Here is a 144,179-nt window from a genome sequence, read left to right on the forward strand (position 1 = left end):
CCAACTGTAGGTGAATGGCCCATAGTCTGGAAGACATAAATCTGACAGAAAAGACTGCAGGGCCCAGATATAAAGCAGGGACTAGATTTAGGGCCCAACTTTGAGGATAAAACATCCTTAGCTCTGTTTGGATTCAGATAATTCAGTTTTCCAACCATGCAGTATCAAATCTACTTCATAGCCAGACTCAGGAATAGCCAGGTGGGTAACATTCCTTTTCAAAGGGACATAATGGGGAAACTGAGCCAGGAGGATCCCATCTTAGACTGAGGCTAAAATTGTCCTCTCAGCTTTTCCCAGTGCCGACTTCCCACCAGTATCACCTTCTCTGAGTAGCTTGTGGCATTTCTTTCAGATGGTGGATTATTGATTATCGATGGATTATGACCCATCAGACAACTCAAAATAAAATCCTATGAATTTTTACCTCAAACAGCAAGTTTTACTAATCACAGCTTAGGAAAAACTTTTCCAGGATTTACATCTCAAACTTAAATTTGTCCTGGTGTAAAAAGCCAATCATTAGAGATTTCTATACACTTGCAAATTCTCAGCAAGTCATACATAACCCAAACAAGCTTTTTGGCTAGTTTACACATGAAAACAATAACCAACAATAGCTAAATTATTTTAATGGTAACCAAATTATGAAAAGTTACTTGACATAACTGATACATAAAGTTTACCAATTTGAAACTTGAAACAAACCCATTACCAATCAGGTGACTTCAGTTTTGTTAAATGCACTTCCAAATTACTTTACACAGAGAATCAACATCTAATGGTTAACAGTTAAAACTCCAAATTTAAAAAAGTGTGCTTACCCAAGTTCCAAGGCCAGCTTCTTTACCTAGAGCAGGATGTGCTGAACCTGGGTGATGCTTCCAGGCAAAGGTTGCACCAGGGCCCAAGGCCATTGCCTGTGGGGCCCATGCTGTAGCTGCTGCCCCCCCTTCCTTTCCCAGGTGGGGTAGGGCGAAATCAAAGGTGTTTCAAAACTCCCTAATGATCAATCACAAAGCCTTTAGAATATGCCAAGATATTTTTAGCTGTTCTGAGAATTCAAGGGTGCAGAGGGAAGGGAGTAAGTAAGCCTCAGGGAACCAAAAAGCAATTGCAGTTTTCCCCAATTCCCTAGCGCCGAGGGAATTAACAGATACACTTCCGTGTAGTGTCCATCCTTGTCCTCTATGCTGTGGAAGGTGTACCCAGGTCCATGGCCTCAAACCGACCCAATGGACAGAGAGCCTGAGAGCATCAGGCTGAATGTGAGACAGCCTCGTAACTGTCTGCCCGAAAAGTACCTCCAAGCCTTGGTGCTTGGAGAGCAACCCTAACTGCAGAGCAAGAAAGGAGATGGGGAGGCATACATACCTTCCAGCCTTGGCTGGAGAAGAACTTGGGGTTAGGCAGTTTCCCCATATGGGCCACCAAAATGATGTGGTTTGGGGGCTCAGGGGAACAAAGGAACTATTATTCCATACTCAAAAATGAGAACAACCTCAGGTACACAATTGGATTTCATCTTTCTAGACCAATAGGAATAGAGGTGGCATGTATACATAATCATTGTCTAATTTGGATGACAACACTTCCATACCATTTAACATTTATGTCACGAACATAGATTCTTGCTTATGACAGGCTTAAAAATAGTGTATTCTAATGCATGATAAAAGTTTCTGAAATATACAATAAATTGCTACAATTCTATATTGGTATGGAATTCTGTAAAGACACTAAGAAATTTTCAACACCTGATCTGATAACAGGATCTGATAATAGGATAATAACTTTACCTTTGTACCTATTCTGAAAGTACCAATATTCCTGGTGCATTTGAAAAACAATGGCACTATTGAGTTTAAAACTTCCTCAGTGATTTTGTCAAGAATTCAGCCTATCTTAACTTCATCATTAAACACAGCAACAAAGGTAACTTTTTATTACAAATGAAGGGGATAGTTAATGTTTTTTATTACTCCAGTCATAATCTAAATATGTTCCATTATTGGTCATATGATCTTGGATAATGTGATAGTAGTAATTGCTTATATTTTATAGATATTAAAATTGATGCTCATACAGGTTGAATGACATGACAAAGGTCACATGACTTTAAAATACAAGAGATAGGTTTTGAACTTAGGAATTTCTCCTCATTTCAGGTCCAACGCTCTTTCCACTATAACTTGTTGCCTCTCTCATTCATATATATATATATATATAAACATTTATATGTATATATATATTATATATACACATAGGAATGTGTGTATCTATATGTATCTTTACTACTATATGCATATTACTGAACAATATTCAACTTTCATTTCATAAAAGTTTTTAAAATTATGCCTCATAAACACCATATAAAGGAGGTGACAGGTGTTTTGCTTCATTTTATAAATGAGGAAACTGAGGTATAGTCAGTTTGAATGAATCAATTAATTAGGACTAGATTGGGAAATAAATTCTAGGTTTCTCTCAGTTCTTATCATTGAATGAGATGGTTTCTGTCTTTTAAGTGACTGAACCACTGCTGAACTCAACAGATACATTTCAAATGTCCATTATGTATTTATGTGCTTATCTACTCTTTCCTCTATAGACTTCTCTAGACTTCACTAGTTTGCTTGCAACCCTCTTTTTTTTTTTAACTTATTATGGGTTTGAAGTCCAAAAGAGTAAATAAGATACTAAAATGAGGAAGGAGTGCAATTATTGACTGAGTCTTCAAATAGTTTTATTTTATGGTGAAGTATACACATCATTTCCAATGTTTGTAGACAATAATTTCTGATGCAAAATGTCCTGTACCTATTGAAATGTCAAGGTTAAGTAGATTCACAGGGTGAGAGAGTATCTCACATTAATCCCCTTTGCACAGTCATTTTACATTACATTACATTACATTAGATTAAGAAACAGAGGCCCAGATGAATTAAAAGACTTGTCCAAGATCACACAACTAATTAGTAGAACCAGGATCAGGACTGGTTCTTAAAGCTTTCAGTCTAATGCTTTTCTGTGTTGATTCTCTTTGTCTGAAAATGCTTTGAAAGTGTTAATTTGGGGCTTGAATAATCCAGCTACTTGTCTCAATTCTCTAACTCACTTTATATGTGTAGATAAAGCTTTGATCTAACACAAAGGCTTAAGAGATTTCTTTTGGATGGAAGACTCTGGGAATGGTTCATGGTGGAAGTATCATTTAAGTTGAGCCTTGAAGATTAGATAGGATTTTAACAGTCAAGTGAAAGCCCTCCAGGCCTAGGAATTGACAATGAACAAAGATGGAGAAGGAGGGAAGCATAGGATGTGTTTGAGGACATGCTTGAGAAGTGATTAATAGTACAATTTGGTTGGAGTATAATTTATATAAAGGAAATAGTGTGAGATAAGACTGCAAAGGACAGCTGGGCCAATGGAGGGACTAGAATGTGAAGTTGAATAGTCTGGCCTTGATCTTGTCTCAGATGGCAGAGGCAGAGGCAGAGGCAGAGGCAGAGACAACGGGGAGCTATCAGAAGTTTGTGAGCAAGGAGTAACATGATCTCTATGCATTAGGAATATACATCTTGCAGCAATATATAATGCAATTTGTAGAGCACTGAAACTAGAAGATCACTTGGTACAAGGCTAATTTCTAGTACTGAACAAATATGAATTTTAGGATGTTAGCACAGAATGTGGGCTTGGGTACTAGGTTTGAATATGACACCATTATGCAGTTGACATGTTAACATGGTGGATAACTCATGTTTTTTGTAGTGCTTTGCAGTTTAAAAAACACATTCCTTGAATAATCCTATGAAGTAATGTTAGTTTGGCTATCCCCATTTTACAGAAGATGAAACCTAGGCTCATATAAATAAAGTGGCTTGTCCACTGCTCACTTAGCAAGGAAGAGGCAGAGGCTGGATTTAAATAAATCAAGATCTTTTGATTCCAATGGGTCCATGGCTCTTTAAATACAGGCCCTGATTGTATAATTCTCTGTTTGAAAACTTTCAGCATGTCCCCTGTTGCCTCTTAGAAAACATACAGCCTCCTTGGTTCTTCGTAATTTGCTTCCAATTTTCCTCTTGAGACTTAACTTTTTTTTTTTTGAGGCAATCAGGGTTAAGTGACTTGCCCAGGATGCTGGTACTCTTGAGCCTTATCTTACAACTCACCTTTATGTACTCTTCATATTCCCCACATTCAATATTCCATTTCCAACCTCCATGAATTTGCATAGCCATTCTTCACACCTGAATTGTATTCCTGGGAGGCTCAGTTCAGGTACAACCTCCTCAATGAAGCCTTACTTGATTCCTTCTTCCCCATTGTTTTGCTCTCTCCTTTCTCAAATTACTTCCTATTTAGTTGTATACCCCCAGTAGAAAGCAAGTGCCTTGGGAGCAGGAATTGTTTCATTTTTTGTCTTTCTATCGATAATGGGGGAAAAATTGGGAAAAGAAATGAGTAATGAAGGAAAATAATGAAAAAAATTAACAGTTTGATAAAAGCACAAAAAATCTAAAGAAAATAACACCTTAAAATAACAAGAATTGATCCTATAGTAAAAGAAACATAAAATTCATTGAAGAAAAGAACTTCTTAAGAAGCAGAATTGGCCAAATGGAAAAAGAGGTACAAAAGATAACCAAAGAAAATAATTTTTTAAAAATCAGAATTGGACAAGTGGAAGCTAATGACTCCATACAACAGCAAGAAACAATAATACAAAATTAAAATAATGAAAAAAATAGAAGAAAATGTGAAATATCTCACCAGGAAAACAAACTTAATTGGAAAATAGATCAAGGAGAAATAATTTAAGAATTATTGGACTGCCTGAAAGCCATGATCAAAGAAAGAACCTAGACATCATATTTCAAGGAATTTTAAAGAAAGAGTGCCCCAATATCTTAGATCCAGAGGGTAAAATAGAAATGGAAAGAATCCACTCATCTCCTTCTGGTAAAGATCCCAAAATGAAAACTCCCAGGAATAGTTTTGACAAATTCCAGAGCTTTCAGGTCAAGGAGAAAATATTGCAAGCAGCCAGAAAGAAACCATTCAAACATTGTGGAGATAGTCAGGATCACATAAGATTTAACAGCTTTCATGTTTAAGGAGCAGAGGGCTTGGAATACGATATTCCAGAGGGCAAAGGAGCTAAGACTATAACCAAGAATAACCTACCTAGTAAAACTGAGCTTAACCCTTTACGGGAAAAAATGGTCATTTAGGGAATGTAGGACTTTCAAATATTCCTGATGAAAAGACTACAGCTGAATAGAAAATTTGACATTCAAACTAAAGACTCAAGAGAAGCATAAAAAGCTAAACATGAAAGAGAAATCACAAGGATTATACTGTTTACATTGCCATATGTGAAGATAATACATGTAACTCCTTAGAATTTTATCATTTTTAGGACAGTTAGGAGTCTACATAGGCAGAGGGCATGGGTATGAGTTTTTTTTTTTGGGGGGGGGGCTGATCAAAAATGAAGGGGTAAGAAAGAGAAATGTATTGGGAGAAGGGGGAAGGAGAGGGAGAATTGGGGAAATTATCTCATGTAAAGGAGGAGGAGCTTTTATAGTGGAGGGGAAAATGAAGTGCGGGCAATGGACAACACTTGAACCTCTCATCGCAGTCGGTTCAAAGAGTGAAGAATACTCTCTCTCTCTCCCTCTCCCTCTCTCTCTCTCTCTCTCTCTCTCTCTCTCTCTCTCTCTCTCTCTCGGATGGGTACAGAAATCTATCTTACTCAACAGGGAAATAGGTGGAGAAGGGGATAAGCGAAAGGGAGAAGGTGTTAAAGGGAGGGTGGGTTAGAGGAGGCAGTTGTGTGAAGCAAAACAGATAATAGTAGAGGGGAAGTCTGGAAGTGGCAATGGGGAACAAGGAGTATTGTGACCAGTGAGTAGGAGAGTAATGGGAGAAACTACAGGAAAGAATGGCCAGAGATGCAGTGTTAGCTGGAAAGTCTTGGCTTTAGTGAGTACCAGAAGATGGAAAGAATCAGAGAGGAAGTAGTATAATATGAAAAGAAGCTTGTTAATTAAGGAACTTCATTTCTGAAGGGCACCATGGAAGGAAGGAGTGGGATGATCTGGCGTGAGACATTGGAGGAAGGTTTAGAATGGAAATGAAGAAGCCAATAGGTGGTATTTGAGTTCTTTGACATGCAGGTGTTCAGTATCACCAGAATGGGCAAAGTAAAGTAGAGTGAAGTGGAGAAAGTGGGGGTGAGGCTTATGCTAACAATTGAGAAATGAGTCCTGGTAGAGTATCAGTGAAGTCTGATGATGAAGGCAGGTAACTGGAAGAGCCAAGGTTGGCTCTATAGATTTCTGCATGACCTTTAACTGCCTAGAAGCTATGTTTCTTTGTCCTAGGAGATATCTGGAAGCCCACCTTGAATCGGGCATGAGCAGGAGATGGTGTATTCCTTGATAGGAGGCAGTTATTGCTGTGTCCTGGGAGCAGACTATGGCAACGACAAGCAGAGCCTGGTGGTTTTGTTGTCCAGAAGCTTCATGAGGAAGAAGGGGGTGATGTATTCTATCTTTGTAGACCACTGGGTGTTTCTCATAAGGTCATAGATTTAGAGCTAGAAGGGACCTTAGAGACCATCTAGCTCAGTTTTACAGATGAGGAAACTGAGGCCTAGAGGGATTAAGTGGCTTGCTTAAAGTCACACAGGTTGAAAGCCTCAGGTGGAATTTGAACTCAGATCCTTTGACTACAGAGGTAGTGTCATTTCCATGGTAACATTCTACCTTTCCCCACTATTCTTGCAACATCCCTGGGAAGCAAGAAATGTGGGTGTTTTCCTATTTGTTTTAGAAATGGAGAAACAGGCTCATACGTAAAGCAGTATGTTAAAATTAATAAATTGTGTTAGTGATAAAGTTGGGACTAGACCCTAGACCTTTCAACTCCAGGTTTAAGACTTTTAGGCACAAAAATATTTCTAAGCTATCTTAATCAAGCTTTCTGCTTGTTAAGCTTTCTACTGCCTGGATAAAATGGTATGTTCATTGTTTGATCGTTTCAGTCGTGTCTGATTTTTCATGACCCCATTTGGGGTTTTCTTGGCAAAGAAACTGGAATGGTTTATCATTTCATTCTCCAGCTCATTTGAGAGATGAGAAAACTGAAGCAAATGGGGTTAAATGACTTCCCCAGGGTCACACAGCTAGTAAGTGTCTGAGTCCAGATTTGAACTCAGGAAGATGAGTCTTCCTGACTCCAGGCCTAGCTCTCTCATGGCACCACCTCACTGCATAACAGTAATAGAAGAAAAACTAATGGTTATGGGTGCAGTTGTCCCCCTTCTCCTTTCTTTCTATTTACACTGGTGGTTTCATAAAATACTTTAAGTTGTGTATATAGGGTCTGACTGGTTCTGCTTGAGTCTCCACAGAATTAGGGGAAATGAGTAGAAGTGGCAGAGAGCAGATTTAAGTAGGCTGTGTATAAGAAATACTTCTCAACCATCAAAGCTATTCAAAAGTGGAATACGCTGCCTGCCCCCAGCCTCAGGAGGTAGCAAGTTCTCCCTCACTTGACGTCTTACTGAAAATGCTGGGTTGTCAGTGGTCAGGGAAGTTGAAGTCAATGGATCTGAGGCCAATTCCAATTCTTAGATTAGGGGTTTCTCACAAGGCAAGATGGAGAGGCCACATGGCAACTGGGCCAGATGCTGGCAAATGAGAATGGGCTTGTTAGTTATAGGATAATAGATTTTCTTTTTGTTTGTCTTCATTCTTGAAGAGGACCAATGACATCACAAGGCTGCTGTTTTGACTTGCCAGTGAACTGGATTTAGGTGAGGCAGACCTGCACAAAGTCATCAGCCTCACTCTCTGCTCCTGAGATGACTGGCAATGTCCAGGGATAATAAATTAGGGCTCCAAGGGACCTTAAGGATCATCTAGTCCAACCTCCTCATTTTCTAGATGAGGAATGAGGCACAGAGAGATAAAGAGACCTGCCTAGGGTGACACAGCCATAAGCGGCTGAGCAGGATTCAGACTTGGGTCTTCCAGGCTTCACATCCAGCTTTCTGTTCCATCTGATTAATTTCTTTTTTAGTTTAGGTTAAGCTTCTCGTGCTCTATAACTCAACACTTCTCTCCTCTCTAGATGTCATTTGTACTTCAATCTTCTCCAACTTATGTGCTACTAATGCCTTTTTTTTTTTTTTCTTGCTTTTTGGTGAGGCAGTCAGGGTTAAGTGACTTGCCCAGGGTCACAGAGCTAGTAAGTGTCAAGTGTCCAGATTTGAATTCACGTCCTCCTAACTCCAAGGCTCTATCCACTGTGCCACCTAGCTACCTGCCTTTTTTTTTTTTTTTAAGAAAATTCCAACCTTGGGGCAGCTACGTGGTACAGTAGATAGAGCACCGGCTCTGAAGTCAGGAGGACCTGAGTTCAAATCTGACCTCGGACCAAACACTTGATACTTACTGTGTGACCCTGGGCAAGTCACTTAACCCCAATTGCCTAAAAAAAAAAAAGAAAAAGAAAAGAAAAGAAAAGAAAAGAAAAGAAAAGAAAATTCCAACCTTTGGGGTAAAGCCAAGGGGAAAAAGGAAAAAATTCCTGCAGTCTAGACAAGAGCTGGGGGCAGGAGTAGTGGAATACTGGAACTCTACTCACAATAATTTTGGGGTGCCAATAAGTCCCTTTCACAGTGAGGAAGAACAGAAAAATAAAAGCCCTCAAATCTAAAATATGGCCTGGGATGACATCATTGGTTCTGTCTTGTTTCTGTTTCCTTCACACTCTCTCCAGAATTTAAAATTAAACTTTGTCAAGAGTTCAGCCTTGGTGTGTGAGTTCCACTGAAGGGCTCCTGTTCCATGTACACAGGAAACAAACCAACAAAGAACACAAAAGAAATCCTGTGCCCCCTAAAGAAGGAAGAGGAACGGGTGGTGAATGAAAAGAGGATGAGCAATTGGCCCCTCTGGGCCTTCCCCCAGGGCTCCATCCGGCAAACTACCCTTGATTTTTCTTAAAACATTTTAGGAAGCCCTTCCTGACCCCTGGCTTCCTTTACTTCCATGGTTCCTTCAAGTACCATTCAAGTATCATACAACTAAAATCCCATCTTCTACAAGAAGCCTTTCCCAACCCCTCTTAATTTTAGTGCTTTCCCTTTGTTGATTATTTCCTACTTATCCTGTATAAAGCTTATTTGCATATTTTGTTTGCTTGTTGTCTTCCATTAGACCATGAGCTCCTTGAGGGCAGGGACTGTCTTTTGCCTCTCTTCCTATCCTCAGAAATTAGCATAGTACCTTGATGCATAATAAATGTTTTTGACTGACTATTTCCTCTGAAAGCTCAGCATTCACAGGCATTGACAATAGCTTGATTTTCACCCACCTGTTTTGCACTGCAGTCATCCCATTGACTAATTATAACAGCTGACATATACATATGTATACACACACGTGTGTGTGTGTGTATATATATATATATATATATATATATATACACTTAAGTATGTACATCTCACATCACACATATTACCTCACTGAAGTTTCACAACAACCCAGTGAGCAAAGTACTTGCAGGTATTTTTAGTTCCATTTTTTCAGATGAGGAAACTGAGGTGCAGAGAGATTAAGTGATTGGCTCATCCATGGTCACACAGTTAGAGTCAGAGATGGGATCTGAATGCACATCTTTCTGACTTCAGGTCTAGTACTATTCACTATGCCATAACATCTCTCATTTAGTACTAGAAGGGAATCTTTGAAGAGCACCTAGTTCACAACAGTGTAAATGGAAAGACTAACACCCCTCTCCACCCCCCAAAAAACCAACCATTAAAAAACCTGAAACATTATAATAATCAAGCTTGGCCCCAAAGAAAGTACGAGTAAATACACCTCACTATCTTCTCCGAAGGGCTGGTGGTGGAAGGACTGGTGGGGAATATGGGTGTGGAACATTAAATATAGAGTCAGATAGTTGCTATGTTGTTTAGTTTTGTTGAACTGTTCTTTGTTTCTTTTTGTTACTCTTTATTACAAGGAATGGCTCTCTGGTTAGGGAAGGAGGCTGGGATACATTTGGAAATAAGAGTGATGTAAAAACAAAACATCAATAAAAAAATTTTAAAACCTTCAAAAGGGAATCAAGTAAAACACTTTCCCTTTTATAGATTAGATAACTGTGGGTCAAAAAGTTTCAAGCAACCTTTTCAAGTCCCTTTTTTCCAAAGAGACTCTGTGATATAAATGGAAAATGCCTCTATACATAATGAAACTTCACACTGTCAGAATAGCCAGCAGGACAGCTTTTATAGGGAAATGACAGTTATGGAATGTTTTTAAAGAAATGTAGTTTTATTGCTTTTGGTAAAATTTAATTTGTATATGGAGTTATATATAGTAATTTAGCAAAACTAACAGAGCCTTCCTGAGTAGAGATCTACTTTAAAGAATAGAAGATCAGAATCTTTGAGAGGTATTGTGTAGTGATCAGAACAGGCCTCAGAGTCAGGAAGACCAGGCCATAGTCCAAACCAAAGAACACCACAAATCTTTGTGCTGTCTCCCATAATAATTCTCAGACTTTCCCTTCTCAGGTCACCCATGTAACTACATTGTGTGTGTGGTTGTGGTTATTGTGTGGTTTGTCCTTTGTGACATCAGGGAGATGATGACATGACTTGCAATTGACTTTGATTTGAATGAGGGAGGGCTGTGCAAGGTCACCAGCCTGACTTTTTCCTCCAGAGTCATCTGGCCAGATATCTATCAGGATGACTGGAGATGGCCCAGGATGCAGTGGGAGACCTTGGTCCTTTTAAGCTAAGGTCTTTTCAAGTTCTCACTTTGAGTGAGGCAATGCCCATTCAGTAAATATACCTCTTTAAGAAGAGAGTCAAGGGATGGCCCCCTTCCTTTCCCAGTTTGATGTATATAAGTACTTTAGGATGACCAACATTTGTCCCATTTGATATTGACCACTTCCTTGTAACCTGGATGTTTCTCTGTGTGGTTCATATTTTGGGAGAACCTTAGTACTTTAGTTCTTAAAAGGTAAATGAGGAGTAACTCAGTCCTAGTGATGCTCTCAATGATGCCTAATGATGATAACTTGCAGTGAAATTTTGAATAGCATTTTTCATTAATTTTTGATATGTCTTAAATGTGAAAAAGTTAGCAATCTATACTTCTAAGTCAAATTCAGAGCTTACCCAAAACCTCCTCAGAGAGTTGATTTCCTTCATCTGTTCCATAGCTAAAGGCACAAGCAAGGAGCTACAGCAGGATGTTTTCCTAAAAGCCCCCTTACTTCCTGCCAATCATTAAGCCTTTCCTGATAATACAGCTTCCTTTAGTCCTTGGTCTCACAGGGAATTAGGCAGGATGGGATGAAAGCTATACGTGCAGACTGATAACACATCCCTCCATATTTTCTATGATTTTTCATCTGTTAACCAGAACACTGAACACACTAGTAGCCTACACAGATGGACAGAGGGAGTTCTGTGTAGGCTTGCAAATGTGGAAATTTGAGAACAGCCTGATAAAAATAAGAGCATTATTAAAGGATGCATACTTAAAGAAGAATATGGTCAGACTCAAGAGGAAAGGTCTGTTAGACAAGCTATCTTAAGTTAGTGAGTAACTTGGGCCCAATAACATCACAGAAAGCATATTGTCTTCCTTCCTAAGTCTCTCTCATCTACTCCTGGGAGGCAACATTCATTTTTTAGCTTAACCTAATTCATGGCAGTGATTCCATCTCTAACGCTGGGTGCTTGTTATGGTCTTGATTGTTTCTTGCTGATTTTTTTTTTTCAGACCTGGGATTTCACTGGTGGGGTACTCCAGATGAGGAAGCTCCCTCTATCAATGTAGCTAGATGACACCTACTCTGCCATCGGCAGTCATAGAGAGTTGGCCAGGCATTGAAAGGTTAGATTGCTTGGGATCACACAGCCAACATCAGAGGGACCAATCTCTAGGTCTTGCTGATGCCAAGGCCAGCTCTTTATCCATTACAGAATACTGCTTCTGTTGCTGATTACTTTCTTGATAAGTAGGATATTCTGGTGGGGTTGGGTTGGAGTGATGTAAAAGGAATAAGGTTTGATAAATGTAGGTTTTTTGTGTCCTGAATCTCCATGTTTACTATGGGGAAAGTGGGGGGAGAGGAGGTGTCTTAGAATTCTATAGCTCCCCATTCTCCCTAACTAGCATGGCACAGTAGATACAACACCAAACTTGGACTCAGGAAGACTTAGGTTCAAATCCCACCTTAGACAGTTACCAACTTTGTGATACTTGGTGTGTCATTTGTCTTCCCTCACCCCCAGTTTCCTCCTCTGTGAAAGAGGGATAATAACAGCACCTACTTCATATGGTTGTTGTGAGAATGAAGCAAAACAATGTGTGGAAAATGTTTTGTAAACCTTAAAGCAATACATAAACTTGAATTATTTTTATTAAAACCAAACACCCCTTAAAATAGCTAATGAAGTATATTGGTTAAATTTAAAAAGCTTCTTTTACCTGTTACTTGTTAAGAAAAAGCCCACAGTTTAGGATGATGTAGACCATTCAGTTGTTTATACGGCATCTCAGAAAATAATCTTATTTTTCATCATTCCTGCATCAACCACAGACCTTCAAGCCATCATTAGTGAAATTGTGTCCTCAGTTCTTGAAACATCTTTGGACATTGTGCTACCCGGTGTGCCTTCATTTTCTCATTAGACATGTTTTCATTTATCCAAAGTTAGAGCCATTTATCTATTTCATAATCCCTCTGATTAAACACAATGGCTGAGTAAGCCTATTAATACATTTCTCTGTACTAGTGTTTATCTTTCTAGGTTGTATACTTATTGGTAATCTGGTTCTTGTTGCTAAGGGTACGAACAATATGGCAGACCTTTGTCAGACTCATTTCTTCTATTACCTAATTGCATCTTTCTATCATGTGTTTTGGTAACAGACGTTAATGTTTATACTTAGTATATGTAATGAATGGCCTAGATTCCTGAATATTTCTGAGCCAATTATGGAAGATGCACCAGTGAGAGTACATGTACCTTTTGGTACACTCTAAGGAACTTTGAAAGCTTTTGTGCTTTGCTTTATGGTTTTTTTTTTTTTTTTTTTTGTAAACTACCCTGCATTAAAGCTCTGGTAAAATCCATTGCTTTCTCATAACATGGAAGTGTCTCTGGGTTCTTGAAGGCAATCAATTACAGGGAAGTGCAAGTTCTGACAATTTCTATGCTTCTGGGAAAGCCTGTGTACCTGTCATCTGAGAACCTAGCAGAGATGCCCTTCATCTGAAGTTTGGACAGTTGATGATTCCATACACACACTCTTTTCCTCTCTCTGAATACATACTACATTATACTATACATGTATGTGTGCATATGTGTATTATATATATGTGTATGTATGTATTACATATACTATACTATAGATCAGGGATGGGGAACCTGCTATAGATTGTGTGTGTGTGTATATATATATATATTCATATATGTAAGTATAATACATATAGAAACTTTAAAAATGATTTAATAAGTCACGAGAAAGGCTGTGACCTTGGAGGGGTCTGACAATGATGACAATTATCTTAAAAATACTTTTTACTGATACTTTTTCTTTATGTCACATTCTCACTATTCACTCTTCTCTCTTCTCTCCCAACCCAGTATGTTCTTTAGCATAGAGCAGGGATGAATAGATTAAAAAAAAGGGAGGGGGGGGAAATACTGTGTTGAAACACCTGCATGTATTCCTTCTTATGTAAGCATTTGGATGGATTATTAATTCAATTTGACATTATTGAAATATGATTGATTTAGAAGGTTGGGGAGGGAGTACTTTATATGCTGACAGGCTGGGACTGTAAAGCAGGCCTTCCCATTTCAAGTTCAGAGTTCTTTTCATATATTACACTAGCTGAAAGTTGCAGACAATCACATTACTGGGTCAGGTCAGGATGGAGAGGTCAAATTTTGTGATTCATGGTGAATTATTACAGTGTTAAAGACTCACTTCATTATAGTAAAAGAAGGAGAGAGCTACTCTTCATCACTGTGTTCATGGGATGAGAGGAGAGATATGGGAGGAGAAGTGGTAATGAGTACATTTTTTAGGATAAGGAAGCCTATGCCAGGAATATAGTAAGAGTACTTTATTTATAACTCATGTGACACAGTGGTTAGAGTGCTGGACTTGAAGTCAGGTAATAATAATAATAGCTCACAATTACATAGCGCTTTAAATTTTGCAAAACACTTTACAAATGTTACCTTCTTACAACAATGCTGGGAGGTAGGTGCTATTATTACTCCCATTTTACAGATGAGGTATCTGTGGCAGAGAGAAGTTAAGCAACTTGCCCAGAGTCACAGAACTGGTAACTATCTGAGTCAGTATTTGAACTCAAATCTTCCTAATTCTAGGTCCAATGCACTACTTAACTACCTCCTAGACTCAAATCCTGCCTGGGACACTTAACTAGCTATGTGACCGTGGGCAAGTCAGTAGTCCAATTTGCTTCACACTACCAGAAATCATTTACTATAAATGGGGTGTGAGTAATCTTCCAAATTCCCCAAAGTCATGGCTGTGTGTGTATTCTGGCACCTGGCTCAGTGGAGGCCAGTTACGACCTGGGATAAAACTGTTCTCCTTATCTTTTGGGCCCAGGCTTCCATGGGACTTTATGTTGTCCTCAGTTTCTTCAAGCCCCTTCCTCCACAACGGTAATCATGTTTTTACAAACAAGCAGTTTGCCCTTCCATACTATGGGTCTTTTCCTCCTTCCATGAAAAGTTAAACCTTTTCTTTTTTTAAATTAATTAGCCTGCTAAATACCGAAAGATGATCAGCTACTTCACTTAGTTGTGATAATGACTCAAATAACGTAATAGGGACCTTTAATCCTTTCACCCAAAGGAGTAACTAATGTGGAAATTGTAGGTAGTTATTTTGGAAAGGAAAATGGAGGAGTTATTTGGTGGCAGAGGGACCTTTTAGCTGCTTAGCATGCTTACATGTCAAGTTAATCTTAACTCAGCAACATTCTGGGCTCAAAGGGGAGCTTAAAATTCAAGGAGACTCAGTAACCTGAGAGTTAATTGGGCTTCCAAAGGTGTCTAAATTGCCACTTATCAACTTAGGCACTAGGAGACTATGGTAACATACTAATTTATTCTGGGCATTAAGAAAAGGAGCAAAATAGCTGAAACAACTTTAATTAACTGAAAGGTTATTATGTAGGAGAGAAGTTTATACTAACTTACAGAGTTCTTTAAATGTAAAAGTAAATTCCCTTGATTAGGCAGTAATCCAATTTTTGAAAGTTTTAGAAGAAATTTGATATTTAACAATTAAAAATGATTGTTTTTTTTTAAAGGGGGAAGGTGGCAGAAATGAAGAAATAAATAATATGATGGGAAACTTGACATTGGCCTGCTTTGATTCATTTTAATTTTTACTGTTAAATTTCCATTGGCAAAGTCAACAACAAAAAAGTACACGCTGTACAAGACTAATTTAAACACAAAGGAAACCCACCTACAACTTTATTAATAACCAACTTTTTTTTTATTAGAGCAAATACAGTTGTGAAAACTGTACATTATACATTTTGGGGTCAAGGACTATAAATAAAGGAACTCATAGGTAAAGAGTTCTTTCACAGCAAGAAACTTTAAATAAACAAAGTGACATATTAAGTACATTGGCAGACTTCATGTGCTGTCCAAAATGTAGTGTACAGTATAACAACCCATTATAAATAGCCTTTCATGTAAAATACAGCTTGTGCACATTTTAGAAAAATACCAACAATTTCTGTTTGAGCTTTGTTTTTAAAAAAGCTTAGAAATCATACATATATTTATAAATGGAACCACCATGCTTACTTTATAAACATTTCCTGAAGTTATCTGTTACTCATTATTTCCAAAGCATTTAGTACTTTAAATAAACATTTAATAAGAATTAAATATTTCAGTTAAAAAATCAGCTTTCCCAGTAAGGAGACATGGAGTGCGACAGGAAGGAGCAGTGACCTCTAGTACCAAGGTTTATATAGAGACAAACATTTTTTAATTTAAAAATGTTGCTTCCTAAATATCAAAGTAAAAGTATGATTTTTTAAAAAAATAAATACACAGGTTGCAATTTTCATTTGCTCTCTTTCTGCTTTCTTCTTGATTCCATACTGGTCACACACAGGATTCTCAACATACTGTACTTCTGCAAAAAACACCACTGGGTTACTACCCTGCAGTTAGCTGGCTCAGGAGACAAAGCATTAAGTCCTCACCTATGTTACTGTATGTGCTGCCCTGAAAAGACAGCATACAAGGTGGAAATAATTCTTGTTATATCGTGCACAAAATGAAAAGGATTTACAAAAAGTTTCCCAAACTACAAAGGATAAAATATTTGAAATAAAGAGACAGAAGTCTCTTCCTTCCTCCAATTTATTTTTTAAATAACAAAAACGTTTACTTTGAGGACAAGCATCCTACATACAGTTTCTGCAAGTAAATATGCATGCTTTTAAGTAATAAAGGATATAGTAGTTACAGTTCAACCTCACAAAATAAATGCAGCTCATATAATAATAAATACCACCAAAAAAAAAACCAAAACAAATACCCCAAATGAAAATTTCTAAGGCTTTTAAATTTGAAATAAAATTACATATGGTCTTTAAAAAAAAACACAAAAGGCATAAATTTGATAAGCAGTGATTTTAAAAACAAATTTATATGCTCTACCTGAATGTATTCAACACAAAATTAGTCTATCCCCCCCAAATAATAGTTATTATTAGCATCTTAGCTTCATTTTCATTGGAACTGGCCTCTAACAAGATTATTCACTTATAGGGTACATCAGTGATGAAATTAAATCTTTTCAACACTTATCACTATTAACACAAAGGCATTAAAAAAAAAAAAGAAAAACCAAATCCCCAAACCATGCAAAGCCTTGATTCTATTTCTCAGAATCCTTTTGTAGTCTAGCTTTCCATTTAAGAATATCACCCCAAAGAGCCTCCATGCTCCAGTATGTTACTGACACAAGCATGTCAAGCCTAGTGACTGCTCAGGAAGACATCATGGTGTCTCCAGACTCTGCCCAATCAACATGAAAGAGAAACAGAGTTTTACCAGTTTAGGAAAATGAATGTCATGAAGAGCTCTGCCTTTCTATCAAAATACATGTGTATACTAGATTTCTGTTTTGCATTTACCTCAAGATGCAACAATTACATTTTAACTAGCCAGGACTTCACACCATTAATTATCATGGCTATACATCAAATTTAAATCAACAGCAAAATGAACAGTCATGCACAAGCAAAAGAAAATGTAATCTCCCAGAACACCACAGGAGAAGTTAAAAGCAGCAGGTAATGGCATAAGACTGGTGAGTGATGCTGCTAACTATTTCTTCTAATGAGAAAGGAGTGAATGTTGGAGTCACTTCCACAGCAACAGTATCCTCTGACCGCATTCCTCTGGCAGTCCTTTCCCCAGCTCCCTACTAAAAACGTCAGATGGTAAAACAGTAAGGCAGCTGTTAGCTTCCATCAACAAAAAGTGCAGCTCCATACATTTCCAGTTTAGTCACACTCTGCTAGGACAGATGGAGTAGCCAATGCACTTCACCGGTTGGGGGCTGCAGCAGCAGATTTGGTGTTTTGTTTGGCTTTTGCTTTTTAAATAAAAAAAAATCATTAAGTTTTGCTCTCCAACATAGCTGCTTGCTTCAGCCTTCAGAGGACCCCAAAGCCACAAACCATCCCCAAGGGAACTGAACAGGTCCTCTGGCTGAATTTTCCAAGTCTCAGATATCTCTCTTGCGATCCCATCCTAATTCCAAGCCTCCTTCCCTGTGTCTGAGCATGACTGGTGTGTTGCCATTTAAAAGGCTGATGACACTACCGCAGAGAACTGTGGGCTAATTCCACTAGTTGTCATGACTTCACTGAAGGGTCAAAACAGTGATATCAGTAAGTAACTATGTTGAATCACATTCAGGCATAGCCAAAATTAAAATAAAGGACATTACAGAGATATTAAAAAACAGAAACAAAAACAAAACAAAAAACAAAAAAATTGTGATTATAAATTTGAATAAGGGAATTGAAACTATTATGTCTTGTGAGTTTACATGAAAATGATACTAGTCTTACCTTTCCTAATTCCAATCAAGTTAGAAAGTGAACAAAAAGAATGGCTAACCCAATATTCAACAGCATGACCAGGACAATCATGACTGAATTAGGACCCTGAAAATAAAACAAAATAAATATTACTTTTTAATGTAAAAAAACCCTCAAGGATAAAGTTAGCCCATTAAGTGAATTACCAATTAACCCAATTCTATAACTTAAAACGTAACCAGTTGTTAAAGTTGTAAAAATGTTAAAAGTGACAATGATTTATCTCAATTGAGCACATTCTAATGTTAGAGATTGTTCTGTAAGTGGTAACACAATTTTTAATTAGCCAGCTCCTAACATATGAATACTAGTCCTTATAAAGATAGAACCTTTACCTGAGATGACATTCGCTATCCCTGTGGATTTCAGCCACTGGGAATTCAATTTAGGAAGATTTGCTTTCTCATGAATGCAGTTAAGTAAAACCTTCTACAACAAAGGTTTTTAACATGAGGTCCATAAACTTACTTTTAAAAAATATTTGTATAATTATTTCAATATTACTGGCCTTCTTTGTAATCTTGTGAATTGTTTTATGCATCTAAAAACGTTACTCTGAGAGGGAGCATACAGGCTTTGCCAGACTGTTAAAGGGGTCCATGACAAAAAAAAATTAAGAAGCCCTGCTCTATACCAAAGTATCTAAATAACAAGCATTTAGAGAAAGCTAAAATGAAATTATGTTCCTCTTACCTTCTTCTGTTTGCCTTTTTGGATACCACCCAAATATACATACATATATACATATACACATGGGAAATAATACTTTTTACATACATTTCCTCAAGTCCATATTCCCCAGGCCAGTTTGACAGGTGGTATACTTAAAAAATACATGATAGCAAACTAGAAGAACATGGGACACATTACCTATTAGACTTATGGGTAGGAGAATTTATGAATAAATAAGAAACAGAGAGCAGTGCAAGATGCAAAATGGATAATTTGATTACATTAAACTAAAAAAGTTTTTGTACAAATAAAATCAATGTAGCCAAGATTAGAAGGAAAGTAGAAAATTGGGGAAAAAAACTTTTATAGAAAGTTTCTCAAATAAAGGTCTCGTATTTCAAATAAGTATGTCAAATATATTTGCAAATTCATATTTGTCAAATATATGTTTGTGAAATATGTTTGTCAAATATATTTGACAAATACATATTTGTCAAATATTTGCCAAATTTGTAAGAATGAGTCATTCCCCAATTGATAAGTGGTCAAAAGATAAGAACAGGTAGTTTTTTTAATGATGCAATCAAAGCTATAGTCATATGAAAAATGCTCTAAATAATTATTGATTAGAGAAAAACACATTAAAACAACCTTGAGATATCATCTTATACCTATCAGATTGTTTAAAATGATAGAAGGGGAAAATGATAAATGCTGGAAGGGATGTGGAAAATTAATTAATACATTGTTGGTAGAACTGTGAACTGATCCAACCACTTTGGAGAGCAACCTGGAATTACGCCCAAAGACATGTTAAACTATGTGTATTCTTTCACCCAGCAATATCACTAGTAGGTCTGTTTCCCAAGGTATTCTAAAATATTTATAGCCCCTCTTTTTGTGGTGGCAAAGAACTGGAAATTGAAGGAATGCCCATCAATCAGAGAATGGCTGAACAAGTTGTGGCATATGATTGTGATGGAATACTACTGTGCCATAAGAAATGATAAGCTTAGATGATCTTAGAAAAACATGTAAAGAATTGTATTAAATAATGAAGAGTGAAATTGAGCAGAACCAAGAGAACATTGTATACAGTAACAGCAATATTGTTCGAAGAATAATTGTGAACAATCAAGTTATTTTGAGTACTACAAATACTCAAATCAACTATAAAAGACCTATGGAGGGAGCTGCTATCTACCTCCAGAGAAAGAATTGATAAATAGAAGTATGCAAAGTATAATTTTACATATATTTATAAATCTGTGTTAAATGATGGCCTTCTCTAGTGCAGGGCAAGGAGGGAGGGAGACAATTCGGAACTTAAGATGTAACAAAATAAACAAATTAAACTAAATTTTAAAAAATCCAGGCAATTTTGTAATAGTGGATCAGATTTAAATTACTCACCTTCAGAATTAACTTCATAGCTGCAAATTTTCATTTCCTATACTCATATCCAAAACACACCCTAAAACCCAGTATCAACATGCTCAATGATGGTTTTCAAGGCAGGCTCCCTTTTTAACATACACCCTTACCAGCATCTATTCTCACCTAACAAGGCTATTTACATGGCCTGCCGTAATTATTTTGCTGATTTGATTTTTGTTGTTCTTCAGTCCCTTTTGACTCTTTTTTTGACCCCATTTGGAATTTCTGGGCAAAGATACTGGAGTGGTTTGGCATTTCTTTTTCCAGTTCAATTTACAGATGAGCAAACTGAGCCAATCAGGGTTAAGTTACTTGCCCAGGGTCACACAGCTAGTAAGTGGCTGGGGTCACATTTGAACTCATGAAGATGAGTCTTCCTGATTCAGGCCCTGACATTCTATTACCGCGCCACTTACCTGCCCTGCTGATTTGATTACAAGTTCTATACACAAAGTCTCACATAATTAATCTCTTCTTTATTAATCTCTTCTTTATTAATCTATTATTAATCTATTTGTTTATTAATCTATTCAGTTAGGAATCAATCTTTTGCACTGGCTATACTTTCACTTCCATTCCTGTTTTCCCCCACATACTTGTCTTAGAAGACTGGTTTGAATACTCCTTGCTCCTCACTGTTATTTCCAGACTCCCACCATTACTCAGCTACCTCTCCTCCTTTATATCAAAATTTTCTACCCTATTCAAATTATGGTATATGTTATCTACTGGCACCCAGGTCATTTCCCTCTCCTTTCTTAAAGAAATTATTGCTTGGTTCACTGTCTGCCTCTCCTCTACAACTATTCTTATGTTAGAGGCTTCTATATCCATGTTGATGCTCCCTCAAACTTCCTAACCTCCCAATTCCTCAATTTCAAACTCTACAGCCCATTCAACTCCACCTTAGCCACACACAGGGATAGTCACATCCTGGATTCATCATTACCCACAAGTGTTCCACTTTTGTAATTAAAAACTTTGACATTCCTTTATTTGACCATAACTTCCTATCATTCCATCTGCCTCACCCAAACCTTTTCCTTGAGCTCACAATGAATGTCATTCCTTCTACTCCTCAGTACTTTCTCAGGCCATTACCACCCCTGCTCTGATTTTACTTTACTTCCTTCCCAATCTTCGCCCTATAGTTAAGCAATTCAATTCCATACATTGTCATCAATTTGAATCCCTTGACCTCTTGTTCTTGATAAACTGAAGCCTCAGTTTATTCCCATCGTGCTCTTCCTTTGCACCTAACACATGTGCTGAACAGACCTGGGGGAAGTCATAAAACCATGTTGACTGGGTATACATAAATTCATTTCTCCCAAATTAATCACCTCTCATTCCTTTCAGAAGCTATTCCAAATCTTCTCTCCTTTCCTCAAGTGTCCCATATCTACCCCCTTTCTCCCACTTTGAGGAGTTTCCCTCTTACTTGTTTGAGAAAACTGAGGCCATTTAACATGTACTCCCTCTTCTATAGTTCTCAACAATTCAGTGGTGTCAAACTCAGAAATGGATCCCAGGAGACTACACAGTGACTTAGAAAACAACAAATCAACATTATGTTATACTGTATTTTTATTTATTTTGTTAAGCATTTCCCAATTAGATTTTAATTTGGTTCAGGCTGTACTTGATAATTTTACTACAGCTGTGAGTTTGACAGCTCTGCCTATACCTCAAAATCCCTTGACTCATCTTTCCTTTTCTCTTCCTCATTTTATGTGAGTCTCTGATAAGGAAGCTCTTCTACTTGCCAAGGCAAACTCCTTCACATGTCATTGATCTCATGCTCTCCTGTCTTCTCCAGCAGATTATAACCCCTTTTAATCTTCAGTTTCTCCCAAACTAGTGTATCTTTACCTATTGCCTTCAACTATGACCAAGTCTGCCCCAACCTTAAAAAAAAAACTTCACTAGACCCTGTTCCCCTCAAGTTGTCATTCAATATCTTGCCTCCCTTTCTCATTAGAACTCCTACAAAAAGCTATCTATGCTTATTGATTCCACTTTCTTTCTTCTCCCTCAACTCTTTGCAATCTGACTTCCACTCTCACTTGATTGAAACTACTCTCTCCAAAATACCAATGATTTCTTAATTTTCAGATCACATGTTCATTTTCCAGTCCTCAACCTAACTGACCTTTCTGCTGTATCTGACAATCTTGATCATCCTGTCCTCCTGGATACTCCCTCTTCTCTGTGTACTTGTGATGCTGCTTTCTCTAGATTCCCCTCCTAACTCTCTGACTACTCCCTCTTAGTGTCCTTTGCTGGCTCATTATTGATATCACACCCTCTAACACTGGGTGTTCCCTCAGACTGTCCTGGGTCCTCTTCTTTTCTCTGGTCATCAATCAGTTCCTATGGGTTCAACTATCTTCTTTGTCCAGATGACTTTCACATCTAAATATCCAGTCCCACTATCTCTTCAGATCAAGTTCCATGTCATCAATGGCCAATTAGATATTTCAAACTAGAAGTATAAGAGACATGTCAAATTCGACATATTTACAAGAGAACTTATTCTTCTCTCCCCCAATCCAATCCTTTTCCAAATGTCACTATTTCTACAGAAGTTATCACCATTCTTGTAGCCTCTCAAGCTCATTATCTCTGTGTTATCCTCATCTCCTCACTCTGTCTCACCCCATGTATTCAATCATGTGGCCAAACTTTGCTGTTTCTAGGACTACAACTTCTCTTGTATATGACATGCAGCCACCACCTCATAATTTTTTACCTGGATAATTGCAAGTTTCCTAATTGTGTCCCTACCTCAAGTCTCTTCCCACTACAATCCATTTTCCACCCAGCAGCCAAAGTGATTCTCCTTAACCGAGTCTCCCTTGCTCAATCAATCCCAGTGGCTTCTATTGCTTCTAGAATAAAATATAAATTCCTCTATTTGACTTTTAATGCTCTTCTCAACCTGGTTCCTATCTTTCCAGCCTCTCTGTAAATTAATCCCCCTCTCCTAATCTGCAATCTATTCAAACTAGCCTTCTCTTTGTTCCTCTCACATGACACTTCATTTTTCATCTGTTTCTTTGTATCGACTCTTTTTTCATAGATGGAATGCCATCCTTTCTTACCTCTGCCTCATAGAATTATTCTCTTTCTCTAAGATACAGCTCAAACATTATCCTCTATGCATATATATTTTTTCAGATTCCTTTCCCACCCCCAACCACTAATGCCTTCCCTCTCAAATGCCCTTGTCTTTAACTATTTTGTATTTATTCTTTATATACTTACATATGTACCTAATGCTTACTTATTAGGATGAAATCTCCTTGTGAATAGGGATTATTCATTCTTTGTATTTATCTCTATTGTCTAGCATTGTGCCTGGACTGTAGTAGGTGCTTAATAAATGCCTGTTGATTAAATGGTTGATAGTCATACCCTGTATTTATATGGAGCTTTACTTTTAAATTTTGTTTTAAAATGATGTCTTTTGTCTTCACATCAGGCATTTTCCACCCCTTTCTTAAAGTGAACCCTTCCTTGGGATAAAGAGAAATAATGAAGCAAAAACATGTGATGTAGAAACCTTGTCTGACCATAGGTATGACATTTTGGAAGCCCTCTACTTTGGCACTGTGAGGGAGGAGGTAGGTTTCATGCCTTCTTCAGGATCTTTATTATTTTTTCTGTTTCTCAGACTTCAACTTCCTTTTCACTTACACTGTTGGCATCACTGTGTATATTATTCTCTTGGTACTGCCAATGATTCTTTTCTATCAGTTCATACAAAAATTTTAATGCTTTTTTCAAGGATATTTCATACCCCCTTATCTCAATTTTATCCTCACAGCAGAGTAGACATAATCTTCCTTATTTTACAGACAAGGAAACTCGTAGTAGAAGAACAGTATTTAAATAGAATGAAAATTAACACTAACTAAACAACAGACTTTATCAGGAGAATTTTTCTAAGATGTCCCCACTCCCTAAGGAAGTATTGAGAAAGAGAAATTCTCTCAGGCTAAGGAGAACAGACAATTATAAGACAGAAAATGGGCTTGGCAAAATCAGGAAGAAGAAATGGCAATGGGGCAGGTCCTGAGCTGGTATCTAGTAGCAAGAACAAAGATACTTATGGATGATAATACTGTAGGGATAGACCTTAATTTACATAAAATTAGACTGCAACAAAGCAATTTTAGTATGCTGCCAAGTTCCTTAAAATTTGTACTCTATCTGCATAATGTAGTCTCCTTAGGACCATGGGGAAAAATAAAATGTGTTGATAATAACTAATTAACTCTTCTCACATAGAATTTCAAAGGTGGTTTCCAACTAGTACAAAAGGAGGTCTGACTTGTATTAATGCTAATTATATTTTCCATGTTAATAATAAATGAACAAATGAAATCTTCAGGTGATCTTAGTTTGGACTCTGCCATCATTCACTATGGAGACTAACTAGATGCTGTATTTCAATTTACTCCAATTAGCAGCCTGTCAATGAGTGTGTTATGTTGCAAAGCATTTCAATCCTTTCAGGACATTGGAATTCATACATTACTTCTGAAGCGAAATACATGACACCTCAGCCTATACCAACAGCAGTGGGTAAAACATACCACATCCCATGCACCATGGCAGCATTAAGGACTGTGCTAGAGTAGGGTAAGTATCCTCTACAAGAAGAGATGCCATTTCTGTAGCCCATTAAGGCTTGCAAAGCACTTCACATACAACATTTCATTCAATTCTCACAATCACCTTGTGAGGGACTATAGATACCACCCCTAAGACGAGGAAACTGAGGTTAAATGACATACTTATGATCTAAACACCTAGTTAAGTGGCAGAAGTAGGATTTCAAGCCAGGTCCCTTCTTAGTCAAGTCCAGCATATTTCCCACTATACCATACTGGTTCTGTGATGTCTAGGTTAAAATTCCAAATCCTTTGTCCTTTCTTTTAATAACCTTGTGGAATTACCCAAGAATTTGTCAAAAATGTATTCACTTCTATAGTCTAGGGTATAAATTATGCTTACTAGCTAGTGTGAGGCCTCATGGTTTACAGGGGGAGATCAAAGGAAATTAGATACAAGAGATGTAGATTCTGTTGATGTAATGTTGGACAAATCTTTTAAAACCCAGTGAGCCATAGCGTCTCCCATCTGTAAAATGGGGATAATAATCACTTATCTTGACTGCTCCACAGGGCTGTCCTAAGTTCTAATGATAAAACATATACAGAGGCTCTTAATAAAACTCTGAAGTCCTAGAAAAAATGTGAGGTGTTATTACTTTTGGGACATATTATAGCGACATCCTACTGTTGTTCTAGCTTTCAGATTTAGTGAGCAAGTCTGCAGACCATCTTATAAATCTTTCCTTAAGTTATGAAATATGCCACTGGTTAAGCTACTTTTTGGAATATTCTTTGTAACACTTTTTTAAAGAAGCCTTGGTAAAGTTATGTCTTTAAGCTCAAGTAGCAGCAATATGAAGAAAAAAGGCTATTTTGTCACTTTTAGCTCTAGGCCACAGTGTTTTATAGACAGGTGCCAGTGGGTGACCCTTTCATTCTTCAAATATTTATGTTATGTGCAGGGAAAGGCGAAGTCCCAGAAATATGACTGTCATGCCCAGTAGGAGCTTAACATAGCAAAATGAAAAATCAGTCTTTGCTTTTCAAGACTGATCAGGGCAGGTGCAATGAAAGAAGTGGCAGCAGCATGAAGATTCAGTCTTGATTAGAACCAACATAATATCTTATATAACAAAATGTGAACCAGTCAAAATGTGGAATTAAATTTTAACTTTAAGGAAGTATAGTTTTATTCATGAGCATGTTGCTCCTATATCCAATTATGAAGAATTTTCTTTTGGAAAGAAATTCTGAATCTGATGCAACAAGATTAAGTGAATCAAAGATAATTAAAATACATCTGGAGAAAATATATATCCAAATTCCTCTTTGATATTCTAGTGTTAGTTAAGTGAGCCTGGTTATTATCCTTCAAGTAAAATGGAATTATTTTGAACCAAAACAAAATGTATAAAACAGTCCCCTTTATTACCTGAAATAAACCTGAAGTCTTTCTCTAAAAATAATTATTAACAGATTATTCCAGGTTCAAGCCTGATTTGATTTAGGGATTATTTAGGGCTTACTTCAATTCAAAAGAAACTATGAATGACCTGAGGAAGAATTCTATTCAGGTAATGCTCAAAAGTGTTCTGGAAGAAGATCAGAGTAATGGCTGGAAGAAATCAGGAAAAATCATGGGTAATTTTCAAAGATAATTAGTTAGGATCCTCTACTGAAAAACGTCTCAGCTTGCTGTGAGACAGTAGCTTAAATCTGTTTCTAGTGGCCCATACCAAAGTCATTATGTTGAAAAATCCCATGAATTTGTGTATCAAATGGAAATGTGCAGTTGTGGAATAATGTTACACATGTACAGTCACATATTCATATAATATACAATTCTCATGGGTAATTTCCGACTTCTCATCCCTTCCCCAACACATATATTTCCCTTAACAAACTGTGCTAACAGTCAACCTGTGTCCCAGATTTCCTGTGTCTAAGATATGAGAATTAGCTAGGATATTTAGAGAGGACCCTAGGTTCACCCTCCAGATGGATCGTGTTACTGCAGAACTGAGGTATTCCTTAGGATTTTTTTGTAGAACTGGTACAATTACCAAAAATTATTGCCAAGTTCCACTTCAGTTTGCTTTAGTCTTTCTCATGTCTGGGAGTAGTGTTTTCAGTAGGCCCACCAAAAACACTAATTTTCAGGTTAAACGTTTTGGTTTTTATTCTGTCCATTTTCCCAGTGTCCAGAGAAAGATAGACATTACTGGACCATGCTGTGAATTCATATTGCTATAAATTTGAAATCTTTATGTAGAGAGAACTGTAGCAAAACTAGATAGAGTTTTTCCTTCTCAAATTTATGGTGAGTATTGCTTTGTACAATACTATCCTAAGTCCTCTCTAAATACTCTAGATAATTCTCATATCTCAGACACAGAAAATCTGAGAGACAGGTTGATTTGTTAGCATAGTTTATTAGGGGTATTGTATGTTTTAATATTAAAACACACCAAGTTTTAGATACTGGTATTAAATGGCTATTTAGGAGCAAAAACAGTTACTGAGAGTGTGACTAGAAGCTCCAATTTCCAAAGATAACAACATATAACACACAAAAAAATCTTTATACATAAAATATACCTCATGAAGGATTATTGCCAATTGCTATTGGAATCAGGGAGCCTAATGCAGAGGAGAATTCTGTAACCAAGGATTTGGCATCAGGAATCCAAAACACAACCTACTCATTGAGTAATACAATGAATCAGAGCAAGGAATGTGTTATAATATTGAGGGATAATCTTTCAAAGTCAACCAGACCTTTTCTTCATCTAAGATGGGTGTGCCTTCACCTTCTACAACTAACAAAGTCATTTTACAGAAAGGATACTATGGACAGCTATAATATAATTTACTCTAAACTCACAGTAAATTATGGTAATGACAGAATTAGAACCTGTCTCCTGAGTCATTAATAGTCTCCTGAGACTATTAATAATCAACATTATATAGGGTTTTTAAGTTTACAAAGGACTGTCAGTCAATAAACATTTATTATGTGCCAGGCACTGTACACACATATTATCTCATTTGAGCCTTACACTTGCTCTGTGAGGTAAGAACCATAGCTATGATCCATATTTCACAGATGAACTGAGACTCTAGGAGATTGAAGGATTTAACCATAGTGTCATAGCTCATGAGATCTGAAGCCCATCTAACTGACTCCAAGACTAGTACCCCATCTACCACATTATTTTGAATAAAATACATAGTCAATACTTATAATCATTTATTCTAGTCCCCTATTTGATATGTAAATCCCATCTACAATATTCTCAATAAATGTTCATCCAACTTCTACTTGATTGTGGCCATTGATAAGGAGTTCATCATTTAAGGGGTGCAACTTTTGTAACCTATTTCATTTTAAGACAACTATTGTGTTGAAATCTGCCCTCTCTAACCATTACTCACTTTGATCTTGGTCCTCTGTTAAACCACGTAGCTAAATTAAAGTCTAATGCCACTTTTTAAAGAGAGCTAAGGAATAGGAATGACTTTCACCCATGGTATACAAAGAAATTTTTTTTATGTGTACATTACTCAGGAGCCCTTGAAGAATAACCAATATATGGATATAAATGCTGAAAAACAAATGATAGGTAAATTATGTTTAACAAATTCAATGACATTGTCAACATATACCATCCTACTGATACATCATTAAACACTCAGTGTTCTAGCACATCATTTACTCTATTGCAGGATGACATTTTTGGAGATGATACAGTTCATCTGGTTAATTTATTTTTGGCAATTTAAAAAAACATCTATCTAGAGAAAATAAACTAGATTTATAACAATGGTAACTAATATGTCATAAATATTTGTAATAGTCTTAAAAAGAGACTCAAGGGAATAGACTTCAAATATTTTAATTTCAACTAATGAACTTCAACTATTTTATCATTATATCAAGGTCATAGTCAGACTGTCATTTTTGTCAGTTAAACTATTCCAAATCTGAATAAAAAAATGTCATTTTGAAATTGTTAGTCTCTTTCTTAAGCTAAATCTGAAATTCAGTTATTCCACCCACAAGGCATTTGGACTGCTTTGTAATTGCTGCACAGATTTTGATCAATCACTAACTGCAGCTGCAGAATCTATAAGTACTGCTGAGTTTGGGAACACACTTTCTTCATTGTCAATGTGTACCAGATATCAGTATATATTAAAGAGACAGGTTCCACAAGCCATGTAGGAGAATCAGTCACATGTAGATGAAAATTTAGAATTTGCCAGCAACACAATCATAGGGAATAATAACAGATCTTGTGTTGACATATATTAAATTATAATAATAGTGATAATAAATAAAATTTATTTGATAAATAAAATAGATAATAGATAATAATTAATAAATTAGATAATAATATAAACAAATAAAATAGAAACAACAGGTAACAAAATCATCCTAGAAAACTTGGCTGTCTAAGAACATTCTAGTACAACATTTTCCTTGCATGGACGAAGTTCTTTTGTAAAATGCTGGAATTTTTTAGTCACTACATAGGAAGCTGGTAGTGAGGAAAGGTGTTCTGGCAGCAAAGCTTTGTTCATCAAATTGAATTCAAATACACATGAAGGCAACATTATACACAGGACAACACTAGTCATGTAAAATATGTTCAGTTAAATACCTGGTTCTAAAAAAAAATCACGTAATATTGAAGCAATAAACTCCTCTACCCCCTCATATTTTGGTTTTGGGGAGTAGGGGTTAGGGGATTTGGACTTGTGATTTCATTGACATGAATAATTATTGGTGGATTGATGTAGCCCTGATAGAGCCCATCTATAACTTAGAGACTCAGAGACTTGTCTAGGGGCACTGAAGTGAATTGCCTATACTCACACAGCTAATGTTAGATCTTCCTGACTATACGGCTAACCTTCTAGCCAATAGGCTAGGATAACTCTCATTTTAGAGATGAGGAAACTGAGGACTAAAGAGGTCCTATGGGTGTTTACTTGTGTAAGGATGCTGACTAGCTAGTACCAAAGGAAGGTCTAGGAGCATTACCCTTTGGCAATCTGGCTTCTATCCTTGCCATTCTTCTGACAGTGCTGTCTTCAAAGTAATCGCCTCTTTAATGCCAAATCTATGGCTTTCTGTTCTCATTATCTTTGACTGATCTAATGCATTTGACACTGTTGATCACTCTCCTCCTTCTTGATACTTTTTCGCTTAGTTGATTTTGTGATACAATATTCCCATATGGCCCTCCCTACCATTCTTCAACATGGAGGTGGGGAGGTGGGAGGAGGAGGAGCTTCTGTCATAGGTCCTGTTCTTTTCCTAGCTGGGCTCGTTAACTTCCAAAGGTTTAAATGATCACATTTATGCATGTGACCCCTAAATCTTTACCTTCACTGCCAAGGTTTCCCCAGAGATCAATATCCATCTTTCCAACTGCCTGCTGGATATTTCTACCGACATGAATTGATGGCACTGCAAACTCAATATACCCCAAACTGAATTCTATCTTCTCCCCAAAACCTGCCCTTCTTCCAACTTCTATATTCCTGTTGATATTACCTCCCAGTCATGCATCCTGGTAATCTCATAGTCATCTTTAACTTTTCCTTCTCTCCTTTGGTCTTCATGTTCAACAAATTATCAAGTTCTATTGATTCTATCTCCCCCATCTCTCTCACAATCATCTCTTTATTCTAACTACCACTGAAATGATGCTAGTTCAGGCAGGCCTTCATCCCTTTTCCACTGTACCAGTCTCCTAACTGATCTCCAAACTATCCTTCACACCACTTACTGTATAATCTTCGTCATGACTGATCATATCAGTTTTCTAGTTGAAAAAGAAAAAGAAACACATTAAAAAAAAATCCTTCAGTGGCTCCCCATTGCCTAGAGAACAAAGTATAAGTTGATCTTAGAATTTATAGCCCTCTACAACTGACTTCCAATCTGCCTTTCTTTGTGTACTTTCCAGGAAAACCAGCCAAGGCTCAGGGACTATTCCCATCTTGCTTTCTCCCTTCTCAGTCATTTTTTTCACACTGTCCTTTAGAATGAATTCCATATCTATCATATCTGTCTGAAGTTCCCTTTTTTCAAGGTCTAACCTAGACAACATTTCCTTCTTATAGCTTTTCCTGGGAACCCCAGAAGAAAGTCATCTCTCCCTCAAATTTCTCAAAGCACACTGCTCTTTTGTACTTACCAGACTCTCTCTGGTATAAGTGTCTTTAGTGCACATGTCTTTTACTCCCTACTAGATTTTAAGCCTCTTGAAAGCAGCTTCTGTATGTATCATTTCTTTTTCTCTTCTAAGCCTATCACAGTGTTTTACAAATAGCAGGTATTAACAGCAGCCAGGGAGAAAGAGCTACAATTCCTTCCTAGCACTTAAAAAGTTGCTCCTAATGCTGCAAAACAATAAAGGTTAAAAAAAAAAAGGGGCAGGTGGCCATTAGTTTTCTGGGTTATTTTAACTTGACTGGAAAAGGAATATTAGAAGATTTCTGAGTTGAAAATCCTTGGTTTCAAACTAACATACTAAATTTTAGAAGCAATTCTGAGGACATTTATTCCTTGGCTTATTTAATTCAATGACCTCTTGGCTAATAACCATCCCACATTGCTAACAGAAAGGAAAATCCCCTAAGAGTACGTACTAGGAAAGAGGGAGAAGTTTCCTATAAAACTCACCGAATTATCTTCTTTTTCCAAAGAAGAACATGAATCATTGTTTGCTGGATTCTTTGGTGTGGCAAGTTCAGACTTCTTCATTTTTGGCTCAGATTTGCTTTCTTTGGCAGCTAGTTTTGTCGTGGACTTAAGGGGACTTGACTTCTGATGTGGTTGCTTGGGCACCAGTGCCAAAGAAGACTGGCTCACACCTCCATCTTCCTCCTTGTCTTCTGGTGGTTGCTGTGGTGCATTCAGTTTCACATAATAGCCATGATACTGTGAATGCAACTCCCCATTACCAGGGTGGAAGGAGGTATTGTGGCGGCCAGAGTACTTGGACTGCGGCAATGCTGTTACCTCCTCCTTTGGGGGTAGCTTTGAAAGTAGGGGCTTGTTGACAACTGCAGTTACATACTCATCGGCTATGCCCTTGTTTTCTTGATTGAGTCTTGCCCCTGAGCTGGGGTTTTGCTTTTTCACTGGGGAGGAAGGCTGAGGAGAGTGGCTTGATTTTGGGCTTGGCTCAGGGGACCTGGGGGGAGTTGTGCCTTTCCGATAAAAATGAGGAGATTCCTTTGGTGAAGGTGGCTTTTCTGGGACTTTTTCTTCTGGATTTTCTTTAGTTTCTATGCCTTCCTGAAATCTCTGTTTGATATAATCAGGACCTGCAAGAGATGACAATGGAAAAATGTGACTAAAATAGGATATGATGTCTTATTAATTCTGATGACAGTTTTTGCTGGATTAAATTCACTTATTCTACCTTTAGATGTGAAACAGAGATCTATTTATACAAGCTACATGTTTTAATCTGGCTATATATTTGGTATCATGGTATAGTAGATAGAAGATTGCCTTTGGATTTAGGAAGACCTGGGTTCGACAGTAGACCTGCATCTACTATCTCTCTGTGGAAGGAAGGAAGGAATCATTAAGCACTTACTATGTGTCAAACACCATGTTAAGAGCTTTACAAATATTATCTCTTTTGATACTCATTTGATTCTGTGAGGTACTATTATCTCTATCTCATAGTTGAGGAAATGGAAGCAAAAAGTGGTTAAGTGACTTGCCCACGTCATATAGTTAAATAAATGTAGGCTGGATTTGTACTCAGGTTTTTCTGACTCTAGGCCCAGTGTTCTATCCATTGTACCACTAGGTGCCTGGGTACCACTTAGTGCTGCAGGCAAATTTCTAAGATTTTAAGTTACTCAAAAGTTGCAGACCTGCATCAATGGAAGACGTTTCTATACTCACAATTTCAAGTTCCTTACCTTGATGACAATAGATCTAGAACCCCTTCTTGATACTTCCCCCATCCTTCTCCTGCATCCAAGGTTAAATACAGAAATAAAAAGCTTGAGAAGACTCTTTTCATATTCAGAAAAGAGCATCAAAGATCATGCCAAAGGGACATTGGTAACAACATTGTGATTCACACCAGATTTATCTATCGAATTCTGATCTACATGATACAATCCAAACCTTATAAGGTATGGAATTCTTTATTTAAACATGGGCCTATGCAAGACACTCATTGTGTAATTTTAAATAATGATGTCAGAGAATCACAAGGATGAAAGAAACATCAGACATGGTTTTTAAAGATAGTTGGACAGGAGAGTCTTAAAAATCACTCTAATCAACACATTTCAATATTTACTATCAGAAAAGCTTTTACCTAAGCCAGATGTCCTATGCCAAAATTTACTCCTCCTCACCCAAATAAACAAAAACAATGTGACTAGTTACTCACAGTCTACCACTCTTTCCATTACACCACATTGCTTCAAAAGGAAAATGCTAGTGGTAAGTGTAGACCTTGTGATTTTTGGTAAGATAACTTTTTTTCCTCTAAAATCAAATGAAGCGATATTCATGGGCCTCTGTGTCTATCACAATCCTGTCTCAGAAACTTACTAGCTGGGTAAGTAATTTAACCTCTTAGCCTCAGTTTCCTCATCTGTAAAATGAGGGGGCCTAAACTCTATGGCCTCTAAAGTCCCTTCCAGCTCTAAATCTATAGTAGTATGATAACTATTTTACATCCTCCCTTCTCACCTGTACATAATTTTCTCCCAGGAACCTCCTCTTCTCATATGTGCACATTCCCTTTGGCCACTACAGCTCAATCTGGTGAGAGTAATCAAACATCTGGGCAGGTGGTGATGATTTCCTCTCCTGGGCACAGGAAGTTGACTGTTTCTGTCTAATTTTCCTAACTCACTTTTGTCTTCTCCAGTGATGTGCCCAGTGGCACCACTCACCTCCAAATATGTGCACTATTGGTTTTGCGCAGAGACTTTACAGTGATTGTTTTCATTCCACAGAATCTTGTGCTCGCCATATGCTATCCCAGTGGTAATCAGTGGAGCTGGGCACATGCAAAACCCTGAAACAGCCATATAACTCTTATAGGCCCTATACAGTATAGGATACTATTTTATCTCAGAGATTAGATATCTTTAAGATCTGTCATTAGATATCTTTTAAACCTTTCAAAGAACTTTTTCCTTAGATTTGTTGAGTTAGCATCACTAGGCTATCCCACTCTCAATTCTTCTGATTTGAGGACCAGATGGCTCAGCAATTTTGACAATATGCTAGGAACTTACTTTACCATTTAAAGAGTATTATGAACTGGAATTATTGTCAAAACTTGATGAGCAATGGATAAAAAAATCCTGGTATTTGTGTCTGAGATCCTTCAAGCAAGGAATAGGTATAAATATTCATGAGATAAAAGTGGGGGCACATCAGTATGGAAATTTAACAAGGCAGTAGAAATCATAGAAGATATCAAGCATTTCTATTTCTAAATTATTCCCACAGGATTGCATCATATAGAAATGATTCAAAGCACAGAACAAATAAACATTTAACCTACTAATAGAGATTGTGTTCACCAATGAGTAGGAGTTGAAGGCTGCATTAATAAAGAATATTAGAGAATAATATTCCTCCATAAACACCGTTCTGATATAACTTAATTCATGGATGAACCTTATTCCTTATTCTTTATGAAGAATCATCCTGGATTGAGAGTCTGGTTAATTAATGAACACCTTTATTTTCGCTCTTACTATGTTGAAAGCAGAATGTGAGGCATTGGGTAGACCAAGTTAAAAATAAAATAGTCCCTGCATTCAAGGAGTTCTTCCTATACCACCAGAAGGTTCACACAGAGCTCTCAAATGTATTACCTTGTTTGAGCCTCATACTGCAGATGAAGAAACTGAGGTTAAGAGAAACTAGGCGACTTGCCCAAGGTAATACAGACAACATGGGGCATAGTCAAGAATTAAATCTAGTCCTTGATTCCAAGTCCAGCTAGCTATCAACTGGGCCACATCACCTCTTATATTTATTTCAACAAAACACAATACTGGGAATGGAGTAGAGGGGCATGAAGGAAAAAACTGCTTATTCATGTATAGATGCAAATTTATTTACTCTTATAATCTCCACACCCCCCACCCCAATGACTCAATACCATTTTAAAAAGCACCCATCTATATATGTAGATGATGTATAAAGTAGACAATCAAATCGTGTTCTGTGTTCTCAAGGAGCTTATCACATAGGACAAATAATACTGTTGTATATAGCTATATGTAAAAAACAAGAGGAAAACTAAATATCAAATATATACATTATGAAATGTTTACATGGTACACAAAGTGACTAGCTTACAAGATACTGCTATGTAAAAGTGGCCAATGTCTATGTTGGCAAAGAAGCCTTGAGACAACCTGGTTTGTCCTAGGTTGAATTAGGTAAAAACTGACTAACATTTTAAAATCACACCTCTCCCCACCCCCACCCAGAAACAGTATAAAAGACTCACGATTGATTAAATTTAGCAATTAGATTTGTGACCATCTGAATCATCCTGAAAAGAACCAACTGGAAATGAAAAGAAGCCTCTGAGCAGTGAAGGAAAAGCCTATTACAAAGCCCATGCACTTTACTTTGTAAGAGACATATGAATACTCCCTTAGGCTGTGGTCTACTTATTGACTAAGACTTGTGTAGAAAATTAAAGGTTCTTGACATAATAAGCTTTGCTATTTAAGGGAAGCGCAGATGAGAAACTGGTAGAAGATACTTGAAACAGACCTAGTGATTGCAGCAAGTGAGAGAAGATGCAATTAGGAAACCAGGAAACCACATCAACTAGAAAAATACAGCAAAAATACAGGAAAAATTATATTACATAGTAGATAACCTCTGTCAGCATGTGTCAGAAGATGAGGACCAATTAGACCAAAAGGAGAAGAAAGGCTTAGCTATGCCTTAGAAGCTCCGAGAGGAGGGAAATCTTGAGGGCTTATTTAACAGCATCAGGAAACTACCTTAGAGCTGGTATTTGGTCAAGTGAATAAATAGAGATAGGCTTGGGAATAATGAAGGAGTGAGTTTGGCTTTTGACAGAATGATAATGTTTGTGGTGAAAGTTTTGAGCTGTGATCAGGGAGTGTGAAAAGAGGGAGAATGTTGCAAAGTTGATTCAGTGGGTATATGGGGGACTATTTGTTACTTGGCAGTTAAACATACATTCATAATAAAAACCAATTAAGTTAAATATATGGGGGGGAGGGGGAAGTGAATCAGTTTGTGACTGCAAAGAATATGTTTGAGGGTGAAAGTGAATGAACTTGTATGTATCAGAGCCAAGTGCAAAGCTGAGCTTAATAAGATAATATATTTAGTGATGGAAGGGACCTCAGATTATCTAGTTAAACATTTTATTTTGTTTAGTCATTTTCCAGTTGTGTCTGACTCTTTAGGGTGACCCTGTTTGGGGTTTTCTTGGCAAAGATACTGAAGTGGTTTGCCATTTCCTTCTCCAGCTCATTTTATGGTTGATGAAATGGAGGCAAACAGGGTTAAGTGACTTGCCCAGGGTCACACAGCTAGTACAAGTGTCTGAGATCAGATTTGAACTCACAAAGACTCATCTTGAGTAAAGGCTGCCCAATCCCTCATTTTATGGATTAGGAAACTCATCTACAGAGGTAAAGGGTCTTTGCCAAGGTTACAAAGGGAATTAATAGTAGGGATAAGAGTTGAACCCAGACTGTGCATTAAGACCTAGGCTGGTACAGACCGCAGCAGGGTGGGGAAGGGGAAGGAATGGAATTGTTGGCCCAGAGGGTAACCTAAGACATAGGGCAAACACAGCAGTGTATAACAATAGCATGACATCATCAGCTAGGTAGGTAGCACAGTGGCCAGAGCGCAAGACCTGGAGTCAGGAAGACCTGGGTTCAAATGCTGCCTCAGACACTTACTAGCTGTGTGAGCCTAGGCAAGTCACTTAACCTCTGTCTGGCCTCACTTTACTGATCTATAAAATGGGAAAGATAATAATAACCAGTATTTAAGGTTTACAGAGCACTTTAAAAATATTATCTGACTTTATCTTCACATTAACTTCACTGTAATAATAAAAATATATAAATAAAATATAAATGTTACATTTATATCATATATTAATATATTTATTTTATTTATATTGCACTTTAAAGTTGTAAAGGGTTTTATGTATATTATTTCATTTGGGCCTTACAACAATGTTATAAGGTAAGTACTACAGGTATTATTATCTCTTTCAGAGATGAGGCACAGCGGAATTAAGCTATTCACCCATAGTCATGCATCAGTAAAATCAGTCAGGATTTTAGCCCAGGTCTTCTCAACTCCAAGTCCAGGACTCAGTCAATTATAACATGCTCTCTTTCAAAATACCCACTTAAAAAGTACATTCATTATGAGGGAAAGGTGCTCTTTCAGGAGACGTCATTTCTCAGTGAAATATTAAAACAATATTTGAATAGAACATCAAAACATTTAAACACTAATTCTTTTTAATATGGATTTTCATCTAGCTTGGGAACTATTTGGCAGCACTGATGATATTAGTTTCAAGACATAACAACAAAACAGAATTATGGAAGCTGTACTGGAAAGATATTTTGGATTCAGTTCATTTTTTTTTTTAAACTAGGATTGCATCTTTTGATTGCCAAGTAATAGATTTGATGCTACTTAGTTAACTTTTAGCAAGCCTGGTACAATTGGTCCCACAATCTACTAACTTGTCTTCCCAAAATGCCATTTTGATGTCTGGTTTAAAAGTGATAGCAGAAACAAGGGACAGTTTTAAGCTGAAATATTTTGAACTGAAAAGACAAGAACCTTCTTCAAGTTCATTACAAATCTATGTCACTGTGTTGAATGTCCATAAGCTCTTATATTAACCTAATATAATACTTAAACTGTTAGGATAATTCTCACTTCATTTGTTGAACTATAACAAAAACATTTGTACATGCAAAAACATTTACATGTCCCAAGACAAAAGCTGAATAAAAAGCAAAACTTGTATGTTCATTTCCAATGAACAATTATTCTTAAATCTTTTTTACTCCACAATTTCTATAACTTGTTGAACTGGAATCAAAGCAATTAAAAATATTCTACTACCAGTTTTTAAGTTTGCTGTTGAATATTAAAGCATGCACAAAACGTGATGAATAAGATAGTACTTAACAAATGCCTTGAAAAAAATCCCTTTCAACAGAGAATAGCAACAATGTGATGCCATGACTTTAATCTGATGGGTCATTTAATTATCAAGTAGCCTTCAAACATGGACTGGCTGACTAAATGGGTATTCATACTTCGAAAGTTATTTGATCAAAGGACTACTGATGTCATTAAAAGCTTTATACACACATACATATATACACACACACAGAGGGTAAAGGTATTGTTTCTTAGAACTTTCCCTGTTGCTTCTGCATTTCAAAGATCAGTCATTACTTACTTAGCAATCTATGGTACCACTTTGATGGTGAAAGCTCTGAGTTAATGATATTAAAGAGAAGCCAGTTATAAAGACTATTCAGAATTTTTCCAGAGATGGAAAGAAATAAATTCTGATAGTGATGGTAGTCATCATTTTCATCTTTCCTTTTGAAAGACAGTAGCAGTGTCTATGAATCTGAGATGATTTTACTCAGTGTTCCAAGTTAAAGAAGGACCTAGGTGGATGGATACCACTTGCCTCACCTAACATGTTATCTTCTGGCAAAACAGGTTAGTAAGAAGTCCTACCTGGAGCACAGCTCATCCAACGACACTGATATGCTGGTTAAAGCTGCCAACTTTATTGGTCTGAAGGGCAAGGTGGATGACAATTCCTAAAAGCTCTTACAGTAGCAAGCCAAAGTATCTTGGTTCCAGGCATACATACTGTCAAAAAAGACCTTAAAAAACAAAAGCTTACTGGTGTGGTAAAGACATGAGTGTCTGGAAGTAACAGCAGCAGCAGAGATTTTCTTATGAGACTACTGTGATGTTCTAAAAAGAAATGGCTCACCATGGGACAAATTTATGTATGCACTCAGTATGGAACTCCAATCTTCTGACTTATTATGTTTACAATTACATAATAACATCTTTATTTTTGCAAAGACCGTAGGTCCTAAGGCTGTGTAGTTAGTGAATGAAAGTACCTTATCAAAGATACCCCAAAACTGGGTGAAAGGTTAATGTATAAGATCTTCCCTATCACAGCCCAAGCCAAGGGACTAGGAACTTCCCTAAAGTATTGTTCTGGGATTTGTTTCAACCCAGACCCACCTTGGGGAACTATTCCTTAAAAACAGGTCTTGAGGTAAACATCCAGGGACTTGGCCAGTTCCTGGGTATTGAACCAAGACATTTTTGATGTAACAAAGATTGTTCTTGAGGTTGGAGAGTTTTGGTCAAAACTCTCAGGTCCTTAGGATTAATCACCTATTGCTTGGCTCCCTGCCTTCTTTGTGTAAGGATGACAAAAAGGGTCTTTCTTGGGAAAGTGACTTTGGGAGTCTCCCTCGGAGAGGACGCTCTGCCGTGGGGACTTTCCCAACTGAGACTCTGACGGCTGTGATGTAGGACTCCCCCAGCCAGATGTTCAGGAGTTGGTGCTTCCTCGGATTGGTGATGTATTTCTTCTTTATGTCTCTATCTTTCTGTTAATAGTCTTTGTTTCTAAGATTGTGTAATCATATGTAATCACATTTATGTGCATGTATGTTTATGATTATTATCATTATTAAATCATTTATAAGCTAGGAAAAGTGTGAACGTATCATTGTGGGTACAGAGCCAAACCTGTGAAATGAATTATAAGTGCTGTGCAGCCCATAACACCTTACTGTTACACTGCCTAAATGCACTAAAGCCTGCTTTTGGAGGAATCTTATATAAACTAGTATTAAGAAGAAGGGTTAGCTCTTCTAATTTGACTAATTTTTTATTTTTTCAAAGGCTATTGTTGCTTTTGGCCTGGGTGCAACTCGGTAAACTAAGAACCCAGAGAATTGAACTTGCATATTCTTGTTGTTAGTTTATTTTTAGTGAAAAGGTTTAAAAATTATTTGCTTCAGTGATTCAATCTCTTCAGATCATGAATTTGTATCTGGGGTCTGTATGTGTCTGGGTGCAAGACTTCTGGTATGGTCTGAAGGATCTGGTGGGATTGACAAGGGGGCCCTAGGTTGCTAGGAGGAGGCATAGCAATGGTGAAGGCTGGGTTGCTCCAAGCTTGAGTGGCTTGACATTGGTTCCTTCTTGGCACAGGAATTATGGAATTTATAGAACAGATTCCAGGTATGGGATAAATGTGGAGCCTCTGAAGACCCAGAAGGACTGGTCATCTGGATCATCCAAGAAAGGCAGCCAGAGGGTAAAAACATAGATTTCATTGTTCCCTGGCTATTGCTAACTATAATTGAAAAGCTTGTTGCTGAATTAGTAAAAGTGAAATTAAATGAAGTCAAGTTAGTTTGGAGTATGCAGAAGACAGAGAGCCAAATGATGACTTTCTATTGTTTAGATGAAGGTGGTAGAAGCCCTCTTCCCCCTGGGAAGGGCTGTGATTAGGGTGGAGATTGATGTAGATGGCAACCACTTTGAGGCTTCATGGATCCCAGAATCTCAGGAGTTAGAAGGGGCCTCACAGGTCATCCAGTATAACTTGAGCAAATAGACATACCTGCTAAGTGGTATCTGGCCTTTGTCTGCATATCTTCTACTAATTCTAAATCTGCCTCTTTGCAATTCCCACTCACAGTGACAGATCAAGTCTACCTCTACCTTCATGATAGCCCTTAAAATTCTTTAAGACAAATTATGTCTGAGGATTGTTATGGCTAAATAATTTCACTGGTGATGGGCCCTCGACGTACTTAGATTGGTCCTCGGAAGGCAAGCATGTCAGTCACTAGGCCTTATACTTGAAGTCTTTTTTTTTTTTTTAAAGGTAATTGGGGTTAAGTGACTTGCCCAGGTCACACAGCTAGTAAGTGTCAAGTGTTTGGTCTGAGGCTGATTTGAACTCAGGTCCTCCTGACTTCAGGGCTGGTGTGAAGTATTTTTAGTTTGGTAGGAAATACAAGAACTAACGCTCTGCTGGCATACCAGGCTGAAGCATGAGAGTAGGATTTTTGTGGTGTTCACATGTACAAAAATATAGTGAAACTTTAACATGGGCATCCCTCCTCCTTCTGTTCCTCTACCCCCACTTTCCCTTACAATGTAATTCAATAGTTTATTTTTTCATTATTATTTGAATCAAACTTGTGATTTTATTTATATAGGTCAACTTGCATAAGTTACTGGCTCTCTGTCTTCTGCATACTCCAAACTAACTTGACTTCATTTAATTTCACTTTTACTAATTCAGCAACAAGCTTTTCAATTATAGTTAGCAATAGCCAGGGAACAATAAGTCAACTTCCAGTGAGGTCACACCATGTACCAATATCAGCACCTGCTATATAACCTTAGAAGTTGCCTAAAGTACTATGAGGTTAAGTAACTTGAAAAAAAGCCACCCAGCCAGTGCATGTCAGAGTTGGCTGAGAGATAGATCTTCCTGGCCTTAAGGTGAGTTTTCAACCTACTATACCAAAGCTACTTTTTTTGGGTCACATTTGTCATACTGTGAACACAAATGAGAATTTAAAGAAAAAAGCTACTATGTTTAGAAATATTCCATTATGAATTATTTCTCTAATTCACTGATTGGCCTAATGGAATCCCTGATTACAACAAAATATGAAGAAAAAAAACAACCCAACAACCTCAAACCCCAAAATACCCAATGAGATAGTACTGCTTTATAAAATGCTAAGAGAACCAAAACACCTGAGAGGGCACTTTTCAGCATTAGTTAATAGCTAATTATTTTGTTGGCAAATGGTAATAAGGGGTCAAGACACTTTCTCAATATTGTAATAGACTTGATTGGTTATGATTTTAGAACTTATCCACATTCAAGTTCTTAAAAATTTTTTTTCCTTTAAAAACTCCACAGGGGTGTTTCATTCATGAAAAGCCAAAAAGGATAAATACTAAAGACATGCTTGGAGATGAGAGTAATCTGGATATATTTTAGTTAGAGAAAGAGTTCTGGAAGGAGAGTCAAGAAATGTTTGGCAGAGGGGGATGATGGTCATCATTCCAGGAGGCATCTAGGGGAATGACATGTAATGGTTTAGAGGCTGAAAAGAATCAGCTGAATGGGGTGGGGATGGGGGTTAATGGGAGTGAAAAAAATAAGTTTTCGTGGCTAGAACGAAGACTGTGAACTGGATATTTTAGAAATAAAGGTCCTCCCTTAAATAAGCATTGGTATTAAGTTTAGAATAATAGGATCACAGGATCACGGAAGGAACTGTTTCTTCATTTTGCAGATGAAAAAACTGAGGGCCAGGACAGGGGAAGTGACATGCAAAGTCATACAGGTAGCAAGTCTCCGAGGCAGAATTTGAACCCAGATCCTCTGATTCCAAAGGTAGTGTTCTTTCCACTGCACTACATTGGAAAAATAATTTCTTTTGATGGTATACTGCATCCTTTTGCTTGAAAACTGCCAATAAGGGGGGACTTGCTACTTTTTTGGGTGGGAGGCAACTCATTCCTCTTTTATTAATCTGGAATCAGTAGGAATGTTTTTTTAAACATTAAGTCTGAATCTGCCAGTTCCTTCCAACGCTTCAAGAAAAGCAAGGTCTGATCCCTCTCCCATATGACAGCTTTTGACATACCTGATGACAGCTATTGGAGTATTTGAGATTTGGAAGGATTCTTAGCAGTCAACCAGTTCAACTGATACACCAAAGGAAACACCACTAGAACACACCCAAGAAATGGTCATCCAACCTCTGCTTAAAAACCTCCAGGAAGGGAAAATCTACAACCTCTTTAAGCCGCTTATTCTATTTTTGGATAACTGTCAGGAAATTTATTTTTCTGCTGTCAAGCCTAAATAGGCCCCTTTTCTACTTCTACCCATTGCTCCTTATTCTGGCCTCTGCAACCAGATAGAACAAGCTTCAACTTTCCTCCACATGGCAACTCTTCAAATACCTGAAGATAATTACTATGACCTCCCTGAGACTAAAGACTTATGGCCTTTCACCATTCTGATGGCCTCCTGCTGGACACTTTCCAGCTTATCATTGGAATAAGCTACAATGCCCAGAAATGAATGCAATACTTCAAATGACACAGAGTTACAGTGGGACCATCATCCCAATATTCCTGGAAGGTATATGCCTCTAAATGCAGGTTTTTTGGCTTCCATATTACATTGCTCACTCATTGAGATTGTAAGTCCACTAAAATCCTTAGATCTTTTTCAAAATAACTGCTATTTAACCATGCTTCTCACATCTTGTACTTGGAAAGTTGAATTTTTTTTTAAATATGCAGAAGATTTTCCTGATGAATTAAATCGTATTAGATCAGCCCAATATTCTAGGCTGTCAAGATCTTTTGGATTCCTAGCATCATCTAGTTATGAATCTTTCTGTGTTATGATCTATTCCACATCTTTATCATTTTATCAAACACTTTGCTAAAACTTAATTTAATAATAACTAGCATTTATGTAGTACTTTAAAGCTTGCAAAGCGATCTACAAATATTATGTCATTTAATTCTTGTATTTTACAGTCAAAGAAACAGAGGTAGAAAGAGGTTAAGTGACTTGATCAGGATGATATAGTGTCATATTTATCATATCCCAAGATTCCTCTCAACTATTAGTTTAGCATGGAAGGCAACTGGGGTTAAGTGGCTTGCCCAGGGTCACACAGCTAGTAAGTGTCAAGTGTTTGGTCTGAGGCCGGATTTGAACTCAGGTCCTCCTGATTTCAGGGCCGGTGCTCTATCCACTGAGCCACCTAGCTGCCCCATGACTTGTTCTTGATGACATCATGCTGGTTCTTTGTAACAGACTCTTCCCTTTCTAGAGCTTCTCTAACTCTTCAATGATCTTTTATGAAATCTTCCGAGAATTGAAGTCAAGCTTGTGGGCTTAGAGTTTGTAGACTGCTCTCCCTTACTCTTTTTTTTTTTTTCAAAAAAATGGGATACTTGCCTTTCTCTGATTTTGTGGTACTCTTCCATTTTCCATAATCTTTTAAATATCACTGACAATGGCTCAGCAATCATATCTCCTCCATGAGGGAGATCAGCCTGTACTTGGAACAGTTATATAGATAACACAACTGGGGCAGAAATACAAGCACTGCACACTTAATGCCAGTCATTGCATGATTTTCCCTACCCTCTTTAATGAGTGACATTTTTACTCTTTTTTTTAAAAAATTACTTGTGGTGAGGGAATGCCCATCAATTGGAGAATGGCTGAACAAGTTGTGGTATATGAATGTAATGGAATACTATTGTGCTATAAGAAATGATGAGCAGGTAGACTTCAGAAAATCCTGGAAAGATTTGTATGGACTGATGCTGAGTGAAGTGAGCAGAACCAGGAGAATGTTGTACACATTAAAAGCAACGCTATGCAATGACCAATGTTGATAGATTTATCTCTTCTTAGCAATGCAAGGATCTAAGACATCTCCAAAGGTCTCATGATGGAAAGTTCTATCCACATCCAAAGAAAGAACTATGAAGTTTTAATGCATATTGAAGCATACTATTTGCGATTTTTTCTTGTTTTGTTTTGTTTTCTCTTTCTTGTGGTTCTTCCTATTGGTTCTAATTCTTCCTTACAACATGACTAATTTGAAAATACGTTTAATAGGAATGTATATGTATAGCCTATATCAGATTGCATGCTGTCTTGGGGAGGGAGGGGGAGAAAAATTTAAAACTCAAAAGCTTATGGAAGTGATTGTTGATAAATTAAAATAAATTAATAAAAAAATTACTTGTGGGTGTTTATAACTTAACTACAAGCATCTATTTAAAACTTTTACAAAACTTCACTAAGCATCTTTTTCTTAGTCTCCACAATTTCAACCTTTTTTTATAGCCTTGCACCAACCTCCCACTCTTTTCACCAATTCTTCCCACCTACCAAACAACTCAATTTACCATAATCTCTCATTACTTGTCTTTCTTTCCTTACCTTGCCTTCCCAACTACTTTCTGCTTATCCTTCTTGACTACACCTTCAAGTTCTACTCCCTAGTCTCTCTTCATTCTCCTTAAATCTCTCTTATTCCCCTTAATTGTCCTCCTGTTTGTTTTCAACTTGGAAGCAGAATTTGGACCAACTCCTGGGACTGGAGATTGTTCTTCAAAATTTCTTCAGTATTTCCCAAATGTCTCCTTCTCAGATTCAACCTCTAATCTACAACAATCCAAAACCATGTAAGTCTCTTACATGATTTTCTTCTACTTTTTATTTACTATTTATCCTTCTCTCCTCTGACACAGAAGCCAGAATAGAAAATTTGATACTTTCATTTCATTTAAGGTATAATATTTCCTTTGGAAAAAGAAAGCTGAACTTAGGGATCACAGTACTAGAGTTCAAATCCTAAGCTCCACCTCTTATTAACTGGGACACCTTGGGTAAGTCACTAAACATCTCTGGGCCATCTATAAAATGAGGGGGTTGGACAACATGAACCGTGAGGTCATTTCCTGCTCTAGGTCTATGATCTCATGTCATTCATTGCTCAATTCTACCTCTGGACTTAAGTATGTAACCTAAGATGCTTCCTCTTTTCCTCAGCTGCAAGAAAACTTAAAACAAATTACACTGTGTGATTGTTATAACAAGAAGTTCAATTCAGGTCCCTGAAAATACAATTTTTTTTCTAATACCCTCTAGATAATCCCTGTTCAGTTTTATTCTTTAAAATGTCATACCTCACACTACACTTTAACCTATAAGATGCCCCAAGTCCTTTATGTGAGAAATGAAAGAGTTAAGTTTCCGCATAAGTAGATAAGAAATGAGCACAGACAGGCTAACTTCTGGGCCAGGGATGGGGGGGGAGAAGTGATAACACAATTCTAGGCACATAATGTATGTTGGGGTGGGGCATGCAAGGAAGATTGCAACCCACAAGGATTAGGACCAATCTAACTATAAAGCTTGCCCTGGTTTCTTTTACCAAGTGCATTTTCTCTCCTTCCAAGGAGGTGTGCCTGCTTCTCGCGAGAATCGAAATGACACACTTCAACCTCTTTAATAAAAAGTCTTTGAGACACCAGTCTCAAAAAACTGAATCTGGGGCCATCTTTATAACATTTAAGAGGTGGAAAAGACTACAAAACATACCCAATTGGTAAGTTTATAAAAACCTAATTATAAGTATGTACATGTACATACGCCCAAGATATTTTCAAAGAATGTTTGACAGCTTAAAAAGAAAGGCTGGTCACATGGTGAGACTGAGCAATAGACAACCTGCAAACTCTGTTGGTATCTTCCAGTAGAATTTAGCTCCTTGAGGGCACCCATTCTATCATTTCTGCCTTTGTATCACTCATGCCTAGCATGGTGACTGGCACAGTGGGTATTAAATAAATGTTTGCTGAGTAAATGTGTGAATCCTTGTGAAATCAAGAGAAAGAGAGAAAGACCCTTAGCACATCAATCCCCACTCCCCGTACCATGGTGAAATTATTGGGAGTGACATGATGGGCCAAAATGGATGGGCTGTGATTTGTACTGTAGGGAACACCCACATTGAAGAGATATCCATTTGAGATCATATCATTTGAGTATTTCAGTCCTGAGTATAGGAAACTTCAAAATTTTCAATCCTGAGACATGGCATTCTTTTTTTTTGTGTCATGCTCAGCTTTGGACTCAAGGTCAAAATATATAATTCATAAGCAGACAAGGCTTGTAAGTTTGCCAGCATGTGTCAACTGTTTGATGGTATGGGTACTGGATGAGTAAAGTGAAAGTGCTACATGTGTGTATGTGTGTGTATGCATAGGCTATATCTTTCCTTGGCTTCTCCTGAAACAGAATTAATTCAATTTTCCCCTTTAAACTGCCATCATCACTGAAAATATATAAATGCAGGCAGCCTTTGCAACAAATAACCGACACATTGTAATGGCGTAGGATTGGGTGTGTTTTATGATGTTCTTTGTGATTATACAACAATTATTCTCCCAGAGCAAAATGCAATCATCCTGTTTTTTTTACCTGGGTAAAACAAATGTGCTTAGATAAAATATATGAAAGAAAATAGTACAAATAAAGAATTTAGTTATTCTAATTTTGAAAGCTGTGAAGGATAAAATAAGTTATGAGTGAAGTCCCTCCTTTTCTCTGCCCAGGGTTAACAACTTTTCTATGAAAGATAATATTCGCTTGAAATAACAGACCTTTACATCTGAAATATGGAAATCAGCTCAAGCAGTGTAACTTAGAAATAACTATCCAAAGGGCCTTTAGAAAATGCCTATCTTGTTTGATCATGCCGTAAATGAAGGGTAGAAAGCATGAGCTATTCCCTCAGGGACATCAATAATACCTCAGCAAACCAAAAGCCTACTATATAGTGGGTTTGAAAGAAGTGTTGGCTGTGGGTCAAATGGGATTGTGGTCTCCACCCTTACTTCTTTTCTTAATAGCCCTGTTGTCATTTCATGCTTCTGTGATGTATTCATTACAAGAAAGACAGTTTACTTACATGTGTTTTTTTTTAGCTAAGAAAAGTGTGGAATTACATTTTCCCACAATATTTTTTCCAACACTTTTTGCACTATAAAGGGCCTTTTAAAAAGCCCTTTAAAAGTCTAGTCATGGAAACTGAGATGACTCTACATATCATTTACTTCTCAGTAGCACCTAGTAGAAATCTATAGAGACTCTATGCGCCAATAGACTGTAAAAACAGAAATGGTAAATTACTATTAAGGGACAATAGTAAGTTTGTTTCCTTTGAAATGTGGCAGAAACCAAGGGCTGTTTTGCAACAATACATTGTTTCATGGTTGAAGAGATTCTCTACAGTGGCCTGTTCCTCTGGTGAGTCAATCCTGGAAGGAAGGAATAGAAGAGTCACTGGGGAAAGTAAAACTTCTTCAGAAGATCCAGGTTCCACTTGGTATCCTGGGATAGGTAGTGTGAGTAATAATAATAATAATAGCAGCCAACATCTATATTGTGCTTTAAAACTTGAAAAGTGCTTTACAAATAGCATATCATTCAATCTTTACAACAATATTATCTTCACTTTACAGATGAGGAAACTGAGATAGTGAAAATGAATTACTTGCCCTAGCTATTATATGTCTGAAGTCACATGTGAACTTAAATCTTCCTGACTCATTCAATACTATATCTCTGTGAATGCTCTAGCTCTGTGGGAAAAGCCAGTAAAAATTGTGTACCTGATATATTTACTAATTTATTTGTAAGGCTGAACTACTTAACTGACTTTGTAGGAGAAGTATCATAGGTTTATCTATAGACAGCATTTCAGATGTCATAAAGCAATAGATTAAAATATGTAGCAGGATAAACCGTCTATTTCCCCAATGAAGAAATGTGTACTCTGGTACTGGAGAAGAATTAATGGGTTGATTTATTTTAAATGTATGAACATAGCTTATGAGGGATATTTCATAAGCAGACTGTTCTATGTTTTCCACAAGAAGGAAAAAACAAGGAATACAGGCGAAAACAACACCTCTTTATCACTGGTTGAATCCTGAAATGGAGACACTAGAAAAAAATGTCATTGTATACTAACAGTTTAGCTTTCATATCCAGCCCCCTCACCCTAACCACTATTTCTCTCAGCAAAGTCTAGTCTTCTACAGCACAGTCCTCCATTTCCTATTTTGTTTCTGGGCAAATAGAAAACACACAGAAGTATTCATCTCCTATCTATTTAATCTTTATAATGGCCAATCCTCCCATTTTTAGGTTTGATCCTTCCATTATTTCTACCCTGGTTTGTTTGTCTTCCTTCTTTCAACCTCAATGGCTAAGTCTTAATGCATTCTAAATTTATACTCTCATAGGGATATGAGATATGAGACAAAACAAAAAAAGAAAAGAGGGTGATTGAGGAATCTTTTAAAAAATTAAAAGAAAAAACAGAAATAAGGCAGAAAGAAGTACAAATAAACAGGATAGATTTGAAAGCTACAGGCTGTGCTTATTTAAAAAGAAAAGTAACTTATAAGAAACTTAAGAGCTTCATGTGCTTTATTTTTTTCTTCTACTATGCATGTAGAAGAGCTTATTTTATTGGTATTTAAGTTCAGAGTAAAAAAAAAAATCATCATGATCAACCACAAACATCTATTGAAGTTGTAATAGATTGAACTGGGTACTTGAGAAGTTGATAATGAATCCTATCAGGCAACTCAAAATGCATAAAACTCACACCTATCAATTTAGAAAATCTTTGTGAAGTATCATTGTTAAAAAGGTTTTCTCTGAACTCCCTTAAAATGTTAAAAGTTAGGAGAATCTGATTTAATGTGTCCTCTCACCTACACACCTACTGAAAATTTATGACACTGCACAAAGGAGCTTTATGTAAACAAATGGGAAAAGCTAGAGGGGTTGTTATATACAACATAGAAAAAAAATGAAAAGATAACTGTGCTATAGAGATGAAAACACATTTCTTCATTGGGGAAATAGACGGTTTATCCTGCTACATATTTTAATCTATTGCTTTATGACATCTGAAATGCTGTCTATAGATAAACCTATGATACTTCTCCTACAAAGTCAGTTAAGTAGTTCAGCCTTACAAATAAATTAGTAAATATATCAGGTACACAATTTTTACTGGCTTTTCCCACAGAGCTAGAGCATTCACAGAGATATAGTATTGAATGAGTCAGGAAGATTTAAGTTCACATGTGACTTCAGACATATAATAGCTAGGGCAAGTAATTCATTTTCACTATCTCAGTTTCCTCATCTGTAAAGTGAAGATAATATTGTTGTAAAGATTGAATGATATGCTATTTGTAAAGCACTTTTCAAGTTTTAAAGCACAATATAGATGTTGGCTGCTATTATTATTATTATTATTACTCACTGATATCATTTTGACAGACATTTATAAGCACTTGAGGGGCATCACCATCGTCTCAATTCTTAATTCAATTTATTAGCATAACCATCCCAATTTCTTTTAGGTTCTGGTCCCTTACCAGTTTGAGTTGCTTAGTACTAAAGTTTGATGGTTATTCATTGCCAAGGCAAAAACAAAAAAACCCCAAAAAACAAAACCCCACAATGGAAAGAAATCTCAAATCCCCGAAGTCAATACTCAGACAATTCTGTTCCTGTTCTCTCTCACTTGTTTTGTGTTATTGCCGGGATTCAAAAGGCAGGAATATTTAGTTTAACAAAGAACACTCTCTATGGAAAGTAAAATGAAATCAAATAAACTGAAAGGCCAATGTCTGTTTCCCACACTTCTTTCATGAAGGGAGAACAAATGGCTTTTACCTGGTTGATAGAAATTTGGTGAAAGCTCTCTTGCGACAGCCCTTGCAATGTCACATTCTTGGCGGGCAGACAGGGCAGCCTGGTCAGCAGCATCAGCTTTAGCTCTTGCATGTGCAGTCCTAAGCAGGGCATAAAAGTCAGGAGTCAGCAAAGGTGCCATCTTATTAACTCATTCAGTCTGAACAAACAAATCCTTACATTCTCCCCATTTTCATTCTCTAGTCCTGTTAAGAAAGTGAAACAAGAATAGGGCATGCAAAGAGAGATTGTGGGCCTGCTTTTTAGTCCTTTCTTGGTCAAAATTTAAGATTATTTTTGCTGTCAACATTTCTGTGCAAGGGAAGATGGAATCTGACCCAAGTGGAAGGGACTGCCTTGGAAGGTAGTGGGTTACTCTTTACTACAGGGCATTAGGTAAAGCTAGATGACAGGTGCAGCTAGGTGGTGCAGTGGTTAGAGCACCGGCCCTGAAGTCAGGAGGACCTGAGTTCAAATCCGGCCTCAGACCAAACACTTGATGCTTACTAGCTGTGTGACCCTGGGCAAGTCACTTAACCCCAATTACCTAATTAAAAAAAAAAGCTAGATGACCACTCATTACCCACTAAAAGACCATTTTAAAAAAACTTTCTATGTACCAAGTAATATGGTAGGCACTGGGGATACAATTTTTATTCAAAAATGAAACTGCCTCTGCCTCAAGGTACCTATATTGTATTTGGGAGAAACAACATGTGCACAGATCAACATACAGAAAATAAATACAAAGTAAATGCAAAATAATTTCCTCATGGCTGGGTTCTTAACAGCTTAAGGCATTTGGATAGGCCTGATGTAGAAAGTGACACTTGAATTAAACTTTGAAGCAACCTGAGGCTTTTACAAGGGAAGTATGGAGGAAGTATGTTCCAAGCATGAAAGACAGCCTGTGTAAAAGAGATGGAGATAAGACAGCAAGTCAGGTTTTTTGGTTGGTATATAAAGAGGGAATTGTGGATAATCAGTCAAGAAAGATAGGCTAGCCTTTGAAGGATTTTTAAATTATGAATGACTTTAAATGCCAAACAGTGTAGTTTGCATTTTATCCTAGGTCAGTCGACAAGTATAAGCTTACTATGTGTCAGGCACTGTGTTAAGTACTAGGCATAAAAAGAAAGACAACAGAACTCCAAACTAAACAAACAAAAAAACCCCAGTTACACCTCTCATGTACACAATGTAATGGGGAGATAACACGCAAACAGCTACATATAAACATGCTATATACAGGGTAAGTTGGAGATAATTTTAGAGAGGAGGCACTAAGAATAAATAAGGGGGCAGCTAGGTGGCACAGTGGATAGAGCACCAGCCTTGGAGTCAGGAGGACCTGAGTTCAAATCTGGTCTCAGAGCAGAACACTTGACACTTACTAGCTGTGTGACCCTGGGCAAGTCACTTAACCCTAATTGCCTAGGGGGAAAAAGAGAAACAAAAAGAATAAGTATGACTGGGAAAGACTTCTTGCAGCAGGAGGAAGCCACTGGAATTTCTTAAGTGGGAAAGTAACATTCTCAGATTTGTGCTTAGGAAAATCAATCTGGCAACTACATGGAAGATGGATTGGAGAAGGTGGAGATGGAGACTATTGCATAGTCCATGAGAAAGATGATGAGAGTCTTATCTGTGATGGTGGCTGTGTGTGTATAAATAAAAGGAGAGACTTGAGAACGATTTTACATTGATGTCGAGGTAGGAACAAAAAAGTTGGCAACTGATTGCACAGGTATAATAAGTGGAAGGAAGACTTTGTGGTCATGAACCTAAATGATTAGAAGGGTAGTGGTGCCCTCAACAGAAATAAGGAAGTTGGGAAGAGTGGTGGGAAAATAAGTTTTGTTTTAAACATGTTGATTTTGAAATACCTATGAGACATTCAGTTGGAAACTCCCAATTTCCAAGTCCAAAATGTCCATCACAGTTGGTGATGCCTGACAAGAGTTCAGGAGAGAGTCTAGAGATAGATATATAAGTCTGGGAAGCATCTGAATGCAGATGATAGGTGTTAGAACATGAGAGGTGTTAGAATAATAGTGAAAGAAGAGAAGTCTGCCCAAGCCAAAGACCTGGTGTCCACCCATAGAAAGGGGATGATGATCTAGTAAAGGAGACTGAAGAGAAATGACCAGTCAGGTGGAAGAATCATTGATTTAGAGATGGATGAGACCTTATAGATTATTTAGTCCAATCTCCTGATTTTGTGGCTGAGGAAACAAGCTCAGAGAATTTAAGTAACCTATACAAAGCCACCCAGGTGGTAAATAAGAACTAGGAGAGAGTAGTGACATGAAAACTAAGGCGAGACTAGGAGATAAACAGCATCAAACCAGATAGGTCAAAGAGTAAGAATGAAAGAAGTATGATGGAATAGGGATTCCTGTTTAGGTATGGGTTGGATGAGAAGGCCACTAAAATCCCTTCTAACTCATCAGAAATTTTCTGATTCTATGACCCAGAAGGAATCTATCCATAATTTTTATTCCTTATGTGAGAATTTCTAAGTATTTATGCCGAACCTTATTTGAGGCAGTTATTGAGATATAGATTCTCTTTTGCGTTCCTTCACCCTTCTTGTCAGTGCTTTCTAATTTCTTTATGGTGGCTTACCCACAACTAGTGCCTTCACGTTATCCCCTCCCAGAATAGGTTTTGTATTCTGATGCCTCTACCCAGCCTAGTCAGAGTGATTTCTTCCTCATCAATATTTATATCCTCTCCCAGGAGATTTTCTTTGTTGCCTGTATAGCTAAACAGGGGAAGAAGGAGAAAAAGACTCAGCTCTTATATGACTGACAAAGTTGGTGGCAACTTGATCAGATGTTCAGATACAAAGATGTCATGAGATCTGATGCTTAGGCCTTAGGGGCTGGATCTCAGGCTCTGGGGAGCAAGTCTTACAAAACTGGGAGGTAAAAAGTTAATGGTAAATTGTAGCAATCTACTAAGTGAACAAATAGAATGTAGACAATGAAGCAGAGAACAACCGGGACTCGAAAACAGATCAAGTGTGCTAAAATTTGCATGGACATGAGGAAAGCAGGCAAATTGATGCACAAAAGTATGTGCTTCAAATGTTGCTTATTTTCAATCTGAGTAGAAAACATCTGAGTAAAAAATCTGAGTAGAAAATCTCTTTTTAGCTCACTTACTGAAATTCAGTTACTGCACACTTGGCAGCTCTGGACAAGGAAACTATGACCTGAACAGTTCACAGTAAAATCATAACAGACTGGTGCCCAGAATGTTTGGATTTCCCCTGGATTGGTTAACCTTATGGTATGTGTAGTTCATGTGAATTAAGGTGAGTTTTCAACTTGGATATTAATGAATTGGCATTATTCTATTCCTATCCATGACCGTGTGATAGAATTATAATCAGTCAACTTGCAAATGTTGCTATTGGTAACAACTGGGGCCAACAGGAAAACAGGATGGATCAATATAAATCCATCACCACTAGTGGAAAATCTCTTAAAGTTAATGTCCTACTTACTTAGCAATGATGAATCAAATAGTCATCTCTGAAGGTCTGTAAGGTCACGCCACAGGGAGCCAGTTTTTCTATATTTAAGAATTAAAATGCTTCACGTTTTTCCTAAATTATTGAAATTTTAGAAAGTATGAGGATAATTATTTTGTGGCTGAAATGCCAACTCACAAGCCAATCACTGAAGCTTTTCATTCTATAGCAAACTACCTGATGTCAGCTACTACTGTGCATAATGTATGATCTTGCAGTTCTAGTTTTGTAAATGAATAAGGAATGCCCTTGCTAACATTTTAATGAATGTGAGGTGACATCTAATTAGAGATAAACGCTAATCAAAATTCACTGTAGTTTCATTGTCTCACAGATTTAGAGATCATTTCCTCATTGAGGGACTTGCCTGAAAGATACAGGTAATAAACTGATATAAACTGAGAAGGTCCTTTTTCTTCAAGCCTACAACTCTTCTCCATTGTTCACATTCAAGATTAAGTGCTCTTTTTTAAATTTAATATACCCCTTCAATTCAGAGATACTTTGAAACATGCTGTTTCAAACCACCATTTGCATTTCAATACTCTCTTGTTTGTTATCTTTCAGATTTTTTTTAAGAGTGTGAAACACTATGTAATATAGGTAAAGCTGTTAGAGTACAGTGCCTGATACATAAGAGGTACTATATGAATGCTTATTCCCTTCCTCCTCTCCAATGCCCTCATTGAAGGTTACAATTTGGCTGATCTAGCTATAAAAACCTAGTTAACTGAGTTTGCCATAAAATTGTTTTTTGTTTCAAACCTAATTCAAATCTTACTAAAATTTTTAAAGTATACTCTGCCACACAATATAAGCAAATCTTTCTCTGATGATGCAGGATCTTGCTGTGACATGGTGTCATCACTTGAACAAACACTGTGATTGTGCAGCCTGCTAGATTTAAATGCAAAAGCTGTAGACAATTCTATTTAACATAGACACATATACAATGAAGGAATTGAATTAGATGTCTTCCAATATCCCTTCAGGCTCATTCATCCATATATATCATATCAAAAGAAGTGTGGGAAAGAGAGAGGCATAGAATGACTCCTTCGACTCCAAATTCATTCTTCTTTCACACTATTACTTAATTACCTAACTAATTACACTTTTAAAACAATTCTGCTGTAAAATTCACTCATCATTATCCTCTTACTTTTATGGTACATGCATGTTCTTTCTGCCAAGTAAAATTCTCTTTCTTTAATGTCAAAAGTGTTTTTTTTTCTTTTTTTGGTCTCAAAGTATTATTTTCCTATGCATCCTCTACCTTCATGCACATTTTCTTTTTGTGGACTTTTTTTTCCCTGACTGCTCTATAATTCTACAGTTTTCATTCCCCTATTGCTTACATATTTTTACATTAATTTTTGGCTGTATATTGCAGCTTTGAAATGTCACAGAAGATTATCACTCCTCAAGATGGAAAAAGGTGGTCATTTTAAAGTTCTTTTGAACTCCCATGGATTTGAGCTGAAATCACAACTAACCCTGCCATCATTAACTGCAAATATCAAATGATTATTGTTTTTTTTCATGTTTTCTAAATTCACAAAATTATCTCTGAAAATTTCTAAATTATTTTTCATTTCTGAGATTCTTAACATTCTCTATCTTGATTCTGCCAGGTTTTAGAATATCTTCCAATGAGGTAGGAGACATGGAAGCAAAGACACAAAGTGGTTTAACAGTTTGTCCAGCAACATCAAGTCAATCAAGGTAGAGCTATGAATACAGGACATCCCAAAAAACCTTCCATGACCAGTTTGACTGATACTTTTCATTACTGCCTAAACTGATTGGTTCCCCATGTAAGAATACAAATCCAGCTTCAGACACTAATTGGTTGTATGACCCTGGGCAAGTCACTTAAACTTCTGTCTGTCTTAGTTACATTAACTGTAAAATTGGGATAATTAATAGCACCTATCTCACAGGCTTGTGAAGATCAAATGAGATTTGTAAAGCACTTGGCATAGTGTTTGGCACATAGTAGGTGTGTAATAAATGCTGGTTCCCTCAATTCTTCCCCTTCCCACCATGCCCACTAAATCCAACCTATGGGGGCTTCTCTGTTATACAGATATTTCAATACTTCAAGAATCTACGGTTTCTTTGATGTGGGCGTTTCCTCCATCATAATGTTTGCAATTTCTCTAAGCCTTCTTAGAGGACAGTCTTCATGAGCTGCTATGACCAAAGAATTCATCACTCTGTGGCCAATTTGCTGATGAACTTCTGTGAACTTGGTTATGTTGGTCCCTGGGCAAAAGACATGCAGGCCTTCACTGAGCCATATTGTAGTATCTCTAGCCACCCCTCTATGGCTTAACACACAGGAATAGGAGAATGGACTTTAGGACGCAGAGTCTCAGAATTATACTGAACCTGGTACTGTGGATTCAAAAGCTACTGGAATAACAACTAGTTTGACCAATAAATCCATAGTAGGTAAACTGTAGAAAGACTGGGGTTCAAATCCTACTTTACACAGTTAAGGTATATAAGCTTAAGTAACTCATTTAACTTTTCTCAGCTTCAGTTTCCTTACCTTTAAAAAAAGGGGAATAATAATAATCTCACAGGGTGGTTGTTAGGATGAATAAAGTGCTTTGCAAATCTTAAGCACTATATAAACGAGCCATTATTATTGTTACTGTTGCTGTTATTTATTATTCTTGCAGCTGCCAGAGAAAAGTCTTTCTGTGATGAAGTTCAGAGACCCTTAACTGAAGGGGTACCTGTCACCTGGAGGTAGCATGCATTATTACCCAAGTACTACTGTAGAATGTGAAATGGAAAAAGAAGTAATAGTTGGTACTATGAGACTGTAACTTTGTCTCAAGATTGCAAGTTCCTTCAGAGCAGATACTGTATCTTCAAGCCTCAGTGCAACGCCTTATAATAAAATCTTAACAAAATGCTTATTGACTTTAGTAACATGAGGAAAACATGTCTAGGAAAAAAAAATCTAACCTGCCAGTATTGCATCAAAACACCCAGGATTGGCCATATACCTTGATGATATTTCTGCTTTGATTTTAAGAAAATTGCTCATTTCATCATTAAGAATTCTTCTGTACAAGAGTTCTTATTGCTAAAGATTTTACTTGCCCTTTCTTTGACATATGTTAATTTATGATGATTTTCTGTAAGACCAATCTATGGCTGTATTTGTAGTGTAAACACCATTATTTACCTATGTAGTTTCCCTTTCACATATTTCCCCTCCCTGTGCCACACCCCTCTTCTGGTTCTTCTGATGAAATAAAAAGGTGTTTTTTATTCCCTTTGTAATTTCCACCTATCTTGCTGCCATGGTCAGCAACTGATAAAAGTAAATCTGAAGTTACTCTTTCATGTTTTTCAGAGACTAGACCACAACAGGAGCAGAAAATGTTCTTGCCTGGCAGAATAAATATCTGAAAAATGACTTAGCTCTTCCATGCATTTTATCCTAGAAGTGAGGGGGGAACCATTGAAAATCCCTATGCATGGGGAGTGGGATTCAATTGTTTATTTAACATACAAGAATCAAAATGGTGTTTGAGGAAGATTAGTATGGGCAATGCAGGCTGCTGGAGGCAAAGAGAGAGGAAGCTGTTAAAACAGTTTATCTAGGCAGGATGTCAAAGGGCCACAAGTAGGATAGTGACCATGGAATCAGAAAGGAAAAGAACAAAAGTCAGAGGCACTGCCAAGAAAGGATCAAAAAAGCAATGAAATATATTTGATATTGGGTGGAGGCATGCACTTTTTAGAGGAAAGGGGGGAGGAAGAATATATTGATATGGTAAATTATAATGAACACATGCAGACTATAGGATCCACTCCTAAATGAGAGGCTAAACAGGGCCATTAATACATTACCTCATAGCTGAAAGTTGAGTAGATGCTTACCTAAAGATAGAAAAAAAGTGTCCAATTTCTATTGGTCCTTTGGTTGTCAACTAGCCTTGGTTAAGACTAAAGAACTAATAAAGAGCCTCCCTGGAAGCATGGGTGAGAAGGAAAAGGTGAAGATGAAAGAGACTTTTTTTTTCTCTATCAATAAATGAACTGGTCAAAAAGTCTGGGTGGTAGACTGTACTTTAGAGTAGTAACCAAAAGAGAGAGAAGGGCATGAGTCAATAAAACAAATGAGAGACATCATGGTACTATGAAAAGAGCATTGGATTCAAACCCAATTTGAGTGGCTCTGCCACTCAGCACCTTAGTGGCCCTGGGCAAGTTAAAGCTTCCATGGGTCTGAGTTGGCTCATCTGAGGGTATTGAAGCAGATGGTCCTTTCCACCTCTACACCTGTGATTGATTCTAGGATTTGAAGAAATGAGAATATTTTGCAAAAATTCCCACAGAAGACTTTCTGAGGAGTTAGGCTGAAAGAAATAGTAGATGTATTTTGAGTTGTGGGTAAGAGGAATAAGTACTACCTTTCATAATAATTAGCTCTCCTTTCATGGTAGTTTTTCCATGGGAGAGGGAGAAGAAATGGCCAGAATTATTATTTTCTAGTACAACTTCTTCATAAATAAATTCATTTTTTTGCCAATAAAAACAAAGTTCAAATCAAAGTCTAACAAAAGTGAAACTTATACAGTGAAATCACTCCAAATGCCAGTAAATGAATGCAGTGAGGCAATTAATTAATATGGTATCACTAAATGAGGTCAAATGAGTTGGCACTAGTCAACAGTGGAGCAATATGCCACCCTCACCATAAGATTCATGACACAGCTGTCTGCTGCATTTGAATGTGAAGCATGTAAACTTGAAGTTAAAAAAACGATTTTTGTGTTGGAAGTACCAAAACAGTTATTTTTCATTATTGTTCATTTTGTTAAGTATAATGTAATGAGCTGGTTTCCAAAAGCCTTCCTAAAGCTTGGAAGCTACTGCTTAATTTGTGGACTGTCTTTTTCCTTTTATTTCAGCAGACCTCTGAGGAACAGCAAGCTACTTTTATTTAACACTTCAAAGTCTAATGCTGCAGTGCACATTTCCCGTGACATTTTGAAAGCATGAATGAGGACTGACTAAAGATTGAGAAATTTGCTTTAGAATCTTATCTGCTATTTTACACAGATGTTATCCTAGGTCCAAGGTGATAAAGTCCCTTTTGTCATTCAAAAAATGTTTGTAAAATACTAATTCTTTTGATTTTAGTCAAGGTGAATATTTGTGAGACTTTATATAAAAATTCATGTGCTCACAAATTGTAATTGCTATTTGGAATTTGTTATTTCCCAAATCTGACACATACTGTCTGTGTGACCCCTGCAAGTCACTCAAAAGCTAACATTTAATAATTGCTAGCTAGCATTTACATTGGGGCAGCTAGGTGGCATGGTGGATAGAGTGCTGGGCCTGGAGTCAGGAAAACCTGAGTTCAAATCTGACCTCAGACATTTACTAGCTGTGTGACTCCGGGCAAGTCACTTAACCCTGTTTGCCTCAGTTTCCTCATCTATAAAAGGAGCTATAGAAGGAAATGGCAAACCATTCCAGTATCTCTGCCAAGAAAACCCCAAATGGGTTCATGAAGAGTCAGACGCTATGGAAATGACTGAACAACAAGCATTAACATAGAACTTTAAAGCTTGTAAAATATCTTACAAATGTCTCATTTGATCCCTCACAACTTTGGAAGTTAGGTGCTATTCTTATCCTTATTTTACAGGTAAGAAAGCTGAGACAGACAGAGGTTGAGTGACTTGCCCAGAGTTGCCCATCTAGTAAGCATCTGAATCTGGACCGAGGTCTTCCTTACTCTAAGTTTTAACCTCTCTGTGTCCCAGGAAATTTCCTGAGACTCTTAAATTGCAGAATAGTTGTCAATCTACCTTGTTAGAAGAGATTTCCCTACTGAGAATTCCCTGAACAGGTGAAACTACAGGTTTGGACACTTCCTATTCCCCAAAGAAAGACAGTTAGCATTCCCAGTTTTCTGAAATTTAGAAGATTGAACTATTATTCCTTTTTGGTAAAGCTGGGTCCTATTGAAGATGATACATACTAGTAGGGGTTAGGGTTAGAGGATTTGTTCTGTAAAGATGGATTCAGTCAAAGGGCCGAACTTGAGGAGCTAGAGAACCACATGTGGCCTCGAGACTGCAGGTTTCCTACCCCTGTAAACAAACCTAAAAAAAAAACCTTGGTGAAAAAAGTCCTTCAGGAATAAATGGTTTAACTGAGACTCTAGACCAAAATCTCAAAGTTTCTTTGGGAATATTTGTCAAAAATCTAGCCTTATTTTAAAAAAGCTTTATGGTAGAACTACATTATTCTATGAAGCACTTCACCAATCCATGGATTGTTATACTGCTCTCCCACATCCCTATTAATTAATATACTAAGATATAATGCTATTGATAGATAATGATTCTTCCAATACAACAAAGCCATCTCTAATAAATGTGTATTCTTGATTTTTGATATCAGGATAACATTTGAATGCATTGTAACCCAATTTGCCTTAGTACCTTCACACAGGCTGTACGCATACCTGAAATTCACTCTCTCCTTTCCTCCTTCTTCCTTCCTTAGAGGCTCAACTCAGGTACTACCTCCCACATGAAACTTTTCCTAATTCTCTTATTTTCTCTCAATTGTCAAACTGTTTTGCATTTCGTTATCTGTTTATATTTTTTGAAACTCCCCTCAACAGAATATAAACTCCTTGAGGACCTGGTCTTCTTTTCTTTTTTCTTTTTTTCTCTTTTGTATCCCTAGAACCTAGCTCAGTGCCTGGCACATAGTAGGTGCTGACTAAATGTTTGTCGAATTTAACTTAAAAAAGATAAACAATTTATTTAGCTTCTGGCTACTAACTCGACTAACATCTCCATTCTTCTCTTTCTGGTGCTCTGGGACTTTACGTCAACTTACAAATTTTACTATGTGGCAAGAACCCAGGATGTCCTACCTACTATCATTTTTCTCTAGCCTTTAACATCTACCTCAAAGCTATCTTTTCCCATCTGTTAGCTGTCCTTTGGCAATGAGTCCCTCTCACTGCCATTTGTTGTAACTTCATTCTCAGCTATTTTTATTCTGGGCAAGTTGTGGTAGTAGGCTATATTTATACTGGACTGCTCTGTGAAGAGAAACATGGCAAATGGAGGTGGCACCTTTTTTACATAATCCAATTGTACTTTGGCCTAAGAGCAAACTTTGTGTATATTTATACCATATTTACTGGCATAATGATCCTGCTGCCCTTCCCCTCCTTGTACTTATTTTACTGCTAAAATGGGAGAGGTAGGATCACCCTCATGAATTCTGTCCCTCTGGAATCATGCAGTGATTAACCGCAGCTCTGGCAGTAATAAACTGGCAAGGATGAATCTAAGCAGAACTTGCCCCTCTGGACTATTAGCAACAGTGGTATTCTGTCAATATGAGCCTATAAGAACAGCCAGAGAGCCATGAATTTTGGGAAAAGAAAACCGCTAAGGCTCCTGTGGCTTCTAACTTTGGGTTCTAGGAACATGTGTAGAGCACTAGATTTGTAGTTCAATAATACTTGTGGGATAATTCATGTCCTTCAATTTTCACAATACCCAACAGCTCCTTTATAAGATGCCCCCAAAACATAAAAGAGTCATCTCTACCTCAGACACTGGAAGCATATGTTTTCAGAAATAATTTTCTTTCCTCAATACTACTTTTATTGTGAATTTTTGTACTTCCCTTTTCAAAAACTTTCTTCTTCCTAGTTTCAGCACTTTCAGTGTTTTTCTGTTTGATAAGAAGTCCAGGTTCTTAGCCTGAGAAGCAATATGGCTGAAGAGACAGGGTGGGAGAAGGAGGGAGGGAAGGACGGTGGGCTAAATCAACAATGAAACTAAATCATTAAAGTTAAAATACTAATTTCCAGATGAGATGTCATTAACTCTCACAGCATAGCAATTATAAATATAAACACATCATAAGTAAGATTGAATATGTACTAAATTTTGAATTTTAGCAAAGTGCATTAAAAACAAATAGTACTTTTGTATAAAGACCTTAAATTGCCTTATAGGTAATTATCTCAGTTGATGTTGGTGATGGGCATTAGGCTTCTCATTTTGCCTATGGGAAGATTAAAGCATGGACATGCTTGCTCATTTGGTAGAACGACTTTGGCAGCTAGAATTAAACAAAACTGGAATTTCTTGCTTTTTTTGTGACCCGAATTATTCACTCTTATTATTTATGTTGTCTGAATTCATGCCAGGGTTGCCCAATCTCTATTTTATTTAGTTACATAGACTTGACCTCACAGTATCCAAATAACATGCAATTGTTTGTATTTTCAGAATTAGTAGAGAAAAGTTATATAGAATTTGCTCATGAAAACTTATCAAGATACTGTAATTTTTCTCCTTAACTAATGAGATTGTTATGAGAAATGCTTGAAAAATCTTCCTTTTACAAGGTAAAGGACATTTTTATTTTAGTAGACAGAGCCCCTGACAGAGAATTGGTAAAACAAAAAAGAATGATTGTCTCCTTCAAATCTGATCAGATTGGATTACAGGTGATACCATCTGTTCTTATTAGTAGTTATACCAATATTGTTCAGATATTAATTCTAATTTGACTACATGCTATGATGTGTTCAAACTTGAGATATAATGGCAAATTCATTGCTGCTGTGCCAGATTTTGTCTTTTGAATTTATTTAGCTCACCTGGATATAGACGAAGCGAAGAAATAGAGGCTAACTTAACTAGTTATAGAAAGTCAATTTCCTATTACTTTTTTTTTCAATCAATAAGGTGCTAGATTCTTGTCTGAATGAACTATTTGGGCTCCTTGCTGTTTGTTATTCAAAGAATCACAGAATTTTAGAGTTGGAAAGGACCTCAGTGGTCATCTTTTCTAAATCACACACAAAAGGAATCACTACTATAACATACCTCTTAAGTAAGTGGTCATTCAATCTTTTCTTGAAGATCTCCAAGGAGGGGACATTCACTGCTTCTTTAGATGCCACTTTTGGACAGCTAACAGTAAGCTTAAATTCTATGTCTGGGGCCAAACAGAGCAAGTCTGATAGTCCAATTCCTTCCCACCAAATCAGCCACTCCAATACCTGGAGATAGCCATCATGCTGCCCCTTAGCCTCCTCCAGACTAAACACCCTTGTTCATTCAACTGATCCTATGACATGGATGCTAGGCCATTTCACTATTCTCATTGCCCTCCTCTGGACATTTTCCAGAACTTAGCAATGTCCTTCTTTAAATGTGGCACCCATAACTGAACACCACATTCTAGGTGAGGTCTAGAGAGGGCAGAGTACAGTAGGATTGTCTCTCATATTCCCATTCCTGGAATCTCTGTGCAGCCCAAGATCTCAGTAGCTTTTTAGTTTACTGACAAATTTACTTTCAGGTAAGAAAATTAGTAGTGTTCTTAATCCATCTTTAAGATTTATTCAGTCTAATTTGCAAAGTCACAACTCATTGGGAAATGTCTTCCTCTGAATGATAGCTTATCTTTAACAGAATTGGTTAAACATTTACAAATATGGGTCAAGAAATTGTCATGGGACTAATGCCAGTATGAGAATAATGAGCAAACATGATAAGAGTACTTGGTAAGGATAATCCCAAGTATTCAGCAAGGAGCTCAAAATGTTTTATGTAAATGAATTGTCAAAGAGAAAAAAACTTCATTAAAAAAAAAAAAGACATACAATGGCCTCTTTCTTCTTCTTCAGGCTGTGCTAGCTATAGCAATTCAATTAATACATCCTAGGTATCTGTGGCCTTTCCTTAAATTAAGGGGCCAAGAACTGTGGTTTTGCTTCCAGAATGCAATCCACAATAACAGTGCAAAGTCAATGGTAGTGCCATGCTATTGTTGCACCCTACCCTTTCTCTAGGCTGTGCCCTGAAATGCCACTGAAATTTCCAAGCAATCTATTAAGATGGATAACATCTCAACAAATTCTGTGTGGTTATGTCTGGACCTTTGAGGATCCCCTCCTGCTTTAGAAGTGGCATCTAATCCATAAGAGGACCCTAGTAATCTTCTGCCTCAAGTCCCTCCCCTCTCCTCTGTGGAGGTGATTTTTTTTCTAAAGCCCAAGTCTGACCACATCAACCACCTCACCTCTCTTGTTCCCTCTGCCTTCTCAATGAGCTCTAGTGGCTTCCTATTCCCTCCCAGGACCAAATACATACTCCCTTATTTGGCATTTAAAGTACTTCATAATCTGGTCCCTCCAGATGTTTCTTGCATAAGACATTCACTCTCCTAATGAGACATTTTCACTGGCTGTCCCTTTCTCTTATACCCCCATAGATGTAGGCAACTCCCAGTAGCTATTTTCCCATTAGCTCTGAATCTACAGAGATACCACTGACCTCATTGATTTAACCCACTGGTGTTGGGTGTGGATTGGGGGGGGGTTATTCCAAGGCAACTTGAATTCCTGGATATGGATGTTTTGGTCATGTAGCATCCCTTTTCTACAACTACCTCACTTGAGTGCTTCTGAGTGAGATGCTTTGAAGTCCCACCCAGGAAGTGTTTAATAAATATTTGTTAAATTTATTTGGCCGGTGCCCATGTGTAATAGCATTATTGCGCAAATGAGTAAAACAAACAATCTTTACACTATTAGTGTTTATAATCTGAACTAGCTTGGAGATAGAGAAACTGGGGCATATGGGTAGCATTAAGTAAACTAAATGAGTAAAAATCCCAGATAGGAATGCATTGAGGTAAACAAACATATTCATGTTTTAAGGTCTCTGTTTTTTATTTTATACACACACACATATGCATATATACATATATATACACACACATATCCACATACATACAAATATGTATATATGTGTGTATATATCCATATATATGTATTGAACTATGAATGGTTAATACCTTTAAAAAATCTTGACATTTCTGAATTAAATGTGGCTTAAATGACTTGCCAAGGAGTTCATGTTAATATCCAGAGAAGGCCTCATATTCCCAATACACTAATTTTTAGCCCATATTTCTTCTGTGGTTTTAACATGTTATGGATTACTAGTTAGCTAAGTTTTCAACTCCAAACAACTAAAATGCTTCCAAACTGTGTTTCACATAACCCATTGAGACAAAATATTTTCCTGCTCGGTACTAATTTAATGTGTTGCTGAGAAGGGAATTTTTTTTTAAACTATCAACTGTGAGTTGTCTTTAAATATTTTTATTTTAAATATATTCTAATAGGGCTGGGAGTGGGGATTAGGGAACTCCTAAATTAGTGCAAGCAACAGGACTGACTTGCATTATGCCACTTGTGAATTGGTGGTAGCAAGGGCAAGTCAAGGGAAGAAAGTAGAGAGAAAGTGAGGGGCTCCAGAAGGGGAGGGAATGGAAGGGACTCTCAGGAGGGAGCCAAATGAGACTTTGGGTTGGCTGGCCAGAAAGGAGCAGGATGGTTTTATGTGCCACACTCTGCCATGCATACCAAGGGGTGCTTACCTCCCAATATGGAAATTTTGGTTTCTGCTACCTACCTAAGCTTTTAATGAAAGAGAACAACTAGCAAAATGTCCATGTTCTATGATAGGGGAAACAAAAAGTGATTCCCTTTAAATTCTTCATGTCAGAGAGACAAACACTTCGATAAGATCAATGTAGCAAATGTAGTCTTTTATGTTAATGTGTTACTACATTTCTTCTAAGCACTCTTGTATTAAGCTCTAAAAGACTACATGTAAAAAATGATGGCTTAAAATGAGAATGTTTATAAGCATTATAAAGAAATAAATATGAATAAAATTCAGACCATGTTTTTCTTAGAGCAATACAACTGGTGGGGAAAACCAGATTATATTCATAAAAGGGAGATATCACCATAGCAACAATCTACCATTTAACTCTAAAAGGGAAGGGCATGCCATTCTTCCACCTTTATTATTTACCCATTAAGCAATTGAGTAATAAAGCCACAGTCTTTAGAAATTGACCAGGAAGATAACATCCAAATCGGCTGTCTTCTGTATTTCTTTACCTTCTAAGAAGCAATCCTCTAACTTGGGGTGTGGTGGACACAATAGGGCAAAGGGAGGATATAGATAGAACCAGAAGTCACTGGAACAAAGAAGCTATGGCAACAAGCTGAGTAGAGAGCGTTCAGTCATTGTGACCGCTAATTTCTACTCATGAAAACATGGCAGTGAATGTAAGGGGTTTACCAGTGCCCTATCTGCTTAAGGTTAAGGCAGTATGAAGCTGCTAGCATATTTAAATATGTGCTGAGCATATTTAAAGGTGGAGGGTGGTAACTTCAGGGGTGGCTTGGCCATTCTGGAGGCTGAAAACAGAACAGCGTGTAGTGAAAGCAGGTTGTGGTTGTGGTTTGACCATGGCATCAGGGAGGTGATGACATGACTTGCAATTGAATTAGATTTGAGTGAGGGAAGGCTGTGTCACCAGCCTCACTTTCTCCTCCAGAGCCATCTGGGTCCAGTGGCCAGATATTCAGCAGGACCACTGGAGATGGCCCAGGATGCAGTGGGAGACCTTGGCCTTTTTAAGCTAAGGTCTTTTCAGGCTCTCACTTTGAGTGAGGTAACATCCATTTAGTCAATAGGACTCTTTAAGAAGTGAGTCAAAGGATGGCCCCTTTAATACAAAATAAAAAAAAAAACAATCAAACTGAGAGAGGAATCAAACTCTCAGGGTTGCTGGCCAAAAGAGAAAGTAGGGACTTAGATAGAGAGCTTAGGTGAAAGGGCAGCACTGTGCAGTGAAATGAATGAATACTAGAGTGCCAGAATACCTGAGTTGAAATTTCACTTATTTGTCTGAGCTTAGATAAGCCATTTTTACCTCTCCAGGCTTCAGTTTCCTCATCTCTAAAATGAGAGGGAGGAAGCTAGACTAGATGGTTTCTAAGGCTTCTTCCAGCTTAGGCCCATATTGTTATAAACCTATGATTTGGAAAGGACTTCAGAGGTCACCTAGCTCAATCAATATAGAATTCATTCTATAATATCCCTGATAAGTGGTTAGTCAATGTCAATGATGGGGAGCTTGTTACCTCATTAGATACCCTATTCTATTTCGAAGCAGTTCTAATATAAAGGAATATTCTAACAAATTGAAATCTGCCTTCCTGTAACTGGTTCTCAGTGCTACAAAGCATCAATCTTCTTCCTCTTCTACATGGTAGTTTTAAAAATATTTAAAGACAATAATAATATACCCTTCTAAATTTTTTTCCCAGTCTAAACAGCGCCCCCTTCAACTTTTTGTATGATTTAGTTTTCTGACCCTACATCATCCTACTCAATCTCCCTTACACATGCACCAGTTAATCAATGCTCATTTTAAACTGTAACAGCATCAACAAGATAACAAAAGATGGAAAGAGTCAATGTTGGAAGAAGAGAGGCACTCCATGATATTATAAGCAAATTAAGAGAGCATGGAATAGTTTTATCTGTCAGATTTATGGATAAGGGAAAAATTTAGGACCAAAGAAACTATAAAGAGCATTACAAAATGTGAAACAGATATTTATATAAAATTAAAAAGTTTTACACAAACAAAAGCAATGCAACCAAAATTATAAGGAAAGAAAATTGGGAAAAATGTTTTGCAACAACTATCTCTAATAAAGGCCTCATTTCTCAAATATATAGAAAATTGGGGAAAATGTTTTCAACAAGTATCTCTGATAAAGGCCTCATTCCTCAAATGTATAGAGAACTGAGTCAAATTTATAAAAATACAAGTCATTTCCCAGTTGATAAGTGGTCAAAGGATATGAATAGTTTTCAGACAAAGAAGTCAAAGGTATTTATAGTCATATGAAAAAATGCTGTAACTCACTATTGATCAGAGAAAATGCAAATTAATTCTGAGGTGCCACCTCACATCTATCAGAGTGACTAATGACAAAAAAGGAAAATGTTGAATGTTGGAGGGAATGTGGGAAAACTGGGACATTAATGCACTGTTGGTGGAGTTGGGAACTGATCCAACCATTCTGGAGAACAAGTTGGAACTATGCCCAAAGAGCTATAAAACTGTGCATACCCTTGGATCCAGTAATACCACTGCTAGATTTATATCTCAAAGACATTCAAAAAAAGAGAAAAAGACCCATTTGTATAAAAATATTTATAGCAGCTCTTTTTGTGATGACTAAGAATTGGAAATCGAAGGGATAACCATCAATTGGGGAATGGCTAAACAAGCTGTGATATATGATTGTAAAGGAATATTATTGTGCTATAAGAAATGACAAACAAAACAATTTCAGAAAAACCCATAAAGACTTACATAAACTGATGCATAGTGAAGTGAACAGAGCCAGGAGAACTTTGTACACAGTAAAAGCAAAAGTGTTTGATGAAGAACTGTGAGTGACATAGCTATTCTCAGCAATACAATGATTGAAGACAATACCAAAGGACTAATGATGAAGCTTCAAGAGAAAGAACTGATATTGTTTGAATGTAGACTGAAGCATGCTATTTTTCATTTTCTTTCATTTTTCTCTTTTGTTCAAGTCTTCTTGTACAAAATGACTAATATGGAAATGTTTTACATAATTGCACATGTATAACCCATATCTGATTGTTTACCATGTCAGGGAAGAGAGAAAGGAGGGGAGGGATAGAATTCAGAACTCAATACTTTAAATAAAAATGTTTAAAAATTGAAAAAAAAAAAGAGACACTCCAATAAACTGTTGGTGGGGCTGTCAAATGGTTCAGAGGCTCTGGAAAATAATCTGGAAATATGCAAAAAATGTCACTAAACTGTTCATAATGTCCGATGTAGTTGTCCCACTACTGAGTATATACCCTAAGGAGATCAAAGACAAAAAAGATTGTACATATATCGCAATATTAACAGGGCACTGTTTTGGATGTGGGGCCCCAAACCTGGAAACATGAATGTTTATCAATTACAGAATAGCTGGAGAAATTATGATATGTGAACATAATGGAATAATGTAAGAAACAACGAATAGGAGAAATTCAGAGATATGTGAGAAGACTTCTGTGAACAAATGTAGAACAAGAAAGTAGAACCAGGAAAATGACATGCAAAAACTACAATAATAAGAAAAATAAAGCTTATAACACCTGAATACAGATTAAATGCAGTGACCATTCTTGGTCTTGGACTACAGGTGATGAAACTTACTTCCCTCCTCTACCTAGAAATGTTGGAGATTTCAGGTGTGGAATATTGTTCACTATAAGATTTGGTTGCTGGATCAGCTTTAACTGCCTTTTTTCTGAAAAAAGAAGAATTTTTAGAATTATCACATATCAGAAATGAATGTGATATAAAAATAAGAATTAATAAAACACATACACAGGCTATAAATATATATATGTGTATATACATATATATACATGTGTATATATATATATATATATACACATATGAGAGAGAGAGAGAGAGAGAGAGAGAGAGAGAGAGAGAGAGAGAGAGAGAGGAGGGCATATTTAAGTAAAGAGGTAACAACTTCAGTTTTGGAAATGCTAAGATGCTTTAGGGACAGTCAGGTGGAGATGCAGGTCTGGAATTCAAAAAAGATAACAACTACAGAAATGAATGTGAATGTCAAGGAAAAGAGCACAGCAAGAAAAAAGGGTCACATACAGATCAATGGAGGAAATCAACATTAAGGTTCAAAAGAAAATAAAGAGTAAGTAAAATAACATTATGTATAATGTGTATATACATGTTATTTAGGTTTAATTCTGGCTCACATGAATCTCATCACTTGAGAGAAATTATTTCATGAAAGTAAGAACTATGAGGATTACAAACTAGATAATTCAATAGGCATTTATTAAATGTCTACTATAACTGTGCTAGGTGCAGGGGATACAAACAAAAAAGTCATATGCCTTTGCTCAGGGAGCTTACAACTACTAGGTGAAATACCCCATTTTCGAAGATAAGTAAATGAAGGGCAAGGACATAAGCACACTTTTTCTCAGGGGAAGATTTCATCTGTACAGAGATGCCCCTCTCCCTAGCAACACAGATGAGCACTTTTTCTACAATCTATAATCATAGATTTGCTTGGGACCCTGAGAGGCTGTGGCTGAATACATAGTGATAGGGGTAAGGGTAGGGTAACCTACCCTACCCACATTAATTTATAGACCCGACTACTTTTAAGTTTTAATGTACTCAATATTTAATAATGTATCTATCATAGAAAACCTTACTCTCAATTAGAACCAACTAATGAGAATTTTATTTTGGGTGAGGCAATTGGGGTTAAGTGACTTGCCCAGGGTCACACAGCTAGTAAGCTTCAAGTGTCTGAGCTCAGATTTGAACTCAGGTCCTTCTGACTCTAAGGCCGGAGCTCTATCTACTGCACCACCTAGCTTCCCCCAATGAGCATTTCTAAAGTGAACAAATTCATTTAAAGATATGTCTACACAAGGCAAATGTTTTCTAATTGTACTTTGTGGTCCAGAACAATTTTTTCCTCCTCAGCATTGCTTGTCTTTACAGAATCAGGAAGGGTTAAAGACAAGGTCATGTCATCACTCAACCAATTGTGACTTAATGATAATATCAGGAAGATCCTTTAGGAAAGGGTTCTCTCAGTATAGGAGAAAGTAAAATTGATTAAGAGAGAACAGAAAATATAAGAAAGGGATGGAAGGGGAGAGAAGAAAAGGGGATTGTGGGAGGGAGATGAAGAGGGAGAGAAGGAAAGAGAGGGTATGAGGGAGGGAAGCAACTTTGTAACTTTGGGACTTAGTCTGATCAGACTATACTATTTTCACAAGAGTGTGTAAAAGATGCTAAATGTTTTGGTCACATCCACTCTAACCAGATGTGGAGGGATTGTTTGTGACTTCATCAGTGTAAGTGGCACTTGTAATGATAAAAGCAGAGTCATTTTGAAGTCCTGAAGAAGGGTCTAGAGAAAGGGTAGTAGAAATGTCCTGTTATACTCAGCATGAGCCAGAATACATCTGGAGTTATATGCTCAATTCCCCATTTTAGAAGAGATATTGATAAGCTGGAACTCATCCAAGGGAAGATAATTAGGATGGTGAGAGAGACTGGAAGCTATAACATGAGGATAGGTTGAAAGAAATAAAGATATTTCACTTGGAGGAGACAAGATTTAGGGGAGATCTAACACTGTCTTCAAATAGTTGAAAGGCTGCAACATGGAAGACAGACTTGTTTCTCTTAGAATCACAGAGAAAAACTAGGATTAATATGTGCCAAGTTACAAAGAGGCAGATTTCAACTCAACAAAAAGTAACATTTCCCAACAATTATAAGTGTACAAAAATGGAATGGCCTGTCTTAGATAAAGAGAGCTCCCCACCATTGGAAGTCTTTAAGTAGGAGGTGGATGAATAAATTCTTGATGCCTGTCATTGAAGAGGAGAGTTGTGCTTTGGGCATGTTTGCTTTAAACTAGATGGCCTTTAAATTCCCTCCAACTCTTCAGTTCTATAAGAGTATGATATTTTTAATCGTCCCAATTTCATTTTTAAAATCTGTTGTTTCCACCTTTGTATCATCCCATCGTGTTCTTTATTTCTTTCCTAAAATTTCCTGCATCCTACCCCATTTTTGCCTGTACCATCCTCTAAGTCTTTTTATAGAGTCAATACATAGTTCTTACTTTTTCCAGTACTAGTCTCTTGAAACTATTCTACTATGCTACTGGTTCATGGGAAAAAACAAAACCAAAATAACACACACACAGACAAATAAGCCAAAACCCAAAACAACAACAAAACCCCTCTAAACTGATCATTCTAAGGTATGTTCTAATTTTATCCCTAACTCTAATTTGCTGATTGATCAACCTCACAACTAAGGTTTTTCCATTCTTTTAGACAAACATACAATAAATTCCTACGATGTAGAAGGCATTGTATTAGACACTAACTAGGGATATGAATGAAACAATTCTTGCTCTCAAGGAGCTTACTTTAACACATAACTCATCTTACTACTAGGGAATTGATTGAGAACTAGAGGTTAAGTGATTTGCCCAGAAACTCAGAACCAGTAATTGTTACAGACAGGGTTTGGACATAGGTCTATCCTGATTCCAAGCCCAGTACCCTATGCGCTATGCTGCATTTTCTCTGATAGTAGTATTGTACAATATTTGAAACTATCATCTCCCCCCTTTTTTTTCTAAGAAGAGAATAAAAAAAGAACAATGACAATAATCCTTCACCAATCTACTACTTTATCCTGAGCATGTACTAGGCATATGGCACAATATTAAAATGCTCTCTGGATCAATAGTGTAAAAAAGGAGCTATGGTCTTCCACAATGGTTAAATTTTCCTCCCACTATTGTGTTGGTATCAAAAACATGACATATTAGGGGAGAAGTGAGAATTTCATTTTAAAATGGTTCACTAAACTTACTGCAGTCATGACGACTGTTACCAGAGAGCTTACCCAATAATGTCTCTCTAGCAAGATAAGGCATTCTCTATCAGTCATTTCATTTCCCCTGATGTTTTTCTATGCCATTAGTCCAGAGGATAAGAGAATAGGGATGGTCTGATGGAAATCATCAACACTGTAAATGACTTGAGCTGTGTTGAAGAAAATATAATACAAATGACATTTAAAACTTTATGAAATCTATCAAGAACATGTGAGCAAAATCAGTTGCTTTTTAATTAAGTGAATCTTAATATTTTAAAACCTTTTAAGATTAAAGTGAACAAATTCAAGTTCAGATGAAAGTTTTTTTTTTGTTCCTGAGATCTCACTTGAATTCTCTGATCTAGTACAAGAAAGTATTAGAGTAGTAAGCTAACAATGAAATTGCCAAGTTTTTTTTTTAAGCTTTAGAATAGAAGTCTCTGTAAAAAGAGGTCAATTCTAATCTGACCAATAAATGACAGTTGGTGCTATATTCATTTTGAGAATCAAACTCTTGGATTTCCTTCCTTTTAAACACCTCTTTCATTAAAGGATTAAGCTGATATTTCTAGAAAGCAAAATAATTTTCTTACATATTGAACAGCAACACTGTATGCACAGAGTGGCCAAGGAACTGGCAGGAAAAAGAGTTAGGCATGTGGAACTCTGAATTCTGAATTCAGCTTTCTCTTTCATCACCCTGCACACAGAACTGAAGGAGAGAACCACTGGAGAGTAACTCCATCTGTTCATTAACCAGGACTTTGAACCAGGGTCCTCTGGCAATCAGTTCCTTGGTCAGTCAATTTGGGGCAGAGCCATTGGTGAATTGGAAAAAGGAAAAGAAATACTGAGACAGTAGTACTGAATCAATGCTCAACTTTCTCCTGAAAAGTACACATATATTACTTTAGGAGTGGTAAGATAAGCCCTTTATATCATCCCTGTTGAATCTAGTAATTTATTTTAATCAGGGTTTTACAAATAAGTGAGATACATGGATAAAGTAAAAACCTAGAAAGTTGAAATAAATGATAGATATGAAATGATAAACTGATCTGTGAGGAAGTTGATGATAATACAGAAAAGATGGGCTTCTGTGTATCAGCTGTCAGACTATATTCCTGTCAAATGTTGATAGGGCCAACTTGTGTGTTGCCTTATTTAGTCAGACTCCTCTTCTGAAACACCAGCTACAGTAACATGTGCATATGCTGTCTTAAGCCCATCTCCTTTTCTCAGTAGTAATGTACACATTAAATTAAAATTTATCTGTGTCCATTTAAATGGCCTTATTGCTTTTACTGTCAAATTCTCTGTGAAGCATATCTTTGAAAAAAAAAATCTGAGCATGGTAATGTAGCAAAAGTATTACTTATAAGAACAAAATAAATAATATAGCCAACCACTTTCTGTTACTTTTTTTTTAACCTTGACAATAGAAGATAATAGTTTATATATTTAGAGCTAGAAGTCTCAGGTCATTTAGTTCAATACCTTCACTGTATAGATGAGACTGGGACTCAGAGATGAAATGACTTGCCCAAGATAACATAGATAGTAAGTGGGAGAACTGAGATTCGAACCCAGGACATCTGGTCCAGATCCAGTGTCTTTCCCAATGCACTACCTTGCTTTGCATTTATTGGATTAGTGGTTTATTAATTCAGCTATTCTCAGTATTTGCCATAGGCTAATATTATTTCTGAATATTCCTATCCAGTGAAGATATCTATTGATTTCTAACAAAAGACAGTATGATCAAATTTTGAAAGAGCACTGAGTTAGAAGTCTAGAAATCTGAATTCCAGACTCTGTTCTATCATAAAGATGCTGAGTTAGTCACAATGTCTTTATGGATTGGACTATTACAGATATTAAGGTGAAGTCAAAATAAAATAAATACAAATATACTGAGTACCTAGTATGTGTAAGGCACTGTACTAGAATTCTCTAAAATTCTGCAAAAATATGCAACACAATTCAGCTCCGTCACAATGATATACAGGAATACATATGAATCATGGATTCTTTTTGGTTTCCCCCCAATGTCTAGTTCTTGCACTAATCTTATTTGAAAAAGAATGTACTACTTATAGAGCATATGGTACCAGTCAGATCTATTTTAAAATAAATTTTTAAAAAAGATGTCTTCAATCTGCAACATTTCATACCTACTTCCAAGGAATAATTGAAGAGAGCTATAAGGAACTGCTATGGTCTATCACTAAAGAATAATTTATCTATATGAATTTTTACCATTTTCTACTTTTCTACCAGCATACACTTCTTTCTTCCTTCTTTGCCTTTTGTTTTTAAATGTCTCCAAGTACCCTAATCTTGTCCTTTATTCTCCAAGACTCTGGTTACAAAATTCACCTTCTCTAAAGCCTTCTCCATTTAACCTCAACCTGGGCAGCACCAGTCACCTTCCAATCAGTTCCTCAGAACTGATGCACACAGACATAGAGTCATAAGTTTAGATCTGGAAGGGACTTTAGAGCTTAAAACTGGAGATACTTATTTTCATATTTCTGCTACTGTATTTAATACCATCATTTGTATCTGTCCCATTTCCTCCATTTGACTTGAAACTCACTTGAGAGGTGGGACAGAGTCTTTTACTTTCTTTGCAGCACCTCATAGTTCTCTGAGCATTGTGGCTACATAATAAATGGTGACTGAATGGCATGAGCCTGACACTGCATGAGCGTGAGCTTATGAAAGCTATTTCTATGGACAAAGATCTTATTTTTTAATATTAATGACTTACTTTTTCATTCTCATTGGTAACAAGCCCCAAGTTTTGTGCATTTTATGTACAGAGGGAAAATGAGTAATTGGAGATATATTCTAGCACTGAAAATTGACAACAAGAAGCATCCATTAAAGCATCCATTAAACTCATTATATAGAAGACACTGTGCTAGATGCTGGAAATATAAAGATTAAAAAAAGAGACAGCTACACTACTCTCAAAAAGTATTTCTCCACTGGAGAAATACAATGAATAGAGAAGTAAATATAAGATAGATTGAGGACAAAGAGAGGGTAACAATTGCCTTGTAGTTATTTATGCAAGTTAAAGTATATCATGTTTTGCTTCTATTATGACTACAACCTTCTTTATGGACTATCACACTTTTGAGTCTTTGCCAGTGTCTGTCTACTCTAGAACAATTCCCACATACAGAACAGATGCTAATCAATGCAAACTTGTGGATTATTATCATTACATAGGTTATCATTGTCAATTTGCTCAATTTTCTGCCTTTTAGCTTAAAGGTCACAAAAGTTACTTTTTAATCATGCCTACAATATTTAAAAGTAAAACAGAAAATAATTATCTAGATAAGACAGGATAAAAAAAACCTTTGATTTCAGATGAAAATGAACTTTCTTTTGGGAGAAGAATGTGGGGGGATTTGAATCACAGGATTATTAAACTTCAAGGATGAAAAAAACTTAATAACATAGTTTAACTCTTTTTATTTTATAGATGAGGAAACTGAGACCCAAGGAGATTAAATGATTTATCCTATAGCATTAGAACCCAGATCTTCTGACTACTAAGTTAACATTTTCTCCACATCCATTGAACAAATATTTAACATCTACCATAGGTCACTGTACTAGGCACCATGGTAGAATAAAATTTGGATAAACATTGTCCCTGATCTTATGTATATATTCTAACAGTTATTTCTACATAAAAAAACCCTATAATATAAAATAATGCATAAGTACAAATCAACAGATCTAACAGATCTAGGGTGAAAGGTCATAATACCTTTATGTAGGAAGTTGAATTTTATTTGGTCTTTAAGGGATGAATAGCAATTCAATATTTGGGGAACAGAGTGGTGAAGGGAGAAGGGCATCCTAGGCAGACAGACCAGGATAAGAAAAGGCAAGACAGTAAGAGATCATCAGTTGTACATTAGAAATTCTGATTGAATTTGGTTGGAACAGAGTATGCTGAGGAGGTTGGTAGCATAAAACAAGGCAAGAATGGCAGAGTGGAAAGGCTGGAATGTCAACTAAAGAGAAACCTAAATAATAAACAATAACTAGCATTTATCCAGTGCTTTAAAGTTTGCAAAGTGCTGTAGGTGAGTGGTTTCACTTAATCTTCCCAAAAACCCTGTAAGGTAAGTACTATTATTATATTCCATAGGAATGATATGACCTGATCTATGTTTAAGATATATCTAAAAGTAGTATGAATAATGGATGTGAAAATATAGTAGAGGCAAGAATGTCTGTTAGAAAGCAGTTGCAAAAAAGAAAAAAGGCAATTTTAATATTAATATCAGTTAATATTAGGCAGTAATAAGGGTCTGAACTAGCCTTGGGTAACAGCTTTGGAATCCAAAGATATGCAGTTATAACTGATGGGTAGAATTTGTAAACTAATGGGACATGAGAGTTGAGTGAAGAATGGGAAAAAAAAACATCTAAGTGGTGAATGTTGGAAACTGAATAATGGTATCACAGAATGGTGACAGAAACACTGATGTCAAAAGGAAGAAAGAACAGATTCTTCCAAGAAAGAAAAGCTTGGTTTTAAATATACTGAATTTGAAGTGCTTATAGGAATTCCAGGTAGAGATATCCTTTAGACAAATGGAATGTGAATGAAAATGTATGACTAAAGGTAGTAAGAGGTCAGAGTTAGAAATAGAAATTTGGGAATCATCTACATAAAAGTGATTGGTAAAGTTATAGGAGTGTTGAGAAGGAAAGGCAAAAGGCAGCAAAAAACAAAACAAAACAAAACCAAAAACACAAAAACCCCAGAGAAACCTCACTCTCCTAAGTCAGAAAAAAGAAAAGTTATGAAGGAGATGGAGATACAGTAGTTGTTCTCAGAAGAACCAGAAGAGTATAGTGTCTCAGGGAAGACTGAGGGTCCAAAAGAAGGCTATTGATGGATTCACTCTTACAGCCTTGGGCCCTGAGTTCTCTCTGTTTATGATCTTCCCTTCCCCACCCTAAACTTATCCTATATAGTCTATGGGGAGGCTCAGAATATGTGGAAAAATGTAATGAGATTGAATCTGATCAATGACTTCATTATGGCTACTTTAGATTCATAAAGCTTTGTGGGAGGACCCTAAGATTCCATGTGCAATCTCTTGAGGTTCCTTCCACATGCAAGGCATTCCTGTGTGAACACTGGCTCTAGGATTTACTCTTCAAGCTTCTGCAAGTCAAATCTCTCACCTTTACTCTAGACTTCATTTATTCACTTCTAGTTTACTTTAGATTCTCCTGATAAACTTGGGTGTATACTGTACCCAAGAAAATGATTTAGAATTTTTTCCTTTAAATTAATTTAGTTTGATAAAAAACAAGAATATGAGGCCTTAAGAAATTCCAGTTATAAATCAGCCCTTTCCCTCCCAGTCCTGTCCTCAAATCCATAGATATGTACTTTTTCCCATTAAAGTTCCATTTCAATGTTGCAGACCATAGCACAAACCTTTGTTAGATCCTATAAGGTTGGAAGGACTTTAAGTATATGTGTGTGTATGGGTCATGGACCAGCCTTGCTAGGTTACATGCACACACATATACTCACTTACTCATTAAATGGTCTACCTTTTGCCCCAACATGGACAAAATCAAGGAATCACATATTTGGATATTTCACTGGTCTGTTCTATTTCCTGACTTCAGTTTACCAACTTTGTTAAAAAAATTTTTTTAAATGATTGTTTTCCAAAGGTAAACTCAGTAATATACTAAACATGTTGGAGAATATGGTTTATTCAGGAAAGTGAGGAATTTTGTAAAAAGGAAATAGATATTTTATCAATAAGAGCAAAATTGTACCAGTTGTCAAAGTTCTCATTTAGTAGTCAAAGCTGATTTTTTGTTACAAGTAGAAATTAAAGTGAGTGACCTAGTTACAATGAGGTAGCTAACTTCTACAATGGATAAAGCTTGGGACCTGGAGTCAGTAAGATCTGAGTTCATATTCTGCATCATACATTTATTGGCCGTATGACTTTGGACAAGTCACTTAACCTCTGTCTACCTTAGTTTCCTAATTTGTAAAAAGGGAGTAATAATGGCATCTCCTTCACAGAGCATGGTGAGGATCAAATGAGTTAACATATGAAAAGAATTTTGCAAATGTTAGCTATTATTATAATAACATCTCATATAACTAAAGGAATATGGGAAGGAAAGTAAAGAAACAGGGGAGGTAGAGGACGGGCAGAGATAAGGACTGAATTAGAAAGAGGTTAAGTATAAGGAAGTGAACATTTGGAAAAGTATCACCGACTAAATCACTAAATCACATTTCCCTCGACACAACTTTTTCCAGACTCAATATCTACCAGGGGTGGAGACCCTGCAGCCTTGAGGGACATTTGGCCTTCTAGGTTCTTGGGTGTGGCCTTTTGACCGAGTCCAAGTTTTATAGAACAAATCCTTTTATTAAGGGGATTTGTTCTGTGAAGTTTGGATTCAGTCAAAGGGCTGCACTTGAGGACCTAGAAGGCCACAAGTGACCTCAAGGCCACAGGTTCCCCACTCCTAAGCAAATTTTTTCTTTCATCGTCTGCTTCTTTTCCCTCTTTGTTGTATTCCTCCTCTTCTCAAGAAACTTCCATTTGTTGAAAATTCTAGGTTTGAAAGTTGCTGAATTGAGCTCAAGAGAGAATTATTGAAGCTTGTGAAGCATCTATGCTAATGGATCTAGTAATAAGAACAGCCCTGGCCATCAATCAACAAACATTTATTAAGCAGTAACTTTGCCACTGTGCTAGGCACTGGGATACATATACAAAAAACAGTCACTGCTTTTAAGGCACTTATGTTTTATCAGGGAAGGGAATATGTGTATCCTTTAATACTTCATAGTTTTTTCAGAATATTTTATAAAAACACTAGTAGATTTTATAACTTGATCAATCTTGTATAGGAAGGTAATGGATAGATAAATAGAAATGATTAATTCCAATAACTGGTTGAAATGTAAAAAATGCAACCAATACAAGTCTTTTAATAAAATCTTAAAATACATATATTCAAGCAATATTAAACTATGAGGCAAATGTTTCTCTTTGTGAAAGCACAGCAATAATCCGCTTAATACAGGTATTCAGTTCTTTAAAGAAAGAAAATCAAAGGATTGCAATTGGCTTTAAAGGTTCTTTACAAGTTAATCAAATGCTTGCTGACTAACTTAAGTGCTTATTATGAGTCTGGCATTGTGTAAGGCATATCCACTACATACAGACAGCACCATGCTATAAAATGGTTCTTTTCAGGAGAGAGAACACATCTGATTAGTCAAAAGTTCTAGTCTCCTAACATGTTTAGTAATAAAATAACACCATGTCCTTGTATAGCATTTTACAATTTTAAAAGCACTTTCCATAAGAATTATTTGATTTTCACAACAGTTTTGTGAATAATTTTAGGTAAGGCAGATAACTTCACACTTTTCAGATAAGGAATTCAAAGTACAAACTTCAGGAACTTGCTCAAGGCTACATGGCTATTAAGTAGAAACATTGTTTTAGAGCAGGAAGAGACCTCAGAGGCCACCTACACCTCATTTTACTGATGAAAATGAGGCCCAGGGAGGGTGACTTGCCTAAGATCACACAGGTAGTATGTTTCAAAAGTGCGATTTGAACTGATTCCAGAACCAGTGAGGACTACTAGAATCCTGGCCTTTTTTCACTATACCACGAAATCTCTTTGTTTCTATTAATCACATTTTTCACTAAAATGAAAATTCAAGTACACATTACAACAAAAATTTTTGAAGGGAATGATTTTATTCTTTCTATTATTATGCTGGTTTTCAAACCTCTCTATTATACTAGTTGTTGACTTATATTTGTTGACTTATATTGCAAAAATTGCTATCTATATTCCGGGCCAACAAAATAATGATCCTGCTGCTAGGAAAAATGAAGGAAGGCTTAAAACATAGATTAAGGAAGCCCATAAAACTGTGTGTGGGTAGAGAAAGAAACCCTAACATTCAGCATCCTTGTGTGCTCCATACTCATCAGATTATGTCCTTTTGGCCTTCAATTGTTATTTGCTAACTCATTCTTTTTCTTTTTTTTTTAATTTTTAAAAAATTTGTTCTTTTCCACAAAAGTATAATGAGAAATTTGTTTTTAGTTCCTTCCCCTAAGTGAATTTTGGGAGAAAAATCTAGAAAAAAGATACACAAGTACTTCGGAGTCACCAAGAAACCTCTCATTTTGGTTTTCATAGCATTATATTAGAAAAAAAGCAGCAGAAAAAGAATTTCCTACCTTTCTATTTATTTTTTTCCCAGTATTTTAAGTGGACTAGTTGTTTCATTGGAACAGGTTAACTGAGGCAAAATGAGGCATAGAAAGTCTGAGAGACAAAATGAGGTGGGAAACTGCTGAAAAGGGAAGTGTAATCAGGTTCTATTCATCAATTTGAGGATTTTGACAAAGAAACAGATGTTTAAGTATAAAGCTATTTGAACTTCCACAGCAGACCACATACATTATGTTATTCTCACTACCTAAAGGAAGGTAACATGAGTTATAAAAATCTGACCAGAAAACTACCCCCAATTTAATTGTCTTTGTCTATACCCACAGTATACTAGAATGCTAGAGAAATTTTGGGGAATTATAGGCAGAAGTGTTAATTTATCCACCATAAACTCAGTTTTTTCAAAATACTATTGATGAAATGTACTCATCTGAAATTCTGTATCCTATCCCACTTGCAGCTTGGACTGGTAGTTCCAGCTATCTTAAGATTCAAGAAATAATTGCTGCAGGTACTTCACAGACTCAGAATTTTTTAATTAGAATGGATTCCTTGATGGAATCTTAGCCACCATATCAATATCATATAACATTAGAAAACCTTAAATGACTGAGAGATATGTAATATCAGTTACCAAGAATTCATTAAGCTTGTAACATATGCTACACACTGTGGAAGGTGCTGGGGATAGAAAGATGAAAATTAAACAGCCCACACTCTTAAGAAACTTATTCTATCAGAACGGATACACACACACACCACACACACACACATATATAAAATTTATATACATATATATAAAATAAGTACAAGGTGTTCTTGGAGAGGGTGTTACTAGCAGCTATAGGGATTAGGAAAAGCCTTACATAGGCTGAACCTTGAAGGAAGCTAGGAATTCTAAGAGGCAGAGGGGAGGAGAGGTTACACTCCCAGAATGGGGGACGGACCACCTGTGCAAAGGACCTGGGCAGGAGATGAAGTGTTATGTGTGAGGAACAGCAAGAAGGCCAGTCTGACTGGATAAGTCAGGATGAAGGGGATTAAAAGTTAGAAAGGTAGGTTGGAGTTAGGATGGGAAGGGTTTTAAAGGTCAAATGGTGGAGTTTCATTTGATCCTGGAGTTAAAAGGAGCCAATGGCGTTTGCTACGCAGAAGTGACATGGTGAGATCTGTACTTCAGAAATATCACTCTGGCAGATTTGGGGCTGGACTTGAGACAGAAAGTAGGGTGGGCAAATTAGGATACTAATATCCTAATAGTGTAACGGTCTGGGTGAGAGGCAATGAAGGCTTAATATAGGGTGGTGGTCATATAAATGGATGCCATGCTACCTCTCAAGGCAGTGGGTAGACTCACTCTTTGTGACTTCATCTTTCTGAACTTCAGGTATATCATCCATCAAACAAGGAGGTTGCACTTTAATAGATGATCTCTATGGTTCCTTCTAGTTCTAAATCCTATGATCACTACATGAGACCGAGAGAAATGAACTGTTCAAGATCACCCAGGAAGTCAATGACTAAGATAGGATTAAAGTTCTGGCTCTTTCCAAAGTAGATACTTAATAAATGCTTGTTTCCTTACTATTAGGTTTTAATATATGAGCAGATTTTTCAATATGCACTAGACATATAGCAATTACATTTTACACAGTTGCACTAAACTTTTTTGCACTACGTATTCTATATCAGTAAAAAAAAAAGAGCTAGAGAACTTTGTCTAAATAAGAAATAAATATTTACTGAACACTTACTCTGTGCTTAACAGTGGCAAAATGTGACAAGGAGTGGGGGAAATAAACCACTTACTGCTCACAAATGAGCATTTTCTTCTTAAGTGTTGGTCTTCTGAATTATAAGAATAATTCTAGTTTTTAATCTGTGCTTTCAGTGAATCTCAATCTTTACAGAGTTGACAGGTACAGTATTTTAAAAAACAATTTGTGGACCTTGGTATGCAGGCAAAAACTAGTTAAACTTAGAATTGCAAGGGCCAGGGGAAGGGGGGAAAAAAGCAAAATAGAAAAATCCAAAAAAAATGTTCTCTTTAAATTTTTACATTTGCTTTCCTTTGCACCTTCTATTCTGAAATATGACAGACCCATTAATCCTGTGAGCAAAACAAATTACATAATACCTTTTGCAGATTAACAAACTATAACAAGCTTTAAATCCACAAAGGGTAATGAAAAATAAACACTGTCAATTTCATTTAACCCCAAATTTCCAGGTTCCTTCAAAAAAGAAAGTGTTTTCATATGGCTTTGGAATGTCTGGAAGTTTTACTTCTCTAGTGTATACCAAATACATATGTGGACATACATAATTACAAAGAATTTCATAATGAAAGCTACAAGATTTTGTAGTGCTGCCAGAATAATGAAAAGTTTTTGAAGAAAACGTTCCTATATTTTTCATTACATTTGATTTAACATCCAGTGCAATATTTTCTTTAATTTTAAAAAGATTAAACACAAAGCTGAAAAATTCACCTACAGAAAGAACGGAGAAGATACAGGTGTATGTATTATTTTTCCAACAAGAAAGATGGTCTGTCCAGCATGACATTTCATTCAATGTACTGTCAGAATTAAGTTTGTTCCCTAGCAGGAAAAGGAGATTTCCAAAGATGATTCATTATTCTTAGATGCTGGAGATACTGAAAATCAGGGAAACTCAATTGTTTCTGACATGCAACCAAAGGCTTGTCTCTGGTTCCTCGGTAAACACAATTTTTTTTCAGTTCATAAAGATACTCTCTTGGAGTAAGAGGGAATCATGAAAAGGTTATTTCAAAGGACTGAATGACCCTAAAAATGTCAGAATAGAGGGCAGAAAGGAAGACTATAGAAAGCACTGAAAATAACCATCACAATTAATCACTTTGCCTGGATCCCCCATTATTTTTGGTATCCTTTTTCCTTTGAGGAACAAGATACTGTACCCAATGTCTTACACATTTATTCTTCTCCATTTTGGCTATCATATTAACTTGTTTGACCACAAAATTACAGTTCAGAATTTAAGTGCCTTACTTAAACTTTATTACCATAAAGTTATATGAACGCTCAGTTTAATCTGCAAGCAAGCATTCCTGTCTTAGAAGCCAGTTCTCTGGACACTATGCTATACCGTTTCAAATGGTACATAGTAAACACTTGATAAGTGATTTTTCATTTAATTTACATATTAGGTTCCTCTAATGTCCTCTAAGGAAAACTGGGGCATTTTCCTGGTATTTATAATCTTTAAAATCTTAACTGACATTTTTTTCTGAACTAACAATTCATTTCATTAGTGATCAATTTCCTCAAGTGATCTTTTCATCCTTCTGTTTCTTAAGATTTTGACATTTCTTGATCCTCTTTGATGTCTTTCTAACTTTGATTTCATGGAATACTTCCCTGATTTTCTTCACGCCTACGGTCATACTTCCCTCTTTTCTTCTCCCACACCCTCTACCCTCACTTTGTCCATCATTAATTGATGGCAAGGAGAAGAAAAAGGGAAAATTTCTATGGAAAATAATCTGAAGCTTCTCATCTTTTTATTCCTCTTGGACACTCAGATGTGTAAATGCCTTTAATTACCACCTAAACAAAATTAATTTCTTAGCAATATCCTGCTTGGTTCTCAAAATTTCAGCTTGGATGCCCAGTCACCTAAAATTGATGTATCCAGACAGTTATGATCATGTCCCTCAAATCTTATGATCTTAGCTCTGCTAGGCTTAGAGCCCTAAAATTATCATTCCACAAATCCTCTCCTCTTCCCCCAACTCATTGCTACATCTTCATTCTTCTTTTTTTAGCTTTACATGGCCACAAGTCAGGCCTTATTATTTAACACTTTGATTAGTTAGGTAATCTCCTCAACAACTTCTCAGATTGCATGTTACTCTTTCTCCAATGTGCTCTACTGATTGTTACTAACATTTTTGTAGCACTTTTCTTACTCTCTCTCATTTGACCCACTAACTTTGTGGACTTAGTACTATAAATTGTAATATCCTCATTTTACAGGTGTAGAAACTGAGGATCAGAGAGGTTTAGTGACTTATCCATGGCTGAACAACTAACAAAGGTCAGAGGCTGGATTGAGACTCAGGTCTCTCCTGGTTTCCAAACCCAGTACTTTCTACTAACACAAACTACTATGTTAAAAAAAAGAGTGCCCTCCAGCTAGGTGGCACAGTGGATAGAGTGCTGGCCCTGGAGTCAGGAGGACCTAGTTCAAATCTGGTCTCAGACCAGACACTTGACATTTACTAGCTGTGTGACCATGGGCAAGTCACTTAACCCCAATTGCCTAGCCAAAAAAAAAAAATTAAAAAAAAGAGTGCCCTCAAATTTTTGATCATATTAACTCAGTTTCTCAGAACCTAAAATTATTCCCTTTAATAAGATCATGGATTTTGAGCTGGAAGGGATATTAGAGATAAATTGGTCCAATCTGTTATTGTATAGATGAGGAAACCAAGGCCCAGAGAAGTCAAGTCACTTGGCAAATGGTCACCTAGGTATTAAGAGGCAGTATTTGAACCCACCAGAGGAATGCTGTAAGGAAGGATTTTAATTTTGTATCATTTCTTATAAGACCTATCTCTTTCTCTGAAGCAGCTCTTGCTCTATATTATAGTAAATGAACAAGTAAACAAACAAAACAAAAACCATTACTGTTGACTAAACGTTCTAATGGAAAGGTTTGGATAATCTTGAATGACAGATAATCCAAAAGTCATATTAGTTTGTTACATCCATTTGAATATAGCTATATGTGACATTTTTGAAGTAGATACTAGTCAAAAGCGTTGCCTGTTTTACTACAGGTTGGTTTAGATTTTACAGTTTTGAGTTTTGGTGATTCTATAATTAAGCCATGTTATCTAAAACTGACAGGAACTGTTCAGCTCCTGTAATTATCCTATCTGCCTAACTCTTCCACCTTTATAATATGAATGAGTAGCATTTCCTTTCAGCCCAATACAAAACACAGACCCAAGCAGAGTTGCTATCTCCTTTCACAAATTATTTGTCCTTTCTGGGGGAAGGAAGAAGAAAAGTACATTCTTTTTAAGTGTTTTCCAGTTTCTATTAGTTTGCCAGAATAAAGTAAACAAGATGATAATAGGATTATGCTAGTAAAAGAGATGATATTAAACTGAAAGTAAATCTATACACACACATACATATTTTTCCCTCTGTTAGTAGCTGTTTCTTTTACTTTTGGGGGTAATATTTCCAAACTACTCAAGCACTTTGCACAGAGGATACTAAGTAAACAATGTGGATAGAAAGACTTCAATGTGGACAGCTTTTATACAGATTTGCAGAGGTTTAACAAAACCCAGGAAGTAAAATACAATTGAGGATTAAAAGAAATTTTATATATATATATATACACACATATATGTATATGTATATATATGTACATATATGTATATGTATATATGTACATATATGTATATGTATATATATGTGTACATATATCATTTTGTAAACCATAAAGCTCTCTATAAATGTTAGTTATTATCAATCTGGAAAAGTTATTGAAAGGAATAAAAGCCTCAAATATTTTCCTCTTCTCTCCATGAAAAAAATAGGTTAGTAAACATACATTTCAACTTAAAATGATAACATTTCTCATTTAAATTACAGAAAATTCTCAAATCTGGCCATTTGGGAGAGAAGGATATTCTAGATTATCGAGAACTCTGAATTATAGGTATCTTTAAATCTATTTAATTGTATTAAGCTCATCAAGTATTAAGAACTAACCAGGGGTGGGGAACCTGTGGCTTTGAGTCCACAAGCAGCCTTCTAGGTCCTTGGGTGCGGCCTTTTGACTGAATTCAAGTTTTACTGAACAAATCCTTTTATTAAGGAGATTTGTTCTGTGAAGTTTGGATTCAGTCAAACGGCTGCATGAGGACCTAGACAGCACATATGGCCTCGAGGCTGCAGGTTCCCCACCCAACAAAGTGTAACCAGGATAATTTCCATGTAGAGTTCCTTGGAACTTCTTAACTCATGTAGCCCTTATTCTCTGTGCCATTCATTCTGACATTTAATCACAACCTGCCTTATGCAGTTACCTAACTTTTCTTTCAAACTAGATTGTAAGCTTCTAGATGGGAGGGGTAGGCTGCTAGGTGGTGCAGAGGACTTAGGGTCACCTGAGTTCAAATATGGCCTCAGACACTTACTAGCCATGTGATCCTGGGCAAGTGACTTAACCCTGCTTGCCTCCGTTTCCTCATCTGTAAAATGATCTGGAGAAGAAAATGGCAAACCACTCTAGTAACTTTGTGAACCCATTTGGGGTTTTCTTGGCAAAGAGTTGGACACAACTAAAATGACTCAACAAGAACAACAGATGGGAGGGGCAATGTTTTCTTTTAATTACTCTTATTGCCTCTGTAAGGTTTTACTGCATTTTCTAATAGAATACTTCTTTGAAGAAACATTGGTGATGATTTTCTAAGAATGAGGGCATAAAAGCAGTAATAGATGGGGGGGGAATGTGCATTTAAAACTACTTTCTATAAAGAAAGTAATTTCTCTTTATATTCTTACAACATTATGACATTGGAATAGTGAAGTGTACAATAATAGCTTCTACCTCACAAGACCATTGTATAGTTTAAATGAGATTATTTATGTAAAGCATTTTGCCTACCTTAAGAGTTATATAGACATGAGCAATCATTATTAAATATTACTACTAAAAACTGCCCCTTCTCATCTTCTGAGAGGGAATAAACCTATCTAAATTCTCTAAACATATATGACCAATATGATACAATGCAGAAAATGTTTTCATTAACACATTATAATTTTATTTCATCACCATCGGCACATTGGCTTACACATGGCTTAGTGGAAAGAACAGCAGATTAGTAGTCAGAAGAGCTCTTCTGTTTGGCATTTTAAAGTCTTTACAGCCTGGCCCCTTCTCTACCTTTCCAGTCTTCTTTTTATATATTACTCCCCTCTCCACACACTCTATACTAGAGCCATATTAACTCTGCTGTTCTTCACACACATAATGATCCATGTCTTGTCTCTGAGACTGTCCCTCATGCTTGGAAGGCTATTTGTTTTCACTTCTGCCTCTTGGAACCCCTACCTTCCTTCAAGATTCAGCTCAAGTGCTACCTTCTGCATGAGGCCTCTTCCTTGTCCCTCTAGCTGCTACTGCCTTCCCAGCCAAGATGACTTTGTGTCTGTTATGTGAGGGTCTTAAAAATATCTATATCAGTGACTGATTCACTTTTGTCTTTGTACGCCTATGACTAAGCACAGTGCCTAGGCATAGTAAGTGTTTCATAAATGCTTGATGATTTGTTTATTCCAGGTATACTACGGCCAGTTCCTTGGGACTTAAAAAAAAATCTATAAAATGAAGATATTGTACCACATGATCTCTAAGCTTCTTAGTTGCCCTAAATCTTATTCGCTGATGAAAATCCTAGAGATTTTGAAGAAACAGGTGGAAGCTTTGATGGCTATAACGCCAAGTATGCTCATATTGCTAGTAGTATGTGATAATTCTCATTACTAATACACAAATCACACTATATTTTTTAAAAATCCTCAAAATTTTAAATTTGTGTAAATGGATTGTTCCATAATTTTGTAGGTTATTTGAAAACTTTCTGAAGATTTTGGACTAATTTTCACTTTAACACCATAAAAATACCCAATTTTACTTAGGCCTTCAAAATGGAATAAAAAAATGTTCTGCCAATGTCTATCTAGAAAAAAAGATAAAAGCTAAGACAGACATAAGATAAAAAGAGTTAAATTATATTCATTTTTAAAGTAAGGGACTTGCTATATAGGTGACATTTTAAGAATGAATAGATAAAAGAACCAAATGTGTAGCCATGTGGTAAGGGAAGGTGGTCAATGAGGAAGGTATCATTAATCAATTAACACTTGTTACATGTTTTTCAGTAATTTTAGTGAAGAATTAAAACAGAAAGCAATGAAACCCTTGTTTTATGCACATAAAACATAAAATAGATTTCCTCAACTCTGTATTTTATGCTACTTTCTCACTGACTCAGATACATACAAAAATGTTTGGCATATCTCAATGCATTTTCCTGATTTTTTTCCCCACTCAGAATTATGAACAATTCTGAAATAAATGAGAGATAATCTTCTGTTTAAAAATTAAAGAGAAAAAGTGATAAAACTCCTACAATTCAATTAAATGAGCCTTTATTACAGATCTACTTTGTGATGATGAGTTGTGCTTGGTGCTAAGGAGTACAAAGATGAATATGAAATGGTGCCTACTTTCAGTACACAAATCCAGTGTTGAGAGATTCGAGGGGAGAGATCACCTTCAGCTGGGAGAGCATAGACATGAAAAAAGTGATATGGAGTAGATTTTAACTTAACTTAAATAGCAAGTCATTCCAATATAGAAGTTAATCTGAAGTGTCTGCAGAAAAATAAGAGCTAGAAGGGAGCCCTGTCCCTCAATACAGTAAATGCATAATAAATACTTCTTGCCTAGATCGGGCAATCTAATTAAATTCCTATACAGAGATGAGAAAAGTGAAGTAAAGGATACAGAGTTATTGCTATAGTTACAGTTTACCTGGATTTTTAGCAGTGTTTGACAGTCTGACATGATATTCTCTTGGATAAGATGGAGAAAAGAGGGCTAGACAATAGGAAAGTTAGGTGAAATAAGTATTAGTTGAATGTGCAGACCCAAGGAATATTAATCAATGGGGAAGGCAGAAGCAATATTTGAAAGACTGATATGTGAAAGAAGGAATGGAGTTACTCTGTTTGGCCTCAGAAAGTACAGCCAAGAGTATTGGATGGATATTGAGGCATGACAAACTTCCTAACAAGTCCAAAAGTCCAGGCTGCTTCTGGAGTTTGCTTTTCATTGGAGGTCTTTAATCAGGGGCTGGGTGAACAACTGTCAGATATACTATAGGGGACATTCCTTTTAAGTGTGGGACAGATTAGAAGGCTGAGTTCTCTTTCAGTTATAAAATTCTGTGATTCTGCATAAAGGATGTCTATCAAATTTTCAGATGACACAAGGCCAGGAGGGAATAGCTTACTTACTGACTGTCTGTAAAAGGACACCATAAGATCTCAGAAGACTTCAGTACTAGGCACAATCTAATAAAATTGAACAGAGATAATGGTAGCATCTTCAAAAAAATCAACTTTACGAAATTAGAGAGGCATGGTTAGATAGAAGTTCATATGAAAAGTGATCTGAGAGTTTAATAGTCTAAGTTCAATAGTTCACAGATGATATGGCACACACATGCATATGCACACACACATACAAAGGCTTATTAATGTAATGTTAGGTTATATGAAACGAAACATGTATCCAGGACTGGAGTGGGAAGAGGAAGGATGGCTAACTCTGCTAGAATGTATAGGGAGTAGTACTCTGTTCAGTTTTGAGCACATTTTAGGAATGACATCGATAAGCTAGAAAGTATGACCAGGACGATGAAAGGCATTCAGATCATGCCACATGTGGGTCAGTTGAAGGAACTGATAATTGACCTGAAACTCCTGGTCATGTGAGCAACAAGACACAGGATTAAACATTTTCTGTGATCCCCATGACCTCTCAAACCTCTCCAAAACAGAAATTATGTGCTGAAGAGAAGACTTAGTAGTGACACCTATGTTCACTAATGAGTGATTAGTCCAAAATCTTCAAAAAGTTTTCAAATAGCCTATAAAAAATATAGAATAATCCATTTACACACATTTAGAATTTGAGGGTTTTTTTTTTTAAAGTTTGATATGTGTATTAGCTCATGAGAATACCATGTGGAAGGGGGATTGATTACACTTGTTCTATTTGGCTTAGGGGGCAGAATTAGATACAACACAAGGAATTTATAAAAAGGCGGATTTTAGCTTGCTATAGGGGAAAACTTCCTCACAATTAGAGCTATTAAAAAATGGAATGGGCTTGCTCTGGAAGTGGTGAATTCTTCCTTTCAAGAGATCTTCAAGCTAAAGCTATCAGATATATTATTGAAGGGTTATCATTCAGGGATGGGTTGGACTAGATGACTTCTGGGGTCTCTACCAACACTCTGTGATTCATGTTCCTAGCACATTCCACTTTTTCCATATTATCTCAGCTAGAATCCAAGTTGTATGTGTCTTCCCCAATAAATGTAAGCTCCTTTGAGAGCAGGAACTGTTTTATTTGTGTCATCATATCCTCAGTGCCTACCACACAATAAGCCCTTAAAAAATTCTTGACTGAGTGATTAATTGGGAAACCATGGCACCTATGTCATCACTGAACCAAGATGATTTTTGGTGGTTGTACAGCCAGGTTCATGGAAAGGTGTGTACAAGTCATGGGGCAGCTGTAGGTAAATTTGTAAAGGCAAAGTCTTTAGTTTCCTCCTACTACCTTTTCTAGTATCCTTATTGAGAACAATGCTGAATAAAAGTAGGGGTGAATGTGCCCTATTCCTGGACATCATAGAAGCAGTCAATATGGAAAGTTTATAATGAAGTTTCAAGGAAATGCTGGTCTGTCTCCATTGTGGCTTTGGGATAGTGATTAAAGGTAATAGAAAAAGGCATGTCAGTCTCATTGGGGATGACCAAGTTAGGCTGGCATTATTGTTCAAGGATAGCCAAAATCCTGTCTCTTCTTTGAGTTTTATGTCACTCTTTGTGACTTCTTCCCTAAATGGAATAGCACCACAGGAAGTCATCTCTGCCTCTATGAATTCTGAAAAAGTATAGCTTTCTAGGGAAATTTCATCAGTTTCATTTCTCTGTAGGTTATAAAAGTGAACTGGAAATTGGATCTAGAATTGGATCATGATAACTAGATCCCTTTGAAAATTGCCTATCATCTATGCATCCAGGCTTCACTGATGAGTGCCACCATTCCCCTAGTCACATAAGCTCACAGGCTTGGTGTCATCCTCCTTATTCTCATTCCACATATACAATCTATTGTCCTTTTTATCTTTACAAAATCTCTTACATATGTTGCCTACTCTCTACTCACATAGCTGCTACCCTGAAAAAGTCTTCTAGTTGGTCTCTCTGCCACAAGTTTCTTGTGACTCCAACCATCTTCCATTTTAAAACCTGGCCTCTTCCTACTTTTCCAATTTTCTTAGATTTTACTTCCCTCCATACAATCTATGATCCAATTATACTGTTGTTGTTCAGTTATTTTCAGTCTTGTCTGACTTTTCATAACACCATTTGGAATTTTCTTGGAGTGGTTTGCCATTTCCTTCTCTAGATCATTTTGCAGATGAGGACACTGAGGCAAACAGGGTTGAATGACTTGCCCAGGGTCACACAGTTAGTAAGAGTCTGAGGCCAGATTTGAACTCAGGAAGATGAGTCTTCCTGACTCCAGGTCCAGCATTGTAGCCACTGGGCCACCTCTTTGCAATTTTGAATGTCATTCCATTTCCCATTTCTATGTCTTCGCACTGATTGCTCCCCATGCCTAGAATGCTTCTTTCCCTCACTCTCTCCCTTTTAATTTCCCTGGCCTCCTTCAAGACCGAGCTCAAGTCCCACCTTCTGCAAGAAGTAATTCCAGATACCCCCCCACCACAGCAAATGCAGATTATCAATCTTCATTGATTATTAAATAATTAACCTTAATTTTAATTTAATAATGAAATAACTGATACAATATTAATTTTAATAAGTAATTCTAATTAATAATTAATATCTCTCTGAATACTATCTGTCTTTATGTAATCTTATTTGTAACTTAGTTACTTTACAATCTCCCCATCAAAATGCATCCTTCTTAAAGGTAGGTACAATTTTTGCCTTTCTTTGCATTCTCTTCACTTATCACAGTGCCTAACACACAGTAAATGCTTAATAAATGCTTGCTGACTGACTAATAGTGCCTCTGCCAACAAGTTCAGGCTCCCCAAACACTTGCTGCACCCCTCCCCCCAAACAGTCAGAGAGAAGTGATTAAATTAAGACCTGGCATGGCACTTCAGAAAATTGGCCAAACACTAATGTAGAAGGATAAATGAACAGTTAACTAAGAAAACAATCAGTTTGAACAAAATCTGGCACACACAAATTGCTAGCAAATATTGCAAAAATGTATTTTAATAAGGAAAACTTTCCCATTTAAACTATTAAATACAGTATTTTAAAAAGGTAAATATTTACTCATCTCTAGGATAGTCTGGAGTGTCATAAAAGGGACTAAATTATAAATTTAATTGGTTAAATTAGTTTATTTCTTTTATTACATACACAGGAAAGATAAGGGAAATTAATTTAGTTTCAATATTAATTGTGCTCTTTTTAGCATAATTTTTATTTTCTCACAACTAAAAGTCTGAATTAAATATTTATTGTGAATTTAACATATACATAAAACATTGTGACAACTAAGATCAAAGAGCAAAATGATTAAAAATCTAGTTTGGTTTTATACTTAAGAAGTCTTTGTACTAAAGCTGAATGACTTACATAAATACCTTTGGCATTTGTTGGATCCTATTCCTAAACACAATGTTCATATTTCATCTATAATAAGAAAAGCATCTCAAAGATTTGCAAGGCACTAGTCTTGCAAGTGTCCAGTTTGGTGTCTTGAGTAAAGTGAGATTGGTAGAGTCAGCTTAATCCATAATGGAAAGTTGTGTGCAGAGCACATAATTCAGCATAGTTTGGCTGACCAGCAGCTGCTCTGTTGAGGAGAGTACAAGCTCTGTGAATATGCACACTAAATTCTCCTACTCACAGGGAACCACAGTCACTATAGGCCAAAACTGAATTGTAAATGGATGGCACTGAGCATTTTGATTAAGTATTAGTACCATCACACAAAAAACACTACATGTAGACTTTTTTGTTTTACATTACAAATATAGTAAAGGCTATATGCAAAAAACCTCACTATATATTTTAATTACTTATATTTATAATCCTTGAAATATTATCTATGATTTAATATCTTTGATAAATACTATTACCAATCAAATTCCGGAGGACTCATGAGACATGATACACACCTTGTAACAGACAATAATGGACTTGAGGTACAGATTTAGATATTTTGTTTTTACATGCGTAATGCAGGTATTTGTTTTGCTTGACTATGTATTTATTATGAGTTTTATTTTTCTTTCTTTTTCAGTGAGAGGAGGTGGTAGGTGAAAAGGAGAGAAAATAGATTTGTCAACTGAAACAAATGTAAAGTAAAACAAAATGAAATACCAGCTATCTTTCATACCTTTTAGACACAATGAGATATGTTTCGCTGAAAGATGCATTGTTTAAACAAACTTGTGTCTCAATGGCTGAACCATTCCAATGTGTAACAGTTTTACAATCAGGCCCTTTCCTCCAGTCTTCTCAACCAGTATTTCTAAATTCAAGACTGGTTTAACTATTGTCAAGTTACAGTCTTCATATTGTGCAGGGCATTTTTTTCCTTGCTTTCTGAGGAATACATTGCTTAAATGAAGTGAAAATTCATGCTTAGATAATTAAGCTAAATATTTTTTAAAATGTCCTAAATATGTGGATAACTGCATAATCCTCTGAAGTACTCTAATCCAAGACTGCAATTGTATGCTATCAGAATATACTGGTCTTCCCTTCTCTACAGGGCCAAATGGCCACTTTAGTGCCTGCATTTGTGAATAAGCTGGGAGTTGTATGATTATTAATAAATTGGGTCTGATAGGAATGTCTTCATGGCAGATTTGCGATACACGGCATCAAAAGATAATGTTGATGCTGATACACATATGTACACACACATACATACACATATAATATTAAAGTAGGTAATATAATGGTTCTTGCATATTCACCAACCTGACTTGGAAAATAGGCTCTAGCAAATTTATGCTGAGGGGATGAGGGTTAGGATAATAGCATCAACCCTTCCCTTGTGCTCCTAAACCACATAAGTATATACAAATTGTTAAATCACAGCATTATATACAAGAATAATTGCCTCTAAGGGGAATGGTTAAGGGTGAAGCCTTTTCTATGGGACAAAGCATAAATATATGGATAGAAAAATGAATTTCTCCTAAAGTGCAATACTGCATTTCAACTGCAAGAGATACTTGGATGGACCTAGAGTAGTCTTTTCTTCTACCTTCCTTGGGAAATGGATAGCGTCTGTCCATTGCCTCTGGTGAGGAGTGGAGAATTAAGTTCAATAACATTATCTTTATATGCAAAGCTTACAGCACATCTAAACATTGATATATCAATCTCTAACACAATGTCTGCTGTGTTTAATACAGTACCCCTTCATTACACCATGGGCTCAAAGCTATTTATCTGTCCACAGTTTGCTTTTAAAGGCCCAAATTAATGATTACTTAATATATAATCTCTCCAGTCCAGTTTTTCTTCTCCTCATTTTCTTTGCCCTGTGTCTAGAAAAATATTATTGGGGATTTACTGTGTATATTGAGAAATGACTTCATGTACACTTGATGGTGGAATGGGGTAGGGCTAAAATTCTACATACTTGAGATATATTCATACCCACAGATAGTTCTTTAGCCCTGTCAGTGTGACTTAATTGCCTTCACTTAAATTATCTATCATTCTGTTTTCCAGTTCCTTTCATTATTCATTCTTTTCTCTTTTTTGTCTCCTATCAGTCATAATTTCTTGATTTTTCTTCTATACATAAAACTTGAAAGATGAAGGGAAAGATGACAGAGATGGGAAAGATGACAGAGATGGCAAAGATGCTGCAAACAACATGGCCACCTCACTTTTGCTTGAAGACTTCCACTGAGGGAGAACCTACTACATCTTGAAGCAGAACTTTCCATTTATATATAGCTCTAATTGTTATGAAGTATTTCTATAACTTTTACCTCAGTTATTGCTACTAGTTCTGCTCTCTGGGGCCTCTTCCACAAGACAGCTATCATATTCTCCTGGAGTCTTTACTTGTTTAGGCTATATATCCTCAGTTACTTTAACCATTTCTCATATGGCATGACTTGAAATCTTTAACCTGCCTAGTCACCCTTTTTTGAGTGTTCTCTACCTCACCAATATCCTTCTCTCCACCCACCATCCCACTAGTCCCCCACACCTGTTCTTTTAAACTGGATCTGGCTATCTTATTCAGGCTGGATGTAGAGTAGTCACTCATGGGCTTGATCCTATTGCTGATCAGAACAGAGGCCTTGACAGGCTCAATTAATGACTTTGGCCAGTACATCCCTCCCCAGGCAACTCAGTGGTTCCCCCTCCAACTCCCGGCAGCTAGTTCCCCATATTGGAGTCAAGCTTAGTGCAAACATGTAATTGGCTTTAGCTCTACTGCAGCTCAAAACTCCTGAGCTCAAACAATTCACCAGTCTTGACTTCCTCAGCAGGGATTATAGGCATGCTGTACCATGCCTAGGGCTCAATGTCCTTCCTAAAATGTTGTGCCAGAAATAAACACAATACTTCAGATATGTCTGACCAGAGCAGAGTTCAGCCAGACTAACCATCCTTTAATTCCTGACAGTAAACTTCTCTTAACATATCCTACAATCACATTATCTTTTTTGACTACCATATTCATATTGTTACCTCATATTGAGCTTATGGTCCACTAAAGGTTCAGGTCTTTTCAGAGTAACTGTTATCTAACAGAAACTTTAAAGAATAATCTTCCCAAGTAAAACTCCTAGGAATATTGTAGCCAAATTCCAGAATTCTCAGGTCAAGGAGAAAATATTACAAGCAGCCAGAAAGAAACAATTCAAGTATTGTGGAAACACAATCAGGATAACAAGATTTAGCTGCTTCTACATTAAGGGACTGCAGGGCATGGAATATAATATTCCAGAGAACAAAGGAGACAGGATTACAACCAAGAATCACCTACCCAGCAAAACTGAGTATAATCCTGCAGGGGAAAAAAATGGTCATTCAGTGAAATAGAGGACTTTCAAGCATTCTTGATGAAAAGACCAGAGTTGAATAGAAAATTTGATTTTCAAATACAAGACTTGAGTGGAGCATGAAGAGGTAAACAGGAAAGAGAAAATCGTAAGAGACTTATTAAGGTTGAACTGTTTACATTCCTGCATTGAAAGATGATATTTGTAACTCACGAGATCTTTGTCACTATTAGGGTAGTTGGAGGGGAAAAATTATATGTACGTATATATAAATATAGATAGAGGGTACAGGGTGAGTTGAAAATGAAGGGGTCATATCTGGAGAATAAAATTAAGGGGTGAGAGAGGAATATACTAGTGGAAGGAGAAAGGTAGAGCAGGGTAAATTATCTCACAAAAAAAACCAAACAAACAGAAAAGAAAAGGCTCTTACAGTGGAGGGGAAACAGGAGAAGGTGAGAGGGAATGAGTGAATCTTATTCTTATAGGATTTGACTTAAGGAGGGAATAACATATACACTCAATTGGGTGTGGAACTCTGTCTTACCCTACAGGAAAATAGGGGGGGAAGGGAACAAGAGAGTAGGGGAATGATAGAGAGGAGGGCAGATTGGGAAAGGGAGTAATCAGAAGCAAATACTTTTGAGGAGGGTCAGGGTCAAAAGAAAGAATAGAATAAATGGGTGGGTGGGATAGGATTAAGGGAAATAGAGTTAGTTTTTCACAGCATGTCTACTATGGAAGTGTTTTGATAACTGCACATGTATAACAATATAGTTGCTTGCCTTATCAATGAGGGTGGGTGGGGAGGGAGGAAGAGAGAAAATTTGGAACCCAAAGTTTTAAAAACACATGTTTAAAAAAAATGTTTTCACATGCAACTGGGAAATAAGAAATACAGGAAATGGGGTACAGAAATCCATCCTGCCCTACAGGAAAATTGAAGGGGAAGAGGATAAGAGAATGGGGGGAGAGATAGAAGGGAAGGCAGAATAGGGGAAGGGGTATTTAGAATGCATGCCATCTTGGGGTGGGGGAGGGGTGAGATGGGGTGAAAATTTGGAACTCAAAATCTTGTGGAAGTAAATGTTGAAAACAAAAAAAAAATAAAAATTACCATAAAAATACTAAAAAAAAAAAAGAATAATCTTTGCCTATGTTCATGAAAGGAGTACTAGCATTGCACACATCTTTTCACACTCAACTATATACAGAATCAACTGTCATCAACAGGATGTATTTAAAACACAGCCTGTGTACAAAACCCACTATGAACCTGAGTATCACCAGGAATTTCTGATGTAAGGAAGGAACAACAAATCAGTTCTCAACTATCCCTTACCTGAGTTTTCACCTCTCTTATGAGACAAGTAATCCAATCTGTCTGAAGGGCTATTACTGGCACTGTCTTGAATACTTCTAGTAATAGGGTCATCTCTATCCTCTAATACAATCACTTGTAGTTTGCTCAAACTATTCTGATTCCCTTTCTGGTTGTGGTGGGAATGGTCTAATAGATAATAGTCACTAACATTTTAAAATACTGCTCCAACAAACTAACTTGGCAAGAAGCCATTAATAACATTACGAAAGGTAGCTCTAAATCACTGATAATAAAAGAAATACAAATCAAAATCCTAAAATTTCACTTCACACTCAACACATTAGCAAAGATGACAAAACAAAGAAGTGGTGAAGGTTGAAGAACTGCAGGGAGACAGGCACATGAAATCTACCTTTGGTGGAGCTGTGAATTAGCCCAATCATTCTAGAAAGAATTATGCTACAAAAATAGTGTCCAAAATATTCATTCCTTTGACCCAGAGATTACACCGGAAGGCATATATCCTGATGTTAAAGACAGAAAGAAAGATACCACATATACCAAGATATTCATTGCAGTACTTTTTGTGCTACCTAAGAATAGAAAATAACATTGATGTCCATTGACTGGGAATTGGCTAAGCAATTTGTGGTACATGGATGTCATGGAATATTATCATACCATAAGAAATTATGAATATGAAAAACTCAGCAGAAAAAAAATACACAATTACTAAACACTGCAATGGAAAGAGCAACAAAAAATAAAACTGAATTCTGTATAATCAAAATAACTAAGATTAACCCTGGTGGTGCAGTAGATCGAGTACTGGGCCTGGAAGTGGGAAAACTCATCTTCCTGAATTCACATCTGGCTTCAGACACTTACTAGCAGTGTGACTCTGGACAAGTCCCTTAACCCTCTTTGTCTCAATTTCCTCATCTATAAAATGAACTAGAGAAGCAAGTCAAACCACTACAGTATCTTTTTCAAGAAAACCCCAAATGGGGTCATGAAGAATCAGACATGACTGATTTTGAAAAACAACTGAACAAAAGCCCTGGAGAGGAGTCGAGAATGCCTCCCTCCCTTATTGGCAGAAGTGGGAGACCATGTGGAATGTATTATACTATATACAATGACACAATTGATGTATTCCTTAGTTTGGTTGAGCTGTCCCTCTACTTTTCTGCTTTTTAATTAATTACAAGGGATAGTTCTTTGGGTAGGGAAGAGGGGAGGGAAATATTTGGAAATGAAGATGATATAAAAACAAAACATGTCAATAAAAACAAGGTTCACAAAGAAAACAAAATAACTTGGCAAGACTTGGTCCCCTGCCTCATAGTAGAAGCAAGTTCAATTTGGATCCATAGTGTATGCTGACTCAGTAAGGGCTTTGAATGTTAGAAAGCCTGAATGATGAATAATAAATGAAAAAAATAAATTTAGCATATTAATCTTGCCAGGGATTTCTATTTACCTTTCCAAATTGCCTCCACATGTTAAAATTATAATTATCAGGACAGATTTTTTTTTTAAATGAAGGAGTTACAACACAAAATGACCTTTCAAAAAGACAAAAAAAATGTTCATCACATTCTAGCTTAGATTTTTTAAAAAAGATCATAAGATTTGATCATTTGTATAAGTTCTAGCTTGACATATTTTCCTCCAGACTATTCCTTAATATAAAAATGATATTCTGAGGTCAAAAATTTTGACTGAATTAAAGTCATCGAAGCTTTTATAAGTAATTAAAGGAAAAACATTCCTTTAGCTTACAAATCTATAAAAGAGTCACTCATGTAAACTGTAACCCATAGGGATTGCATAGCTATTAAAGAAAGCAGATGCTGGCTGCCTAAATCTTGAGCCACTGCTTCCTTAGATATATTGCCATTATGACAATCAATGCTAACAAGGTTGACTTAATTAAGGAAAATAGTACCTTTTAACATTCATTTACATCTTTTCTATTCATGATGAATACCAGATTTCATGGCAAAATGAATTATTACAACCAAAGAGTCAGCCTTAAAATAGTGGTTTCCATGTCTGACACAACACAAATTAGAAGCGCCCACAAGATTAAACCTAGTGAGAGCACAAGATCTCTAGTCAAAGAAAGAACTTTTAATTGGTTTAAATTGTGATTTCCTGTTGGCCACAATATGTAATTGTTTATTTAAATTAATTCTAAGATTATTTTCAGTTAAAAAGTGAATTACAATGAAAAATTGTGAAATTTCTTTTAAAAGAATTTTTTTAAATCCTCCAGAAAAAAAAAAGTTGCACTATTTACACTTTAGTGTACAATGATCAAAGTTTAATTCATGTGATTAATTCCAAGAAAATCTGTAAATGGATTGGTAATTTTAAAAGTTTAGTCACAGGACAAAACACTATGATGGAAAGGCAGTTCATTTTATCCTAACCCTTTACCATTCCTTCTTTCTGTTCTTCAGACACTGTTGCCAATTACAACATGAATGAAAGGGGGTGGTGGTGGCAATATGAATTCGTTATTTTTCTGAATATAGCTGATGGCACATAACATCAATTCCTCCATCACTGTCACAGATAGGTCAATGTTAACAGCCACTGAAAGAGCCAGCCCAGCTATAATTATTGATAGATTTTAATGCTACATGTGCATTATTCAACTCTATTGACTTTGACTGTTTAGGCTACATCTGTAGAGACACAATGAAATAAAAAGCAGTCCTGTTTAGATAGGCAGGGTGGCTCAGTTGGGAAAGAAATTCTGAATGGATTGGCTATTTAGACTCTTGGATACATTGATTAATCCTGTAGCCTTCCACTTTGCTTTAATTATGTAGAACTAAATGTGGAAATCCAAATGTCTTTTCTTGGCAACCTCCAAGCTGTACTTACAGTATTGCAACATTTCAGTAGCTCTCTCCATTTAGCTTTTTATATTTGACTTGTTTTCTTCAATTATTCTCCCAGATTCTTTACCTCATTGTCTACCACAGGTATTTTTTTTTAAATGTAGACTATCACGGTTTCACTCACTTTTTCTATACAATGTCTCTATCTTTAGATTTGTTGTTTTATTAAGGATTGTTTTTTAATTTGAAAAGGCAGGAATAAAAAAGGTCCAGCTAGGGTTCTGAAGATATTGTGACAGAATCAGAGTGAGAAATCAGGCCCTCCATCAGCCACTACTCTACATTCCATTCCATAGGATGCTTTGCCTCCTATAGCCAGTGGTTCATTATTGCCCGGAAAGAACTATTGCATAGGAAGAAACAAAAGTCATATTTTAATTTATGTACACATGGTCCAAGTAAGACACACTGGACATAATTCTTCCTCTTTCCCCCTTTAAATAACAAGTTTACTGCTAAAAAAAAACCCATGAGATTCATCTCTCTTTAGCTGCAAAAAGTCTTTTTCTTCACCAATAATGGCCATGTGCTTATTTTTCAACATGAGTTTCTCTAGATCAACGAAGACACTGCAGCCAAAATCAAGAAGCTCTTAAGTTACTTGATGATGATCCCTCTCTCCTTAAGTCCTTTTATTATATAACCCTCTGTTTCTACTTTGCATGGATTTTTTTTACCTAATATTCAGAACATATAAAGCTCAGATTATACTACTATCATTTCATTAATTTCCTTTTGTTCCTTTTTTTTTTAACTGGACCTGTAATTTTATCAGTACCAGTTAAGTAAGCAACACTCTTGCTAATTCTTTTGTGGTTTTACTTGCAAATAATTTTCTTATTAGTTAGCAGATCCAGACCTATTATTCAACTTATTTCTAAGAATTGCTTGGAGGCAATGAGAAGTTAGTTGACTGGGCCAGGGTTACACAGCTGTTATGTGTCAGATGGGAGACTTGAATCCAGGTATTCCTGACTCCAGTGCCAGCTCTATCCACAACACCAAGTGAGACAAGAATGAAAAGAGAAAGTCAAGAATAGGGTTTAGTGGGACACCTTTGGTTAGTGAGCATGTCATGGATGAAGAACCAATAGAGAAGACAGAGGAGAAGTTGAACAGATAGGAGCAGAACTAGGTAAGAAGAGTATCATGAAAATGATGGGGTTGAACTAGGTCCCCTGTAGCTTGAGATTCTATGATTACCCTTGCTTCCAATCCACACTAATCATCAATCAATTTATTTCCTAAGGCATCTCAGTTAATAAATTTAGCACATTAGAAGGCAGCAGCATTGTGACAGTACACAAAACAACACACCAGGGATGCAAATGAGCTCTGGATTTTCTCTCTAATTTATTAACAGGGAGTAGGAATTGAGAGAATTAAGTTCAATATTTTTTACACAGTCCAAGGATATTTCTTCTCCCTCTCGGACTCTTATGACCTCTGAAATCACTTCTAATTGAGATTGTGACCATCTCAAAATTTGTCCTTTTTCAACCAAGGCTGATAATTGTGAGGTTATGACAACCCCAAAGAGACAAGGCAGAGTACCATGGGAAAAACAGGTTATTGCACTGGGGTCTTATTGATATAAATGCTACCTTTTGAATAAACAAAGAAACCTACAAAACAGGTAAAAGCTTCATGGGACTGCTAGCTACCTGACTCTTTTGTGGTTTTACTTGCAAATAGTTTTTACTTATTAGTTAGCAATTGATGGTAACTAATGTTGAGTGGGAAGGGAATAAAGTAAAGGAATAAGCATAATTAAACTGTGCAAGACATTTTTACAAATATTCTCTTTTGATCCTCTCAACAACCCTGTTGAATAGGTAATTATTATCATCTGCATTTTACAGTTGAGGAAATTGAAGCGACAGAGGTTAAGTGACTTGATAGTAAGTCAGATTGCTAGTATGTATTTGAAGCAGCAATTGAACTTCCTAACTGCAGGCCTAGTGCTCTAACCACCTAGATACCTCTAGGCTAAGTAACTTCCTTTCATGGATCAGGGAGCATGTTTTCATAAATCCTTAGAGGAAAATTCTCTGTGTACAGCACAGACACAGATTAGCTTTCCAATGTTGACTATTTATTTCAGAGTCCACAGGTTGCTTAATGTGTAGGTGGCCTACATTCTCAGAATAGCCTCTTAATACAGTATGTCACTCCTATGAACATCTTTCAGATAAATATCATTGACTGATAACTCAGGGAAGAGTGATTTTTCCTGAAGAGTCAAACATAGGCTTGACTCTAAGGCAAAATATGAACGGGAGTAATGAAGAGGTTCTTCTCTGAATTTATGAACTATAAAATCCTTGGAGTACAGAGGAGGTCAAGGCTAAAATATATTGTAGACACAACCCCTAGGTGAACTTCAAAATATAAATTAACTAATAGCTGCTAATTGATTTCCCTCTCTCTTACTGAGAGAATGATCTAGTGGGTTAATTAGTGGGAAAGTGGATAGAAGAGTCTGGTTTCTAACTTTGATTCTGTCACTATGTCACCTGAAGTTCTAAATCTTTCTGTACTTCAAGAATAAGATACAAACTAATAGCCATTGGGGGAGTGGGGAAAGAATTAATTAGAAATTCTGACTCTATAAAATGCTATACCAACACATAATGACAATAATGTACATAGTATCTTTTCCCCCAAGCAATATTTTCAGAAAATCTAGCAAGACTTTTTTTTTCCTTTCTCTTTTTGTATTAAGAAAAACATAGAAATATAAAGACTGGGACACTGCAAAGAGAAAATGAATAGAAATCATAATAGCTAACATAAAATAGTACCAATGGAAATGAGGAAAATGAGTCAAATGTGACAGGATAAATAAAGTTTTTAAAGGTCCATATTTAATCTTCAAAAAGTGTGTTAATGGACAAAAGTATAAGGTCTTATACCAGCAGTATCAAAGAAATAGAAATGGATCCCTGTGGACTGCATGTCAACTTAGAATACTACAAATTAACATTATGTATGTTGCATTGTATTTTTTAGTAATTTTGTCAAACATTCCCCATTTATATTTTAATCTAGTTCAGGCAGTACCAGGGAGTTTTGTGGGTTTGACACTTTTGCCTTGCCTGGCACCGTGGGTGAGCATGAAGTGTGGGCTGAGTGTGTGAACACCAGTGCAAGAGTATTTCTATTGACTCTTTCCTTTCCCCTCAGGTCAATTATTTACTTAGCTTAATCATGAAATGGAAAATGTATGAAACCACATTTTTCTATTATAACAAAATTTCACGTGGTATGGACATTCTACTTTGTTTTTTAGAGGTAGAGCCAATGGGAATGCTTCACAAGAAGCACTGGTACACCTAGCACACACCTTACGTCTGACACCAAAGATCAACTAATGGTACAAAACACAGTTCTGTGCCCATCACTTAAAAAAAAAAAGCATCACTAAAGGCAATGCTGCCAAGAGCCCAGGTAATAATTTCATGATATTTAGGAAAGCTGAAAGAAGTATCTAAATACCACGGATCATGGATCTAATCTGACACAAGCTTTCATTATTTTCTAATCTATTCTCCTCATTCAGGTTAATTTCCCCAAATTTAAGTTAATCTTTAAAAGAAAGTAAATAGGATAAGGATATAAAAATCTGCTAGCTAAATTCCTATCCTCATATATCCTTTTCATATGCCCAATACTCACTGCTTCTAATATATCATTAGGGCCATGAGGTGAGAATCAGATGAAAGATTTCTAGATGTGAAATTAAAAGTAGGGGCTGCTAGGTGGCGCAGTGGATAGAGTACCGGCCATGAAGTCAGGAGGACCTGAGTTCAAATGCAGCCTTAGACCAAACACTTGACACTTACTAGCTGTGTGACCCTGGGCAAGTCAATTAACCCCAATAGTCAAAAAAAAAAAAAGAAATTAAAAGTAAAACTAGAGATCAGATTTAAAAAGTGGTACAGTGCTAAAGCTAACAAAATCCAAAGATTAATGCTGTTGGTAATTAATAATCATTGCTCAAATGTTAAAAACAATATGATATAGTAAAACTAGAAGCATCCATGGGTGAATTAAGGAAGTGAAATTTAACATATGAAATTAATATAAAACCTTATGATTGCATGGAAAATTAAATGGCAAGGAAAGATAAAAATAAAAAGATGATGAATTTGAGAAACTCTGAAGAAATGTCCTTGAGATACAGGGAATAGGGAATAAACTCACCTCCATTGAGGACTATGGCTGCTGCCCTAAAATGTTTCATTTCCTCCTGCTTGCCACAAGCACCAAATGCTAAGAAACACTGACCAGTCCCTCTTTACTCTGACTTGGGATGAGAAAATGTAAACTTATGATAATTACACCGGGAAAATGAGACAATTTTCCAAATACTCTCTAGATTTGTTCATTCTCTTAACCCTCTTAAAGTAGACTCTTAAAGATGACATTCTTTTTTTTCTTTTCTTTTTCTTTCTTTCTTTCTTGTTTTGCTTTTCGGTGAGGCAATTGGGGTAGTTAAGTGACTTGCCCAAGGTCACACTGCTAGTAAGTTTCAAATGTCTGAGGTCAGATTTGAACTCAGGCCCTCCTGACTCCAAGGCCAGAGCTCTATCTTCTGCACCACCTAGCTGCCCCAAGATGACATTCTTATGGACTCATATACACCCTACCTAGTAAGTGTCAGAGATCTCTACAGATCTGAAGTTTCCAATATTTCACCCTGCCACATTGTTTTGAACTTCCTCCCTTTGAATATAACCTGGATGCTGCTTAAGCTATTACATTCTTTCCAACCATTTCCAAAGGTGTCCATTTCTTCTTTAACTTCCCCAAACTAGGAGTGTCCGGAAAAAGGATAGACTTACCCCCTGGCTCCCCATCACTATTTCCAGACCATTCCTCTAGTACAAACTTTCAATAACCTTTCTTCTTTTGAGGTCCATGCTGTTATTAACAATGATGAAATTTATGTACCACCTTAAAGTTTTAAAAACACTTTATATGCATTTTCTCATTTAGAGTCTCAACAATTCTGTGAGATAAGTATCTGTCCCATTTCACATCAGTGCCAGACTCAGTCTCTCTCCACTCCATCTCTTGCTATGTCTTAAATATTCATGTTGATATTCATGTTGATGACCCCTAAACAATTAGAACACAAAATTCCTCAGTGCTCATGATTTCTATATACACTATATACACATAGAAGGGTATACTGATATCTTAGACCTTACCATTTCCCAGAACTGCAAAATCTCTAAGATTCAGAACTTTGAAATTTTTTATTCTCACACAATCTTCTATTCTTTTACCTCTCTCACTCTTTGACTTACACTACATGCATTTTTTTTTAACACTACGTGCATCTGTCTTTTTTCTTGGCTCATCCTTATTTTCCCATTCCATCTTCCTAATACTTCTTTTGTCCCTAAATTCAGTTGTGCCCCAGTGATCTTCCACTTTAATTCTATTCCATAGAATCCCCTGCCCCTCTCTCCCATACTTCTGACCTTCAGATCCTCATCCCTTCCATCACATTTTTTCTGTTCTTTCTTGGGGTTTTAGAATATCATAGAAAAAGAGAAAATCATGAAATACAGCTGATGTCATCTGCCATAAATTCATGTCCCAAAGCTTCAAGTGAAGCCTTGCTGGTACTCAACAACAATCCTTCTAATTTTCCACAGTCAATGTCCTAAATTTTTTCTTAACTTTTCTCCAACTCTACTTTCATGCTTATAGCAGTTGGCTTAGCTTTTTATTTCACTGTGAAGACTGCCAGTCAACCCGGGCTTTCATCTTCTATTCTCCAAAACTCAATATCATCAACCATTTTCTTCTCTGTAAATGAAAGAGAAGTATCCTGCCTCTTCACTAGAGTTACACAGATACTCTATACAAGTAATTTTATAGAGCTTTTTTTTGTTCAAGCTCCATCCTTAGGCAGGAAAATGAAAATGGATGTTTAAATTTGGTACTGTCCTAAATAGATCAATATTGTGTTCCTGGAACATATAATACTTGCTCCCTAGTGTAGTGTTTCAAATGTTCTGTGTTCAGTAGTGTTCCAAAGGTATAGAAAGTTAACTTTTTGGTGGCAGAATATGAAAGTGGAACCTAATTAAATTTCATCACTACATTAATTGGTAATTTGGCAATTTAAAGAGAATTTTTATAATATGTATCTCTTTGACAATAGAAACCTAATTTCCTAAAAATGTAAGGACATAATCTTCCCATCACTTAAGAATATTTATTTTTCTATCTGTTTTCTACCTATACTTAGTACTTCTAGGAACTTTAAGATATTCCTAGAAGAATCACAAATAAAGCATATTCTATTGGCTTATACAACCTGGTAAAATATTTATTTTGCTATTACATACCTTGAAGTTGCTATTTCCACTTTAGTTCTTGCCATAGCAGCTGCCCTTTGTGCACCCTCTATGGCTCGGTCCACCTTCTCCCTAGTTTTTGTGTTTCTTATTGGTATAAGCTGCTTCCTTATTCCACGGACCAGAACATTATTTTTATATTTTCCCTCTTCTTTTGAGCCATCAGGGAACACTGTACATCCATATCCATGCCTCTTGTTATTTAGCCATTCTCCTTCATACTTCATCCCATTTGAGCGCTCACTAATGCCAAAACCATTTCGTTTGTCATTTTTCCATTCTCCCATGTAAGCTTCTGTTGTTGTAGCATCAACATGATCTTCCATTGGGTAATAATCACAATCACCATCTCCAAAACTAATTGTTGAGTTGGCATCACTGGAGCTAATTCTGCTCATAGCTGCATCACTGCGGACAGAGCTTCGCTTACTTGAGATTGATGACTTGGATTCAGATTTTCTAAGTTTCATACTACCAAGGAGGGATCCTCTTCTAAATAAGCCTTTTTTCTTACTAGTCATTAATTCAGCATCAGTATGGAAATTCAAGACAAATCCACCTCTCGTTCCAGCTGGGCTATCAGAGGTGATGTCATGGAGTACACTGCCATTGCTCTGCTCGCTGCGTAGAGAAGCCAGAGATGTTCGGAGGGGTGAGCGGATCACAGTAGCCATGCCATAGGGCACACTTTGGCGCACACCGTATCCATGGCGCATCCCTCCAGTCCACTGTCCCTGATAAGTACCTTTGAAAGACCAAGGCAAATAAACAAAGCACAGAATGAGTTAATCTGGAAAAAGGAAATGAAAATAAATTATCTATGACCACAATAAATTTTGTTAGATTTGGCAGTAAAAAGAGACAACGATATAAATCTGTAATATATATATGGGAGAAAAAAGCAAATGGGTATAATCAGGCCTAGGGATATTTTTTAAAATTTCATGTTAAACTATAATATCTACTCTACTTTCTGGTCTACTTTGTAAAATATGATATAAAATTTCAGTTTTAGTGCTTTAATTTTTGTATTTATTTTCAAAAATCTAGTAGTTACCTCTTAATATATAACTTTAAACATGAGAGATGGCATAGAACAATGGACCCAAAGCTGGCTAGTAGTCAGGAACATTTGAGATCAAATTCTCCCTTTAATAAATACCAGTGACTACTGGCAAATCACCTAATCTCTCATTACCCCAGAGAAATCGCTAATCCTGTAAATTACAGATGTGATGGATGGAGTTTCCATACTAGAAGATCTCTCACTGAGGACTGCTTTAGGTGTCTTAAAACATTTATAGGGAAATCACCTACTTGAGAACAAAAATTACTTTCAAATGATAAAGCTTTAAATTTGAGAGACCAAAATTCCTCCAGAGAAGCAAGAAGAATGACAAGATAGGAAATGTGTATTGTCTGTGAATTGTGTTGTGTTAATAATTCAATTAGAAGCAATCCCTTTATTAAGATTAAATAAGGATAACTGGATTAGGATTTCCCACTAACTATAATGCTTTTGGGATAGTTAGGTGGTGTCCTGGGTGGAGTGTTGGACCAGGAGTCAGTCAGGAAGACTCATCTTCCTGAGTTCAAATCTAGCCTCAGACACTAGCTGTGTGACTCTGGGCAAGTCACTTAACCCTATTTGCCTCAGTTTTCTCATTGGTAAAATCGCAAACCACTCCAGTATCTTTGCCAAGAAAACCCAAAAAAGGATCACAAAGAGATGGACAAGACTGAACAACAAAACCAAGGTTTTTGTTTTTTTTTGTAGGGAGGGGGATGAATTAGAAAGGTGAAACTTTATATTCATTATGTTACTAAGGCATAGATAAAAGGGCCCCCTTTCACTTTTGCTACAATATTTTTGCAAAATATATCTGGGAAACTGTGGGATTATTTTGCTCCATTGTGAGAAAGTTAAATATTCAGCCTAGCTTAAGTTATAAAGAATTTCCCCTTCTCTTTAATACACTCTTTGGTTTGAGCTTCTCAAACATGGACTTTATAGATTTCATCTTGATTCTAGTACTTTTAGGTTTCCTTTGCTGACTCTTCTTTTTTCCTCTAGTCTTTCTTACTCAAAATTCAACACTAGGCTTCTTAAACTTTTCCTTCTTTCAGATATTTCATCTGTTCATTCTGATGGCTTCAAATAAACTAGTACATAGCAACTCAAATACCTCCCACCCTGACCGCACCCTTTACTATCTATAGAGTATCCCCATGTGAAAGTTACTAACATAATCATCTCCTTTTACTGTTTTACTTTTCAAAGGTAACAGATTGTCCTCTTCACCAAGCTTTGGTATCACTAGATAGAACACTTTCCCCGCTTCATTCAAATATCTACTAAATTATATTATTCTCTTATCTACTTACAGTCCAACCCTTATCTCCACCCATATAATGCTTTATTCTCATTTTGACTACTGCAATAGCCTCCTAATTGATCTCTCTCCCTCTAGCATCTCTTTAGCCCAAAGCAATATTCCTAAAGCACAGATAGGACCACGTCATTCCCCTGCTAAATAAACTAGTGTGGTTCCCTATTAACCTCTAGGAGCAAATACAAATTCTTGTTTGGCATTTAAAGTACTTTGAAATCTAGGTCTAGCCTACCTTTTCAGACTTATTGCACATCACTTCCTTTCACACAGTTTACATTTCAGCCAGACAGGCTATTCCCTGTACCAGATCCTACATTTCCAGTCCCAATCCCAAACAGTCTCTTAAACACAGAATACCATCCTTTTCCACCTCTGCCATCTAGCATATCAATCACCTTCCTTCAAAGCTTAGCTCAAGCACCACAAGGCTGTCTTGATCCTCACAGTTGGTAAGGCCCGTTCCCTTGGAAATGACTTTGTATATATTTAGTTATATTGGTATGTTTCCCTCCTTCACAGGCAAGAACTATTTCATTTTTGCATTTGTCTAGTGAGAACCTAGTACCTGCTGCATAGAAGGCATATAATACATATTTGTTGAATGCATGACATTATTCACTAATATGCTCCAAACCTCTTACAGCTTTGTCATAAGCAGCAATTAAATAAATTTTCCCCTTAAATCATACCCTTATTCAAATCTATTCAAAACCAACTGTTAAATAATCACACTTCCTAGTTCTCATCTCCAGCCTGTTGTCTTCCAAACATGTACACCTGTTTTCTTCCTGTGTCTAAGTTTTTTCTTCTTTCCTTTCCCTCATAATTCTGATATAAGTCTATTTAATAACCCATTGCTCAATTACATATCATATGTCCTTCCAATAGCTATTCCAATTCCATCTCTTTATGAGGCATTCCCAAATGATCTAAATAACATCTATTCATGCATATATGTGTGTATTTATAGATTTAGATGTACTCATGCACATGCTAATTAATTTTCACCTGACTTATTCATTTCATCTTACCTCCCCATCTTGAGGATAGGGATCATTTCTTTTTAATTAACACAAAATTCCCCAAATTCTTAGTTGGGGTGTCATGTTACCTACAGGTACTAAGTAAATACATAATATCTTATCATTCGCAATCTTCTAAATAAGTTTCTTCTGTAAACCAACAGAAAATAGATTATCCAAAATATAATTTACCTTAATTCCCTATAAAAGGCTCAATTCATGATATGCATATTCAACTCAATATTTAGTCACTGAAAATGCTCATTTCTACTTTTTCACCTGATTTAAAAGAAAATCATACATGCATATACTTCCAACCACTTAGATAACAAAGTAGTGAAACAATTTTTTTTTTTTGCTTTAAACAAAAACAAAAGTACTATCACCATTACAAAACGCAATACAGGGAGACATCAAAGAGAGATACTCAAGGCTTTAGCAATTTTAAAGCACTTTTGATGAGTTTTTTTCTTTTTCAATATTGAGCTATTATCTGAAATACTTTAAATTCTATATTGCTAATTTATATAAGGGAGATCAAAATTGTAACCTAATTGTGACATATATTGTTTGGTTCTTAGAAGGAAACAGATACCCATGAGAATGTAAAAACCAGGGCAATTACTCTATTATCTTTGTGTGTTGATCAGAATCTTTTTTTTTTAGTAGGGTGATGAAATCAAAGCCAGCTCTTTTAAATAAGACAGAGAGAGCCTATACATGGAATATACTATCTCTTAAATTCTAGGACCTCACCCAACCACTCCCAAATAAAAATTAAGGGATATTTTAGCTATTTTTAAAAAGACAAAATTCCAATCACATTACTCATTATAGCTCATAAATACATTATGTTTGTAGTCTTATATGAAGAAAGTCTACCTTTCTTTAGTTTTGTAACCATAACATTAGAAATCCTCATTCTTAAATATTTAGAGTCTTGGAATCCTAAATGTAAAAACATTTATTCTGTCACTGTTCTTGATAGTTCACCTATACAACTCCAATATGCCATACATATTGTCTACTTCAATGACTGAATTTTTCATCTCTCATACAGGAATGTGTGTCACATATACACAATAACATTATGAAAATGATGTGCTAAGTGAACGTTTGTATTATGGCTTTTTATCACTAGACAGTGATTTAGAAACCACCATTTCATGCTCGAGTTTTCTTAGAATGAGGGGCAAAATTATCTAGAAATTTTAACTCACCATTTTCATTTGCTTTTGTACATAGTCTAAGACATCTAGGATGATAGTAAAACCTGAGCTAGTGATTAAAAATATAACATCCAGTTTGCGGTTCTTGAATAAGATGCATTAGAAACATGTATTTCCTATTCTAACATTTAACTTAAGAAAAGCAGAGTTAATTTTTACTGGAATAATTTCCAAAATGGTGATAGATGTAAATGATGAATTTTTAAAGCAAATATTCAAAAGACTTTATTTCAGTGTTTTCAAACTCAAGGGCGAAATTACAATATATATGGTTTGCTATTCAACTAAATTGGAGTAACTATACCTTACCAAAAATTTTTAAATAACCTGGGCATACTTCAAGAAAGAAGAGAGACACAACTTAAATATGGAAATGCCTTGAAGCAACAACAGTAATTACAAGAGCTAGGCTGTACTGAACTACTAGATAACTCTACTAGCACACTTCACATCCTATGCAATTATATGCACTGAACATAGAAAAGCTGAGATACAGAACTGATATAATAGATTTTCATATGATATACAAAACTAGAGAAAAGAAAGGGTTTCTCTTACTACTTTAGAAACAATTTTACAAGTGTGGAAACATTTTCAGAAAAAAATGATACTACAAATTATGTACAATGCTATTAGTTTAGCTGTTTCACTAAATCCTGTTTTCTAGTTTAAAGCATTCTAAACTGTATTTGGCTCAAAGCAACCTGCAATCACAGTGAGATTTTGACCTTTCTCTGTTACATATTTGTATGCTACACATTAGTAGAAATAGCTTCTTCCAAGTTTTTCTCAACAGGAATGTTTTATAATGGGTAGAAACCCAATGAAAAGACAATGAAATGTGCACAGGAAGCATTAGGCAATTGAGCAGTGTGGTGCAGTGGAAGGAGCACTGGCTCTGGAGTCAGAGGACCTGGATCCATGTCCCATCTCTGACCGGACCACCTGTGGGACTTTGGGCAAGTCAGTTTCCTCATATGTAAAATGAGGGGGATGGACTACATTAGATATCCTAGGGGGTCCCTTTCAGCTCTTAATCTATGATCCCTGATAGATCAGAAGTCAGTAAAAGGATCTCTAAGAAAAGGTGTGCTTTAAAACTAAGTAACTGGTTAGTGAAGTTTTAACCTATTTTTAATTACAATGTTGAGTTTTTAGAGAACATTTCCTACTTTGTATAAAATGGCTAGGCTCAAGAGCACTCAGATATGTTGCTGATTTTTAAGAAAAGTTATGAGATAATTCTTATGGAACTATTATAATATATAGCACAGATCAGTGGAAAGGGCCTTGAATTTGGAAATCAAAGACCTTCCTTTAAATCCAGGTTCTGCTAGTTACTACTTGTATTATCATAAACAAATCACTTAACCACTCTGATTTTCAGTTTCCTAATTTGTAGAAAAAAGATGTTGGTGATAATACTTATACTCTTTCCACTGTACCATAATGTCCCTTACTTTAAAAAAAAATCAAAATAACCACAGAACTTAATGGCATTTATTGAGTGCTTACACGGTCAAGGGCACAAATGCAAGCATGTGCAAAGACAAAAGAAAGCAAATATAGATCTGCCATCTGATTTTGTTTATTATAAATCACATTTCAAAGGATCTGAAAGGCTTTGAAAAATATTTTCAAGGTTGATTATATCTTTTATCTTGAGAGAACCTTTACAAAAAGTATGTCGATATTCTTTAATTCAGACACACCAGCAGTGTTTGTACACAGCAACAGTGGCTGTAGCAAATAATGTTGTTGCTGATAGATCATCTATCTGTTCTCATTCTGTCTGTCTCTCTGTCTCTGTCTCTCTCAAAGATCTCTTCATTATGGCGAAGTTAAGTTTCAAGATATTGTGGTGTCTAAACATGACAATTCCCAAATTAACATTAAAACAGTAGATAGTCCCAATGTACAAGGGGAGACTTTTAATAAAAAGCTACATTGGATACGTACTTGGGCTTCAATATTATATATATTAAAATGTTCCTTTATTATTTTGCTTACTAGAAAATGAAACATATTCGGGTATCACAAATGGCCTAAACTTATGAATTATGTAATGCACCTTGGTATCAGCATAAATTCACCAAGAGTAATTCACAGTTTATACTATGATTAAGCTATGGTAACTACATCCTTCTCCCTCCTCCTCCCTCAAATTTTTTCACTGCCTCCTAAGAATTTTAATTTTTAGAAAAAAAATACAAGAAATAACTCACAGCAAATTTTAACAATGTATGAGAATGTTGGAGTAATGAAATTACCTATTACATTTAGCAAATAAATTTCACATTCTATTCTGGGAGCTTTGAATAGAAAACTAACTGGTAATTGCTTAATTGGTATTTGAACATCAGAGCTTGAACATCTGACCTTAAGCCTCTAATAAAGGCAACTAATAATAATAGCTAATATTTATATAGCACTTTCTGTGTACCAGCCTAAGCCCTTTACAATTATTATCTCATTTGATCCTTACAACAACCCTGGCAGGTAGGGACTACTATTACACCTATTTTACAGGTGAGGAAACTGAAACAAACAAATTAAGTGACTTGTCCAGGGTTACACAGCTTAGGAAGTATCTGAGGCTGGATTTGAACTCCAGTCTTTCTGATTCTAGGCCCACTGCTTTCTCCATTGCACTACCTATATGCCTACCAAATAATAATGCCATTTATAGGAAACACTGCACCCTTCTTTCACACATCCTTCTCTTACTTATCCCCCCAATGCACTGAAATAATTTAATAATTACTGTAACCTAAAATTTAAAGGTTGGGCATTTTATATATGGAACATGCAAACTATTTGGACTTCCAATTTTAACACTACTTATATTCTCTTAAGTAAGACAAGCTTCAACCGGATAAGCTTTCATATAGGTAAGTATGAATGATACTGTAATGGGTTTGAGGTGCATTCATTTAAGTATCTGACAACTCCGAAGAGCTCTACAAGTCTTAGCATAAACTCTTAGATCTGACTTGGCCTCAAAACAATAATTGTTTGAAACTAGTAATTTATATTATTATTCAGACTATGTTATTTTGTTAAAGTACATGGGAGACATCTTTAGCTAAACTTTCTAATAAAGACCAATTGACTTGTATCTTAATGATTTAAATTTTTCTTAACTCAGAATGATAATAAAGGAATAATTTGCCTTATTAGCAGTTTTGCCTAGGTTGTTTATATGCACATTAACATAGGGTAAGTTTGTTCATTGCCTTCTATGGTGTTTAGGTTGCAACAACTAACTAGAAAAAATATTAGTGATTTCACTGTTGGCATTGAGAATGAGTAATCTGAATTCTTTCTAACTCAGTCATGACAATGTAACCCTGGGCTAGGGACAGGGATATACATTTTTCTACTTCTGAAATTGTATGTTTTTCACTAGTTGACAAAGGCTTGCTGTTTTTTTTTTTTAAATAACAAGGTAATTCCTACTTGGAGCTCCAATCCAGCAATAAATTATGCTAGTTTAAGAGACTAGTTTGAGAACTAAGTTTAAGTGATATCTGGGACCCCTCCTTCCCTCCACTAAACTGTACTGGGGGTTCATTTCTCCTCCCTGCTGCCTACAATAAGGCAAAATGTACTCAAAAATGCATAATTATCCTAGGCTCCCTTCCCCCATTACTGGGTTCTGTTTCCCACTTCGAAGAGTTAACCAGGTTGTTAGTAAAATATTGTGTGACCAGTCTGGGGAAGATTACAGGTCTCCACAGCAATACGCTGGGCCTAGGAGCCGCCAAACCCCAGGGCTTTTAAGTGCGCTCGCTCAATCTCTCTCCAGGAGGAGTGCTTGGGAGAGGGGTTTGGGACAGATCGGGAACGTAATGTGACAATCTCAAGTGACAGTCCCCTTCCATATCAGCTCTCTGGGGCCAGAGCTCTGAGCGGGGGTGGAGGCTGGCCCTCCCGCCTTCCCGTTGGCAGTGAGGACCTGACGTTATGTCAGGTACATTCAAGCCACGTAACCCCAAGGAGTGGACACACCACCTCCTCCGGGACCGAGGGAAGGACAGAAAGGTATACAGACCATGACCCCAAGTGCACCAGTCCCAAAGAAAAGCAACTTTTTCCTTCCTTTTTTCTTGGAGGACGAGGTGGGGGTGGTAGGGGATTGTTGAGCAAGGAGCTCCAGGTGTTTTGGGCAGCTTTCCTGACGTGAGTGCGTGTGTGTGTATGTATGTGTCTCTGTGTGCGCGTGTGTATGCGCGCGCGCGCCGAGCCCTCCCCAATTCCAGCCGCCTTAGTTGGCGCCGAGACTAGGAAGGGAAGTGCCAGTCGGGCTTACACCATAGCACCTTTTGGGGACACACACGTACATATGGACACAGAGACACACACAGTTCGAGCTTGCCCGCGCGCAACTCACCTCCGTCGCCATAGGTCTCCACGCCGTACCCGTCCTGCAGCCCGTTACTCCAAGTGCCCTCGTAGCGGGCGGGGGTGCAAAGGCTCTGCCGGACCCCATATCGCCCCTTGAAGCCGTGCGACCACTCCCCCCGGTACATCCATTTGCCCTTCGTCTCCACGCCCAGCCCGTGGCGCTTGCCCTGTGCCCAGTAGCCCTGGTACGTGTTGCCGCTGGGCCAGGTGTAGCCACCTACCACCTCGAAGCCGTGCGACCAGGAGCCCGAGTACTCGCCCTGCCCCTTGGGCCCCGTGCAGATTCCGTGCCCGTGCGCCTTGCCTTCCTCCCAGCCGCCGCAGTAGGTGCCGCCATCGTCGAAGTCGAACCTTCCACCCGTCATTCAGGGGGCTGCCCGGGCGCGCTCCGCGCTGGGGCACGGACACCGGGTGCACCGAGAGCTGCAGGGTGTACGCAGGGGCCGGGCGAGCGGGCGCGGGCGGGTGGGCGAGCCGACAACACCGCCCCGGGCAGCTCGCGCCTCTTCAGTCCCCAGTCCGACGCTGCCCTTGTTCCCCCTGGTCTTCCCTCCTTTCCCCGCCGCCACCTCCTCCTCCTGCCTCCGGCACCGCGGGCGTAGCCACCGCCACAGTCTCCGCCACCGCCACCTCCTCTTCTTCTTCCTCCTCCTCCTCTTCTCAAGCCACCTCCTCAGCCAGCACTCAGCCCGAGAGAACAGCCAAGCCTCAAGCACGGACCTTCAGCTGCTCTCCGCCCACGTGAGCCAGGGCGCCGCCCCTCGTCCCCTCCCCAAGTTTCCCAGGCCTGGCCCTTCTGCGCCCCCACCCCTCAGTCCTCTTCTTCCAACCCCAACCCCTCCCGGGGCTGTCGCCTCCCTGGCGGGAGTGGTCGAACTGGTTCTTGCTGCAAGCGTTTGCGTTCACTTCTTCTGTAGCCTCAGTGGGAATGAGAGTATATCTAGTGTAATCACGAGTGAGAATCGGTGTTTGTGCTTGTAGGTGTGCACGTGTGTCTCTGTGTGTAGGGGCGGGAGGTGGAGGAAGCTCCTGTGTGTACTGGTTTGGGCGTTTTCGCCAGGTTAATCTCTCAAAACGTTGATTAAAAACCTACTGTGTGAAGGGTGCTATGTAAGGCAGTGGTCTCTGAATGAAAACTCTTAAAGCCTTTAGTTACGTCGTTTTGGTGTTCTAGTTCATTTATGACTGCAGTTGTTTCGGTTTGCCATCAGTTGCATATACGGCAATAAATGCATTATTTTGTTTGTTCAACAAATATTTATGAAGTGTAACCAGGACTGCTAGGTGGTGCAGTGGTTAGAGTGGCGTGCCTGGAGTTTTGAAGACTACTCATAATGAGTTCAAATCTGGCTTCAGACACTTACTAGCTGTGAGACCCTAGGCAACTCACGTAACCCTGTTTGCCTCCATTTCCTCGTCTGTAAAATGAACTGGAGAAGGAAATGGCAAACCACTTCAGTATCTTTGCCAGGAAAACCCCAAATGGGGTCACAAAGAGTTGGACATGGCTGAAAAACAACAACCACCAGGTAACCAGGGAAAGATTCAAAGTTGAAATGACAGATTACTTGCCTTCAAGGAATTTGCAGTCTAGCATACGTAACTGCCATTAGAATAGTAACATATAACTATGCCAGGATTTCAGAGGTCATCAAATCAAACCCTTGACTGAAATCTCCTTTAGAACTCCTCCCCCTCTCATCCCCACCTTCCACCTGGGGCTGTCCAGTTAGGATCTTAGAAAATCATAGAAGCTGGCAGAGTTCTCAGGGGTTCCTCATTTTATAGATGATCCAATTAGCCCTGGTGCACATACCTCATTAATACCCTCTGCGGATAGGTTTGAAGGGTGGAGCCATGAACTGCAAATCCTTCCCTTTAAGGAGAGGACCCACACCAGCAATCTCTTCATTTTTCACCCAGATTCTGCATTCTTTTGGACTTTTTTGTTGATCAGCCTTTCAGTCCTGTACATGTCTCAGTGACCCCATGGGCCATAGAGCACCAGGCCCTTTTATCTTCTACTATTTACTGAAATTTGTTCAAGTTCATGTTCATTGTTTCCATGATACTTTCTACCCATCTCATCCTCTGCCACCCCCTTTTCCTTTTGCCCTGAATCTTTCCCAACTTCAGAGCCTTTTCCAATAGGTTTTTGTCTTTGTGCCAAAGTATTTAAGCTTCAGCTTCCATATTTGACCTTCCAGTAAATACCCTAAATTAATTTCTTTAAGTATTGAATGATTGATATTGACTCCTTGCTGTCCAAGGGACTCTCAAAAGTCATCCCCAGCACCACAATTTGAAAGCATCAATTCTGTGGCACTCAGCTTTCCTTTATAGTCCAGTTTTCACAACCATACATTGCTACTGGAAAAACCATAGCTTTGACTATATGGACCTTTGTTGGCAAGGTGATGTCTCTGCTTTTTACTATGCTGTCCAGATTTGCCATAGCTTTCCTTCCAAGGAGCATACTCTTTTAATTTCATGGCTGCAGTCACTGTCTGCAGTGATTTTTGAGCCTAAGGATATGAAATCTGACACTGCTTCCATTTTGTCTCCCTCTATTTGACAGGAGGGGACCATCTCCAGTTGTTCTGATCTATATCTTGCCACTGGACCCAGATGGCTCTGGAGGAGAGAGTGGGGTTAGTGACTTTGCACAGCCATCTCTTAATTCCAATTCACTTGCAAGTCATGGTATTACTTTCCTGATGTTATGATCCTTTTGGAGAACTTAGGGTAAAGACCACCAAGACCATTTACCAGGAAGTAAGGGACCACTTGCTAAGATCTTAGTTTTTTTACTTTAAGCTTCAAGCTCCTCTATTACTCTCATCAAGAGGTGTCTTAATTCCTCTTCACTTTCATTGGACTTCTTTACTCTTCCCCATTATGCCCCCAGGAACCTCAGAATTGGGAAAATCTCATCATCCTGATAGATCTAATCAGCCTTGATACTTATACTTCAAAAGTTGCTCCTTCCCTTGTGATTGGAGGGTGGAGCCATGAACCTCAGATCCTCCACTTGAGGTGGGGGACCAGGCCAGCCATTTCTTTTCATCTCCCATTCAACTCTGTGCACTTCTGGACTTCTTTGGAGTTCCCCATTATCCCCATCTCCCCTTTACCTTTCTCCATACCATTCCCCTTTTAACTTCCTTTTGTGTGTGTGGTCTTCCCCATTAGAATGTAAGCTCCTTAGGAAAACAACTATCTTTCTTTTTCTTAATTGTATCCCCAGTGCTTGTCACAAGTACAGTTTTTCACACATTTTAGTTGTGTTCAACTCCTCATGACCCCATTTTTGGTTTTCTTGGTAAAGATACTGGAGTGGTATATTATTTCATTCTCCAGCTCATTTTACAGATGTGGAAACTGAGGTAAACAGGGTAAAGTGATTTGCCCAGGGACACACTACCAGTAGGTATCTGAAACCAGATTTGAACTCAGGGAAATGAGTCTTCCTGACTCCAGGCACCACCTAGCTGCCCTATGTGCGTGGCTCATAGGTACTTAATAAACGTTTATTGAATGAGAGGCTCAGGAAAATAAAGTAACTTGTCCAAAGTCACAAAGGTAATAAGCATCGGAGATGGAATATTTGGACCCAGATCTTTGAACTCTGGAATCAGTCCCCTTTCTACTTCATCAACTTGAGGAAGTCCATTCTAGATCAGCTGTTAGAAAGTTTTTACATAAATCTGCCTCTACAACTCCCACGCACTGCTCCTAGTTCTATTCTTTATACTTACTTATCTCAAAATATATAAGGCTGAATACATTCAATGGTGCATTAGACAAAAATGATTAAACACAGAAAAATTTTGTGGACTTAATTTTTTAGTAATTAGTAATAACAGGACTTTTAGAGTATAGACTTTTTATTCCTTTTCAAAGACTGTTAACATCTGTTAAACTGTGTACAACCTTACAAACCTTTTTTTTTTTGGCTTGAATGTAAGTACCAAAAGAACTGCCAGTGCCAAATAACTAAATTCTATAACTCTAGAATTTTTATTTGTTATTTTTCCATATTCATTCAAGGTTGAAGAAATAAAATAGAATCTTCCAAAGTGGAAGAAAATGCTGATGTTGACTTAATAAAGAAGAACTGTAATTGACAAAACTTGGCTTTAGTATATGGGTTCTATTTACAAGTAGCCTATTGCTTTATTGAATTGACTTTGGACAAATCACTTAATTACTTTAAACTTTTATTTCCCTATCTCTAAAATGGGGAAAATTATACTTCCTTCCTAATAGTAGCTAGCTAACAATTATGTAGCACTGATTTGAAAAGTTGATTACTAAGAATCAACATGGGTTTATCAAGAACAGATCATCTTGTACTAAATTTAAAGTTTAAACCTCATTTCCATTTTTGACAGGTTAAAGAAACTACTAGGATAAAGAAGGATTCCTGGTAGATGGTAAGGTCTACCTTATTTGAGGAGGATATTGTAATGAATGTGTCAAGCCCCAGAACGTTTCAGAGTCTTCTGGAAAAGAGCTGTAATTACTCAAAGGAATTTGATCCAAAGAAAGGATTAAGTGTATGAAGACTGTCTATTGCCCCATATGTTCGAAGGAAATCCCTAGAGAGCTTGAACTTCAGAATGTAAGACTTAAAGTACAGAAGAACAATGAGTTGGGGCCAGAGTTGAACAGCATGAGGTGAATTGGATGTGTTGCCTTTGAGAAACTGTGAAGCTCCTTTATGGATCTCAAGCTTCCCTGAAAACAAAAGTCCAACTTTTTAATCTAAATATTCTACCATTGTTATTATATGGCAGTGAGATATGGATTACAACTGCCTGCAAAGAAATAGAAGTAAGTTATTACTTTGAACAGAGTGGAGAAGCACATGGTAGATTTGAACAGTGTGCAACATATAACCAAAGAGGAACATTAAATAAGAACAGGAATAAAAGATATCATCAAAGAATTATATGCTAGAAAGAGAAGGTAGGTTGCTCTCACAGTAAGGATGATGATGGACAGAGAACCAGACAGCTTCACTGGTATCCTCAAAATGTTAGGAGAAAGGGAAACCTCCAGCACATTGAGTGGATTCACTGTGGCAAACTTATGGGAGCATAAGGATGAGTAGGATAGGATAGAAAGGCTACACTTGATCTCCTGCCTGGTCTCCTGTTTTTGAAGGAAGAGAAGAAATATCATTTCTTTAGCTCTCTCCCCAACAACAAGTCCCCTCATCTGAATTGCCCACGGCCTTGAGAGACTCCACTGTCAGGCCAGACACCCTAGGGACGTTGCTTACCTATCTGAACTTATTCCTCAATGATTAACAAACTCCTTCCAAGTTTTACCCTCCCCATTCCAGTGATTTTGAACTCCTATAGGTCATCATCCAATCCTATTTTCTGTCCTCCACTGCCTGATTCCTTATTCCCATTCCCCTCAACACAACACTTCCACCTCCCAAGTTTCACTCAAAGTCCACCATCCTCTCCACTGTTCTCTCTGAAAATAACTCTTCTATAGGCAACAAACCTACTTTCATCTTAAATCATTTTCTTTGCCACTCCTATTTTTCTGGCTCTCGCTGAGACTTAGCTGCCTTCTAATGACACAGTCTTCCTGGACACACTTTCTCTAGTGGATACACTCACTCAAACCCCAGCACTCACTAGTTGAGGTGAGAGAGTTGGAATACTCCTTGCAGCTCCTCATTGCCACCTCTAGGTTCTCTCTCTACTAGCAGCATAACCTCTCCTTTGTGGTTCATTCCATCCATTTCTATTACCCAATCAAAATTCCCGTAGTTGTTTTTCTGCTGACCTCTAGGATTACCTCCTCTTCCTTCTTTCCTTAATGAGTTTGGTGCCTAGCCAATAGTCTTTCTCTTCTCTCCAACTCTTGCTCTCATACCAGTGGACTTCAACATACATATTAATACTTAGATATCTTAGTTCCCCAATTCTTTTACTTACTCATTTCACATAACCTATTTCTCTACCTCACTTCAGCTGCATAGAAAGATCTTGGTATCATCCACAAATATAGCCCTTCCATGTTGATGAATTCTGCCTAATCTATTGTCATTCTCCCTCCTTTTCTGCCTTGCAACTCCAAAACCTGTTCTTCATCCTCACAGGGACCTCCAATCTCTTGATCCCTCAGTTCTTTCCCAGGCCGTTACTCCTATACTAGTTATACTTTATTTACTTCCCCATCTTGACCTGTCAGTGAACCAATTCAACTTTCTTCTTCTTTCCTCTCTAGTCCCTTCCCTCTTTATCTTATCAAAGATCTCGTTTGGTCTAGCAAGCCTCATCCTAGTATTCCCACAGTCTGCTGTCTTCGCTCCCACTCGTGTGCTACTGAATGATCCTGGAGAAAATTATGAAACTATAATGACTGGGCCTACTACAGATTTATGTTCCTTTAACACTTCTATAATCACCTCACTCAGGCAGCTAGGTGGTGCAGTGGATAGAGTTCTAGCCCTCAAGAGGAATAAGTTCAAATACAGCTTCAGTCACTTATAAGTTGTGTGACCCTGGGAAAGTCACTTGACCCTTTTTGCCTCAGTTTCCTTATCTGTAAAATGAACTGGAGAAGGAAATGGCAAACCAGTCTAGTATCTTTGCCAAGAAAACTCCAAATGGATGACAAAGAATTGGACATGACTGAACAACAAAAATTACTTCACTATCTCAGTTGCCATAGTGACATTTCCAAATCTTTTCATTTTTCTTCAAATCTCCCATAACTACCCCTCCCACCCATTCATATTTCACTGCAAAAAATTGAGGCAATTCAGAGAGTTCCCTCTTTCCCCATCCTCCACATGTTTGTTCACCCAGATGCCTTCTGCAATTATTTCCTTTTCTTCTTTCTCATGTGAAGATGTTACTCTTCTCCTTGTTAGGGCTAACCCCTCTTCATGGACAAGTGATCCCATTCCATCTCATCTCTTTTTTTTAAGCAGATTTCTTCTTCTGTCATCCTTCTCTCTCACTTATTATTAATTTCTCCCAGTCTATTGGCTGCTTCCCTACAGCTTACAAATATGCCCATGTCTCCCCTAACCTAACAAAATAAAACAACAAAATCCCTCACTTTATCCATCCATCTTCACTAGCTATCATCCAATTTCTCCCTTCCTTTTTTGTTGCTAAACTCCTCCAATAATTCAATAACTATGTGTCAGGCACTATACTAAGATCTGGGGATGCAAATAAGAAAAAGAAAGACAATCCCTGTCCAAGGAGCTTGCAATCTAATGGGGAAAGACAACATACAAAAGGAAGTTTGGAAAGGGAAAGGGATTCAGGGAGTATCCAAGCAGGAGTTGAAGCGTGGAGTTGAAACCAAACAGTTCCAGTTAATAGAGTGGACTGAAAATCCAATTTGTGCCCTCTATGAAGGAAAGCTGTGAGAAGAGTTAAATTTTCTACCTCCCACCCTTCAAGTCAAAGGGAGAGGAGGCCGAGGAAGTATCTGAGTATACAGGGTTGAGTTAGCAGCATGAATGGGATTAGAAGAGATGAGCTTATCCTGGAAGGAGCATCTTGTTACATGAAGTTGAAATCAAACTGACCTGAAGATGGAGAGTAGAGTGACAGTTATAATATTATATTCTATAATATTCTTTTCAATTTCTCCTTAACCCTCTACAGCCTGGCTTCTGACCTCAGTATTCCACCAGACCATCTCTCTCCAAAAATTACCAATGATCTCTGAGTTGCCTGATGTAGTGGCCTTTTTTCAGTCTTCATTCTTGATCTCTCTGTAGCCTTTGACAGATGTCAATTACTCTGTTTTCCTTGATAATTTCTTCTCTTTAGGTTTTGGGGACACTACTCTGATCCTTTACTAGATCTTTATGTAGATCATGCATGCTAAACATGAGTGTCCCCCGGGCTCTATCCTGGGACTTCCCCCCTCCCCTTTATGATATTTCACTGGGTGATCTCAACAGCTTCTATGGATTCAATTATCATATCTATGTTGATGATTCTCAGATTTACTTATCTAGATTTAACCTCACATCTCCAGCTGCCTAGTAGATATTTCAAATTGTATATCCATCAGAAATCTTTAACTTAATATATTCAAATCTGAATTAATTATCTTTCCCCCAAGCCCTCTCTCCTTCCCAAATTTCCTATTACTGTCAAGGGCATTGCCGTTCTCCCAGGCATTGAGGGTGGTACTCAAGATATCATCTTTAGCTCTTTACTCTCTCTACCCCTCTCCTATATCCTCAGTTGTCAAGTCCTGTCATTTCTACCTTTGTAATATTTCTCATGATTGGGGTGCTGGAGTTCACCCATAGAGACTCAAGACAACTGATTGTTAAATTTTCAGTGTCAGCACACTTAGAAATCAGCAAATGCTTCAAATTAGGGCTTGATTTGTTGTTTTGTTGATTTCTAGGCTTAAGAAAATGGTTGAAAAACATTAATAATTCAGAAAAAATTAAAACTGTATCCTGAAAACTTTTTTTTCCCTGGAGGGCTGTTAAACATTTACCAGCACATTCCTGTTCATATACCTGAGCCCTTCTCTCCTCTAATACTGCAACCACCTGGTACAAACCCTTTACACCTCATATCTGGACTATTGTAGTAGCCTGCTGGTTGGTCTCTGTCCCTCAAGTCTTTCTCCACTCTAGTCTGTCCTACACTTAGTTATCAAATTAATCTTCCTATAGATCTGACAATGGCTCCCCTCCACCTCCAATCAATAAACCCCTGGGGCTTCTTATCACTTCTAGGATCAAATATAAAATATTCTTTCATTCAAAGTACTGAAAAACTCCCCTCCCTCCTATCTTTGCAGTATTCTTACACCTTGCTTCCTTCCCTGACTCTCAATCTGGTAACACTGGCCCGTTTTGTTGTTCTTAGCACAAGATGCTCCTTTTCCATAACTCTGCATTTTCACTGGCTATCCCCCATCTCTAGAGCTGCACATCTCTCTCCTAGCTTCCCTGGCTTCCTTCATGTCCAAACTACAATCTCCAATTTATCCTGAGAATAGCTTGTTTGTCTATAGCTGTTTTCATATTATCTCTTCCTTTAGACTATGAGCTCCTTGAAAGCAGGAACTGTGGGCCTTTCTTTGTATCACTAGAATTTAGTACATGCACAGTAGGCACTTAATAAATATTTGTTTGTTGGCTGATGGCAGGCATGGAGAGTTATGATGTACATAGTCAAAGTAAACTTTCCAACTCATGTGATTACAGGTATATTTGAATATCTGAGTACTATTAAAAAAAAACAGTTTCCAGACTGATGGGAGAGAGAAATTATACATGTGTATGCATATATACATATATAAGTATATACATATAAACACACACATGTTTATATATATAAATTTTATCCATCCATCATATATATATATATACACATATATACATACACACATACACACACATATATCCTAGATCTAAGCAGAGCATTTGACAAAGTCTCTCATGTTAGTCTTGTGGACAAGATGTAGAAATTTTTGTTAGTAAATTGTACAGTTAATTGAATTAAGAATTCAAAGAGTTATTAATGGTTCCATGTCAACTTACAAGGTTTCTATTGGAGTATACTGTGAAGTTGTGCTTGACTCTGTTAATATTTTTATCACTGACTTAGAATAAGGCATTTATTAAATCCAAAAAGATCTCAACAGGCTAGAATGTTGGGCCAAATATTGTAAGATGAAGTTTAATAGAAATAAATGCAAATTCCTACACAATTAAAAAATCCATTTGTGAATTGCTTCCGTATTAAAGATGGGATTCTGTTTAAACAGGAACATTTGATGGACAAATTGTTCAGAATGATAATTCAATCTAAGTTGCATTAAGAAAGGTATAATGTTTAGGGCTATGTTACTGATAATTGTACTGTATTCTGCCCTGGTCTGAATTAATGGTTTTGGGCTCTAGCTTTTAGAAAGGACATTGATAAACAGGAAGGGCATCCAAAAATGGTGAGGGGGTAGTAGGGTAGCTACCTCCGATTATGTGTTGCCATTAAACCTTGAGGATTTATTTTCATTGGTTCTATTGTGCCCAACTGGAAACAATATTTGGAATTTCAGAGAGGTAGTTTTAGGCTTGATGTAAGGAGAAATTTACTTATGTGGTTTCCTAAGTCTGCAATGTCCCCATTTAACCAATACCCATTTCTACCAGTTGAAATTCTATTCATCCTTCAAGGTGCAGTTCAAATTCCTGCTCTTCCATGACACTTTCCTGTTTCCAATCCTCCTATGATAAAAGGGATGATTTACTTATTGTACCACTCATATGTACTTATATTTTCTTGTATTTGTTTGTGAATTTTACCCTTGGTAGGTGCTTGATAAATATTTGTTGAATGAATGATGTAATGTAGAGCCAAAAATCCATTATAACTTCGAAGGTCTGTAAACAGTTAATCTGTACTATGAGTAGGATATCAGGTGCGAAAAGATGTTATCCTGGTCCTTACTGCCAAAGAACAGCAGGATCCTAAATCTCTATATCTAGTAATAAGCACTAGAATATCTGATGTGAATCTCTGAGTTATGCAAGAAAAGTGTATAGGAAGAGGTCGACGTGTCATGTTGGGCTTAAGCAGGCAGACTTTCAAGGACACTGCTTTGCAGGGTATTCATGTTATTCCTTCAGCTCTGTGGCCTTTGGATGACTGGATGAACATTAATGCTGCCAAGTGTTCCCTCACCAGACATTTGATAATCAGATAAAAATATAAGGGCAGGTGTCAGCGAAGGCAGCAGGGAAGAAGTAGACTAAACCTACCAGAAAAGGAACTGGAAATTGGCCCTGGTAAACTTCAGCTCAACCAGCTGGCTATTTCTGTTTGATTTGCTGAAATATTGAAAGAAAACCTTAATGTGCAAAGAAGCAAACAACCAAGGGAAGTTTATAACTTTCATCAGAACACAACCTACAGGGGTTAAAAAACAACTGTGGGTTCACTAATTATGGTAGTGGTAGTAGTATTCCTGTGGACTAAATCAGTTAATGCATCCCTACTAAGCATCCTGAACAGAACTAGAGATTGATTTAGGCCTGGGGAAAATAGATCTTAATAGTTTGAAGTGAAGCCATAATTTCATTTCTATTGGTGTGGGATGGACTAGAAACCAGATCTAGATCAGAGACATTCCTATCTATTTTGGTGTTCTGTTTGATCTGAGAAGCAGTACAGCAAGGAGAATGCAGAAGCCAACTTTTCCCTCTTCTTTTGAAACTGACTTCCTCCCTAAATAGAGCAGTTCTTGCCCCCTTTAATATTTTTTGGTACCCATTAGTCTTAGAACCATTCTGCCATTTATAGCTTAATATTTATTTGCAGCAGAAGAGTTAGAAATACACTTTTTAAAAAAGCAATAGCAAAGCATTTATTTTCATTTACAGAACTGACATCTTAAAGAATGCTTTGGTTTAAATTTTTTTTTCTTCTTTTGTGCTGTGATTTGTATGACAGCCAAAAAGAAGTGCCTGTATTTGGACCTGGTCTGTGTAGTTTCAATCTAGTTGTTTTTTAAAATCATCATATTTTCTTGGTATTTTTTGTTTTATATCACATCTCTTTCCAAATATATCCTTTCCTAAAATTTCCATTTAAAAATCATTTTGGCTTGTTTATTTTTAAACTTATCTTAATTACATCTTGAAAATCAGTAATGAGTTTAATATGATATAAAGCAGAGAGCAGGTTGCTGTCAGCTAACAGAATTATATTTTATTACATTACATGTTATTTAGCACATACAAAAGCATTTGGTGAGGAAGTAGAGAATCTGAGAGATTTTGAGTTGCTATATTGACTCTTTCAGTCATTGTAAGTACCTGCTTTATCCCTGATGATTGTATTGATAGGAAGGCAATCAACAAGTATTTATTGAATACCTACTATTTATGAATTTTTTAAAAAAAAATCTGATTCCTGGCACTGCCATTAAAGGGCTTCATTGATTATTTATTGAATTGGGAAATGTCTTAGTATGCCAGATTAACTGTTTCCCAATGGTAGTCAGTCATTGTCTCTTTTTACCTTTAGCTGTTGTAGTTGATTGTTTCAGTGATGAAAATGACTCCTATGCATTAGCCACTTTCAATGCCCAGGGTTCATACTTTCATTCAGAAAATATTTATAGATTTCTTATTAAGAAATAATAATAATAATAATAATAATACCTTATTAAGGTATCCTCTTCTACTCTATCAGCTTGTCGTATTCAAGAAGCTGCTGCTCTTATCATATCTAGCCAAATTCTTGAGAATTCTCTCTCTCCCACCCCCCACCCCCCAAGTTGCTACCCTTCTTCTCACCAGATCCAGGTCAACTACTAGAGAGGAAAATTTGTAGAAGCTCATCTTAGCTCAAACTATATGTAATGAGGGCTGCCCTCAGTATGTAGCATATCATTGTGTAGCTTAAAGAGAGGAAGAATAGATGTCTATAGCCTCTCCTACCTCCCTTGCCCATCCCATTCTCCTAGCAAGAATTTAATTCCTGCCAGGAGGGGAAGCAGGAAGTTGGGGCTGGAGGCCATTGCTTGGCTCTCCTCAGGAAGAAAGGGTAATGGACTAGAGTCATATCTATCTGTTCCCTTACATATCATTAGTATGGGACATGTAATTTTCAAAGTCAAGATAATTTCTGGTCACTGTTAGCCCTTTATCCGAGATGTGACCTCTTTTCCTCTAAATACCAGTTTCACAATGAACACATATAGCAATTATCAAAGAAAATCCATTTATCCAATTCAATAGCAAAACAGAAATCAGAGAAAGTATACATCTGATAATATATACAAGACAATAGAAAGAGCTCTCCCACTGGGAGCAAGGTAAACTCAGTGAGAGAGAGAGAGAGAGAGAGAGAGAGAGAGAGAGAGAAATCCCATTCAAAGGGCAAGTTCCTCAAAATCCGTAGCAAGCTGGGGATAAGGCCTTGATAGGGACTGCCAGTTCCTCTCGTGTCTTCTTCCCAGTCTTTTCCTTCAGCAACCTGAATTGGGGTTGGTCTTGTCCATCTTCCCTTTTGATTATGAAAGCCTAAAGTGCCTTAAAGTCTGAAGAGATGCAGCAACTTGAAAGCTCGTAAAAGATTGAAGATACAAAAGAGACTGGAGTTCTCTCGCTCTCCACAATTTTGCCCCATTCAGGACACAGAAGTGGGACATTGATCATCACCATCAAGAAGAAAATCCCACACCAATGGACTTTGGAACTTGGTTGTGGATAACTTCATTAAGAATTTTGGGAGGTTATTCTGCAAGCTCTTTCAATGTAATCACATTGGTTCAATTTGTCCAGCAGTTCTACCCCCAACGTGCTTCCTTTCCTGATCAATTCTTCATCTACATTCAAACTTCTGCTCTCTTTCACCTGAAATTTCCACCCCTCCCACCTTCATATTCTTTTCCAGCTCAAAGCCATCCCCAGGCTCTCTCCACCTCTCTACTGCTCAGAAGTCCTTACTACTGAATCTTTTGGAAAACCTGTTAAATTGTTAACAAGTTTTCCTACATCATCTTCTTTAATGTGACCACGGCCTTTCACTCCTTTCCTTAATTGGTTTCTCTCTGAAGAAATAGTTTCCTTCTAAAGTCTTTCTTTAAAAGCTGTTCCTTCTGCTAATTGTTATTCCACCATCTGTTAACAATGCCTTCTCTTTTGAAGTCTGCACAGTCTTTTCACTGAACTTGGAGTTCAAAGCGCTTGTGTTTGAATCCCAATTCTGTCCTAATTAGTTTTGTAAAGTGGGTTGGACAAATCAGTATCTCAGGATTTAGCGTTGTAAGGGATTTTAGAGATAATCTAGTTCATCCATTGCTCAGTTTTACAGATGGGGAAACTGAGGCCCAGAGAGACTAAGAGACAAGGTTACAAAGGTAATATTATTAATTAATTATTAACATTTATTATTATTATTATCAATGTAGGTATTAATATTAATCTAGGTGTTCCTTACTCTAAGGCAAGTGTACTTTCAGAAAGTGTATAGTAATACTATGCTGTAACTTTACCTGAATCTTAGTTTACTCATTTGTAAAATGGGGATAAAACAAGTTGTTAAACTTGTAAAACTTAAAGTGGTATATGAATATCAGTTATTCTTATTTCCATTATCCTTGTTTTATCTATTTTATTGATTTGTTCTTCTATTATCTATCTACCTATTGATATCCAGCATCTGGCATGGTGGAAAAGAGTACTAACTGGGATTTAGACAGAAGACTCCCACTTGAGTCCCTACTCCCACATTAATTGTATGACCTGAGAGAAGTTATTTTACCCTTTCAAGCCTCAGTTTTTTCATCTGTAAAATGGAAATAATAGTACTTGCAATACTCAACTCTTGGGGTTGTAAATAAAGTACTTTGCAAACCTTAAAATGCTATAAAATGCGAACTATTTGTTGTTATTTCTTGATACCTTCAAGACTTACATAATTTTTCCAGCCACTTTGGAGCAACCATACTTGGGGACTTCAGTTTCTATAGATAGGATACTAATGATGATGATAATAATAGCTAAATTAGAAACTTTCCTTAACTCTTTTGTTACTCAACTTTATCATTCTATTTGCCTTGAACCTTTTTACTACCAAGCCTCTTGAAAGAAAAGTCCATGTTGCTTCCTTTTCTTTAACATCTACTTACTACTTAAGTCCCTTAATATGTCTCTATGCATAGGGTCATAGATTTGTTAGAGACCATCAACTTCTTCATTTTAGAGGTGAGGAAAATGAGGGGGAAAAGAAGCTAAGAAACTAGTTAAGAAACTAGTAAATGACTAAGATAGGATTCAGATTCAGGTCTTCCTGATTTTAATGCCAGCACTCATCTTTGTCACCTAGCTGCCATACTATTCCACTTAAACAATTTTATCAAAGGTCATCAAATGATCTAATTGTTAAATGCAATGGTGTTTTCTGAGTCCTTATCTGCTTTAACCTCTTAGCTACATTTGGATTTGTTGATTACACCTTCCTTCTTGAAACAATACTCCTCCTTTGCTGTGACACTGAACTCAACTGGTTCTCCTCTTATCTCCTTAACTGTCACTTCTCTGTTTTCTTCACTGGCTCCTTTTCCTACTTCCTAATATTCATATTCCTTAGGATTTTGTATTTTAGCATTTAGGATTTTGTACATTTGTACATTCCTTTTCCCCCTTTCTGCAATCTCTTCTTTAACAATTGCATCTAATTAGTATGACTATGAAGATAATGAGATTACTAGGCATGAACTATGGTTTAGAAGTAGATGACTAGACATTGGCAATTCCTGATGATTAGTTGATAGGATCAATCTTCCTTGCTATTGACTTATAAAATCAGTGTTCCCACTCTCTAGAGGTCTCTTGAATGACTAACTCCTCATACTTTTCTTTACACCTTCTTCCAGAGTGCAACAAGGGGAGGGGATTTTTTTTTCCCTTTCCCTTCCCCCAAGTGAAGCAATAATGGTGACATAGTAGCAGTCGATATTGATGGGAGACATGTGCTTACACAAACAGGCTGAGAAGGGAGTTTAAGGACATTCCTAATGAATTCCAAACTCCTGTGCATTGTATGTGTCTGTGTATGTGTGTATGTGTGTATGTGTTTGGAGGAGGGAAGGGAGGAGTGGATTTTGAATTCACTAGGCACTGTGATCTTGGAGTATAGTCTCCTAGAAGAGAAAAGTGATTTCCTGACCAGTACTAGTCATGGGAGGGCAGCTAGGTGGTGTGGTAGATAGAATGCTGGACCTGTAGTTAGACTCATCTTTGTGAGTTCAAATCTGGCGTCACATTACTTGAGTAATCCTGGGAACGTTACTTAATCTTGTTTGCCTTAGTTTTCTCATCTGTAAAATGAGCTAGAGAAAGAAACGGCAAACCATTCCAATATCTTTGCCAAGAAATCCCCAAATGGGATCATGAAGAGTTGAACATGACTGAACCAGCCTTGGGAATTACCTTGAAGATAGCTCCAAGTTCAAGAAGTGGGCCTTTCAGAGAGCGATTTCCTAGTGAAGTATTCTGCTCGGAGAAAGAAAAAGATGGTCCATATGGTTCTTACATAACAGTCTATTTGGAGAGCAAAGGCAGTGGGTGAAATAGACAGCATAGGTCTGATAAAAGGTTTGCTTATTCTGTAATCTCCAAAGCATAATTACCTTTTAGGAGACTCCATAGGAAGGTGCTATGAGTCTTATGGAGACTGTATAAGTACACTCTGGAACAGAGGAACTTAGCAGAAGGACAGAGGGCTAATGTGCCACCCCAAATTCAATTCCCTTTGGGTCTGAATAAAGGGGTCAGGGAACTGAGAAGCTATTTGATTGTTTCATGTTTATGTATTTGCTTAAAGTTGCTGTTAGCATCTTACACATTTTCTCTGGAGTGAAATAAAAGATGAATATTTCTTCAATGAATGAAGAGGGGGAAGAAAAAAAACAAACAAGAAAAAGAGATTGTGAAGCTGGCTATATGGCAACAGTGAAGCAGTAAAAACAATGTTGTAAATTCAGAGCCAGAGTTAGTGTTCTCACTCCTTCCCTTCATAATAGTTGATTTTACCTTAAAGATGAGATTAGTAAGAAGTATTGCTTTTGCTAGTGAGAAGCAGCAGACTGGGAAATGAAAGGGCTAATTATTGTTTTCTCTTTCCTCTTCATTTTTTTCTTTTCTTCTTAATTTGAATCTTACAATAGTTGCTGCAAAGAAATCTCCATTCTAGTAAATGGGCTAATATTTTAATATTTACTGCATGTTGGGCCATGATTGAGTGGGTATGTACTTTAGTGCCTAACCTTTTATTTTTGTTTTAATCTTTTTTCTTGAAATGTTATAAAAATGTTTTCATTTCATTTAGGCATTAGAATGAGATAATTATTGGTATCATTATATAAAGCTTCCCCTGGAAGGGGACCACTAGGTGATAAATTATTTTGGTCACAGCAATTCAGTGAAAACTGACTACTAAGGCCAGTATCAAATGAGGTATGGAGAGAGATGGCAACCATTTTTTACTTAAGAGGGAAGTAATTGTTGCCATAAAGTTGTTTCTCTTCTTTTGTTTTGTGTGAGTAAAAGTAAATCCAGTTTGAATCAAGGAAAAAATAATGTTGACTATGAAAAACACACTTTTAAACCCACAAAGGATTTAGAATTCTGTGATTCAGGGTGGTGAATTTTAAATGTTACTTTAAAATGAAAATAGGATTGTTTTTCAAGAATGGTTGCCAGTCTTTGTATATGAAGGAAATATAATTAGGGCTGTTTAAGACATTCAATTTTTATTATCTTGCTTTGTGTAAGTACAACTAAGTTCAGTTTTAATCAACTGCAAAATATAAGACAACAGAGAGCATATGTCTTCTATAAGTAGATTTTAGTGAATTATTTGTAACTCATAGTTTGAGCTTAAGAAGTGTCACATTGCAAACTAGAACAGCTGTTAAAAATCCTATATTTTATGAGATCACAGCTTTTGAAAGGAAGGGTGTAATAGTCTTTAAATATAGAAAATTGTGATAGAGCATGGATTTGGTCTTTAATTTTACATTTTAAAAATTAGCTGTATGCTAGCATTGTCTTGTGTGGTTGCCTGCCACTTCTTAGCTTATCATATATAATTATTAAGTGATCCTACCCCAGGGGCTAACAATCTCATTTAGAAATAATTCAGGCAAAAACACCAGCTGTGTTGCTTTGGGTTTCCCCTTTATTATACTACATACTTTCCTCTACTTGTTCTTATGGGAAAAGCTCCCGGTAGACAGAGTATATTCAGGTTTATAGGGCAATATAAACACATTTTCAGAATAGTACTGGAAATGGGTGGGGTAGGAGGAATGACTGACAGATTAAAGGGAATGTTATGAAGAGTTAGGGAGAAAGCTAGAAGAAAACAATGATGGATAGATGCAGGACTTTTCTGAAAACCCAGAGACAAGGGATACCATAAACACCTTTCACAATCAGCCAACAAACATTTATGCACACTATTTCCAAGTTATTGTCACCCTTACCGGAACACAGAATCACAGAATCTCAGAGTTGGAAGGGATCCCAGAGACCGTCTAGTTCAACCCAAACCTAAAGAAGAATCAGCACTGTATCATCCCCAGCATTCCATTTAATACCTTCAGTGAGGGCAATGCCAATACTTTTAAAAGTGACCCATTCCATTTTTGAGTAGTGCTAGTTGTTAGGAAGTTATTTTCCTCAATATGGGAGCCAAATCTCCATCTGAAACTTTTACCCCTTGTACTGGTCTCCATAAACAAAACAAGTCTAATTCTTCACATGATATCTTTCAAATATTTGAATACAATAATTTAATTTAGTGTTCAAATACAGAGAAATATACAAATAACATTCTATCTCCAACTCCATAACTTTGCAATGACTATCCCCTTACCTGGAATGCTCTCCTTCCTCTTGGAGTTCCTGGCTTCCTAAGACTAAGCTGAAGTGTTTCAGCTCAGATGGTTCCTGGTTCCCTCAGATGCTGGTGCCTTCCCATCAAAGTTATCTTGTCTCTATATATGCTTATATGTATGCATGTTATCTTTCCCAATAGAATGCAAGCTCCTTGAAGGCAAGAAGCAAGGCGTGTTTCATTTTTTGTTTTTGTATTTATATCCCTATTATTGTTTATTCATTTAGTCATGTCCAATTTTTCATGACCCCGGGAATCATAGCATGCCGATACTGTCCATGGGGCTTTCTTGGCAAAGATACTGGAGTGGTTTGCCATTTCCTTCTCCAGTGTATTGAGGCAAACAGAGGTTAAGTGACTTGCCCAGGGTCACATAGCTAGTAAATGTCTGAAGCTGGATTTGAACTCAAGCCTTCCTGACTCCAGGCCCAGTGCTCTATCCCCTGAGCCATCAGCTGCCTCTTTTATATCTCTAGTGCCTAGCTTATAGTAGACACCTGATAAATACCTTCTTATTGATATAAGACATGGTCCCTTCTCTTCCAGACCTTATATTCTAGTTGGGCAGTCAAAAAATAGAGGTAGTAGTGTGGTAGAGTGGAAAGATTGTTGGCTCTAGAGTAATGGGACATGGATTGAAGTTCTACCTCTGATGATGTTACCTGTGAGATCTTGGCTAAGTCACAAATCTTCCCTAGGCCTTAGTGTCCTTATCTGCAAAACAAGGGTTAGATGGGATGACTTTTGAAGTCCTTTCCAGCTCTAGATCTATAATCTTATAAAATAACTAAGAATACAAGATAGAACATGATAAATGTCAAATGAATGATACAGCTAATGATCATTGTAGGAATTCAGAGAAAGGTGGGATCCTGTGGGATCATAAAAAAGATAGGTGTTGGAGGGTGGAGCCAAGATGGTAGAGAAAAGCCAGGAAGTTGCCTGAGTTCTCCCCAGTTTCCCTTGGAAACAACGTTAAATCAATCCTCTAAATGGTTTCTGGAGTGATAAAACCTACAAAAAGATGGAGTGAAACAATTTTTATAACTTAAGATAACTTGAAAGGCCTTCAGGAAAGGTCTGTCTCACTTGGGCAAAAGGGGAGTGCAGCCCAGCACAGATAGTGTCTGAGCAAGCCAGTGGGAGGCTCTTAGCCACAGTACACATCAGCAACTGAGATCCCATGGTCCTGGCTTAGCAGACCAGTGGCACAGCAGGCCAGCTGTGAGTCATCCAGCCTCAGAGCAGAAGACAAACTGCTAGCCCTGGAACCCCTGGCAAAACAGACACAATGAGTTGGGGACACCCCAGTGTAGTGGGCAAGCCACCAGCATCTGAGGCCCCAGCGCAGAAAGCCAGTGACCAGGCCCCTAAACCCCAGCACAAGAAGCTCCATTGCCCCAGGAGCAGATCTCAACTTTAAAAGTCATGAAATAGGCTAAAGATGAGCAAACAACAGAAAAGAGCCCTGACCATAGAAAGCTACTATGGTAACAGGGAAGATCAAAACACAAACTCAGAAGAGGACAACAACTTCAAAATGTTTACAGGTGAAGCCTCAAATGGGAATATGAATTGGTCTCAAGCCCAAAAAGCATTTTTAGAAGAGCTCAAAAAGGATTTTAAAAATCAAATAAGAGAGGTAGAAGAAAAATTGGGAAAAGAAATGAGAGTTATGCAAGAGAGTCAACAACTTGGAAAAGGAAGGACAAAAATTGACCGAAGAAAACAATTCTTTAAAAAATACAATTGGCTAAATGAAAAACAAGTACACTGAAGAAAAAAAAAACTCCTTAAAAAGTAGAATTGGTCAAATGGAAAAGGAGATATAAAAGCTAACTAAAGAAAATAATTCCTTCTACATTAAGGTTCCGGGGGGCATGGAGTATGATATTCCGAACGGCAAAGGAATTAGGACTACAACCTAGAATCACCTACCCAGCAAAACTGAGTATAATCCTTCAGGGTAAAAAATGGTAATTCAATGAAATAGAGGACTTTCAAGCTTTCCTGTGGAAAAGACCAGAGCTGAATAGAAAATTTGACCTTCAAATACAAGACTCAAGTGAAACATGGAAGAGGTAAACAGGAAAGAGAAATCATAAGAGACTTATTAAGGTTGAACTGTTTACATTCCTGCAGGGAAAGATGATATTTGTAACTCTTGAGTCCTTTGTCAGTATTAGGGTAGTGGGAGGGAAAAAATTATATGTTTGTATAGATAGATAGATAGAGGGCACAGGGTGAGTTGAAGATGAAGGGATATCTGGAAAATAAAATTAAGGGGTGGGAGAAAATTATACTGGGAGAAGGAGAAAGGGAGAAGTGGAATGAGGTAAAATATCTCACATGAAATAGACAAGAAAAGGCTTTTACAGTGGAGGGGAAATGGGGGAAGGTGAGAGGGAATGAGTGAATTTTATTCTCATAGGATTTGGCTTAAGGAGGGAATAACATACACAATGTGGTATGGAAATCCATCTTACTCTACAGGAAAATACGGGGGGAAGGGGACAAGAGAGCAGGGCGTTGATAGTGGGGAGGGCAGATTGAGGGAGGGGATAATCAAAAGCAAAAACTTCTGAGGAGGGACAGGGTCAAAAGAGAATAGAATAAATGGGGGATAGGATAGGATGAAGGGGAATATACTTAGTTTTTCACAACAAGACTACTATGGAAGTGTTTTGCATGACTACACATCTATAACCTGTATCGAGATGCTTGCCTTTTCAATGAGGATGGGTGGGGAGGGAGGAAGGGACAAAATTTGTAACCCAAAGTTTTAAAAACACTTGTTAAAAATTTAAAAAATTAAAAAAAATTAAAAATAAAAAAAAGAAAATAATTCCTTAAAAATTAGAATTGGGCAAGTGGAAGCTAATGACTCTATGAGATGTCAAGAATCTGTCAAAATCAAAAGAATGAAAAAATAGAAGAAAATGTAAAATACTTCATTGGCAAAACAACTGACCTGGAAAATAAATCCAGGAGAGATAGTTTAAGAATTATTGACCTGAAAACCATGATAAAAATAAAAAGAGCCTGGGTAGCATTTTTCAAGAAATTATCAAGGAAAACTGCCCTGATATCCTAGAACCAGAGGGTAAAATAGTAATCAAAACAATCCACTAATCACCTTCTGAAAGAGATCCCCGAATGAAAATTCCAAAGAATATTGTAACCAAATTCCAGAATTATCAGATCAAGGAGAAAATACTATGAGCAGCCAGAAAGAAATAATTCAAATATCAAGGAGCCACAGTCAGGATTATTCAGGACTTAGTAGCTTCTACATTAAAAGATTGGAGGGCTTGGAATATGATATTCTGGAAGGCAAAGGAGCTTGTATTACAACCAAGAATCAACTACCCAGCAAAATTGAGCATAATCTTTCAGGGGAAAAGATGTACATTCAATGAAATAGGGGAATTTCAAACTTCCCTGATGAAAAGACCAGAGCTGAGCAGAAAATTTGATCTTCAAATACAAGACTCAAGAGAAGCATAAAAAGGTAAACAGGAAAGAAAAAAAAAACATGTTATTCAATAAGGTTAAACTGTTAACATCCCTACATGGGGAGATTATACTCATAACTCTTGAGAACTGTGTCTCTATTAGGGCAGTTAGAAGGAGTATACGTAGACAGAGGGTGTGGGTATAAATTGAATTTGATGTGATGATACAAAAAAATTAAGGGATATAAAAGGAATTGTACTGGGAAAAGAGGAAAGGGGAAGGCAGAATTGGGTAAATTACATCATATGAAGAGGCACAAAAGACTTATTACAGTAGAGGGGAAGAAGAAAGGGGATGAGCATTGTTTGAACCTTACTCTCATCTGATTTGGCTCAAAGAGGGAATAACATACATACCCAGTTGGGTGTAGAAATTTATCTTACCCTATAGGGAAGTAGGAGGGAAAAGGGGAAAGAAAAGGGAGGAGGAGGAACTGATAGAAGGGAGGGCAGAAGTAGGAGGGAAAAGGGAAAAGGAGGAAAAAGGGAGGACATATTGAGGGAGGTGGTGGTCAGAAGCAAAACACTGGTGAGGAGGGACAGGGTGAAGGGAGAGAGAAAAATATAAACAGAGGGAAAAATAGGATGGAGGGAAATACACAGTAATCATAACTGTGAATGTGAATGGGATGAACTCTCCCATGAAATGGCAGTGGATAGCAGAATGGATTGAAATCCAACAGTATGTTGCTTACAAGAAACACATTTGAAGCAGAGAGATACACATAAAGTGAAGGTAAAAGGCTGGAGCAGAATATATTATGCTTCAGCTGAAGTGAAAAAAAAAAGCAGAGGTAGCAATACTGATCTCAGATGAAGCAAAAGCAAAAATAGATCTAATAAAAAGATCCAAGGCAGGAAACTACATTTTGCTAAAAGGTAAATGAAGTAATAGCAGTACTAAACATTTATGCACTAAGTGGTATAGTATCCAAATTCTTAACTGAGTTATTGGAAGAAATAGACAGCAAAACTGTACCAGTGGGGGACCTCAACCTCCCCTCTCAGAACTAGATAAATATAACCACAAAATAGTCAAGAAAGAAGTTAAGCTTATCCAACCATTCTGGAGAGCAATTTGGAGCTATACTCAAAGGGCAACCAAACTATGCATATGCTTTAATACCACTACTAGGTCTGTATCTCAAAGAGATTATAAGAAAGGGAAAAGGACCTATATGAGCAAAAATATTTATAGCAGCCCTTTTTGTGGGGGCAAGATATTAGAAATTTAGGGGATGCTCATTAATTGGAGAATGGCTAAATAAGCTGTGGTATATGAATGTAGTGGAGTACAATTGTTCAATAAGAAATAATGAACAGGCAGATTTCAGAAAAACCTAGTAAGACTTGTTCAGAGTGATGCAAAGTGAAATGAGCAGAACCAGGAAAACACTGTACACAGTATCAGCACCATTGTGTGATGATCAATTGTGAATGATTCAACTCTTCTCAGCAATACAGTGATCTAAGGCAAGTAAAAAGGACTTGTGAAGGAAAATGGTGTCCACATCCAGATAAAGAGCTGATGGACTCTGAATGCAGAATGAAGCATACTTTTTTCATTTTATTCTTTTTTGTGTTTTTTCCCCCTTTTGTTCTGTTTCTTCTTTCACAATTTTGACTAACATGGAAATATGTTTTACATGATAGCACATGTATAACCTATATCAAATTGCCTACCATTTTAGGAAGAGGAGAGGGGAGGGAGGGAGAAATGAATATTGATGCAAAATTTTTAAATAACATATTAGTAAAGAGATTACAGCAATTTATCATGAGGATAATACACGATGACTAGGTGGGATTTATACCAGGAATGCAGAGCTTGTTCACTATTAGGAAAACTATTAGCATAATTGACATATCAATAACAAAACCAACAGAAATCATATGATTACCTCAACAGATGCCAAAAAAGCTTTTGGCAAAATACAGCACCCATTCCTATTAAAAACACTAGAAAGCATAGGAATAAATGAAGTTTTCCTTGAAATGATAAGTAGTATCTAACTAAAACCATCAGGAAACATTATCTGTAATGGGGATAAGCTAGAAGCTTTCCCAATAAAATCAGAGGTGAAACAAGATGCCCATTATTACCACTATTATTCAATATTGTACTAGAAATGTTAGCATTAGCAATAAGAGAAGAAAAATAAATTGAAGGAATTAGAATAGGCAATGAAGAAACAAAACTATCTCTCTTTGTAGATGATACAATAGTATACCTAGAGAATCCTAGAGAATTAACTATAAAACTAGTTGAAATAATTAACAAATTTAGCGAAGTTGCAAGATATAAAATAAACTCACACAAATCATCGACATTTCTATATATTACCAACAAAGTTCAGCAGCAAGAGATAGAGAAATTCCATTTAAAATAACTGTAGACAATATAAAATATTACCCAAGAAAACCCAGATAAACCCAGGAACTATATGAACACAATTACAAAATATTTTTTACAAAAATCCAAACAATTGGAAAAATATCAATTGCTCATTGGTAGGTTGAACTAATAAAATAAAAATGACAATTCTACTTAAATTAATTTATCTATTCAGTGCCATAACAATCAAGCTACCAAAAATTATTTTATAGAGCTAGGAAAAATAGTAACAAAATTCATCTGGAAGAACAAAAGGTCAAGAATATCAAAGGAATTAATGAAAACAAAATGCAAAGGAAGGCGGCCTAGCCATACTGGATCTAAAATGATATTATAAAGTGGCAATCATCAAACTATCTGGTACTGGCTGAGAAAAAGAGTGGTGGATCAGTGGAATAGGTCAGGTACACAAGATACAGTAATAAATTACTATAGTGTTCTACTGTTTGATAAACCTAAAGACTCCAGCTTTTGGGATAAGAACTCAGTATTTGACAAAAACTGCTGGGAAAACTGGAAAATAGTATGTCAGAAACTAGGCATATACCAGTGTCTCACACTGTATACCAAGATAAGGTCAAAATGGGTATAAGATTTAGACATAAAGGGTGATACCATAAGCAAATTAGGAGAGCAAGGAATAGTTTAACTGTCAGATCTATGGAGAAGGGAAGAATTTATAACCAAACAAGAGATAGAGAACAATTATGAAATACAAAATGGACAATTTTGATTATATTAAATTAAAAGGTTTTTGCACAAACAAAACCAATGCAACCAAGATTAGAAGGAAATAGAAAGCTGAAAAATAATTTTTACAGCCAGTATTTCTGATGAAGACCTAATTTCTCAAATATGCAGAGAACTCAGTCAAGTTTATAAAGATACAAGTCATTCCCCAATTGATAAATGGTCAAACAATATGAACAACAGGTTTCAGATGAAGAAATTGAAGCTATCTATAGTCAAATGAAAAAATGCTCTAAATCACTATTGATTAGAGAAATGCAAATTAAAACAATTCTGAGGTACCATCTCACACCTATCAGATTGACTACGATGACAGAAAAGGAAAATGACAGATGATGGAGGAGATGTGGGAAGATTGGAACACTAATGCACTGTTGTTGGAGTTGTGAACTGATCTAACCATTCTGCAGAGCAATTTGGAACCACGCCCAAAAGGCAAGCAGACTGTGCATACCCTTTGATCCGGCAATACCAATGCTAGGTCTGAATCTCAAAGACATCATAAAAATGAGAAAAGGACCCACATGTACAAAAATAGTTATAGTAGCTCTTTTTGTGCTGGCCAAGAATTGGAAAGTGAGGGGATGCACATCAATTGCAGAATGGCTGAACAAGTTGTGGTGTATCAATGTAATAGAATACTACTGTACTGTAAGACATGATGAGCAGGCAAATTTTGGAAAGCCTTAGAAGAACTGATGCTGAATGAAGTGTGCAGAACCAGGAGAACATTGTACACAGTAACAGCAATGTTATGCAATGATGAACTATGATAGACTTGACTCTTCTCAGCCATGCAATGATCAAGATAGTTCTAAGAGACTAATGATGGAAAATGTTGTCTATATCTAGAGAAAGAACTATGGAGTCTGAATACAGATTGAAGCATATTATTTTCACTTTTTTTTTTGTTTTTTTTTTCTTTCCTGTAATTTTTTCCCTTTTGTTCTGATTCTTTTTTCACGATGTGATTAATGTGAAAATATTTTTGAAGTGATTGTAACTGTGCGACCTCTAATAGATTGCTTGCTTTCTTGGGGAGGAGGGAGAAAAATTTGGAACTCTAAATTTTATAAAAATGAATGTTGAAAACTGCTTTACATGTAATTGGAAAAAAATGAAATACTATTAAGTGGGAAAAAAGGAATATTTGGAAATGTTCCCTCTTTAATTTATACAGATAAAACTTCAGCATTGGATACAGGAAAAAAAAGATATATGTCTTGAGAAGAGGGCTTTTCAGACACGGGGAACACCAGATTATAGTCAAAATGGACTAGAATTTCATTGGCCAATCTTCACTGTTTCTATCACTTATTATTGTTGGTATGTTGTTCAGTTGTTTTTTCAGTCATGTCAGACTCTTTGTAACCCCATTTAGGGTTATTTTGGCAAAGATAATGGAGTGGTTTGTCATTTCCTTTTCCAGCTCATTTTATATATGAAGGCAAATGAGGTAAACAGTTAAATGATCTGTCCAGGGTCACATAGCTAGTAAATCTGAGGCCAGATTTAAACTCAGGAAGATGAGTCTTCCTGACTCCAGGCCTGGCACTCTATCCACTGTACCACCTAGCTTCCCTATGTAAAGTCACTTAATCTCTTTGACCTCAATTTTCTTATCTGTAAAATTAGAGGGTCAGGCTAGATGGCTTCTAAGGTCCCTTCAAGTTTTACATCCATGATCCTATGAACAGCTGAGAGAGGCAGGAATTCACACTTCTATGAGAGAAAAATGAGTAGGTGGGCTTGGCTAGGACATAGGACTCATATAGTGGATTAATGGGAGATAAAGTTGAAGACATAAACAGGGGCTAGATCATGGTGATTAGGGATTTTGTACTTTATCCTTTAGGCAATGAGAAGTAATTGAAGGTTTTTAAGAACAGAGGGGGTTACCTGCCAAAAACAATGTTTTAGGGAAATTGTTCTAGCAGCTGTGTACAGGCCCAATTTATTTGGGGTTGGGTAGACTGGGGTTGTTGCGGTAAAACAAGCATACAGGGATGCCAGTAAAACAAGTGGAATAGGGGGATGCCAGTGAGAATAGAATGGAAGGAAAGGAAACAAAAGCATTATAAATTAAGAATTGGTGGAACCCAAGTGGAGTGCATTTTTGCCACCCTAGCAATGACTAGGTCAACCTGAGGGAAGTCTGAGATGTGCTGAGGTGTATTTGTGGAGGGGAAGATTCTTAGAACAAAGGCTTTGCTTCTAATCCTGAGCAGACCCCATCCTCCTCAGAAGAAGACAATCATCCTGGACCATGAATGGGAGGAGATGGTTGGTAGAGAGATATGACCCTGGAAGCACAAGAAAAGCGTGATTATGGCTTAAATATTGCTTATTTCCCCCCTCTGTTGTTTCTGCTCTGAGCAGATGGTTTTTATCACATTATTTTTAATACTATAGAGACATTCACTTCCTTTGTCAAAATCTCTTCAAAGCAAATGATAAAATGTTTGTTTTGCTTTCTTTTTTAGGTTAGTATACTTAATTGCTTATTTTTTTGAACAGAGTGAGAGGGAACTAATACTCTGTTGGCCTCTGGAAGGGATTCCTATTGGGCTAAAACAACTTTTAATTGAGCTAAAAACTGAAGGATGGAGAGGAGGGCAAGGCCCTCAGTTGAGTTTTAGAATCACCTTAGTACATTTTTTTATATTTAACCACCAGGTAGCAATGATAACCACTCACCCAATCCTGTTCAACACAAAGTATCGGGGACCTGGGGTGTCCTATGCTCACTCTGGTTGTCTGCAATGTACTTTAGGGCAGAAGTTCTGTGCTAGTGTTGTGTTCTCTATGGCTCTCAGAGTCA

General features: G+C 36.9%; 1 protein-coding gene across 5 annotated transcripts; it reads right to left on the minus strand.

Annotated features, from left to right (window-relative positions):
• Positions 1-15,600: 15,600 nt before the first annotated feature.
• LOC114053735 (junctophilin-1) lies at positions 15,601-116,629 on the minus strand. Of its 5 annotated transcripts, none has more exons than XM_027876866.1 (6): positions 116,251-116,629; positions 107,205-107,958; positions 50,432-50,550; positions 31,678-32,324; positions 18,220-18,315; positions 15,601-16,265 (listed from the first exon to the last, which is right to left on the minus strand). In XM_027876866.1, the coding sequence occupies exons 1-5, from the start codon at positions 116,627-116,629 to the stop codon at positions 18,235-18,237; spliced, it is 1,980 nt and encodes a 659-aa protein (XP_027732667.1). In that variant the 3' UTR covers positions 15,601-16,265; positions 18,220-18,234. The 5 variants fall into 5 exon arrangements, with proteins under 5 accessions (XP_027732667.1, XP_027732673.1, XP_027732668.1 ...); XM_027876872.1 differs by lacking the exon at positions 15,601-16,265 and adding an exon at positions 16,730-17,567; XM_027876867.1 differs by lacking the exon at positions 15,601-16,265 and adding an exon at positions 16,730-17,738.
• Between the last annotated feature and the right edge of the window lie 27,550 nt (positions 116,630-144,179).

Source organism: Vombatus ursinus, unplaced genomic scaffold (genome assembly GCF_900497805.2).
Source record: "Vombatus ursinus unplaced genomic scaffold, bare-nosed wombat genome assembly UNPS02014812.1, whole genome shotgun sequence".
In the NCBI taxonomy this organism is placed as follows: Eukaryota; Metazoa; Chordata; class Mammalia; order Diprotodontia; family Vombatidae; genus Vombatus; species Vombatus ursinus.

Coding starts and splice junctions, on each gene's coding strand:
- LOC114053735 (XM_027876866.1), bottom strand. CDS start 116,629: ATGACGGGTGGAAGGTTCGACTTCGACGATGGCGGCACCTACTGCGGC. Junction 32,325..50,431: donor ACCAAATTTCTATCAACCAG/GTAAAAGCCATT, acceptor CATCTCTTGCAG/GTCCTGATTATATCAAACAG. Junction 18,316..31,677: donor TGGAAAAAGAAGATAATTCG/GTGAGTTTTATA, acceptor TTTTATTTTCAG/GGTCCTAATTCAGTCATGAT.